The sequence below is a fragment of the Scatophagus argus genome, chromosome 4, assembly GCF_020382885.2.
Source record: "Scatophagus argus isolate fScaArg1 chromosome 4, fScaArg1.pri, whole genome shotgun sequence".
Taxonomy (NCBI): Eukaryota; Metazoa; Chordata; class Actinopteri; family Scatophagidae; genus Scatophagus; species Scatophagus argus.
This window is the reverse complement of record NC_058496.1, coordinates 16,542,985-16,667,479: the sequence shown is the minus strand read 5'-3', so window position 1 is coordinate 16,667,479 and position 124,495 is coordinate 16,542,985. Positions and strand designations below refer to the sequence as shown.

Genomic DNA, 124,495 nt, shown 5'->3' with positions numbered 1-124,495 from the left:
TGAAAAAGCACATTGCTGCTCTGCTTTCTGCATTTTCCTGCCTGTCTAAAATCTACACTTGTGCAAAGAATTTTTTTCTCTTCTCCCTCACTCTTGTCATCTGTCTTTCTTTGATTTTTCCCCTTCTCTGCTGCTTCATTTCTCTTTTTCCCATTTCTCTTTTTTTTTTGCTCCATTCTCAGCAAGCCGCCAAAACAGAAAAAATATACTGGCAATGTGACTCAAATGACAGCTCTTTTAGGTTTTGCCTAAATCATACAACTTTAAGTAAATACTGTGAAGCATCATGAATCTGTCTAAAGTGGAATAATTAGAATCTCTGCTTAGCCTTTGCTTGGCTCAGCAGTGGCTGTCAGTCTGTCCCATATTTTATGCTTTATTTTTCTCTTTGTCTGCCCCGTGAATCACATCATCCTACTTCCTCTCCTTCTTGTTTGGTTATGGTTTCGCGACCTATTTGTAGACATTCAGAGAGAGTAACATTTTCTGGCTTGTCACTTCTTTACTTCTCATAGACGTCACTGATTTGCATAGATGTCTATTTGCTGCCACCGCTGACTTGGTACAAAGGACACCTTTTATTCGATCTGTGTGGTTTCTGTTTAAAACTGTCTCTGGAATTTACTGTTGGTGGGAGTGTATAAGCACTGATATTTGATCTGTTATACACCTGTCAAACCAAAAGTTCTTCCATTGTAAAGAGGCAGTTTACAGTAATTACAGTGGCAGATTTACCTCTTGAAATTCTTTGTATGCTACAACTAACAAAAGTTACAGCAACAAAAAGTCAGCAGCCTTATCAGTCGATGACATGATGTAGAAGAAATGGATGCCAGAGAGCCTGCGTTTTCACTTTTAAGAGAAAAGGCTTTTAGGGATGAGGATTATGAATTCCTTACACAAAGAAAAAAAGATGTGTTCCCAGTTATGTTGGGAACATATAACTAATAAAAACATATATAATTAATAAATGGCCAACTGATGCTGAATTTTCATGCTATCATGCCTGGGGATACAGCAGTTATTGACATAGCTATGGCAATATTCCAGTGCAAGTGCCACAAAGCCTGAGCGCTACTGTATAATGATGATGAAGGTGTTAACCATAGTGATATGAATGCATTGTTCAGAAATTCATTAACCCCTTGGCTCATATTTATATTCTTTCAAAGAAACCAAAGGGAGAGTAGAGTGTCATTTCAGTTCCTAAGCGCTAGAGCAGTGGAGTTGTTTTATTAATAAGGAGGTCGTTCATTTATAGAGGGGGTCCTCCGGCTAGTAATATTGGATAGACATAAAAGACCAGAGAAATTAGATAAGCTTCTGATATTTGAGAGGCAAAATGGAGCGTGAAGTAAAAGATTGACTGAATTTACATCTCTCTGTGAGGCCTAATTTTAAATACTTTTAAAAATCTGCCATGTCTTTTCAGGAATTAACTGATTCTTAGGATACAGCAAGTTTTCACATAGATTAAAGTATAAGCAGCTGATGTTTAGGAGCCCATTGACCAAAGAGATTTAACATTACTGACTTTTAAAGAGTCTTATTTGTTAAGAATGTTGAAAAGAAAAACTTTTTGCATTCCCTCATGACCCTGAAACCCTTTAAACCTCAGTGACTCATCAGGAAACCAGTCAGTGCATACTTATGTTATGCATCCAAACATTGTTTGAACTCACAGAACATGATTTTGCATATTAACGCAGATCCCAAACAACCATCAGTCCATCCATCCATTTTTTTGTACCGCCCATGGAGAGTCAAGGGGCAATGTAGAGTAGCCAGTTAACCTAATGTGCATGTTTTTGGGATTGTGGAAGGAAGCCAGAATACCCGGAGAAAACCCATGCAGGCACAGGGAGAACATGCAGACTTTGCACAGAAGGGCCCAGACCCAGACTTGAAACCAGAGTCCTCTTGCTGTGAAGCGACAGTGATAACCACTACACCACCTTGCTGCCCCAGATCCCAAATATAAGATACTATGTTTGTATGAAGTGTATAAAATGTTGCACAAGATATTTCTGTATTCTTGGGTAAAATATTTTTCCCAGTCTACTGCTCCTATAAAGAACTGGAACATGTTGACTTTCAGACAGCTTGAACAAAATAATTTTCCAACCTTAAAGCTATTAAGAGAAGCGAGAGTTTATTCAGGGTTAAAGAGGTTATCCGTGACCTGAATCAAACCACCCAGTCCTCTGAGCTAGACAAACACAAGCCACATTCTCCTTGATAAGCTGGCTAATAAGGAGGTGCAGACAAGGCATACTCTGAAGCTCATTAGCTTAGCTTAGTTGGGGGAAAAGAGTTATCTAGGCTCTGTCAAGTCAAACAAACAAAAGAATATTTGTGGTTTTGGGTAGGAATTTCTTGTTCAGGCACGGTGACCAAGATCTTTTGCGGGTTGTTTAAAACAGTTTTGTGCTCCAAGAGGGCTGCTTCCTTTGGATTTCTTATTGTTTTTTTCCCCTCCGGTAAAAGCATTTTGTTTATATGACTCATGGGTCCAACGATAGCGGATGTCATACTATATGTTACACAGATTTTAACACAAATTTGTGATTTGGAATGATTTTATTTTTCAACCATCAAGAACTTTTGCATGTGTTAATCATTTTGATAATCCAATATGATCATTTCCACATGATGTTGTGCATGGATGTGTTGATTTGTTGAAGAAATGTCTTGGAAATATTGGAAAAATTTGGGATAAAGGTGACATTTTTTTATATGTTGAGACAGAACTAAACTGAGATGACTTTATTTCAATATGTGCCAGAACACACTGCAGTGTAGTCAGAGGTCTAAAGACATTGTTTACCTGCCATTTACCAAAACCATATTTGCTGGTCAAATGAAGTGGTAACACATCAGTGCAATATCCTGGTCACGTTTTTGGCTTATGAATGAGGCTTGTTAGCCTTAGTTGAATTGCGTTCAGACACCTGGTGCTGACTCGTAATGCTGTCCTCCATCGTTGAGTGGCTAAAAGTGGGAGCAGGTGGACATGACTGGGAGTGTGCTGAAATGCCAGTAGATGGGGGAGTATTTGTTCCAAAACAGAGTAGAGGCCAGAAAATGAGCTCTGAAAGCCAGGCGCCTCAGCACCTGGTGACGTAAGTGTTGAGTCATTTGTATCTATCAACAACCCTATCAAAGCCTCAGAAATATGGCTAATTAGCACTCTGGGACAGTTCTTACTTTCCCCTTTAACTGCATTTGTTGCAAAATGCTAGTCTGCAGAAGAGTTCCCTGCATAGCTGGCACATTGTAAGGGAACTCAGTCACAGTTACAAGATCATGGAGGCACTACAGATGACACTTTGAAAAAATACCCCACCAATGCAAGACGATATCCTGCGTCACCACTGCTCGATTCAATTTCATGCCCACCGAGCACTGAAGCAGGTGCTCATAAGTCCATTGGTGTATTTGATGCCATGGGCAACTCTCCAGGATTGTGCTTACCTTTTGGCCTGTCTGTGAGAGTCTAGCAACCCTGCTGGAGACCACAGTCACCCCCAGTAGACATACACACCCCAGGGCGAAGAGCTGTCCGCTGACATCGAGTCAGCTCCATCGGTTTTTTAAGTTTTTTTTTTTTTTATACTCCACGTCTGTTATCAATGTGCAGATGGATTTCAGGTGGGGGAATTTGTGTCAAGTTGATGTGCTGCAGGCTAAAGACACTTAATTTTAGAAAGATTCATTATAAACACGTTCTACCAGAAGAGATTGGTTACGATAAATAACAATAAATAATTTTAAATGTTTTGTTGACTCTTGGGGGATTCATGAGATCCTGCCAGTATGGCAATATATTCGGGAGTATAATAATGAGCCTTTTATTGGCTCTAGAAAAATCTTTTTATTTATTCCTCACACTCAGAGAGTTTCTGTTCTGATTCCTCTCTTACAGCTTGGTGCATTCATCAGTGCTGTTGCTGCTATAATTTATATTTTCCAAACAAAATGGACTAATTTGACTCATTTCTGACCAAAATTTCGGGAACACATGTCAGAGAGGATGGCTGATTGCAATTAAGTTATGTTTGGTTAATATAGAACATTTGTGCCAGTAGCATATTAGCACTGCAAAATGAAACATGTTGTGTTTGTTTTCGTCTTTTATCATTATGATACATCTTAATGTAGTGCTGAAGAACAATTGATATCATTTACAAACACATGAGAAAAGATCTGACAATTCAAACACAATACAAGTCATATAAAGGAGGTGGAGCAAAAGGCCATCACTTGTTAGAAAAATAGCTGCAAACATAAAGCACATTACAAAAACATTTGTCAAAGGACAAATTTCATACAGTAGCTGCTAGTTTAATTGCATCATTAATACACAAATGTTCTTTATTGCGTACTTTGTTTATGTCTTCCTAGCCAGGCTTACTGCTTGACAAAAAAAGTGCCAAAAAGTCAATTATTTCACCAAGCCTTTCATTAAAAAACATACCTCCCTCTGGCCTGTGGGCTGTCAAGAGGGACGGTATTAGCTCACTTTTGTTTTTTTTAAACACAAGTGAGTTTAATTGGGAAACAGTTTCATCTGGGGACCATCAATACTGAGGCCCAGTCCACTTGGGAGCCAACACGCTTGCTTGTTCTGTGGGGGTAATTTCATTGGGATCTTTTACAATTGGCTTTCCTGCCTGTTCCCATTACCCTCAGAACTAGTTGAAAAATAAACAAGGTGAGATGAATGGGAATATGTGTGAAAAAGAAAAAGCCAACAGGGTGTTACATGGAGTTCCTGCTGTCCCGCTTTTACGGTTGGGTGAACAGTGTTTTAACAGAAAATGCGTGAAATTACCTTTTTTTTTTTTTTTTTTTTTGAAGGTACTGAAGTAAAGTCTGGTATCAGAAATGTTCCTCTGAATATAAATGCTCATGTGCTTGTGGATTTGGGAGAATAATTACATGATTATGCAGGTGTCCTCTAGTCAACCTTGCAAAGAGATTGAGAAATACAATCTAATTATTAAAAAAACAAACACTTCAGACATTTCAGTGTCAGTGTTGTGCATTCTCTGTACTGATAATAAAGAAAACATTCTCTGGTCATAAAAACAAACAAACAAAAAAAAAAAAACAAACAAAAAATCATTTGTCCACTTTGTGTCCAGAATCTTCCCTCTCTGTCATCGATCAAATGCAGTCCGTGCCATCTGGGAGAATTACATAAGTTCTGTAAGAACCCGCCTTTTTCTTCAGCTTCCACAGAACATGAAGCCCCTCGCTAACGAAGATCTCACACTTCAAAGACTTTTCTGGAAAAGACTCCGGGCCCAAAGCGTCCTTGTATGTCCTTCCACACTTGCCTCACAAGACAAGCAACTGTTACACGTGAAATGCCGCATGTCTAGTTTCAAAAACAAGAGCTACTATCAATCTGTTGAGAAGATGTGAATACGCTGCACATGGAAGAAATACAAAAGATTAAATCAAATGAGAATTAAGATGTGTTTGTGTCTATTTCACACTCCAGCTGTTATCCCATGTTGCGGAGGCAAAACCAATTAATTCAACACAATCATAATGAAGTTTTATTATTGTAGTTTTCACGCAACAGTATCACTCACTGCTGTGAAGTACAAAATATCATTCTTTTTAATATTTGTCTTTCTCATACTGTATTTCAAGATCTGACTTTGGTATTTGGGTACACATTTAAAGCATGACTATGACAATATTTGGCTAAATGTGGAAATTGCTCTCGATTTTCAAAACCTAATTAGCTGATATGGGTAATTCAGAATAGCTAATTAGTCTCCCAGAAACTTTCCAGTTTTAAGACTCCTCTAAACTCCTCTAAAACATTTAAAAACCTCTCAGCAGTTGTTTCTGTTACCATCTGTTGGTCTAATATTTTTCACAATGTGAATGGCTTTCTTGAAGCTTTTAACAAGTATGGTGCAGTCTGCCGAATGCCTCCAGATCACTGAAAAACAAATATGCTGAACATTTTTGCACCTGAAGATGTGTGCAGAAAGCACAATGACGAAGATTTGGCCTTGAGGATGATACAACCTTTCATTGACTGCTAAAGAGGCACAATGAGTGCATAAAAGCTCATTCTTGTCTTTTGTGGTGATGTATGTGTCCAAGACAACTCACATCTGGTGCCATTTTGTGGACTCATTTCCGTCTCGAAAATGTCATTTATTCTCTTTGGTGCGCATGTGGATGATTAATTGTATGAGTAATTAGTTGTTATGTTGAAGGTCACCCAATATACAAGGGGTGTCCTTGAAAGGATGCTTATCTGTCTAGAAGCTTGATTACTTGCTTAATGCACCAGTGACAGATAGATCAGAGCCCAGGACTTGCGCTGAAGCACTGCATTGTTTTACATGTTAAGCAAAGTGAGACTGTCTTCATTGGAAAAACTGCAGCAGCTAACTCAGCCTGTCATCTGGTGAATGAAGTGGACTGGCTGAGTGGGCTGTACACAAAGCTTTTACCGTGGAAATGGGACTTTATGTCCTGTGACATGCCGTTTTTCGTTTTAGTTTTTTTTAAATAACTTTTTTTTTTTAAATAACTATTTTAACTTTTCAGATGTAGTTTGGTTAGATCTTAGGCCTTTCATAAAACGTATTAATCATTTTGTCAACTGTACTGGCAAGCGCAAGTGGCACAAGTGATGAGAATTCTTTCTACCACATGCAAACACACATGGATCATTTTGCAAGCCCTGTTTTGTTATGTAGGTTGGAGGATGAGTGGCCACAGAAGCCAAGACTTCCGAAAATCTTCACTTTCTTTTCCTTCCCCAGTGCATTTTTATTATGGTACACCATTAACTGGTTCCTGTTTATTTATTCAAACTACTAGACCTTATTTATATCCCTGTGGAAATCCTCACAAACACTGAACTCCAACAGCGGTGCCTCAGCATACAGTGACAAAATTATCCTAAACGATTACCCACTAGTACCAATTACGGACACCCTAGAGTGCTCTATCTGCCTTTTTAATGCCATAAATATTTCCCTTCATAAAACTTCAGGCAACAAGGGGATAGGCCTCACATGAAAAATGCATATCAAAGGAATGTGTCCCTGAGAATGATGAGGCACCATTACCCTGGGAGGTAATTTATCTTCTGATCATGAATTTGCTTCTCACACAAATCTGTGTGAGATGTGTGTGAGGCGTTGTCGACAAGAAGGCAACGCCGAGATTTGACTTCTTCATAAGCATCCAGAAATAAGAGCGACTGAAGCTTGCGTAATCGGGTCATATGTTTGAAATAACATATTAACGTTAGTAAGTTAGTAACATTCAACTTACTAACGCATGGAAATTACTGACATCATTTAAATGAGTTTTGCATTTGATCAGTTATCAGATATCAATAAATGATTGTTGAATGTTGTGTCAGCAGAATGCTTTGATGGGTACCTCTCTATGAAAGGCAGCAGGATGAGGAGAGCATGTGACTGATGGCTATTGAGAAACTAAATAAGAAGCAACATTTTTTTTTGTTGTTTTGAAGAATACACACCCATTACTGTCTGTTTTTTCTGTGATGGCTCTGACAGTTCTCATCAAGAGACAGATATTTCCTTGTTGCATTGGCACACACATAGACACACACTTGTGTTCCTCCAAATGTAGCACGTTAACTTTGCACACCGAGTCCTCATTCCTCTATCACCTGCTGTTGTACCTACACCGATCAGCCACAGTGAATATCATTGATCATCTTTTCATGTTCTGCTGGGAAATCATGGGTCCTGGCATTCATGCGGGTGATCATGTGTAGTTGTTCATAGTTCTAACAGTTCTAACATATATGACACAGAATGTGACAACAGTACAAATACCCTGCATCCAATTTTTTCTGTTGTCTTCTCTTCCACTGTAGTCTCGTCTCCTCTATTTTTTCTGCTGTCATGTCAGAGATTTGTGTGTGTGTGTGTGTGTGTGTGTGCGTAGGGATGGGGGGGGGCACACTCCTCCCCAGGTGAAGACTTTTTCCAAGTGGACTCTGCCGCAGTACCATTGCAGCTCAACTGACAATCTGGAAACAAGTATGTTGCAGAGAAAGGGAGAGAGAAAGAAAGAGTGTTACAGACAGAGAGAAAGAAGGCAGGAGGGTAGCATGATGGCAAAGGTGTGCAGGAGAAACGAAAAGATGACTGGTGAGCGTGTGTGTGTGTGCGTGTGTCTGTGTGTGTGTGTGTGTGACTGAATGTGTGTCTTATTTGGGAGAGAAAGAGAGAGAGAGAGAGAGAGAGAAAGAGTAAAGCAAGAGAATACCCCCTCCACCCTCGAGTGAAACCTCGACTGGCGTGTTGTGCAGAATCTTAATGAACTCTTCGGTCAGATATGGGGATTTTCCATCCAAATCCCCAGACATAAAGGACATACATGCACATGTACGCACGCGCACACACTCTAATGAGTTAGTCAGGGAGGGGAAGCACCCTGAAGCAGACGATGCAGCAACTGCAAAACGTGCATTTATGTGCACAGCAAATACAACACAAAATAAGATGATAACCATTTTATCAATCAATATCTTATTATATACTACTGATAGTCCATTACCTTTGATGTTTAGGCAGCAGAGATGAGGTTTTATCACACTTATCAGTCCGCAGTGATTATAGATTCTGCTTCATGTTGTTTACATACACAAACTTGCATGCACATGCACATTTATGAGTGAGTAAGCGAGGCAACTGTAAACTTTTGCAATCTGAGAGTCAACTGAAATAGTTGCTTTCCAAGGCACTTTTCCAATACTTGCAGAAGCTAAAGGGTGGTACAGTGGGGAAATATACTGTTCCACACAAACATACTGTCTTCATTCTAAATGCTCATCACAGCTGGTGTTGGTGTCTTGAATCTGTAAAAATTGCCAGGAGGCTGTGCACAGACTGAATGTAAATAGTTATGATTTAACTGCACCAATATCTTTGATTTACAATTTTGTTGTCTTTTTATTTGTGACACGGTGAGATAAAATGTTTTTGAAAAAAATATCCATTAATTATGCAAGCATTATCATTTGGAGTGACTGCTGCATAGTAAGGTTCGTCAACCTGCCAATTTGAAGCAGGTACTTCATATAAAACAACATCCTTGCCAAATGATGTGACTGTGTAGAAGTCAGTGCAGACTTCCTGGACAGAATCAATGGCCAGAGAAGAGGGTTGACTTTGGAGCAGGTTGTTACCTCCAGTCTGCATACACATAGACACGGCAGAGGATTTTTCCTAGGAGTCTTTAAACCCCTCAGTGATGTCATTATTTTAAGCTGACAACGACGCTATGAGCCGTACAGGAATCCACCGCCACTGAGTCTAGACAGAGGAGGTGGAGGGGAAGGGGAGGAGCAATGGCTGAAGATCCACAGGAAAAAGCTTTTCAAGTGTGATAGCAACAAGATGATCAGCTCATAGAAATTGTTTTAACTAAAAGAGTGGACACCCCCTGACAGCGCATTGAGTTGGAAGAAAGAAAAGGAAGAGAGAGTCTTCCAGAATGAACTTCCCCTAAGCTGCACTTACATAATAATTTATTTTAAATATAAATAACTATAGCGAGAGGGTTTAAGACTCGAATCCCGGTCTGGGCCCTTCTATGTGGAGTTTGCATGTTGCCTGCGTGGGTTTTCTCCAGATGCTCCGGCTTCCTCCCACACTCCCAAAAACATGCACATCAGGTTAATTGGCTACTCTACATTGCCCCTAGGTGTGAGTGTGTAAGTGTGTGCCGTTGTCTGTCTTTGTGTGTCAGCCCTGCGATTGACTGGCGACCAGTCCAGGGTGAACCCCGCCTCTCGCCTTGGTCACAACTTGGTCACATCCTTGTTCATGTTTTATATTGCAGGCTACTGAAACAACTACTTCTTAAAAATGGAACAGCTGAAATAAATTCTCATGTTTCTTAAAGACCAAATAGTTTGTTGAATGGAATGAATGGAACATTTTACAAAGAGCAATGCAGAACTTTGATAATAAATTAGTACATACTTAATATATGTAGTGCTGGCATATGAAAGTTACACCATCATTGCCGTGCAGTGAAAACCATGCATCACCGAGTTTGGTGATATTAAATTTTTTAGAAAACTGTGGGATAAAGTAGTTCTTAAAGTAAGTGCGTCAACAGTTTTCTGCGCTCATTAAAAGTTTTGGAGAAAGAGCTTACACAAGACAGTGACATTTTTTTGTACTATCTTACTGAAAGCGTATCAAAAGATTTGAGTGCTGTGACTGACCACAGTACTGACCACACTGTCCCCTTACAACTCATAGTACATTTTGCCAGACCCCTTTTGCACACAGCTCTTTGCTCCTCCAGCATGTGAACAAGAATACTTGGTGCATCTGCATTGATCTTTCACACATTTGCAATTTAAAATCCTTACAGTGGAGGTCTGTATAACAAATTGCACAGTGCAGACAGCCAAAGACAGCTCTGAATAACAAAGCAAAACAAACTCTGGGAGTGAAATGGTCTCCCATGACTAAGGTGGAGACATGGAGTGAACTGTAGGAAGCTACATACATAAGTTGTTGTCATGACCCATGCTTATCTCCATGCTAAATGCCAAACTGAGCTCAAAAGAAAACTGCTACTGTAACACTATCTTATCATGAACCTTACAGTTCACTTAATTTAATTTAATTTTTGTTCATCTTAAGGCATTCCAATTTAAACAGAATTTATTTGCCTTATTAAAGGCAAATCAATTTAAATTAGTTAGAATTTGGAAATGAGTTCTCTTACCACATTTGCAATGTTTATTAATCATTTGCAATATGTGTAATTAATACTAAACAAATACCGGTTTCAGTGAGGGAAAGTTAATAGAGGTTCATTCATTTAAAATATGCCCCAAATGTATACCAGCAGTAATTAGTTTATAATAAATAAGAACCATTTGGTCAGCATAGGCAGCAAATTCTCTCAAATAAATGTAAAAAATTAATAAACTGCAGTTTAGTGTGGAGAATGAAGCAGTAAATAAAGGCATTCAGACATAAGTTTCTCAAATAATTTCTATGTCACTAGTTGCAAAACTGTGCTGCCATGCCCTCATTAAAACTACAGGCAGAGGGGGATTTAGCTTCCTGTAAATAAGACAGAACTGTGATAGTAGCATGGAGAGCACCACTTTCCTCCCTCTGAAGTTGACGCTACTTCTGCATGTTGATGAATTTGCTGGCATTTCCTACTTGACTGCTGGAATTCAGGAACCCCTGACACTGTTGCAAGGCAAAGACATTCATAAGTGCACATTTGCATAATGACATATTATGTTGTTTATATCGAAAAGGGAAGCAACAATTAGCGACAGGCTGCAGAGTCGGGGAAGAGAGGGACACCTGTTGAGATGATATTAGAGACAAAAAGACAGGTTTCTCAGGTATGGCACTGTGTACAAGCTAAAATCCAAGACATCCATCTCAAAATGTTATCTATCTGTTGAGAGGTAATTTGGCTTCCTGAAAGGCCTCAGTTGGACAACATATGCACATATATATATACAACATCCATCCATTTTCTATACCGCTTATCCGTCAGGGTCGCGGGGGAGCTGGAGCCTATCCCAGCTGACTACGGGCGAGAGGTGGGGTACACCCTGGACTGGTCGCCAGTCAATCGCAGGGCCAACACACAAAGAGAGACAATCACACACTCTCACATCTAGGGGCAATTTAGAGTAGCCAGTTAACCTAATGTGCATGTTTTTGGTATTGTGGGAGGAAGCCGGAGCACCCGGAGAAAACCCACGCAGGCACAGGGAGAACATGCAAACTCCACATAGAAGGGCCCAGACCGAGATTCGAACCTGGAACCCTCTCGCTATGAGGCGACAGTGCTAACCACTGCACCACCGTGCCGCCCCATATATACAACATATATACTGTATATTCATTGCTTTAGTGAAGGAGTGCCACTCTCCCTCACACCAAACTTCAAGCTAACAAGGCACAAACAGTCAGATTCTCTCTCAAATTTGAGACTTTTACCCTGATAGTGTACTCTTGCTCTATATAATATACAATAGAAAAATCATTGACAAGAGTTCAATCACCATGGAATAACAAACCATGAAACCAGTAATTTTGTCATCAGCTGCCGTATGAATGCAGGTGTGTGATTCGTACTGCAGAAAAGGACAAACAAAAAGTGTACAGGCCAGTTTCTATTTTCCAATGACTTTTGTGGTGACTCTTATAATACAATGCTTTGATGAGTTAACATAACAACCCAGCAAGCACTGATTAGGTAGTAATTGAAAATGAACAAGAAAAATGAATACAATCGCTTCTGAGCTTACTATCTACCTCAGTGGTGGTTGTCTCTCTGTCCATTGTTTTTTTGTTTTGTTTTGCAGCACTTTTTTATTTCACATGTCTCTCTAGCTCACTCAGATGAAAGTTGACAGACCTGGAAAACATTGGGAAGGACTTAATTAAATCTATTTGGCAGGTAAATAGTGACTCTGATTAACTGCATGTTGAATCATGCCATATGTTTCTTAGCCGACATTCGACAGATCATCTCTTCTTCTCTGATTGTGAAGAATACTGCATACATTAGATACTGTTGAATTATTAATTAGTTCTGAATTCTACTGCATATGCTTTATGTATACAGACACTGTGGAAGTGCACACACTGTAGACCAACAGAATGTACATACACAAACAAATGAGTATGCATACTATCGCTCATTAACACACACAAGCAGTGCATCAAGACTGTGAACCACGAAAAGCCACGAGTACGTTTGTCCTGCCCTGACATCAAATCCTCTTCCTCTGTGTTGCCTGGGCTGTAAATCAGCACAGACTGGAGGCTGACATCTGTGCACACACTTCCTTGCATGTGTGTCCACAGAGGGCCGGTCACACCACCTGGGCATTGCCCATAAGGCTGCGATGTTGCTGGCTTGGACAACTGACATGGTGAACATCTGCCAGAAAGAAACTTCCTCTGCTTTTTTTTCCTCTTTCTCATCCCTGTCCGGTCCGCCAGAATACATACAAACTCTGTCTCTCTCTTTCTCTCTGTCTCATACACGTTGGCACACACACACACACAAACAAATATAACCTTAATGAGATTTACCTGTCAAGGAATGGTAGTTGATTCATGACATGCCATAGCAACGCAATAGAATAAACATGAGGCTGCTAACTCTCAGTAGAGTATAATGTGCCATTTGGTGCATAGGTGGTCATGTGCATTAATTTCAGCACATGTGGCCCCAGGGAAACAAACTAACTGTGCTCTATTTTCAGGACCACAAATTGAGAACCTTGTCAGATCCACTTTTCTGTAAGGATCCACTCCCCACCTACTGTGAGTGCTATTAAACATTAACTACCAACTCTGTACATTCAGCTATAGCAACTGGATAATAAAGCATCTTGCCAAATTGAGATGTGTTGAGAACGAGGAGTGTCTTTGGTGTGATCATGAGACCCATCAGTAGCTGTCAGCAACGGTCCAGGAAGTGATTGTTGATTCTGGAAAGTCCCCAATGGAACAGCTGTCCAATCATAATGAGTTTGGAAAAGGTGTCCTTCTCGTTTGCCTGACTCAAAGTGGATGTAATCCAGCTGGCGAATACTCCTGTGAAAGGAAAGAGTTGTGCTAATGTAATGAAGCGTTGCATCCCAGCTCGCCACCGTATGTAGTTGGTGAAAATACTGCAACCTGATCAGAGAATATTGAGATTGTTTTTGGTATTTTGAAAGTTGGGGCCTTTGGTTTTATATTGAAACAATGTGCATCATGCTCATGCCAGAGATTATTTGTGACAGGAGGAACATTTGTTTCCTAAAGGGTTATATCTCATTGACAGATGTTGGTTTGGCATGTTAGTTGTGCCTCTTCAATCCATCAGATGTGATATAATCTGATAAGCGTCTCACTTCCAGAGAAGGTCATCACATCACCTTCATCTCCTATAAATTCCTGCTTTTCTCATGGCAAAACATGATGACAAAGAAGAAAAATGAAGAGGTCAAAAGAACAAGAACTTTGTTGTCAGGCCAAAACCATAACATGCATCTGACAATTAAGTTTTCCTTTAAAGTGTTGAGCTTTGACCTCTTTGTCTTCACATCCATAAAAATCTGTCTCACAGGAGCTTCAGGAGCCTGTAAGATCTCACAGAGCAAGTGTCTACGATTTTAGAATTTCTCAGCAAGTTGCCGTATGGAGCTAAATGTAAGATTTTACAGATCACAGTGAGAGAAGAGGGCTATAGCTACATGCTAATAGTTTGGCTGATTTATACAACTCCATCTCCTGAATAGCGGGAAAAAAACAACTTCAAAGACTTGTAACTTAAACATAATGGATCAACTTAAACAAATGGTTGACAGACATGTTTTGCCAAATGATAGATCAAAATGATGTTTATGCATTTGTACATGTTGACAGAAACACACAAGTCACCATTTCACTGTCCCAACATTTTACACCTGCATGTTTCCCCATGTTTGTCATCTAAATAAATCTTTTGACAAATAGCTAAAATTCATTGTGGTTATATTAATTTTTTCCTTCTCTTAGTCTCAAAGAAAAAAGAACTCTGATGTACAGACTAAAGAGATATCAGAACAGGTCTTTAATGATATCTTTTTCTTTTATTTTCGGGTGAGTAGCCAATAACATGCTTTCCAAAATACCTGGTAAGTGATATCTGTAAAAAGATCTGCAGTTCTTGATGGGGAGAAAACAAATAAAGGAGATCAGCAAAACACACTGGAAAATTCAGTTAGTGTCAGGGACTGTCAAGCACAGTGCGGCAGTCAGAAAACATCATTAAATGTCCCTCAGCCTAAAGGAGACAAAAAGTAACATAAAGTAATTCACGGGCACATTCACATACTGTACAGAACCAAAGGCTTAGACTTGTGTGGAAGAACATGTTACACATTTTTGTGTTTATTTCACTACAGTTCAAATTTATCAGTATAAACCCCTGAGAAGTATCATTAAAGACAGCATCATTCAAAACTGCACTTGTTGTCTGGTGTTAATTCATGCATTGAAAGATTGCAGTTTTGGAACTTAGGAACTCCTTTGTACCTCTTGCCATCAGGCTTTACAACTCCTCACTTGGGGGGAGGAGGAGAAAATAGGGTACAAATAGGGTACAGAGGACAGAAGGGAAGGAGTGTTAGCCACTCACTCACTCTACAATAACTTATCTTTCTTATTATCTTTGTATATCTTATTATTGTACATGTTTGCAAATAATTTCTGTTTGTTGTTGTTTGCAAACTACCCTGTGTGCTGCTTCTACTTTTATAAGCTGCTGGAAATTCAATTTCCCTGAGGGAGTCATCCCAAAGGGATCAATAAAGTGAAGTCTAGGTCTAAGCCTGTTCCTTTCCCATGATATGTACATTCAAATATGTGAACCAGGACAGTAAATATGTCACTGGTGTATAAAATTCACTGTCATATTTCCTTTCTAAAGAAATACTGGTGGCCCTTTTATAAACTTCCTCGATTTGTTTGGTGATGTTGTTATGGCTTTCTTGTGTTTTATAGCCTGTTCTCAGAATATTTTCTCCTTGATGTCCAAAGTTTGGCTTATTTCAAAACTTCCTTGCATCACCAGAGGCTTTCTCTGATATCAAAAAGTGGGTTTGCCTCCTCCGTCATGTCAACATCATTCATCACTGTCAACTCTAGACTAAAGATATCAGCTCAAAGATTTTGCCCTCTGTCTCATTCACTTCCTCACAAGGGCTTCATTTACCCCATGATAGCAGTCAGTGATGTTATATTGATTTGTGTCACCAAACTTAGCGAAGGCCTTGTCTCAGGCTTTGATTGACAGCACTGCCTCATGCAGGCACTGAGGCCGGAACTGAAACATTGACTGTAGGCTGGAACCAAAATCAATCAAGATCACTTAGGCATGACCAGCTCAACTCGTCTCTCCATAACCATAGTTGTCAGGTGACTTGTCAGATGGAGAATTGACTTGACTGCATTGAAAGGCACCACGTCAGCATTGTTGCAGTCCAATGTGTATTTCCTACTCAGACTATTGACATGACTTCATCCATGTGACTTCACTTGCTCCTGTTGACATTAAAAACAACTGAAAGTAGCACAGAGCATTGTCAAAAGGTTTTGTTCAGTCAAAATATGTGTTTTGTTGTTGTTCTTGTTTGGGGGAATGCACTTAATAAAATACAAGTGGACTAACTATGGGAGCTTACTTGTAAAATCGATTGTTGCTTGTGGTTTGAGATAAGAAGATTATAAACTATGTGAACACCATTCATTAGACAGCAGCTCTTTTATAATCCCATAAAAAGTTCACAAAATGTCTCTGCCTTGATAACATTGTGCTCTGGCAAACAACAAAATACACCAAGCACAAAGGCAAGTATGGAAATTAATTTGGGAATGCAAATGTGTAAAATAATATATTGCTTCTTTTATCACAACTTTTCCATTTATACAATGTATTCTCTTCTGGTGGTTCCAGGTAAGTACCAGCAGTTCCTGATTTATGCATTTAGAAAACACAGAACAACATTATTGCATTCATTTGAAGTTGTTCTCCTCCATTTGCTCACGTATTATTTAGAATAAAATATACTGGTAAAGCTCAGTCTTGCTTCCAATTTTGCCCAGTGGCCACTAGCAGTATTGCTATGAATAAGTTCCCTGTGCCCTAAAAGGCATTTTCCCCTTAATAAAAGAGATGCGTGTAAATCTGCTCTCTCTTTCTAATTTGAATTTTATCCATGTCAGCCTTCAGTTTGTGCTTTTTTTTCCAAGTCCGTGTGTGTCATGAACACAAACTAACCCCAAAGTGAATGCAACAGTATGCCTTTATGATATTATAAAAGAATAGGGTAAATGTAATTATGTCATCTCTTTACTCCCTTTTTCTTCCTGCTTCAAATACAAACTTGTAACTTGGGTACTTGTGGGTGGGGCCAGCAAGAGAAGCACTACTATGCATATTCAATGGGCTACAAACCCTGGGAGTAAACCTGGAAGTTACAAGCATTCTTGCTGTATGCACCAGGAAAGCAGTTAGACTGTATAGGTGCCATATTCAGGTCTGGTATCCTGTTCTAGATAATGCATCCATGGTCTTTAACAGGTAAATGTGAACCCTTCTGTACCAACTAGACACTCTAGACACTCTAGCTGTTTTTGCTTTTTCTGCACAGCTGATGGAGAAAAAGAAGTTGATAAAAATAGTATACAATTAGCCCATCTTAAAACCAATACAAAGAGCTAAAAAAAAAATAAAAAAAAATAAAAATTCACTTATTCATAGTTATCTAACCATGTCAGAAGGCAAGTGTTCATAGCAGTTTCAAACAGCCACACTCAAAGGCAGGCATTACAGAGGGAGACTAAAGTGAGTTGTGCAAATGGGTATAATGGCGAACAACATCACAAATGCCTAGAAAATGACAACCTTTCCTAACCTCTGAGGCTTTACAAGTTAAATGGATTCTGTTTTTCTAAAATCCACTGACAGTTCTTGGATGCTGTGTTTGAAACATCACTCTTGTGCTATTTAATCGACACCACCAACACCACCTGGTGTGAATCATGTCCTCTCATGTCCCTATTTTCATGGCCTGCCATTAACGAAACGTCACTCTTCATTGCTAACCTCAATAAATATTGTTATATTTCCAACTGATCTTTCCTCATTGAGATACTATTAAGGTCAAAGAATCAACAGAAATACTGGGGCATATGGGCCTGTCTATATAGATAATCCCCTTCCTCTCTCATCTTAATGGGAAGATTTTGTGGTACAAAGCTGTCTAAAAAACTTCAGAGGTGCCGGTCTCTAATATTCAGGCTTATCAGTTACCTGAATCCCCCAGCAATCCCTAATCTCTACTCAGGGAGGGAGAGGACAGCACATTTCAGACAGTGGTCCGAGTAAGGAAAGGAAGGTGGGGAACACTTTTTTACACTCTAATGAAGGCTCGTCATCCTCCCACAAGGCACTTGGGCTGATATTCTCCGACAGGCAGAAATACATTAGCCTCTGACTGTCCATTTCCCATTTGACAGCATCACACAGTCAGGCACAGGTGGTGGTGGGGTGGGCGCAGGGGAATTAGGACTGCCTCAGAAACTCCCACTTTTCCTTTTCCTGTAAAGCTCTGACTGACACCTAAAGTCACTGCTGTCAGGAATGCAAATAGCAAACAATCAGAAAACAAGTGACCCTTTCTTGGCGTAAATCAGCCAATGATTTATTTGATCAGCAGGGAATGAGGGATGATTTATGATTCATTTTATACCCGCTGCTCAACAGCCTGCACAGCATATTGGTATGCGGACCGAGTAATGTTTTTGGTTCACTGGTTACAATCAAAGCTGGGTTATTATAGTGGTACAGCTCCTGCAACAGAGCACTAGAAAAGATCGAATTTGTGCGCAAGGGTGTGTGTGCATGTGTTACTGTGTGTATTCAGACTGGAGCTTATCAGCTGCTAATGCTTCTACAAGAGCAGGTTCCTCTTCCACCGCTGGATTATACATCTGATCTGTTCTTTTTCACAGTTCATAAGTCGCTAAAAGAACAGCCACAGTAAATTACAAATGTTGCCTAATACTAAATATAAATGGAAGATACTGTAAAGGAGTGAAAGCAACAAACAATCATAAACAGATCATCTGAAATTTCAGATTTTGCTGTGTCCTCATCAATTCTGATATGAACAATTATTTGTTATAAAAATGAGAGAATAATAACAAGGATTAGCACAGGCTGCAAGCAGAAGCAGTGCTATTTTATCTGTGCAGACACTTCAAAGACAAAAAGTCATCTCTTCCAAAGGTAGATTTGATTTTCTCTGATCTCCAGCTTGTCTTTGGGAGATGTGACTGTCAGTCAGTCTTTTGCTGACCTTGCTCATGCCGCCACTGTTCTGCTCTGTTATCTCGCCTGGTCATCAAGGCTGCTCTAAAGCCGCTCCAGATAAGGTTCTGCGGTCATGAGGACCCTTCAACCCCCCCTCCCCGCAGTGTTTTAATCCATCTCACAAAAAGCACAAGTTTGTGTACTGATATGTGTGTGTTTGTATACAATGTCAATACAGGCTTCCTTTCCCCCCAAAAAAAATTGTACTTAATGGATTTTTCCCCTTTAAATGAATAAATTACTTAAACAGATACAATTAAAGCCCACAGTGAACACAATTCCCACTGATCCAAAAGAAGTCAGAGAATCCATAAAATATGATAACAGTCTCATTTTATGTTACTGTATGATAATTTGATGATGGGGATAACAGTATAAAACAGTTACAGTGGTATTATTGCTACAAAGTTTAACAGGCATATAAAGATGTTATTCCTCTTTATTATCCCAATCTGAGCACTCAGGCATTAAACTGTGCTAACAATGGAGTTCTGCAGGTTGCATTTTGCGCAAAAATATACTCACTGAGACAGATGGCAGAGAAATAAAGGAAAAAAACAAAACAAAACCTGAATAAATAAAACATATATAGATAGTAAGGACAAGTGATCTTCCTGTTGTCATTCTTCCTTATACACACTGAAAGGGCACTCCTCATGCCTGACATTAATGGAGCACTGGGCAGTTAGTACGAAAACTTTTTCACAGTGTTCATCATGGCGAAATGTGGTCAATGTGGAGAAACACTGTAGCGGGAACTATCGCTGAAGTGATTTTCACGACTGATTTTATCAGCGAGTCAGAGTCTTTCAGGATGCAGTCCCAAGACTTCACGTGTGTGTAAGTGAGATCAAAATGAAGGCTGGAGTTTGAAGATGAATGTGGTAGAACCCATGAGTAGTGAGAACTGATGTTATATGACCACTGAGCGCTCATGGACTGAACTGTCAGCATGTTGACAGGCTGTTTCATTGCAAAATGGAGAAATGAGTGTTGAATGAATGAATGTGAATGGTGTTCTTTTTGTTGTGATTCTGTGCACTTTGGATATGTTTCAATACACCAAATCATGTCCAAGGCGCTATTTCGGTGATAAAAAACATCCTTATAATTTTATTTCCCTTTAACTCTATATGCAAGGAGCAAATGCACAACCATAGAACAAATAACATTCCTCACAGTACAAGCAGAAAATAATTGTTCTTGTTCTTTGAAGTCATGACACTAAAATAATGAATGAGTTTTTTTTACGTACCCAATGTGTCACAGTTATACAACATGCTGCTATCCAGCACAGATTGAGCAGACTGCAAGCATTAGAAGAGGAAATAACACCAAGTCCATCTGTGTCAATACTTGGCTGCGAACACACAGTCACTGTGTCACAGGGAAATGGAGTCTTTCACAATGGGGGAGTATCGACCGCAGGCTGTTACCTGGGAGAAATGCTGTTGTGAGGGGAGGTTTAGGGAGAGATGAGGGACAGACTGATAGACAGGACCCATTGAGTGGCTTCATTGAACTACTGCTTTGTAGAAGTCCATCAGTCAACATTGTATTTGCACAAGGGGCGTCTGAATGGCTTTCTGAAAATCGGGCAGGAAATAGTGGTGCCTCGCCCCGCCGTCTGTCACACCTGCTAGTATGAAGGGGAGGTGAAAATGGCATCAGATAAAAACATCAGGTATGTCTGGACTGATCAGGACACTGTAGACTTTGTGAACACAAACATCAACGCTGTATTTTAATCATGTTATCTGCAATTTAATCCTGACTGGTCCTCTGCTGATTACATAATCTCTTCTTCAATTGTATAACCACATAAGTGGAATATTAGCACCACTCATTGTGGTGAACCAACTTCTAATATTTGCATAACAAATCAGCATTTTCTTTTGCTGATTTTATGTAAATTAGGTTAAATTTGTGCCAGAGTTTAATGGAATTTTGGCTCCACTTTGCCAATGCTCACTCAACACATGCACTCACAAGAGCGACACAGCTGGGGAGGCCCTTCATGGGTATCAGAGAAAGCAGATTGGCACCGACTGTTTTTTTTTTATTATTATTTCTTTGACAGGCTTGTGACTGCTGGAAGCCTTTGAGAATAAGTTCACCTTTCAGACATGCTAGTTGATTCAGCACAGCTAATTCAGGAGGCTAAAGACAGAGTCCTGCAGTGAGCGCGTGTTCATGACTATTAGAGGCGTGGAATATTACTCACGCCTTTCTGAGTTTGAAAGACATTAAATGAGGTATGTTTCTCATTTACATTTGAAAGAATCATTTTCGTATGCATGCAGTAATTCAGGACTCAGGAGTAATCTAACCAGTGACTTCTGTATGTATTGCAGAATTTCAAAGCATATCATTACTGAGATACTAAGAATTAGACAAAAACCATAAAGTGAGAGATTTTAACCATGTTTGGATACAATTAATTCATACAATCAGGATAAAATTGACAGTTAAATTACTTTCATCACTTTAATTATGAATATCATTAAGGAGGAAATGAGTGGAAAATGATATTTAGTCAGAAAAAACATATATTTAAAAATGAATGATGCAATTACATCATGGCATTTACCTTTTGCTGCTCCATGACAGAATGAGTGTAGTGAACCTGACAGGTGGACTGCATGCAAATATACTATGAATCAGAACCATAGGCTACAATTTCTGCACTTTTCCATTTCTTTGGTCATGGTCTCATGATTCTACCTCACAGAGCGAGCGTGTGGCAGAGCATGCTAAGAAAGGCTGTTAAAGAAGAATGCGTCGTGGGTCAGTATTCAGATCTGCTTTCCTTCAGATTTCTTACTGGGTCACACAGCAATGAAGTGATGTACCATTAAGATACTGACACAGGAAGCTGAAGATGGAGCATCACTTGTTTGGTATTCAGGAAGAAAGCCAGTGCAGTGAAGTGGAGAGAAGCTGTTGACAGCAAAGTGTGTGGCCATCGTACCTTATTGACTGCTGTGATCCACCTCAAGGTTTACACTGCGAACACACATAATGTGATTCAGAATGAGTGAAGCAGAGGCCAGCTGACTGAATTGCTAGTATAGAAAATGAAAACAATGACTTCCAGTAAATCATCTCTTCCCAGCGAGCTAAAATTTCTAAACTTTTGCTAAAAACATTTCCCATGGAGGCAGTCTGAAAGGTCTGGACCATCCTCTCATCCCAGTGAATCGCTTCTGCCTCTGAAGCCTGCAGGAAGTCTGCCCCGGGGCTGGAGGGGAGTCATGGTGAAGCTTGCACTGTGAAGAGCGAGCTCTACAAGGAATGAGGTTTAGCAGGCCAACCGGCTCCTTCTGCTACCATTCGAAGGTTTTGGTGGAAGGAGCTTAACTGAGTGATACAATGCAGCAGAGAGAGAAGTTTTGCTTTGCGTTTGCTCAAATGCAAATTTATGTCAATTGCAGATTTGACACTGACACTTAAAAGCACAATGCCCACAAGATGACATAACCTGAGGCCTTTTGAATGGATAAAAAACTCATTAAACCTGTGGAAAATGGGCAAATGAAACAGAAGTGTTTATATTGTTGTTGATATATAGACCTAAATATTATTTGTGAGCATGTCGTTGTGGTACAGAACCAACGTGAACTAATCCTGTCCTGTTTGTCTCAAAAATTAGATTAACTTGAGTTTTGATTCGTTATAATCTAATGAAACATAAAATACTGACTGCTCTGAAACAGTCATTGTTTCCAATGCACTGATTTATTTGCACTGGCCAGCCACAATGTCAACAGCGTTTTACTACTTACAGTGGGTAAAATTTCATTATAGAGCTGTGTGCAGTGCATTGATTCTTTCAGCTCCTACTTTCATCACACACACACACACACACACACACACACACACACACACACACACACACACACACACACACAGTCTACACAATGGACCTCCTTTCTTTGCAAACATATGTTCAAAACGCGGTCATGTACTTCTGGATAACAAGGATAACTATAAATTAATGTTAGAATAAAGTTGAGTTGTTGAGATTAGCACTGTACATAGCTCATAATCTTAAGAAAACTAAACTTAAGGAGCACACACGGAAAAGTCCAAGCAGTGTGAATATTCCAATTAATTTGTTTAACCAGAGCTGAGAGGGTCTGGGAGAGGCAGCTGCAGCAATGACGAGAGAGAGAGGTTGGAGATCAGGGCAGCAGGGCAGAAGTAACAGGTGAGATTGACAACATGTTGTCAATTATCTGTTTGTCACAAAGTACTTAGCAATTACAACTGCTCTGCAGCAGTGAGTTGGGACTGGGACTGGAAGCAGTACTGTTTAAAGCAAAATTATCATTAAAGTCATCCATCTATTTCACACAGTACACCGAACAAAGACATAAAAGGGGGTTTGAACTCATTGTTATTGATGTAACAATGCTCACATTGCAGCAGTTGTATTTGCAGCTTGTCGTGTTCATTTTTCCATGGGAAAACAGCTACAATTAAAAGCTATATTCTACAAAGTTAAATGTAAACAGTGGACTCACCCAACTAGAACATAATAAGACACTGGAAATATTCTACAAAAGGACAAGACTTAAAACATGTTTAACTCTCTATTCATTCACTCATTCCTCAGCTGGTCCACGAGGGTGAAAAATGGATCAGCTTGTAGGAGCAAGGGCATGACAAGCAGCTACTTTGCTGCCTCATCCTGGATTGTCTTGTAAGGATATTCACGTTGAAACAAGGTGTTCTGCATGTCTTCCAACAATATGCAGCTGAATCAGGTGCTTCTCCCAAAGGGAAAAAAGGCACAGAAGCACACTGATGGATTTGCAGTCGTAAATTGCACAAACAGACTGATAAGGACGTAGCAGTGTTGAAACACTGAAAAAAGGATGTTTGTTCATGCTCAGATGTTTGCTTTTATCCATCATATCAGTAATATCAATTCATTTGCATGACATAATCTGTGTTGCTGCCAATCAACCCTGAAATTTATCTCAAGGACATGTCTAAGAAATAAAGGCACGGAAACATTTTCAAGGACGGTTTTCCCAGTATGTTTCAACAGATGTATTTAATATGCTTATGGTTTTTTCTTCTTCTTTTGTCTTTTGCTTTGTGTTATTCTGCACACAAACCTTTTGTTTTTAATTAGGCAATAAGCTTTGTGACTATTGTCAAAAAAATATTTGCAGTTCTAGAATATTTACTATTAGTCATACTTAGAGTTGTGGGTGTGTTATCTGCCAGCTGCAAAGGAGTAATACATGAAATACTTTTAGATGTAATAGTAGCACTACCAGTGGAACAAGTAATACCACCATAAAACTAGAAATAAGGAACTCAAAAATGCAGGTTATTTTGTAAATAAAAATACCCATGGGTTGCATTAAAATTGTGTGTGTGCCCATATAGAACATGATGGGCATAATACATAATTTCACAATTACTATATTGACATAATCTCCTGGCAGGCTACTGGGTACATGCTAATAATATCTGTTATGGACGCAAAGTACAGGAGAGAAATAAAATAGGAAAATGGAAAGAAAATGAAGAAACTGAAATGTTAGCACACACATACACACACACACTCAAAACAGTTCAGGCTAAAAAGGCGGCAGAGGAACAGTGCACACTCTCCTTTTATAAAACATTCACAACTTCTCAGCAGTGGGATATCCAGTAAGACTCTACACTAGAGAGACACTGTAACCTTTTCCTATCTGCTGTTGCAGACCTGTCTGAGAGGCCCATTTTCTCAGCGGGATTCAGTCATGGAGGAGACGGCAGCGGCAGCAGCGGCAGGAAGGGTTTGCTCGGACACAGTCCTCATCCTGAATGTTACTCACATTATGGTAAAGGGTTTAGCTTGAACATCCACATTCTCAAATACACACACACACACACACACACACACACACACACACACTTCGAATCATCTTAGGAAGCTGCCAAGGCCTGCACATCCCTAGAGATGACTGTGAATAATTGATTTTAACCAAGGAGACGTTTGCATTTTTTCCCTCCATTTCCATATAGAGGAGTCTCGAGGAGGTGATTCAATAGTTGACTGATACTTGCAACACTCTGGAAAAGTTAGAAAAAGTATAATTTGTAGGTCTAGGATGTATCCCTAAGGATGTCAGGAAAAAAATGTTTTATTGAGAAATCTGAGCCAAATTGTAGGCCCATGATTTTTTACCCCGTGTGCTGACAAGCTGGATGTAAACATTTAAAGTAACAGGAAACCACAACCCATTCATCCAGTATGGTCAGCAGATGACACACACCAGATCCTTTAAGAAGCTGTTTTCACGTTAAAGGACTTCCACCTTAAATTTTCGCCAGTGTCACGGTTAACTAATTAGATTTCACCTCACTCTTGGTGAACTCGGAGTTTGCTTAACTTTTTTCAAAAGGCTAAATTCCCTTGTGGTTTTTCTTTCCATTGCCTTCAGTGTTGTCTTTCATTTTTTGGGTCATGAGAGGGAAAACAGACTTGGGCATTTTTGATGTGTCGAAACGGTTCCTGTAGAAAAGGTGTGTAAACACTCGGCAGCTCACTCAGGAGGTAAACATGACGCGGCTTTCTTACCCTAGTTTCCACAACTTTGATGTTCGGGAGATGGCATTAACATTCTAGGGGGAGAGGGATCATAGTGCTTGTGTTCATCTGATATCCCTCAAACTAGGAGCTTAAGGCAGAAAAGTCTATTAAGAAATTTTTCTGCTCAGTCCTGAGTGGTTCTTGGATTAATTCTGCTATTGCTCAGATGCCTTTGGCTGTTGGTAACACAGTCAGTCTGACATCACAGGGGTTTGTGGGAAAAGCTGGGGGCGAATTTGTGATAGTTTTTTAAAAGATGATGTCTCTTGTGCCTGCTCAGTATCATTACACTGGGAGTGGTCTCAGTACTTTGGCTCAGCAAGGACTAATGGGCATCCAAATCATTTCAAATCTGATTGATGCAATCTTAATGGAACATTAAGCTTCATAAAAAGGCTGGGGCATAACCGTGCACTGGCCAGTAATGAGCAGTGGCCTGGGTGATATATGCACAATGGCACTGGTGCAGTTAGGTGGGTTCTTCGTTTACCCTCAGCACAGCTGCAGTGCAGAGGTTCCCATTTCTCCAATAACTAACCAAAGATTGATAAAGAATTCAGTTGTAGCTATTTTACAAGGAGACTTCAACTGCAGAGACGCCCTGAAGGCAGTGAAATGATTTGGCCTTCTTGGATCACAATATAGCACTGGTGATTATTGTATGCCCAGAGTGTTTTATTTCCCAGTCCTACTGCCAAGAACATCAGTATCAAATGACCTTGCTAAACATGATGATGTTCAATGGCAATCATTTTCTTAAATCCAGTTTCAATATTTTGAAATAGGCAGAAAGAAAATGGAAGAATGGAATGAAATGGAAATAGACAGTTTTCTACAATATATGTGCGTGGTGTGAAGAAAGAGCTGTGGATATGTTCAAGAACATCTGAATATTTAGGAATTAAATTTAGAACATGGATTCTCCTGTCAAAATGTGGGCGAAATTCCTGAGACCTTTTTGGACGCATGGAAAAGTTCGTGAAACAGGTTATCGGTTAGAGAAAGGTTGTGGTTATGGTTGCTGAAAAGATGAACATTATTTACAGGTCTGAGATGGGACACAAATTCTGAACTCTGCACATTCACCTTCCACCCCATCCCTCACACCTTTTCTTCTCGCCTCGTTACATAAAGGGCACGGCTCTTCAGCGACTGGCACTGAAAGTTGCTAATGGACGTAAATCATGACATATAGTCGTCTATTATGCAGGTAATTGATATGGATCCTGCGTTTATTATTTCCTCATACTGTTTTGACCTTTTCAGTCATTGTGTGATTTATTTACGCTTTTATGATGCCCATTTAATGATTTCATATGTTAGATTTTTTTCCAATCTGACTTCTGCCAGGAACTCTCAGAGTATGTCAGTTTTGTTTGTGTGTTTTGTTGAATCCCTGTGGTGACTTTTATTGTCCTCAATCACAACTAAACCCTGTCAAATGCATGGGGTTCAGAACTGTGTCCAAGTCATGTTGTTTGTGAAATGAATATATCACCTGCGGTGATTTCAATTTGTAAAAACTATGAAAATGTGTTTTTCCATAAGTAAGCAGTTGTTCACATTTTCAACAAATATAAGCATCAATTGACATGATTCAGGTGTTACATAGACAGTAAAATGCCACAAAACTAGAATGATACACATCGGCAAACATAAATGTCAAGAATATAAATGTCAAAATATTTCTGAATAATGCCAGTCTGTTCTAATTCCAAAGACTGCAGTTTTTCTTTTGCTTTCCCTCACAAAACCCTCAAAGTCTCAGACTCCTACAAAGGCTTGCATGATTTTTATTTGGAAGATCAAGAGCTTTACTACAGGGAAGAACCAGCGTGCATCTGTTTGCCACCAGGGGTTGCTGTTTCGTTTCTTTCCCAAATAAAGAGGGTTTTTTTTTTGTTTCTAAATCCAATCTTTTTTCCTCCTACACCTTCTCCCGGCAGAAGCTCCCCAAATAGCAATGCAGCACTTCAAACAGGCACCAACATCCTCTGAAAACCATCGGCGGGGTCCAGCTTGGGGCTGCCCAGTAAGGAAAGGAGGAAGGAAAGAGAGGAGGGTGTATCATGGTTATAAACACAAGCCAAAACACTGAGGGAATACATGTTTGGGCCTGCAGTGCAGCTTATGTTGATCCTGCAGCTTCATTCAGAAGCGGATTCAGTGCATGCACCCGCTGCCATATCTGTAATTCCCTCATAGACTGGAACTCCTCTTCCCACAGCCAGAAACTTAAGAATGGAAGCACCACACCAGTCATGTTTTGTAAAGGAAAGATGTCAAAGTCTGAAAAGCTGGATGATGCCAGTTCTCCCAACAGAGGGTTCTTGGATGTGTAATGGGACTGTGGGATGGTCGAGTGATCCAAGCTAGAGAGTAGCCAGTAATGGCAGACTTTTGTCAGCATTTCAGACTCTCAAAACAACCTTTTTGTCATGCAGACATTCTGTAAATGCATGACTTAACTACATTAACTAGTCGTAATGCAGAGCTTTAACGACATAAGTCTGTTCAGGGGGTTGTGAAATTGCCACATCTGTCTTTCCTGTTTCTCCCAAACAGAGAGGAAAACCTTTTTCCTCTGTTTATCCTCTTCAGTCTCCAGCTCTCTCTGGCTCCATGCTTATAATCCTGCAGCTCAATGGGCTCGCAGTATGAGCCATTATTCATTCCAGTACTTTTTCTCTGTGCTGGTCAATAGCCAAGGATGTAGTCAGAATTGAAAAGCTTTATTTGTTCCACAGGGCAGACAGATCTGATCACAAGGGCAGCATCACAACAAGCCCTCATCTTATGGACTCTATAGTTTTCTTTCCAGAGAAATGACAAAATGTCTACATATTTTCCACACGTGGCTTTGTTCATTGTTTTGTCATCTTGGCAATTTGTGGTTTTTATTTATTTTGAAATATGGTAAATCCTCAGAAGAAATAACTTTTGACAGGTAGTCTCACATGAAATTACAGTCATTTTCTCCCCTTTCCCTTTCATCTACAGCAATTCAATCAGACAGCTTGTGCGGGGATACCTGGACTCTTCTCTGTGCATTGTCCTTTCACAATCTCATCAAGGCTTCCTCTTTGCTTATCAGAGGATGAGATGTGGTAGAAAAATAAAGCAACAGGGTGAGGATTTCAGTATTTTCCGACTACTGTCAGATGAGTTGGAATGATATTTTTAAAATCTCCCAAGCCAGGTTGTTATTAATAATTAGAGGAGTGTAAAAGCACATCCCTGTTATAGTGTTGACACAGTAGTAAAAAAAACATGTTTTTAATGTTAGCACCTCAGTTTGTCTGTTGTCGAGATAAATAGCTGTCGTAGAATGTGTGGACATTACCTGTCCAGCACTGATGTGCAGACAAAATAATTGCCTGTCTGGTGCATATTGAGTATTTTAGCAAACAAAAGATCCAAATATATCAAATAAAAAACACAAATAAACAAATAAAAAAAATAGTATGAAGATTGAACAATGGCAAAACACACAACTCCAAATAAATGCTAATGGTGCTTTGTGTCTGCTTTACTTGTACAGACACAATGGACTGTGTAATAAATAGTGGAAGGAGCCTTTGTGATGTCACCATTGGGTTTCTGAGGAGCTGTATGTGAAGCTCAGTGTGAGTGACTCCAGCCATTACCAACTACACACAGAAAGAGAAGCAATGTTGCCTTGCCTTGTATTACTGCTGCGAGTTTGACTGTGGGTTTATTCAACCCGCACAGCCAGAATACCTTACTGTACATTAGCTGTAAGCTAACAAGCGAGAAACACTGACTGTGTTTGTGTCATGTGTTTGTGTCCAGTTCAGCCTCTGACCAAAATCAGCACTCAGCAAGTGACTCTGGTTCTTTCTGTCATCCTCCAGCCTCTTTTCTTGTTTCCATTTTCTCTGCGTACATTTACAAAGTAAATTTGCCCTCCATTCAGCAGTCAAAAAAGTACAGTACAATAGTAGAAATCTGTAACTATGTTAAAGCATGAGGTCTATGTTGAAATGCTTTGCTTTTGAGACTGACTCACTTGAATTTGGTGCATTTGAGGAACTGCAATTTTTTGGCACTTTCTTGTGTTTACAGCAGGTTTAAGGGAGAGGAGAGAAAGAAAGAAATTCAACTGTCCTCACCTACAATTAAATTTGTAGGGGATAAAAACACAACAAACGGCGATAGCTTTTTTTTCTCGATCTTTATAAGCTTTTTTCTTGTAAAGAAAGGACAAAACTAAATGTCTGCTCTTCTATTTAGGCAAGACAGTCATACACTGGATGCCTTGCTTACACAACAAAATGCATGAAATATTGAAATCACTTGCAAAATGCAGCACAAGTACTTCTGTAGTTCTGAGTCAATAAAAAAATATACAGGAGTAGCGTTTTGGTGATTATTCAGAGACTATAAGAATACAAAATGAGTTAGAGGATCCACTTTACAACTTGAAGTCTTGGAAAGAGAAACTTATGAGCAGATGAAGGCACATGGCTCCAGGGTGATGCATGGTGACTGAGGGAAATCTAGAACTCAGTGAGGGAAATATTGGACACTTGAACCCACAGCGTAAAACGTTGGATCACTTGGATCATGCTGCTGAACTGTTTGGGATTATCTGATGGTCATTTTTTGCACTTCTAAAGCTCAAAAAGACCAAGTTTACGTTTATGTCTGTTCATCTGAGTTGCACCTGCTGAGTTAATATGGACATTAAAACTTGATTTTAAGATTTTGTTATGGATCTTTTTGAGTTTATTATTATTATTGTTCTATTATTGCTTTTCCTTTACTGACATATCATGTACTGTCAACTTATCTGTTACACTTCTTAGGATGAGAAGGCACCCGGGTTGCAGCATCAGCTTAGCAGTTTTAACCTGCCCACCTCTCACATACACAGAATGTGGACAGCCAGAATCTCAGAGACTTTATACCCTGGCAGGCGTAATCATTAAACATTTTCAGTGACAAAAGAGCCCTGTGATGCACTGGTGTCTGAACACTGTAGCTATTGGATTCTGAAAGTGGTCTGACCTTCAAAGTTTGCTCCTGTTGGGAGGGCTGTAGGTAGACTGTTTTTGCAGAAATAAAAGGTGCCACAAGTCACCCGAGGACAAAAAGTTGGTGGTGCCCTTTTGTGTCAAGCCAGTGACTCTGGGACACTGCTGACACTGTCAGACTGACCAATGGTCTGCTGAGCATTAGAAAATGCCAACCAGCACCGTGGATGTTCTCATGTGTGGAGAATGTTACAACTCAGTGACCGAGTAAAACTGGAATATTGGAGAAGTTTAAAGCTTTTTTGTTTTTTTTTGTTTGTTTTTTTAAATGTTCTATAATCTATTCAGACATTGCAGATTATAACTGATCAGGACTGACCTGTGGCATAAATAACAGACAGATTCCTGAGTTAGGGCACCGACTTTTCCAAGCTGTTTGTACGTACTAAGCTTAGTGTCCTCAAAATGTTTTTCACAAACTGCTTTATAACAGAGATAGAGATACAAGAGTGAACCAAAACATTAAACTTGTTAGATGGACAATTAGTGAGTTGAGATCAAGTATAAGGCAATGCTGGAAGGAAATGTAGATTCACGTCAGTATTGGAAAAAAAATCCCTGAAAAAGGTTTCTGAGGAGCTAGTAAATGTTATGAAAACTACTTTATTACTTCATACAACAGTAAGTCACTTTTACTGCTTTGTTCACCAAAACATTCCCCATAGGCCTGTCAGATATCTTCCTTTGTTGGTTATAGTAGGACATCACTGGAGGTTATGGCCAACTTTATCTATGAAGCAAGAAAAACATTGTAGAAATTATGAATGGAGAAAAAACACAGTAAATTTAGTTTCCTCTCCAAAAAAAGTAAGAAAGACCAAAAGAGATCCATGTCAGAGAATTACCAAGTGACAGCGCGAACAGCGTATGGTCATCAAGCATTCAAGTGTCTCCATTCAAGCCCGAACTGCTTAGCCAGCCACTTCCACTGAAGACTACAAGCGTTCGTTTCATCTGGGTCGCTCTGCACAGAGTGGTGCAACAAAAGCATACAATTGGAGATGATGAGACAGAAAGCTAGAGGGAATTTTAACTCCCCCCAACCCCCCACCCTTCCCCCTCCTCGCTCACAATTTGTAAAACACTGAATGTCACATTAGTCAAGCCGACTAAATCAACAGGAAAAGCAATTTTGCGTCATAGCAAAACTTTAACGGTGTTATGGTTTATAATTGAAACAAGTGGCGTCGCAATGCATTCATTTATGCCGCATAACACGGGGAACATTCACCCACCATGTCTAGCCATCAATCACACTACATGGTTTTAGTCTAACATTTAGTCTAACGGGGATTGTAAATGAGCAAAAAAGAAAGAGAGACAGGGAGGGAGGGGTGTGTTTGTGTCTTATTAGAAAAGGATACTGAATGTGTGTATGTGCAGATACATGTATGAGGGAGATGGAGTGACGGGGGGTGAGACGGGAGAAAACAGGAGAGAGAGAGAGAGAGAGAGAGAGAGAGGACTACATATCAGATCCACACAGAGAGCTTCCTTTCACAGGAAAACACACTCCTTCACTCCTCCTGTGAGGTTGGAACAACTGGATCGCAATGCGCCTCGGCGCCAATGACCAATTACGAGCGAGCCAGCAATTACAATCTTTGAGGTTCCGGACACGCGCTGACCTGTCATCCTGTCACGCTTTCAGTGGACACAATTTTTAGGCTATTTCCCCATCAGCCTTTTTTTAAGCGTAGCGCGTCGCTTCTGTGGATTGTATGCAGGAGGCTGGGTCTTGAGGACGGAGTGCGTCAAGTGAGCGCACGTATCCAACAAGTGGATGCATGAAATTTGCTAGCAGCTGACAACCGGTGGGACTAAACGCACCAACAGTCAGTGGATTGATAACCCACGAATCTGTGTATCGACTGTTTTACCACAGAGCCAAATCACCTGCAGTCATTAGCTCAGATGTGGAGCTCGCCTTGGTTGATGGTGATGTATGTACGCATGTGCACGTTGTCTCGGTCTGAGGTAGTTTTTATATGTAGTGACTTTGTGTATTAATCAGGAAACTGTGTTTTTTAAGCTCACAACAAAACTGCAATGAGGTAAGACACCCCACACATTTTTTTTTTCTTGCTCATCCGTCGTTCACCAAAAGCAAGATTTTGGCGGACACGCTGCGGAATCCACCTCACCCCTCTTCTCCATCCATGGACTTGTTTCTCCGTTCCCTCGGTGACCGTGGGGGGAAGTTGGGATCCTCTCTGTAGACATTTCTGTATGACGAGGGCGCAGGTGGCTGCCAAAGGTCGCAGTCATGCCGATGCACCCAGTCACCTCCACGTTGATGTACCGGGGGATCTGCACCATCCCCGACATCCTCTCCTACAGCGCACCGGTTAACCTGCCCGAAGACGAAGTTGAAGGTGAGATGTTACCTGTTCGTGTATACCTGAGGATGTTCAAGGCTGGTGAGCAACACACAGGCGGTGTTTATTTGTAACAGGCTCATGGCAGTGTGTGTAACCGCGCTCCACTCCTGCGGTGGAGCTCATTCAAACAGACGCGCCGTCAGAACCTTGGACAGCGCTCTTAAAGATGTGAAATCACTGATTTTAAGCTTAAAAGATGCTCGTCTGAGGGTTTGGGATGTATTTTCCTCTTTTCTGATATTTATATATGATACAAAATGTGCAAAAATAATCACATTTTGCTAATAGTGTCACTCAAAGATCAGCTATCATGTGTTCAGTTCGCTTTCATTGATTGCAAATATAGACTTGCAGCTCATTCAAAGGGTTGGCTGCATGTGCCCTCAGTGTGGAGCTGTTTTGGTTAAATAAAGTAAGGCATCCCTGCGCCAGGCCAGCAGTGATGCATTGGCTCCAACTAGAAGCAGGAGGATGGGTGGAAATTTGGTTCATGGAAGCCCGATTTCACTGGATTGTTAAGTCTGGCCACACAGACTTTCTGATGGTCGGATGGTCCCGAAGTGTTTGGTATTCCATCTTTTTTTCCACCTTTTCTGGAGACTGTGAGACTTTCGGCTACTAAATGAGTCAAGTCAACATCCAGGGCACAGTTTCTCATGATTAAAAAAGTTATCTAAGAAGCATATTTCTACATCAGTCTACAGAGAATATTCATGCCTGGAGCACTTGTGATATGAACCTGCGACATCTGCACATTATCATGCAGCAGCCCCTGGGACATCATTCAATTCCCAAAGCGTGTGTGATGACAGTAAGTTCTTGCGTTGTTGCCATGTATTCAGTGCAGTGACGCTGTGAGGTAGCTGACGTATCCCTGCTGTATGATTTGTTCAGTGCTCCTCACATCTTTGCTACCTTAGTAATTTACACATTATTATATAAACAAAGCTGAGATACATTTTTTTGACAGATGCGACTGCTTTGGTGGACAGATTCAGAAACATTCAGTGTTCATCAATATCTTTAAAAGTGATGCATTTCTCATTAAGTGAACACTGAAATGTTTATGTGTCAATTACGGACAAGCTGGGTCTTGCGAGAAATCTGTCAGAGGGTGCTGGTGCTGAGGTTCCCTGGGAGAAATAAGAAATTAACTGTTAATTGAACCAGGAATTGCACACATTTAAAAATACACAACCACACACACAAACGAGTTTGCATCTGCAGTATGTGCAAGATACACTCATACACACATAATAAGGTTGGCAGGGAAATGCTATTCATTGCTGAGGTTGATATTAATTAGAAAAACCGAGCGCTGAGGCCAAATATGAATTGGGTTTGACTCCCAGCAGGTCTTCAGTGCTGCCAATAGTCAACATATCCGTTTCAGAACACACAAGCCACAAGAAATATCCAGAAAAGATAAGAATGGGTGCAAGATAGATGAGGCTCTTTTAATGTTCGATATATTGTACTTTTTTTTTGGCTTTTTGTGCTTTTCTGTTTTGCTTTGACACCCAACAAAGTGAGCCTGTGATAAAAGAAAAGTGTCAACATGTCAGTGCCAAAAGCCCTGCACGACACCATCCCTGCCCATGATTACAGCATTGCATCACCAAATGCTTTATTGTCAAATGTGATTTCCAGTATACCGAGACCTTGTTCGAAAGAAATATATTTTATGCACAGCAGCAGCAGAAAAAAAGGATAAAAAAAGATGGGTGTCTTATATTTCAATCATTTGTTATTGATTCCAGGAGAAGCTTTTGGCTGTTGAGATTGAGGAATCTCTGTTTCCTTCACACCCGCCCACCTTAATTTACAGCCCAGCCTGAGGTGCTATAAACAGACAACACTTCATTTTGACTTTGATTAGTCAAATTCACTTGTACTGCCATGCTGCTGTCACTCTGTCGCAGGACTAAGTGAGCCATTTGGGCTTTACAGCTCAGCGTATAGAGGCAGTTTGACTGGAGAAGCGATGGGATGCTTTGTTGTTGAGAACAGGAGAGCCCGAGGTAATGCACAGTTAACAGCAGTGACAGAGCCGTTTTCAGCTCTTGAGCCTTAGCGATCCTGTGTGAGGGATGTCCTACAGGTTGTGAAAGAGGCAGTGTCACTGAGGGGACTGAACGCTGTGGTTGTGTAACTGAGTTTCAAAGCTTTACCTACCACATGGCACAAAATGGGAGTAATCTAAATGTGACAGAGCTGATTGGTTTGTCGATTAAAATCTCCCAAAAAGTAAATACTTTGCCGTATGCTTTTAAACCTAGAACACTAACGTTAAAATTAGTAACACCATCACTAACGTTGGGTATATTTTACCCGATATAATATCTCGGATAAAATACAGTTTATCACACCAGCGTTCATCATGCCATATAGGACACACAGTGGCCACCTCTTTTTTTTCTTTCACAGCTGTACTGAGCACACATTTGGTCGAAAGTATCAACACATCCCTTCATTTGGTTGTAAAATTCGATCACTTCAAAATTGTGTGGGTGAAAATCACCCGACGTTAGTGTTCTAGGGTTAAAATGATATTTTTAGTTTTTAAAAACAGTCCATCATATTTTCACCTGCTAATAGGTGGAAGCAGCTGGGGTCATAACATGTTCCTCCCAAGTAATTTTTTGTTTTGTTGTTGATATATTTACTCCCTTTATTGGATGTTTCTTTTCAATTTCTACACTAATCTAACTCCATAAATCTCATTGCTCCTTTTGGGATGTCAAGTCCCCTTCAACAACATACGTGAGATTTTTCTTTTTATCTTGACACGTGATGATTCTAACTAATCTCAATAGAAGTAGTTATAACCATGGCTTTAAACTGAGACAGACTCAGACTTGGACACCTCATCTGTAAAACATGGTTAAACATAATGGATTTTTATTTACTCTGTGTATCTAATTGATGTTAATAGAACCTTTTATGTAGTGTTGCTTTCTGAGATCCAAAATAAATCGATTAGATTATCAGTTATTTGAGTTTTATAACCGTGATTCAGATGTCTCATAGATCTTATTGAGCCAAACCATAAGTAATGTCACTATACAGGGTTACATGCCGTACACGTCTTTGTCCCTGAATTAACAAATATTTATTTCTTTTTTTTAACCATTCAACATAAATTATTTTCTAATTTAATAGGATAGCAATGCTTTCTCATAATTTCCGCATTTTGTTACCTTCAACAAATGTGCAAGGCTACGCAGCAGAGACAAGCTTTACCATTTAAACCAAAGGTCAGAAGGAAAGAAAAAGAATATTTAAAGGAGATAATTTGGTTGGTCGGTAGGAGCCCAAACAGAGAGGAAGTAAAGCCAGTTTCAACAAAACACAAAGATGTTAAGGATGTTAAGGTTGTTATTGTGCTTCATGGGTTGCAGATACTGTGCAGATTGACAAGTTCTAAATTATAATATGCACTGAAGAATCTTGAGTATATGTTGATCGAATGAGAGACGTGTCAGCCTCAGTGTCTCGTCATTGCTCTCATCTCTTGAGAGACGGACGAGAATTGGTTGGAAGTCTGAAGTGTCACATACATCGGCTCAGCCGTCAGGGAGACGGGGCTTTGTCACGAAATGAAATTGCACATGAGTGCAATATGTGTGTGAATGCATGTATAGGGGCAGGAGCCTCAAGCCCTTTGGCACGCATAGCCAAGGACTTGATTTTCAATTACTGGCTTGGACACCCCAGGGACTGGACCAATGGCACCGTACTTTGTGGCCAAGAAGGCTGTCAAAGCTATAATTGGAACAAAACACTATTTTTCTAATGCTCGATAAGCCTGCATGTGTGTGGTGGAAGGTGGGGGGTGGCAGCAAGTACCTTAATGTACAATAATGCGAGTGTAAATTGAATTCGACTCCATATTCTCCATTTCCCCTCCTACACAAGAGGGACTGGAAAAAAAAAAACAACATTTGGTCATATTACAGGCGCTCGATATAGTTTAGACCACCTCCACCACTAAAAGACACGAGCACACACACACACACACACACACACAGCTCAGTGTCAATATCACTGCAGGTGGAATTAAGTGGGCCCATTTCCACAGTGCCTAACAACAGCCCTATTGGAAGCAGCTTCAAAATAGTCCCTGGGCTGAGCTTAAGGCATTTGTAACGGTCCCTGAGTGAGGCTCATGTAAACAGACGAAGGATTTTCCAGTAGACACGAGTAGAAGATAAGACAGGAGCAGAAAGTTTGCATATTTCCTACAAATGTGTGATCAGTGCATTTTAGCATTTCAGTTTACATGTCTGACTTTCCTTTCAATGTTTCACACTTTTCTCATTTTCAGAATTGGGAAAGTTGAGATTGAAAAGAATGATACACATCAATATGTCTGCCTTTTGGTTGTTCACTGCCTGTCTTATGTCCACAGCAACTACTTGAGGAGTTGAATTCTACCATTTGCTTAATGATTTAAAATCAAAACTCTTTATTGATTTGGGTGTGACAACAGAGTTTACTAATAAATAGCCAATAAATGCTGACATTAAGGTAAATCAATCTATTCTACATACATGAACAAACTTCGAAAAAAAGATGAACAAAAAAAATTATCCTCTTGTCAATGTATGCTTAAAACGAGGAACATAATAGCTGCAAAAAAAAAAGACGTATCCAAAGCCACAAATATAAATTAATTCATAATAAAAAGCTAAATGTTGTAATGATCGCAATATTCTTTTTGGAAGTAAAATGTCAATACAAATTATTCTTGGTCATTTAAAAGTCTTGCAGAGATTAACCCACAATTGCAGCATTAATGAAACAAGACAGGGAAAGCACACAGGAGAAGTTCCTTTATTTACATGGCAGCCATTTTCGACATCATATTTGATATGGGAACCCCTTTTTTTTTTTTCTTTTTTACAGATGGATCCAAAATATCCATCGGCATCAGTATACTCCAAAAATATGATTCATATCCTTAACATTTTAAATTATTTGGTTCCATTTCTGGTGTGTTTGTTTGGCCATGAAAGCCTTTTCTTAACACTTTCAAAGAAACATGAAAGTCAAACCTGTCACAAAGCTCCAGCAGGGACAAATCTCTCAAAGAGCATTTTAAACTCACAGAGGAACTGTCTGTGGTAATCGGAATCAACGCAGCCTACAAAGTTATCTCTCCATTTGTTCACGCTCGTGGCAGAGTCAGCGAGGGCTTTCCTCATTGCCAGAACAAACGCAGTTTGAGCTGTCACCCCACCCCAGAGACAGGAAGCGGAGCTGTTGCAAACAGGAAGTGATCTGAATAATGGAACCAAAGTCGCTAAAGTTGGAACTCAAACTCAAGTTGGATTTATAGCAACTATGTTTACATTCTTTCTTTTATTTTGTGATATAAGTCTTGCCTCGTCTTATTAGTGAGTTCGAGGTGATAGGCACATGGACGCTGTGTTCTGTGATTGTTGTGCATTATTTGTTAAACTTTGAGTGTTTCTCTTTTAATCTGCACAGCAGTTCTAACCTCAACAGCAATAGCAGCCCAGGAGACTAATTGCATGTGTTGTAAATCATCTCAAGTGATGCTCAGCTCAAATATGTGCATTCTGATGAGCTCAGGTCATTGAATAAGATGAAATACTAAATGAAATATTTTATATTCCGCGCTGTTTTTAAATCTTAATTTTCCTTTTCTGAAACTGCAGCCCTGTCATTTTAGCCTTAAATCCACAGCTGAAATTTGTTAAAAATTAACAAAACGCCTACTAACAACAACATAGGAGAAATGGGCATAAATAAATGAAACCAGTCAGCCAATCAAGTATCTTTCAAAAGTTAAAACCCAACAACCATCGACACACAAATAGGTTCAGTCTTTACATCTGGATGATGACAGCTTGTGATAGAAGATTATGCATCTTCTTCAGTCATAAATATGCATTTAAGAACATTTTCTTTAAATATTCTGACTTCCACACTGCGTTTTGTTTTTGAAATTAGTTCACTCTCAGTTGTAAACATTTAACACATGCTACTGGGGCTTCCTTTTGAATATTTTTAGTCATTCCCTTGGCAGAGTTTTTGGGACTTTGCAAATCACTTCGACTGACAGCTGCTCAAAAACTCTGATACCACAGTGTTCCTAATGGCATAAACTGCCTGTGAGGCGATCTTGATGTTTCTGCTCGACTCCCACTGTAGGTGCAGCAGAAAACATTGACTCATTCCTTTGCCCTGAGGTGGAGGGTTGACTTCTATTCCTTTGGAAATACTTACATGAATACAAATGAAGATATTTAAAGAAACAAGCATCTGCTTGGCAAGGCAGAAATTATGCACATAACGTATTGCCGGTGCAGGATCAGTGGGCGTTGTGGGGGTGTACTTCCAAGGGGTCAACTGAGACCACTTTATAGCATATGCTGCAAAGAAGATTTGGATAACAACACATGAACAAAAATGACCAATCATGATGGTAGTAGATATGCTGGCTCAGGAAGGTGGAGTGTGCCAGCAATCCAGATGCGTTGACCAAAACCAGACGCTTATTTTACTTCCCTGTTCATTCCAACTATTGACTGCTTTTAGCAAGGCTCTCTCCCAGGAAGCAAAAATAGATCAATTATTGTTCTTTCACAGAAAAAAAAAAAAAAAATCTAATTTTACCATTAAACCAGAGCTCCCAAACCAACAGTTTGTTTCCCCTTGCAAAGGTGACAAAAAGTTATCAAAGCATTCCATGTCTGAAGCCAAATTGAAACAAAAAAACTGAATCAAGCTAATAAATTCCGTTTTTTACACTCCCAACACTATTACATTTCCACTTTCTGCCATTCAGTCTGGCAACGTCAGTTCATAACTCAGATGGCTTTTTGTTATTACAAAGAAGAAAGACATGCAGCATCAACAGCACTGACTGTTGTAATTGTTAAATTACTCCAAATGCCTGTAAAGCCTGTTGTATATTCAGAGTTGTCAGAATTTGACTTTGGTTAGGTTAGATTTGTGACTTGGTGAAATAACATTAGTGTGCAGGGAAGGTGTCATGTATGGTGAAATATCAGTGTGCTCTCTTTAAATGACTGAAAAGTCCAGAGACTTTCCTGATTAACATTAAAAAAGGTACACATTTGGTTGAAAAAAGGCACACAAGCAGCATAGGAAGATTAAAGTCATCCATTTGCACCCATGAAAGCCTCCTGCTTGTATATGATCAGGCTGAGGACAATAAATCCAACTTTGTCCAGCTTCTTGTTACTCCATTAGTCCTCAACCATTTCCGCTCTACCTGCATGATGGAGGGTCGTCTTACACAATCTGCAGAGAGGTAGACAGGTAGAAATGGATTTCAAAATGATTCTCCTGGTTGTATCACCTGCCTAGATGAGACAGGCAGCATATGAAAAAGCTCTACTTGACACAGATGGTGATAAAAATGTGAGCACAAATGAGCTGCTTCTCAGAGGGTGAAGTGACCCAGCACCAGCGCTGGAGAGCTGCAGGTTGTATCTCTCTAGTAAAGCTGCTTTTAAAAAAATATATATGGTTTTGCGAAATGTGGTGTTTGTGACGCTATTATTGGCTAAAATCTTAATCTCTAATGACTTAATGGAATTCTGAAAACAACCACTGAAATGCTGCTGCTTGCAACTTGAAAGCAAAAGTTCTACATTTTGGAAAATATGCTTATTCACCTCCTAGAGGAGAGTTAAAAGAGAAGACCGATGCCACTTTAATGTCTGTACGCTGAATATGAAGCTACTGCTGGCAGCTGGTTATCTATATAAACTGGAAACAGAGGGAAACGGCTAGCCTGGCTCCATCCAAAGGTACCAGAATCTGTCTATAGTACCTCTAAAGCTCTCTAACCAACATCTCATTTCTTTAATCTCTTTAAAATCAAAGTCAACATTTACAATTCATTGTTTTACAGTGAGTTATGTTAGCTCTGAGGAGTAGCCAGCAGAGACTCCAGTGAGTCACTGTGCTTAGAAAGAAATGGTCTTGCACATAATCCCCTGTAAAAAAAAAAAGTGATTTGTCATTTTAGAATTTGGTTTTGGTACTAATTTAAAAAAAAAACCCCAAAAAACAAAAAAACAACAGCAACAACAACAACAAGATGAGCTTTTCGTGTTACTGATAGGTGGGTTTTGTTAAACAAGAACATCACATGATGCACAGGTGCTCAAAAGGCTTTTCCACATAGACATTGTGACAGAAGCAGCTATCAAACAGTGGCCAAATGCTTTTTAATGTCAGAACCTCCTCAGAATGACTCGCTCCACTAAATTTTCCAAAAGGTCAAACATTTCCTTTAATGTAAACACAGACGGAAATGTTCTACACATCTATTTGGAATAGGTGTGTATGATGAAACACATCAGCAAAAATGTTGTAATTGTTGTTTGATAATTTGTGGTTCTTCAGTAGTGACCACTTAACGTAGTTTGAACATCTCAGGTCACATAAACAACCACTGTGTCTCAGTTGATCAGATGCTGTATTCTGTCAAGTTGTGATGGTAAACATGTGGTGCAGATTAGCAGGAAATGTCATGAAATGCTGGGGTTACTACTGTTGGGTAGGTTAAAGTTAAATCATTCATTTTCCATTTTGATCGATCGCCACGAAGGAGTGAATATAGCAGACTTTATTACCTGTGAAATTAACTGTGATGAGTTCTTGAAGGTGAAGTGCTTTTCCCCTGGGGTAATATTTCCTCCCTTTGATGAGCAGTACTGCAAAGACTACAGCAGACAATAAGCAAATCCAGCGATAGAATACGCAAGTGAGTACTGTTAACGTGGTGGAACTGATGAGGAAGTGTTGGATCAGCTGTAATGCCTAGTAGAGGCTTTTGATTGTTCACATCTGACCTTTGTTTGAGGTGCTTCTCATGGGTTTTTCGCCTTGTGGATATTGGCCCTGGCTCAGCTTGGTATTGGCTGTGATGATGAAAACTTGCAGCTTTGAGAAAACATAAGAGGGATTGAAGGGAAAAAAAAATGCAGACAGATCAATGACTTCCTGTCTTCGCTGGAAAAGAGACTGATAGAAGCAACAGAAATGGACTGAAGTTTCATGACCTTTCACCAACTTCAGTCATTCAAGGTCAAGTGGGCTTTAAGAAGTTGGCTCAGGGATTTTTTTTTTATTGAGGATAAAGCACCTCAACCTTTCCAACATCTTTTTTCCCTGTACCAGTGTCTCCCTGTGGTCATGTTAGTGTTACATTGGCGAGGTTAAAGCGCTTCAGATTTTATAATGGAGGGAGGAGATTCTATCTAAACCCAGAGATGGGATTTTTCTTTAAGACATGGAGGACTTTGACTCTGCCATATACCCCTTTTGAATACTCTGGGGCCTTATTAGAAGCTAGAAGCTAGAAGTTATGGTAATATTCAAATCTTCCTGGTACCCAAGTCAGCCCCTATCCAGCTAAAGATGGATTAAGGTTGCTATGGGGGTTTAAAAATAGTAGGTTCACACAAACATACATGCACGCACACACACCCAAAGCAAAGCTGTGTTTTTCTCACACTGATAAGGTCTTACATAAAGAGTGGGTGTGCTGCAATTACAGATCCACAGCAGTCCTAAGCAGATGCAGGTCTGACTGAGGCGAAGAGGATCCCTACCTCTGTAAAAACAGGCCCCGGATTACATTCACGGACACTTCATGGCTAGAAAAGCTCCGGCATTAGCCTTTTCTGCTCGAAGTACACCGCGTGTAATTAGCAAAAGTTTTCACTGATGCTAAATTTAGCCTGAAAAGGGGTAAAGCTTTGCTGCAGGCATGCCTCGAAAATCCAAGTAAATATTTCCCATGTGATGTGTTTCAGTTCTGCAAGGACGAAGAGAGTTAATTTCACACATTTCTTTCTGATTACTTTTTCTTTGTTATGATTGTACAAACAGAGATGATGACATTCTTAAAATACTGTTCACTTTATCACTATACCGTCTAGAGTCTTGAAGTAAACACCGCACAGAAAGTGGATGACGTTCCCTTTGCCACTGATGTTTCAACCTGAATTTAAACGTTTTCTATTTGTCTGTCTGAATCAGCTCCATTTCCAAGTGATTCCTGGCTTTGTCTGGTGCTGCATACAGTTCACAGAGTGTTGTATATCACTGAAGTGCACTGGATCCTCGCTGCAGTACAGAGACACTGAACGGTGTCTGAGTAGAGCAGCGTAATGGGAATACACTGCACCTTTCTCACGTGGGAGTTCAGCTTCAGATGTTTGGCTCTTGGAGCTCACGATCTTAACTTGGGCTTTTCATCCTCTGTCAGATCACACCACAGGGGAATGCATGGCATCACATCTTTGAAGGCCAACAAGCACCTCTCTACATCAAAGCAAACACCACATGCTTTCAACAAATATTCAAATATTCACGCCTGCCTGGTGGAGCCGAGTGCAAGATGCAGCAACAGCAGATTCTAAATCTAAAAACAGAAAAATGAACATATATGTAATTAATTAGGTGATGAAGTAAAATACAATCAAAGCTGAAAGGGAGATTAACTGGAGTTTAAAGAGGCCAGAAGCTATAATAAAGTCTGCAGCATTAAAGAAAAAATCTAATGTGGTGACACAGGTCACTAGAGGTACAATTTGGCTTTGGCAATCAAGACTCAAGATTCAAAGATTCAAAGTGTTTATTGTCATACGCACAGTCAGGAAACAGATTTCCATGTACAATGAAATTCTTACTTTGCTGTCCACAGTGAATGCAATAAAAAGTTTAAGGCATATTAAAAAAATAAAATAATTTAACAAAATAGGTAATTTTAGAAGAGCATGCAAAAAGTAAACATAAAATATAAACTATGAATAAGTAAGGTAAAGTAAAGCTATATATATATACTGTATATGTGTGCATGTGTGCTACATCAGCTGTTGTGCAAAATTCAGCAAAGAATGAATAATTGTGCAAAAGCTGTCAGGAGGTTAACAGCATGGTGCAATTATTGAATATTAAGGTGAGTGCATGGTAAATGACTCAGTGCTATGCACATCTTTGCTGATTCCTGGTTATTCAGCATTAACCACTTCCAGAAACTCCAACCCCAGATGACACTTTCATCCTACTGCCTGAACACACAAAAATGTAATATGATTCACTGTCATTCACGTCACCTTTATTCAATCTGATTATCGAGTCTGTGATGGCAAATATGACGAGCACTTTCTCATTCCCAGAGCGTGAAATACCACTGTTTTGGCATGTTCTCCCTGGCGTCTCATACAGATGCAGAAGGATGTGCTTCCAATGCAAACACACCCGTATCTGTATCAGAGGATCACAGCAAGTAGCCGACACAATGTGGTGTAGTTTACAAAGCAAGAACATCCAAAGAGGAATGGAAGATGGGGGTGAGTGGAAGGTCACACACATGACTTACACACATGATACAACACAAGGTCCTGTATGAAACCTAATTTTCCTAATCCTAACCATGTGGCTGTTCTTAAACTTAACTCAGGTGAGGTTTCTAAGCTCATGTTAGAAAAGCTTCATGGCAGGAAATGCGTTGCCTGCTAGCCATAGATGCTACAGGGCACCCTGTGCATCTGGATGATATGCGGGTGGGCACAAAGCATCTGTATGTGACAGTCTGGGATGACAATGTGTTAGATCCATACTTGCAGGTTTGTCATTTGGCAACTACTAATGATCATGGAACGCTTTGGGAAATTAAAGATGCTCTGATCAATATTTCATATTAACAAGGGATCAAATGATAGTGTGTCATGTGAAAGTGGTTGCTCGTACTGACAAACCCACAGGGACTCTGCAGTTCCCCCTGAGCTGTCGCTGTTTTGGTTCACTCTTAGCACTCACCAACCCAGTTTCCAGCTGCATCTGTTTCCAGAAAAACCAAACTCTCAAATGTGATGAAATTTCTCTAGATATCAACTTGGGCTGTGAGAAATTCATGATGGTAGCTTTTATTATATTCGTTTATTTTATACCACACACAACAGTTGTATGCTATGATACAATATAAGCCAACAGTGTGAAAAAGTCAAAGCTCCTGTCATTTTGGCAGAAAATAAAAAGAACTCTATTGTCTGCTTGATTATTTTTTTGCCTTTATAATTTGGTTTGGCAACATGAAAGTGGAGTTACTGACCTGTGTGTGGTCAGTGTGTGTGTGTGTGTGCCTCGTACTTAGATCCATTTATTTCAAGGCTACATGACTAAGCGGTGGTTCATTTTTGCCAACTGCCTCTCTTTTATTGGGCAGGACAATTCAGGTCATCTGTGCAGGAACAGACCAATATCAGAGCTATTCAGCTGACTTTTTTCTTTTTTTTTTTCTTTTTTTTTGCCAGAACATTTACAGTCATACAGTCAGAGAGAGAGAGAACATTTTGGATTCTGACAGAGGCAGTCTCTCAATTACAAGAGAGCAAAAGAGTCCCCATGGTGTACTTTGAATTTGGACCATTTTGGACTCACTTAGTAAAGTGAAAATGGAAGAATCTACAGTAGTTCTCTCTCCCGAGGACAATTATGACAGATAAACTCCATCTGGATAGTGTGTAGTCAAAAAGAGAAATCAATTTTTTGGGGCAACAATTAGTCAGCCTCTTTTGATAAACCAGAGTACTAGAGTCATTCTAGTAGCACTGTCCAGATTTCAAGCAGAGTCACTTGGTTTTGATATAATATTTGTAATGACTTTACGTGTTCCAATTTTATTGTTGTGAATCTTACTGGACTATATAAAGCGCTCATTATATTTCTATCCTATGTAGCAAATGGTTTGTGACAGAGTATTAAAATCCTTCCACAACAAATTGTACCCATACTTCATTACACAATACAAACAATTTTTTTTTAACATCCAATTTACACCACCGACTAGTTATGATTCGCTCACCTTGGCCTTTGATCAATAAATACAGCTTTCAGGGGAGACAAAGTATTTGTTAAAACTATTTTGGCACCTTATTTAATATTGTGCTCGCCTCCTGCGTGGCTGCAACATTTGTTTTTTTCCACAGTAGTGTGCCGAAAAGCCTCTCTTCCAAGGTAAACAGATGTAACGGGGACCTCAGGTGGATACTGATATATTGTTATTCCATAAGCAATAAGATCACAGCCAGGGAAGGGGAAAAACACATTCAAAATATACCTGCAGCAAGACATTTTTTTTTTTAAGGGAAAAACATTGTGAAGAATGGCTGCAGTGAATGTCACTCTGCACGGTTTTATAAATTGCATGCCCAGATGTAATCCATTGTAATACATGATTGCCAAGTACCCTTGTCCCTGTGGCAGGGCTTCTATTCTGCCGATGTGTACTTGATTACAACAAACTATTTCCTGAAGCCGTGCTAACCCATTATACACAGAAAGACACACACTGTTTTCTTGCCGTCGTCGATATTTCATGTTTTGATTTTCCAACTGAAATATTTGTCACAGACTGTCACACTGTGGAGTTTGGCCTGAGGCTTGGCCATTTGTTGCCAGTCTGACACAAATCACCAGAGCAGCAATTCCCATTTACAAGACTTTGGGCTTTGCAGCGGATTTATAAAGTTTATATGTTATTACACCTCAGTAACTAAACAGCTGCTAATTGGCTGTAAACTGAGAAAGGAAACTGATTTAAATTTGCATTTGAATTTCTATTTTACCTTCACTGAAGGCTGTTATTGTGTGTAAACTGTGTAACACATTATGCATTATTTAGCAACATCATTCAGTCCTTGTTTTGTTTTCATTAGTCATTCAAAACCACACTCTACAATTCATCTAGAAAGTCTTTACTTTGACCTCTTTTATAAAACTCAGCCTGACCTCTGAAGACTGAAAATAGTTTTTACATGACTATCTAGTGATGCGTTTTATGGTTTATGAAGATTTACATCATCTCTACACAGATTCATATCCTGCTCTGCTGTTTTGTGTGCTGATCAGCCGTGAGACAAAAAGAAGGGACAAGTCCAAAATTTTAATTGATGGATGCTATTGCATATAAATGAGCATACCTCATGAGGAGTGAACAAGTAGAGACTGGGGGGACATGTGCAGTGTGTACATAGTGTGTATGAATAGAGGAATTAAAAATTTCCTGTCCTTATTGTGAGCACATCTTCCAAGTGTTCAAACTGCGTCCACTAGGAGCAGAGCCCAGTCTGAATACAACTTTGACAAAGTATAAATGATGTTTTTGTTAGCATCTGTCCTCTGCCTGATTAAACTATCAGCACGTCACTATTGGTCTTGGTTAATTTTTCTTTTTACCTTAGCTTGGTAGCCTGCTAACTAATTCACGTTCATGCTGTGCTTACTGCCCAGTCTGTCGTTCTGTGTTTTACACGGTTGCAGATGTCCCACTGGACAAATAGAGTCATGTACATTAATATTCTAACAAGGTTATTGTGGTTGTTTCAACTAAAAAAGCACAGGAGAGTTTGTTTGACTGGGAGGAGTCAGTCCCATAAGTCTGTATCTTTTGTGTGATTGCTTTGAATTGTTAAGATTTGCATAGTCTGTTAGGTTATGCATATGGTAGTGTGACTACCCCTTGTCTTTCTTTCTAAGAAATTACTGGGCTAATAGGAATCTGGGAAATACAACCATCAGAATACTTTTCCCACCTCACAGCAGCAGCACATGTTCCTGTTAGGTTATTTTTGCCATTAAAGCATTTTATATTTTAGCAGCATAGAGAGTTAGACTTCATAAATTTGATACATCCTTACAAAAATTTTAAGTACAAGGAAGTCAGAGAATACTGCACTTTAAAATCCTGACAATTGGTCCACAACTTTTTATTGTAGTGTATTTTTCTGATTATTATTTTGGCTCTTTTTTTTGTCATTTTACTGCTGGAATTTGTTCTCCTGAGCTGCCAGCCCCCATATAAGTATGACTCAAACACCGATGCAGCATAACAAATGTGTCTTTGGTGTGTGGAATATTTCGCACTTTCATATCCTGCTGTATGGCAAGACTTCATCTTGTGTATCTGTGTCTTCTCTGCAGAGATACGCGAGGCCTTCAAAGTGTTTGACCGCGATGGAAATGGGTTCATCTCAAAACAGGAGCTGGGGATGGCCATGCGCTCTCTGGGCTACATGCCAAACGAGGTGGAGCTTGAGGTCATCATCCAGAGACTGGACATGGATGGTGAATCAAACACAGCACACACACAGCTTGGATTCTGTTGTATTAAATCACATAGCACAGAAACAGTTTGCTCTGTATTTGCCCCCAAAACTGACCGTAGTTGACAGAAAAATTAGCAACAATAAACACCAACTGTTCCTCCTTTCTGCAGGGGACGGACAGGTGGACTTTGAGGAGTTTGTCACTCTTCTGGGCCCAAAGCTGACGGCAGCAGGGTTGCCAGATAAGTTCAACGGCACTGACTTTGACTCTGTTTTTTGGAAGGTACTCATTATTCAGTCACTCATTTCCTACCCATTAGAGAGAAAATAGACAGAAGAATCACAGCTGTGGCAAACCTCCGAGCACCGCAATATTTAGACTGCGCCATTGTTTGACTTTAAGAGGAAAAAAACAGTTTTAATTACCACATCCACCGGGTCTTTAATGGGAGGATTTTAATCTTGGAGAGGTTTGGATTCCCCTAAGAACTATGTCCTTCATCAGGACTTTGAGCTGATATCTCCGCCTGCGTGTGGCGACTTTCTTATTACTTAGAACATTAAAGTCAATTTTTATGTAAAATAAATATTAATTTATTTACTGACACCTCATTAGATAATAAACTGCTCACTTTGACAGTGGGATGAAATTAATGGGATGGAGATTGTGTCAAAGCTGGCTTTGTTGTACAGTAGTTAGGGGAAAACTGCGTCAGAGAGGCTGTCAGAATGCAGAGCTCCAAACCAAGTGGGGAAAAGATGGGACTTATCAGAATTCTTGGTGCAGTACAGTCTCAAGTAATGTTCCCTGCTGAGAGCATCAAGAAACCCAAGGGACTGCTGCAAAGGGTGGATAGCTTCACATGACATTATATGTGAATAGTAGTATGAAGCATGTGCTGCCGGATTGATCACACACAGCCTCCAGTCACACTGTGTGAGCTCGGCTCTGACCGAGCTGAAAATGAACATCGTAGATGAACTTTTCAAACAGGTGCAGGTCCTTGAATGGAATTTTTGCAGGGATTTTGGTTTTCAAAGAGTTTTTTTTTATTCATTTCTGTAATTTGATTAAATCATGCATAAATCCTTTCAACACGTTTTTCTACACTTTGCTATTTCTGCTGGTATTGTTCACTCTCTTTGTTATATGTGTGTGTTTTCCATAGGGGCGTGTGTGTGTGTGTGTGTGTGTGATATCGTGTCTGCCAGCCCATGTTAACATTCACTTATGTGTGTGTACCTCCAGTGTGACATGCAGAAGTTAACGGTTGAAGAGCTGAAGAGGCTTCTGTATGACACCTTCTGCGATCACCTTTCAATGAAAGACATTGAGAACATCATCATGACTGAGGAGAACCACATAGAGAACCCTGAGGACTGCCAGGTGGATATAGACAGTAAGGAAGAACCTCCTATACTTTAACAGAGTGCTGCTGTACTTTGCAGCACATGGATAACTGGCCAAAACTTGATGATATTGTGTCCATATGTTATGACTGTATAGTTGTACACTAAAGGGTCACTTCCCCTCTACAGATGGTAGGCTATCAAATGTTGAACTGAATATTCCCAACTGTCATTTTGAAAAGGCTTTGAGCATCACAAATACACTTAATCTACTTTCATTAACAGAAAAAAATGTGGAGGTAGTCATCCAAAGTAAATAAAATCAAGATTACCTTCGTGAGATACTAGAAGGGTAAGCGAGGAGCAGCATTTCCCTTCGAAATTGCATCAAAGATGATATAGCTTTGAGTGTTGTGCTTGAAAGCTCATATGGCCATGACAAGACACCACATGACACTGGATTATTTATTTAAGTGTTGATGGCTTTTCAATCGCCAGATCTAAGCACAGATATTTTTAACCTTTTACCACAGTCCAATGAAAATATTTTAGCGATACCTTTTCAATTAACGCATACAGATTTCACTCTAACAAATTTCAAATTTCTCAGTCAGGACATCGTTCCGTTGTCACAATTTTGCACCACAATTCAGCAATCACACAGAGAGGACTGTGTTGCTGAAGCAGCAGCGATATCAGTGTCTCCCAGCAGCCTCAATAGATCATAATGTACTCCAGCCAGTTATCAGCAGCGAATGAAATTGCTGTGCCCTCTTATGTAGCTGTTTTGTAATTTGAACAACTGTGCACAGCAAATGGCATTCCCTCCCCCCCCCCTCACTTTCTCCTCACCTGAAAAAAATTACCATGCTACTGCTAAAGCTCTATCCACCTACACAGGTTCTGCATGGAGAATCCCATCCTCATTTGAAAGTCATTGTCAGAAATGCGGGAAATCCCAATCTGAAGTAGAAGCAGTAGTGAGGCAAATAAAGGCACATTCAGGGACAATTTACCCAGTGAAAAAGTAAATTACACCTCATTACAAACCGGGGCTTACTGAAGATGGCAGTTGCCACCTGAAAGGGTGGAAGTTTCCTTTAATGGTTCATCTACAGATCATTTATCTAAGGTGCAGGTGTATGTGGGAGCAATTACACAATACATACTTTCTGTTGTGGAAGCACTTTTTGAAGTTGAAATTTAGTTAAAAGAAAGATCAATGTTTAAGCAGTTTGAAATATGTGAACAAAAATTTGGACAAAAATAAGGTACAGCAGACATGAGAGTTTCTTTTTGAACATTTTGTTTTGCTTCAGCTACCCTCAGTTCTTACTCTTAGATAATTCTGCAGGTGTACAAATGCTTTCTCTTGGAGCGCTAGTGTTTTGATGAGCATCTTTTAATATGCCAGCCAGACAACAATCCATTTGTTTGTTGTTCCAAAACTCCAGTCAACATTTCAATCTACGCAGTTATACAGCATACAGGTGTGAAAACAAATCTTCTCTGCAGTGTTCATCCCTTATAATTGCGTTCATGTAATTGTAAGGTTTTTGTGATGAGCTCTTTCATTCGGAAATTACTCTCAGATACCTCTCAAGCATTAAATAGCATCTGATTCAATGGACCTTCAGGTAATCTTTTTTTCTCTCCCTCCCACCTCCTTTTTTTTCTGTCCAGGTTCCAGCCCAACGCAACAAGTCAAGCAAACTTGTGTGCGCAAGAGCCTGATATGCGCCTTTGCCATCGCTTTCATCATCAGTGTCATGCTCATCGCAGCCAATCAGGTGCTGCGGAGTGGCATGAAATAAGAGCAGCAGCATTTTCAGCCTTGGCCACCACCTAAAGGCTGCCTTACAGACAACTGACTGAGTAGATCAAGCTAAAAAGAAAAGAAAACAAAAGAAAAACACAAAACACGAAAACAACAGACAATCACACAGCTGTAAAACAGGACGGCATGTGACTGCACACAATAACCGGAGTCACCATGGACACTACATGTGCAGGAATGTGTCTTGGGGTCAGAGATGAGTTTCAAGGATAATGGGACCTCACAACGAGACAGCGGTGTGTTTGAAATACATATCACTCTTCGTAAACAACATTTAGTATTCATTAGCTATGTGCATTTGTTGCATTCAGTCTGGTGGCAGCTATAGAGAGAAATGTAGTGACTGTCCAGTTCTGTATTTGTCCAGTGTACCATGCAGTTTAGTATAAATGAGTAGAAAGAAATCTGTGATGTATTGTGGGTACAACGGAGAAAATGTATTCTTGAGGCTGGAAAGGTCTGCAGTGCACGGTGTTGTGGAGATAATGTATGTGGTGCAACATTGCTCAAAAAACCACTTGAGAATAACAATAGCTTGGTGAGGAACAGATAAAATGGTTCACAGGGAGGTGTATGTGATTGTGTGGATGGGTTCACTCATTCACAGGCTGCAAGACTTCAGTCTTAGAAGGATGGAGGTGAAGGGTGTTAACAGTTCTGGGGAGAAAGGTGTTTCGGTCTGGATGGACAGGTAACTGGCTGGAAAGTGGCTGGACGTGCAGTATTCACTTCACTCTCTCTGTCTCCACAGTGAGGCTTCGCAGGCCTCAGAGGATGACCATCATCTATGCATGAAATGCATGGATCTAAACAGTTGTCTTGACACATCTGTAAAAGTTCTTATCAGTGTATTAGTCATTATGACTGTGTAACAGAGCTGTTTTCAATTACTTCATGACAACTGTGAGCAATTGTGTGTGGTGCGGGGTATCAGCAATCACAACATAAGTAAAGCATACAACTGCATGAAAAAGAAGGGCTGCTTTAGTACATGCTCGTAAAAATGAGTTGCAGGATTGCTAAGCTGTGGGCCTTGTGCTGCACCCGGTGTCCGATGATCATCTCTCACTGCCACTCAAGAGCAAAACAACTTCAAGATATGTGCACTCAACCATTTAAAGAATATGCATCAAAACTGATCTGGTTCATAGTGCTGATACAAATGAGCAGGAATGTATTTTGTTCTTTTTTAAAAATTTCTTTTTCATCTGGATGCATTGCTATGGAGCAATAAATGTGTGTAAAATAGACATCTGACAATGCTTTTAACAGACATGAATCTTCAAAAACAATAGCAACAATGGACCTACTATCTGCTGAGGTCAGAAAATTTTCTATAGCACTTTTCAAATTAAGGTTTTGGCAATACAACAGAGACGCTGGTCTGATGTTCAAACAGGGTACAACCCTTTGATTCAGTGAGATACGACGGAAACCTGTAAGTCAGAAATCGGCCACTGATGTTTTCACAGTGGCCAATTTCAAAGTGGTGTAAATTGTTGCAATAAAAGATGAATATCTGTGAAGCATCACATGAACGTGATTGGGTGTAGTATAGATTGTTGTGCATGCATCTAGGTTAGGTCTGTCAATATCAATGTGTGTTGTGCATATACACCAACTTGAACCAAAGCTTTGGAGGAATCAGCAACAACAGCACTGGGCCACATGAAGATAAAATTAACATTTGAATTATACTGAAGTACCAGAAGTCAAAGGCATTTGTTTTAAAACCAAATTTGAATTTTCAACAGGACTGCCACATGTTCAGAAAGTCAAAATGAAAAAAAACAAAAACAAAAAAAAAACACTGCGATATAGAAAACAAAATAATTCACATCTTATGAATATCCCTTTTTAGGATGGCTATTGGCAGCTCCCCAAACTTGGATCTCATACAAGAAGCAGAACCTCACAGGGGCAACAAAATTAGACTATTCTATCGCCCAGAGCCAGACGAGCTAACGATTATCTGATGCACCCGGGCAATTTGTCAGAAGTGTCAACTCTGTGGGGAACATACTCAGAAAAAGAGAAAAGAAAAAGCCCATTCAATAACAAATACCTTTGTTTCCATTTTGCACTTTAAGATGTGCTGCAGCGCACAACAACAACTCACCGCCATGATTGTTCATCCATTTCCAGATATAGTTTAGGCATAAAGACTTACTTTACCATAGATGTATCTATTTTTGTGATAAGAATGTGATGGATTAGAATAATAACTGACTGACAAATGATGCTGTCTCTTTAGTTTTCTATTATATCATGACCTGAGGGAACATTGTCATGGGGAATAAAGTTAAAATAATAATTTGCCTTATTCTTTGAGACACTTTGGCATTGTGCGTACACCAAAAATACACCAATCACGGGTTTATAATTTACCACCAGAACAAAATGTACAAACCAATATTTATTTTCTTTTTACAGATGAAAAAAAAAAAACTGTATGAACATGTTGATAGTCTACTGATTGTTCTATTTCCATTGTACTGTACTTTGATACTTGTCTTTGGATCTTGCAAAAATATTTATTGACCATGTGATATCTGTTCATTGACTCCACCTGATGTTCTTCTATGTCTGTAGAATGGTATTTCACATGAATAAAATCATATAACAACAATGTTACACAATTCAGATTCATCAAATCCTCAGTCAGGAAGCTCAAGACAACCCTTCACAATCCTGAGGATCAGCTTTCACTGTATTGACTGACATGACATTTCAGTCTGAAACCCGTAGAAAGAGATTCACTCACGGAATCCATGGAAAGCTTTATTCCATTTTACTCTCCAGCTTGCCCGAATGTTTTGAGCCCCATCTGTCACATTTATCCCAACAGTCGCCTTTATATATCTCTTATATCTCTGCAGGAGAGCGTGAGTGGCAGTGATTTCTTGCAACATTCGTTCACTAGAGGAATGCTGCAGTTTGCTTGTGCTACAGTGGAGAGTGAGAAAACAATACCTTGACATACAAACAGTCAAAAAAAAAAATAAAAAATCAATGTATATTTGCTTTTTCAGCCCAAAAAGGAAACATTTCAGTCTTTCCTGCTGATAACCATATTTTGTGATCCTAATTTATCGCTTGCAGGAACATGTTCCATCTTTGAGCTGCAGAAAATGCAAGTAGGTGGTAAGAGAACATTAGGAGTGTCTTGAAATGCTAGGCGGCAAATAATTTGTGTCCCAAATTTGAGTTCAAACCAAATATGTACTGAATTTATTTATTTTTTAAAAATTTTATTTACTTTATTAATCCCAAGCTGGGAAATTACTTCTCTGCATTTAACCAACACATGCTACATGCAGTGAAACACACAGGAGCAGTGGGCTGCCATTGGCAGGCAAATTGGGGGTTAAGGTTTAAATCAATTTAACTGTAATCTTTGATGGTCACACCAGTGAAAGGTATTAAGCTGAAGAGTTAACATTATCCATCTGCTGTAAAAGCTCACTTGAACAGTTCTACATACATATAATCTCATTAAGAGAAGCCAGTAAATAAAACCTCAAACACAACAGCAAAACAAAATGAAAATCAGACTTCCACTCCTGTTTTGGATCATCTTTTTATGGTATTTCTAGAAAACATCACTAGAGGCAGATGTTTCTCTACACTTCCCACTGGGCACACCTTTTGGGCAGAAAGTGCAATGCGTCCAGTGACCAGAGTTCAAAACTGTGCAGTTACTATCGTCTCAAAATTTGCCTTTATTCAGAAATTGTCTAATAAGTGAATGAAGATCACAAGTACAGCAAAGAGACATTGACATAACATTAGAGTGATACTGTCAGTATGCTTTGGTAAAATGCTGTTATAATGAAACCAAAATAAATGATATAGAAATATTTATCTTTAAAACCATGTAGTCTGCCAAGAGAGATTTCTCTGCCACCTCTAAAAAAGGCCTGTTTCTCCAGTGGCAGTGTCACCTTGGGTTTTCATGGCTCTAACACAATAACGTACTTCTAATTTTCAACAAGACATCACAACTCAAAATGGGCTTGATTAAAAGAAAAATTACAATTTCCATCTCTACATTACTCTATATTCCTATTGCATATATTGCACAACTTATGCATATCTGCATTCATATGTTTTTCTCTATGTTTCGCCACACAAGCCATCAAATCTCTCAAGTGTCAGCTTTGCATACAACAGACTCTCACAGAGAGTCAGCAACTGTAACATTCCCTGGACTCAAACAACAATATGACGATTGATGTCACAGATTATTGATGCCTCCAACAGAATATCTTAAGGAAAATGTCTGACAATCATGGACAACATTCTGACATATACATCAATTGGCCACAACATTAAAGTCACTGACAGGTAGGTGAATGAGATTAATCATACATTTACAATGCAATGTTCTGTTCAGGGAAACCTTGGGTTCTGGCAATCACGTAAATGTTCTTTGACACACACCACCCACCTAAACATTGCACACCAAATACAACCCCTCCCCATGGCAACGGCTCTTCCCGTCAGCAGCAGCCTCCCCCATCTGGACAACGTACTCCATCACATTTTGAAAGCAGCTCGGGAATGTCAGCTCCGACCTGGAGGCCCTGCCTGACCTGTCAGGCGAAGGGACAGAGGACCTCTGGCGGTAGGTTGTGTTCACTGATGAGACAATTAACTGGAGCAACTGGTCCAATTAGCAGCTGAGCTAATGAGCTATTTAACAGACAGGTACAGTAACAAACTAGCTAACCAGCTACTAAATGAGTGCTGGAGGGGACAGTTGCTGATTCTATCTCATGTGGTGTACACTGATCAGCAACATCAAAACCACCTGCTTGATATTTTGTGGGTCTCTCTTGTGCTGCTAAAACAGCTCTGACCTGTCAGTGGAGGAGACACAGGACCTCTGGGGGTATTTTGTGGTCACTGGCTTAGTAATGGGGGATCGTTCGGGTCCTGTGCATTGAGGGTGATTCCTCCATAAGTGTACTACATATTATACTACATTAGAGCAATTCAAGTAAACCTTTCTAAAGGAGTACATAAAATATTTGCAGCTTCGAATAAATCCGAAACTGCAGCCAGAACAATTATATAGCAGCTTCTCAAGAGCGTTTTGATCACTATTCCATTGTAATTATGTCCCTGTTAGCTATTGGGGAACAGAGAACTAATAATGATTATTTTTTGTTGATTTTTTTGTCAGTTTTGTCATTCCCAGAGAGAAGAAACAGGAAAAGAATTTCATTTCTTTTGTTTCAACATTAATCATTTACTGGACGCCTCAAGGTGAACACTGGTAATCAAAAGGAAATAGCTGACATGACATTCATCTTTTGTGCACTGAATTAAAAACCTTGGAGACACAAGAAAGAAAAAAAAATGCTCAGCAAGCAGCTGTCAATGACCCAGCGAACCATTACAGTGACCTAACGATCAATGGAAGTCAGAAAATGACGTTTGGTATGAACACATAAATCATAATAGGCACTTGTCAGTTTCTTCTTGGTACCTTAGTCAAAGTCCTTGTTGGAGTCAGGAAAGAAGCCAGATTTATCTGAGATTCCGCTCTGGGTTCAATGACTCACGGTAACTTTATTACTCAACTGCATTGCTCTGTTGCATCAGTCAGTAAAGGGTTTTCACTGAAGTTCTGCCTTTCACCAGTGTCTTGCTGCACCCAGGGATGTCCTCCCTCCTTGGCAAAGCTTAAAGGCTTTTTATTTAAAAAAAAAAAAAAAAAACCTTGATGCTGCTTCAAAAGAGCAAGCCAAGGTTGGACATGGTTCTTAATATGACTTGAATCCACAACTGGCATAAGCCCAATGGGTGGTAGAGAAAGAACAGAAGATGACATGTCTCAAAAATACTCAAGAAAATACCTGAGAGCTATGCAAACCCTTAGAGGAAGTTTTGTTAATCTCATCACAGCTGCAAAAACAAGATGGGAAATTGAGCATGCTTTCCTCCCTACCATACCTAAATAAGCTCTAGAGCTAAGCTGATATGGTGCAGTACCAGTAGTAATCAAATTTATATGTGGAAGGGAGGAAATTAGAGGGAATATAAAAGTTTGTTCTGGGGATTTCAGAGTTCATAAAAAGCATATTAAGTCAGATAAGCAAATGTTCACATGGGGAGAACACTGTTAATGCAAGAAAACACTGAATGTTAAATTACTATTTGCTTGATTGATTGTTTGCTAGTCAAGTGCATGATGTGTATTTGTGAGCAGACAGTAAATGTGCATGCAAATGTTTGTAAAGTAATGGTTCGAAATGGAGCTTAATCTGCACACAAAGGCTGCACAGTCTTGTTTCAGCCAGTTTTTCAATTGTTCCTGTTCTCCTGGGTGACTGAGCACGGTACATCATTATCATTTCCCAATAAGGTGCTTAACACATTTGCACTATCTGACTAAGTCAATGGTCAAGGGACTGTCTGTAGTGCTTGCCAATCACCATCAATTTGGAGCTTGCCAGGCTGCATATATATTACTGGTTTGAGATTTAAACACGCAGCAGTCTTTCTGGAACAGCAGTACTGTCATTTGTATCAGTTTATATTGTAACATCAAATCATATTGTTTTCAACGAGGCTATTAGCAGTCACATCAGGCCACACTATGATTTGCCATGGAGAGCAAGTGATTAAAAGGAGTGGTTCTCACAGCAGCGGCAGAAAAATGGAGACATTTCTCATCCATTACTGATGAGCTTGTTTAGATTCCACAGAACATGGAGATCTGAGCTTATTAATGATTTATTCTTTCAATCTCAAATTTCAGTGAGGGCAGTGTTAGAAGTTAGCTTTTTTCCAATCATCATATAATCATCCACTAATTAACTGCTAACAAAGGAACAGAAAACCATATAGGAGAGTTCTGAGTGATCAGTTCTACTGACCCGAGTTATTAGGGCCACAAATGAATACACCTCTGAGTAAAAATAAACTTTACTTTCTCTATACTGAACACATTAAACTCTTCTCAGCCTCTCAGTCACAAAACGTATGCCGGACAGACGTTAGAGAGAACATGAGACAGTTCTTCCCGACACTTCCTCTGTGGGACTGAGCACAAAACGGAGCAGGTTTGACACAATGCTGGACTTCAGCAAAGGTGCAGGTTTTGCACTATGGGTTGAACATGGTAAGTTGATCAGCCAATTAATCCTTACTGACCTTGCAAAAAGGAAAAGAAAAATACAAGACTACTTGTGCACACAGCACTGTGTGTGTTCAGACAAAACATGAGGCAACCTTTGAGGTGGCACAATGGCACACAATGTAAATGGAAAAATCCATTTGTTTTTATCTACTGTTACTATCTCTGCTTTTCCTATGCAGGGTTGGAGTCGGGGGGTTGGAGCCTATCTCAGCTGACTTTGGGCAGGAGGCAGGATACACCCTGGACAGGTTGCCAGTTCAACACAGGGCTGACATATAAAGACAACCAAATTATTTGGAGCGTGAGAAGAAGCCAGCATACCCGGAAGGAAACCACATAGACATGAGGAGAATATACAAACTCCACACGGAAAGGCCCTTGCTGGGGTTTGAACCATATTGTTGTGAAGTGACAGAGCTAACCACTGTATCATGTGAATGGAAAAATCTGTGATTAAATGAAAATATGCTTGGGGCATAACACTAATCCATATACTTCATGAATCTGCTGGGAAAAGGGAAGAGGCTGGAGGGAAATCACAGAGATCATTCAGAAATAAACACACACACACATTCACATTCAGTCTATTGCTAACTAGCCTACAGCTGCAATTTGAATAAATGGTGTATTGGTAGGATTAGAGTTAGGTTTGTGGGGCATAAAGATGGACTGGACAGTTCAGCAGTCAAATTTGCACAAATGACATCAGGTGTAAAATCTGATTTTACTCTCTAAACACACCTTCCTACCCTATTGTTTGTTATGAGTCAAGCTGTCCTGAATACCTAATCCTGTGTGTGATAAAATGAACCATACCATAACTTTTGATCTTAATTACAACTACCCAAAATCTTTAAAATAATGCCTATCTTGACCCTGAACCCTGAACATAACCCAAGCCCAGAAATAACCCCCGTATGAATTGGTCATTTCCTCATGTGACATGTCATTTGAGGACAATTGCCACACAGTGACACATATGAAGACAGTCTGCTGAAAACATCTGAGAAAATCAGCTATTTTAGCAAGTCAGCCAAGACTGTACTTTAATAAACAAGGTAAAGTAGGCACCCACATGTGATAGCAGCTCATCTCCAGCCACTTTCCGCTAAGAAATTGCCAGTCACTGGAATAACGTATCTATCTAGTTCATGCTGTTGCCCCCTCCTACCCTGTGCCCTGTCCAGCACATTCACAGCTCAGCAGAGGAAGAGCAATCATGAGACTTCAAGGAAATCAAACCATGTTATATTTCATGCCAGGAAGCGATGTCATTCAAGCTGACCTCTGGGTCAGGGCCAGTTTGCTTCTGTGAGTGAGGGTCTGGGGACCTATTTGATGCCATCAGGGCTGGACTTGGGAGCAGATAGAGTGCTTACTGCTACTGTTGGACCAGCTGCACCTGCCAGAGGTTTCAAGTTTTATTTTCTCTTTTCATTGTTTCAGCATTTTTATTTATTTTTTGAATGTTCTTTTTTGACAGGAGGAAGAACTTTGGTGTTTTTGTCTTTCAGTTGTAATGTGACAGAGATTTAATGAGGGGGTTGGACTGCAAATGTCCTATCTGCTGAACTCAGTGTAGCTCCTTCTCACGACTGCTTAGTAAACGCATTCAGAAAGGTGAATAAACCTGCTTTCCGCTGTCTGAAACAGCAGTGCTACAAAGGCAGACTTTTAGCCACTTACTAGTTTTGAGTTTGGGGAGCTCATATGTTTCCAGCAGCAGTCCATGTTTGTAGCAACTATTTTCTGGCTTCAGCACTTTCAGTGGAATTTGGATGCCAGTCTTTTGGAAGCTACTCTGTATATGTCATAAGCAAGAAAATATTGGAGAAACTACCAAAGAAACCATCTTAAAAAAAGGCCTCACAAATATTTAAGGTGTTGAGTGTGGAAAAAAGCAATAGAAATGAATGCTGTTCCACTCAAACAGGTGCTACAAACTAACAGCAAAGTGAATGAAAATTACAATCAAGAACAGTCTGAAACCTACTGCATGCTGTACCTTGTGTAAAGGCTTTAATAAACTGGAAATAGGTATGAAAGCTACATAACTAGTTGACAATGAGCAACTGGCTTGTACAAGATGTGTGATTTCATCAAAAATTGTTGTAAACAGCAACGATCCTTTTAGATGAGGTTCTGCATCTATTCATTCAAAGGGATGAAAGATGTACTTGTGTCTGATGAGATGATCTCAGTTGAAAAAAATGCTTAATCATTTGACCTTTTCAAAACTCGTAATGGAAAGCTTAAGCAATCGAAGAACCATAGTCAATTTAATGAGCAGACTGTAATACGTTACATATATGGAGTCTGGTTCTCAACATTTAGAGACTTGACCCCCTGCCTCTCTGTGGCCACCAACCCAGTCAGGTTCCTCTGCAGGGACGGATATTATTTCACCACTGCAGATTCAGAAGCTCAGTGCCTTTCTGCTGCAGAGGAGTCATGCAGTGGTGCTGAAGGAGGCGGTTATACAAGGTACTGAATGATTACAAAGAAATACATTCAAAAAGGTGTATTATGTGTGTTTCCTCCACATAATCCACCTTATAAGAGTAAACAGCTGAAAAGAGATCAAAATGATTTCCTCTCTTGGTTGGAGTACAAAATAGCACAATTCCAATGGTTGAACTGTACTTCCAATTTTGAATCCCGGTCTGGGTCCTTCTGTGCTCAGTTTTTATGTTCTCCCTATGCCTGTGTGGGTTTTCTCCAGGTACTCCAGCTTCCTCCCACAATTCCAATGCACATTAGGTTAACTGGCTACATTGCCCCACGACCCTGACGGATAAGCAGTATAGAAAATGGATGGATGGATGGACTCTTGCCGACTTCCCTCCCCAGTTCACCACTGAGGTTGACAGTTTCCCTGGAGTGCAGTTTCACAGAAACACGTCCTTAAAGAACCTTCAACCTGATTCCACTGTAAGTAAAATGATTTCTCTCATGGCCCTAATAATTGCCTGAGATGCAGGCAGTTATTAATGCACCCAGTGTTTCCAAATGGTACCATTATTGGTGCCTCTATCACAAAGACAACCAGATTGCTTTCTGTTTTCCTCAGAGTAGCAACCAAGAACAAAGCAGGCAGTGCAGGGGAAAATCACAAGTTTATATATTCATTTAGTCGAGAATGAAGACATTAAAGCAGATATAAATGGTGCCAGCCTGCCAGCCTGACTAGATTAGCAGGCAGCCTCATTTTCCTAGATTTCTTGCCTGTAGTAGACAAACATTGGGCATTGAAACAACCTCAAATGACCTTGAGCAAAAGGAAACATATAATTATCAAACCAGCAGATAAGGGAGGTTAAACAGTGTTTCAGGATGGGCTTAATTACCTGAAATACAACTCAGTGATTTCACCTACGATGTCCCTCTGTCCCAACCTCTTCAATTTTGATAAAAAACATATAACAATAAGTGTAAAAAAAAGCTGCTGAGAGAGAAATACTGTCTCTTTTCCTCTGACAAAGACTCCTTGTACACAAACATAGACAGTACATTAAGACTGAAGGTATTCCAGCACTTAAAGGGCCCCTGTCAGCTTGACAAAGCAGTCCTAAAGTTGTTAGAAATCCTAACACATAATGATTTTGAGTTTCTCTAAATATTTGGTTGTGCAATTAGGAATAGATTGAAACTACATTGAAACTAATGTACAAGAGAAAGTCCACCAAAAAAGTTTAATTCTGAAGTAATGAAAAGCTTTTGCTGCTAATATTTGTTAACTATTATTTATGGCCACAGTAGTCTCCATTTGGTTAAAGTTACACTCAGTAATTTAAGATTAAAAAGAGTTGAGGAAAAGTCAATTTTATACATCAAAGTCACTCTTTACAGGTCTTGGGTAGTCCTATGCCCTTATCTGAGAAGTTATATCAAGCATTTTTGTTGCTCCAAAGAGCTGCGCAAATCTGATGAACTGAGTGATGTCACTTGAGTAGACATCAGCTGGATAGATGTAAGAAGTGAGATTACCAGTCCTCCTCGACTTGAGGCTAATTACACAAGGCTACATTAACAGCCTTTAACATAACACAACTGAACTTCCAGTTAATTTGTTGGCAGTCAAGTTGTGGAGCACCAGTAGGTACAAGGTTTTGGTAAGATAGAAGAATGTTTGGAATAAAAAATAAATAAATACAGCTCTGCTACCTGGTTTTGTTATTTTTAAACTGTCTGTTGGTAAGAAGGTAATTCTAAACCAGTGAAATTTTCTTTTAAACCACAGTCACTGATAATTCCACAACTACACTTTATACTAGACCCAACTCAGCCCCAGCAGAAACCCTCAGCCCTGAACAACAACAACCTGACAGGCAGTCAAGGTATTGATGGATTACACAGAAGCTGTATTGGTCTGCAGTTATTTCCTTTTGTTGTATCCTTCTCTATCTTTTTTATTTTTCTGTTTTACAGAGTTTACACTATTTACACATTAAATAATAAAATGCCTGTTATATCTGTGCCATTTTACTTTTTGCCATCATTTTTATTTCATTTCTCCATTAGCCTGAGAGCAGTGCAGCTTTGGGGAAACCTTTCCTCTTTCATTGAAACTCTAACATTATCACTGCAATCTCTAGGCATGTGGAAATCAGCTGCAGTGACTTATAGACATATTCTTAGTTTTACTGTTTTCGATTTCCATCATTTCCTGCCAGATTCTAGTGTATCATGTTTCTGTCTGTCTCAGCAGCTGTCTTCAGGGGCATTATCATTCATGTCATGGTCATGAACCGGAGCCAAGAGCTTGATTGGATCAGGAGTCACTGAACTTCCAGTTTTAATTGAATTGAAACTGCTCTCTCCCCAGGAGTTTAGCAGTGGCCCGTGGGTAGAAAATTCGAAACAGAGCATTAAGAATATGTATGAGATGGTTAGGGTGCATTAACTGGAGGCTTTATAGAGGTTAATAGGCAGTGAATATCAATACATAATTTTTTTAATTTGACATTTTGTGGTCAGAATATATGCAGCTTGATTTCAGACTGAGCAAGAAAATATAAACAAACCATTACGTTGGAATCATTACTATAATGTGAATAAATATTTTATGAAAAATCAGAAGATAAATTCAGCTCTATGCAGAGATGGAAATTGTGCCCTCTTCTGATCATACATTTTTTATCTATCTTGATTGTCAAATAATTTTCTGCTTTTTATGCCTTTTTTCCGCTGAAAAGTCTGGAAGTCTGTTGGAGTCAGAATTGAAACTTGTTTTCCAATAAGTGCTTGTGGAGAATTCTCAGAAGCTCAGTTTCTTCTGCGCCTGCTGTTGCTGCCATAAACAAAAACACAAACTCACCAGAACATGCAGAAAACAGTCTGAGAATATTTATTGGGGAGCTAATGAGCAATGAGTCTTATTTTTCTCGAATAAATTATGATTTAAAAATTAATTGTTTGGTATATTTGCACAGGCCACATGTTCACATCACGGTGATTAATTAGTGCAACAGCTCTTATCCTCCTGGAACTTCACAAACCAAAGCTTTAATACTTTTCTCAGAACACACCTCAGATGAAATATCAAAGTCCCATCTGAATCAAGCAGTTGGCAGGCCTGTGCTTCATTTCAGCTTGGAAGTGGAATTCTGCTGCTCCACTGTTTAATAGAAAGCCCCAAATGAGCCTTCATATTCATAGACATATGATCAAAATTTCTTTTGAGAACAAAGAAAGCATTAATCAAAAGCCATCAATGGCAGGAGACTTAGTTGAAGCCTTCATACAGAATTGGAAATATTAATGGGACATTTGAGAATTTGGATTCACAATGAGACTAAAAAAGACAAAAATGATTTTTGACCTCTGTAACAAGTTGTCTGTGTCATAGATAACAGATAACACAACAGCAGTTGGCTGCAACAATGTTGCACAGAGCTGCAATTGTTGCCAGAGTTGCCAATAAAAAACAAGAAGGAGAAGAAATGTGCATTTAGGATTGTGGATACTTTCGAATTGCTGAGGATACACACAAGCATTTTGAAAAATCTCTGTGCAAAGGATTCAGTTCTTTGTAGAGTTTAAAGGTTCCTGGACACTGGAACAGCCTTTCAATGAAATTCAACGATGGACCACAAACGGGAAACAACAAACATGTCTCCTGTTGAGGTACAGTAGCTTTCTTGTTTTATCTTTATGATAAAGCCACTGAAATGATTCTGTGACATGTAAAATGTAGCAATAAGTTTAAAGTTAGCAGATTGCTAATCACCTATAATGTTCATCTTAATTTTGCTAACATTAGGTAATATAAGCCTCCATAGACTCCATTTAAAACAAATGAGATCTCCTTTTGGTCTTAATCAATATTCTGCTGCATTCATCTGCTCAAATCTGGGCAACACAAGAAGCAGTTACTAAAATTCAGAAACAACACATCACATTAGTCAAGCCTCTCAAAAGCACACCTCAGTTTCCTGTCAGAATGATATTTCTAATGTGATATAAGACAGACAGTTCAAGGGTTCACTCCATGCAACTGCCAAGGTTACTGTAGAGCCATCAAGTGTCAAGCCGAAGTGTCCTTGAGAGAAATAGTTAACCCTCCATCTGCTCTCTCAGTGAAAGACCTTTTGATCATCAGATACTAGACATGGCTAAACTGTAATTCACACCTGTTCAAGTACAATGTTTATGTCATCTACTCCTTAATAGATTGAACTATACTCACTGCAGGTGTTACGAATCTTGAATTATTGACATATCATCAATTTAAAATCACTGGCAAAAGAGGCAACAAAGTACTTCAAAGTTGCAATTTAGACATGTCAGTTGTTTAAACGTGAATGAAAGCTAAAGGTAACAGGTTACAGCTGAGAGAAGTTTGAAATTCACTGTCAAGAAACCATGTATGTGTTTGTGTTTACCGATCTGGTCAGTCTGGGATGATTTTATGACTAAGGAAGCCAAATGAGACAAAAGCCCAGGTTTCTCTGGACAAGTGGTTACATATTTGTTGCCAGCAGTTTGCTTTTCATGCGTTAGTTGTGCTGCCAGAGACAATAAGCAATACCAAAATTTGATTTAGGAAATTATAAGTGCCTCACAGCGTGCTTTCCTCTTGCAATTCGCAAGCTACATCCTGCAATATATCTCACTTTGGTGAACTCATTATTGTAACTGTCCTTTAAGTGAAGGCTCACATGCACCATAACTAAAGCCAAAATATTCTCACTCCCAACTCAGCAGCTTGGTTCTGTCATCTTGAATTGGTGATGTCATCTGTCTTTGTAGTAGTGATTGGTTGATGAACTTTAATAACATCAAATTATTAAAACCAAGGCTATGTGAAAAATGGACTCTTGAACAAATTTGAGCAAAAGAAATACCAAAATTAACACAAACACTTTCATATTTCAAAACATAGAAGACGAGGGAGTTATGACCCATCTTGGGGGCAATCAGGATGTTTTGGCTTCATTTCTGGGAAGCTCTCATGTTGTAAGACCTAGAAGAAGAGCACCGACTCGTGTAAAGCAACTGAAGCAGAGTAGGTGATGGTGAGAAATAAGAGATGGGCAGTGATTGGTTGGTGAAATTTGGACCTGAAGTACATGAGTATCCAGTTAGTCACAAATCCAAAGAGCACAAAAAAGCAAATACTAACACAACAAGGAAGCCTTAACATAATATCACATGGGTGGATAAAACAACATGGAAAGAAGTGGCTTGAAAACCAGGTTTTCCATAGAGCAGGCTGATGAACTGATGAGAAACAGGTGAGTTGGCTGATGCAATCAGGAATAGCAGAGTGGACCAGGTGAGGTGCAGGGATTCCCACGTCCAGAGACACACAAACGTCCAAACACAAGGAGGGAAAAACTGGAAAAACTGGAGTCTACATCTAGATCATGACACAGTGTGCTTGACTACTACGACTCTTTAATTTAACTCAATTTAATTCAGTTCAATTTCATTAAAACGTGCCAATTCATAAAGTTATCTCAAGACACTTTACAGGTGTGTAAACAACACATTCAAAAAAAGAAGAGAAACAGGTCCCAGGGCAAAACCCCACACTGAGTAAGCATTTGGTGAGAAAAAACTTCCTTTTAACAGACAGAAACAAAGCAGAGCAGGAGCAACAGGATCCAGGCAGAGCCATGGAGAGGGTTCTGGACCCAGCAGCACTATCAGTGCAATAGGCAGGGCCATAGAGGGCTCAGGATCCAACAGTGGTACCAGGCCTCAGGATGGCAGGGTAGGAGATTCTGGATCCAGCAACATGCTCCGGAAGTGCTGAGAAAACATGGAGCACAAGAGCTCTGGGGGAGAGGGTGACTTAGTGTACCGGTGATAGGACTTGATGAGTGAGTCCCCTTGCGCTTAAAGCTCTGTGTCTAAGGATCTCCCCCAGCAATCTAAACCTATAGCAGCATAACTAGGGGTTGGTCCAGGCAGAGCCTGAACAGTCCTAGCTATAGGCTTTGTCAAAAAGGAGGCTTTTAAGTCTACTCTTAAACATTGAGAGGGTGTCTGCCGCCCAAACTGAGGCAGGTAATTGTTTCCACAGAAGAGGAGCTTGATAACTGAAAGCCCTGGAATCATATCTACATTTGGAGATTCATGGTATTACCTGTAAGTCTGAATCTAAGGAACACAGCACTCTAGAGGGGTGATATGGTTCAATGAGATCAGTGATATACGATGGTGCCTGACAATGCACGACTTTGTAGGTTAGGAGGAGGATCTTAAATTCTACTCTAAATTTTACTGGAAGCCAATGTAGAGAGGCCAGCACAGGTGAAATGTGGTCACACCTCTTAGTCTTAGTCAGAACATGAGCTGTGGAATTTTGAATGAGCTACAGAGTCCTTAGGGACTTTTTAGGGCATCCTGACAAAAGAGAGTTACAGTAATCCAGCCTAGAGGTATCAAAAGCGTGAATGAGCTTCTCAGCAGCATCTAAGGAAAGGACATGCCTGATTTTTGCAATGTTACAAAGGTGGAAGTACGTAGTCCTCGAGATTTTTTATTTTGTGCATGTTGAAAGACAAGTCCTGATCAAAGCTAACACCCAGGTTCTTTACAATGGTGGGCAGGAGCTAGTCTGTTATGAAAGGCTATATCTTTATCTAAAGATTGTCTAAGATGTTTTGGACCAACTAGTAAAACCTCAGTTTTGTCTGAGTTAAATAGAAGAAAGTTGTGGGTCATCCAGGACTTAACATGTGCAACACAGGATTGCAGTTCAGCATAACAGTGAAAATTTATAGAGTGCTTTCTGATCACATTGCCTAGTGGGAGCATATAGATTGTGAATAGGATCGGGCCAAGCACAGAACCTTGTGGAACACCATGGCTGACCTTATTGAACATGGACAAGTTGTGATTTACATGTACAAAGTGTCTGATAGATGCAGTTCCATTTATACCAATTTGATTTTCTAGTCTCTGTAAAAGAATCTGGTGGTCAACAGTGTCAAATGCAGCACTGAGATCCAGAAGGACAAGCACGAACCAGCTTAGGGCAGTTTCATTTATACCAATTTGATTTTCTAGTCTCTGTAAAAGAATCTGGTGGTCAACAGTATCAAACGCAGCACTGAGATCCAGAAGGACAAGCACTGAAATGCAGCCCTGGTCAGAGGCCATTAACAGGTCGTTGGTGACTTTTACCAGGGTGGTCTCTGTGATGTGATGTTCCCTAAAACCCGAATGAAAGACTTCAAATAGGCTGTTACTATGGAGATACAGCTGACTGGCGATGACTTTCTCTAAAATTTTTGAAATGAAGACCAGGTTGGAGATGGCTCTATAGTTTGCTAAAACCCGTGGATCAAGATTGGACATTTTTAGCAAGGGTTTACTTGAACGGTGTCTCAGATAGACCTTGTTTCCAACACATAAAGTGTTATAGCAATAACTGCTTCTTGTAGCATATACAAAGGCTAAGGGACTTGACAGGCAGATGGATGGCTTTTGTGGTGTAGTCAAATTTAATCTACAGTGGGGGCTTTACAACTTCTATTGCTGGATGGACACACCATGCATTCTGGCAAGAGCCCTGGCTAGATTTTTCTGAGCACAGAAGATGATAGCTGTACCCACACTGGAGGAGGTTGTTTCTGTTTTGCTTAAAAATGTTTTTGTTTCATGGAACCTCTTCAAGAAAAGGCTATGCAACCAACTCAGAGTATATTGCATTTTATCTCTCCATTCATACGCCCGATCATGTAAGGCGTTATAGGTACTGACAATATAACTGGCAGCTCAGTTGGGTGCAATACTAGTCAGCGGGAGCTACTGACAGCGTTCTTAGCTCTTTCCTGGTCTTTGTGATAGAGGTCATATGGCTCAAGTCTCATCTGTTTTGGCAGCACCTGGAGATGGATCGACATCTTCCCTGCATGTTTTGTTTCTGTATGCTTGCAATAAACCTTCTGTTTGTTTTATTATGTCTATCTACCTTGCACATATGACATCTATTCTGTTTCTCTCCCCTGTAAGAAAGATTTTTTCTGGTACCCATATTTAAAAGTTATTATACGTTTCAATTGCCTTTTTCCTTATCCAAAATGGTGGCCCATAGATAGAGGAAGCCTTACAGATTGTAAAGCCATTTAACACAAATTTGTTATTTTGGATGATGTATATTAAACTGAATTGCTCAAAGTAATGAACAGCCTTATGAAAAATAAAAATATAGCAAATATATCATTAAAATCCTATGTCCAGTTTCAGCAAACAGAATTCAGTCAAAGTTTTGGATAAATATATGGAAAGAAAATAAGTGTGCTTTAGAGAAGGTGTCTACTGTACTTTCTTTTTTTTTCCCTTTGCTGCTGAAAATAGCAAACCCAGCCTGAGCTTTTCAAAAGATTAAGGCTTTCAGAGTGAAACAAACCTCCCTCACATGTGAAGAGCAATTTCAGGTAACAGGTAAATGGCTCTATTCAAAACCCTCTTGAATTATAGCAAAATAAAAAATAAATAAACTGAATGTAACAGCTTTGATGTGGTTTGCTCTGAGAGCAGCACATTCTTCTTTGTCATCAAGCTCCGCAGATTTAATACTGTCGCTCCTGATAAACTATTCATCTGTACTGTATGGTGAATGGCCATTTAAATCGTCAGGGGAAGTGAATTGCCCTGCCATTCCCCCTCACCTAGGCAATCAGACCCAAATTGAAAATATCCAGCCACCAATTTCAGTGCGAGTTTCAATATTCCCTGCCTGCCAGTGTGATGTCACATTTTCTGCGAAGCCTGCTGGCTGTGAAGGTGGAGACAATAAGTGGCTTATGAATGAGATTTGAATTTCATGGCCCAATATCATTTAGAGTCAGTAATTGGGCAATATGTATTCTGTACCCTGAAGAGCCACTTCCCCTCCTTCTGATTTGAGTGGGGGAGCAGTTGGGTCACAGGAATGGTATCAAATATTGGAGCCATACATGTGTTCCCATCAACTATCATACTGCCGTTTCTTTGCAGATGCCAGGTTCTATTCTATCAGCTATATTTTGGAAAATGAATGAGAGAGACTGAACAATGTCCCAGAGGATTTAGGGGTAGGCTTGCAGCTTGACATTCCCTGCAGGCCTGCGCAGCTCAGGCTCACAGTATGATTTTCCTTCAGTTGCTAATGGAAACAGGTAATAGAGTAATAGCAGGGGCCTGCTGAGGTGGGTCAGTTTTTGGATGTGCTACTGATTTAATGAGATTCTCTATTAGCTCAGCAGATTCAGCTAAAGGTCTGGTTCTTCTGAATTACAGGGCACCCTTTTCACTTCATCTCCAGTTTGTTTTGCAAAACAATAAACAAATAAATAAGTCAAGTCAAATGACAATAAGACTAAAGAAATGTTTAGGGCTAACAAAGTATACCCAGAATTTGCCCATATTGACTGATTATGCACTTTATCATTCACATAATCGTTTGCCTTTAGTCACATTTACGTTTTTCCTCAGTGCTTTCCAACACCCCTAACCTGTCCGTGGTTTCTGTCTGAATTTCCTATGCAGTTGGGTGGCTAGATTTTAGTAAACATTATTCAGGAGTATAACTACAGTTTATCATCCTCATGAAAGAATGGCTACCCCATGCAACAATGTTGCTCATTCCTATCACATTTTGACTGTATGTAAACATTACTTTCTGGTAGGATCAATTTCGGTCTTTTCACGGAAATTGTTTATGATAAAAACAAATGTCACCAGCCTTATTCTTTAAGGGCGAAAAGATTTTCTTGTACTTTGAGCGAAGCATCCCTTTATTTCATTGTTTAACCACCTCAGATAAAGAGGATGGGAACATTTCCTGACGTCTTGGCAGGGCTGTCAAGTTTTCCACCGTGAGGGATTACTGAAATAAGGGATGAGGATGTTGCTATGATGTCGTGGATATTGCTTCCTGCCGCTGCTTAGAGCAGCCTCGTCCGTCACATTTTGTGATTACCTCTGTGCTGCACCCAGTCATAATTAAGGTGACGACAGACTCACTGAAGCCCAACTAGGCTGTTGTATTGTGGCAGAGATGTGATGAAGAAAAGTTGATCAGAAGTTGCAGGGAGCACATTTTCAAAAGGATGCTAAAAAGCATGAGGCAAACAAGATGTTTAGCGAGATAGAGAACATATGTCCTCAGGTTATCCGAGGCCATTATTCACCACACTCCACCAAAGAAAGGCAATTTGATGAGGAGAAAGGTGCGAGCAGCCGGTTTGGATGTGACCACTGTGTCTCCAGGGGGAATTTCTATTCCTTTTTTCACCACCAACTGGTTAATCTTCTTCCTCCCCATCACCTGATAGAGTTCATACTTAATAAAACTGGATACAGGAGAAGCTGAAGTATATCAAGAGGAAAGCAATGCTCGAATAAAGACTACTGTCAGGCTAGTGTGACTCAAGGATACAAGCTCGAGTCGACACTAGGACTTTTATTTCTTTTTTGGTACGTGATAACCAGATTTCTGTTGTTCTGTTTAGCAAATAAATACACACACAATAATTGTGGCTTCTTGGTATAATTACTGTTAGCAAATGAGAACAAGGTTTGGAGTACCATAGCTGCATCTGATGCCTACAGCTTAAGTACAGCTAGTGTTTCTCAGAATTGCCTCCTTTTGTTGGCGTCTGTCTGTGGGTGTTTGTTTTCTGTTTGGCTTTACTGAAGAGGATAAACATGCTGAAAGTGACTTTTCCATGAGCTCTTCACTTGTTTGAACATCTGCCATTATGAGACAGCTTTAGCTCTGTTTGCACTGAACGACTAGTCAAAAATACAAACAGTTCGACGACTCTTCCTGTTGTGTGGTGTAAATCAAACTTTACGGAGTGTTAAGTAACATGGTAGACTTCCTTTTAAAATCTGATTCAAAAAGAAGCACATGTAGGCGCCAGGATCAGCTCCTACTCAGTCATGGTCTAGTTGGATTTCAGGGTCTCGGAGTTAGTGTGGTAATCATTTAAAGAATTCTGCAGATTTTTTGAGGCATTTTTTCACTGTTGAAGCCAAATCTATCTCTGATTTGCACTGTGATCATTCAACTGAGCCTTGTTAAAGCATGGTTCTTGTTTTTCCTTTTAAGATGGTTATTCATGTTGCAGTGTCTACACATGATAAGCTGGAGTGGATACCCTCAGAAATAATCAGAAACTACAAGCAGAGGCAGAAAACAAAGTGTGGAAAACAGCCGCTTAAAACCACCCTCTATATATAAACTGGGAAGAGCTAATGAGTGATGAGGTGCAGCTGGGCAGGCAGGTGAACAGAATCATGAGGGGAGTAAGCTCAAAGAGTTGAAAAAATGGGAAAGAATCAGACAATAAACTGAGGTCTTATTTTCTGCCAAATGAATATATCATAACGTTCAGGAAAAAAAAAATATGTGCAAGTATGGGCATGTATCAATTCTATGTGCACACTGTAGAGGGCAAAGTCAAAGATTTTGCTTGCTTGACGTATACTAAATACAAAATCTAACAGAATCTAACAGAATTTAAAAAACACTAAAGTAAACTGCTGTTTGTCTGGTGTTGTTAGCATTGGTTTCTTTACTTCTATTTTTGTGCTAGGAGCACCATATCAAGCTGCTTAATCATGGTGGCAGTTTTTTCCACTCCTCAAGGTCACACAAGTAAAATTCAAGACACGTGGAGCATTGTTTAATTGAGGTTATAAGCATCATGTAAAACCTTTCATGTGTTTGGTGCCAATCGGCCAATTAAGTGGAGGTACACTTGTTTCAAATCTCTTAGTTTCCAGATTTTAACCAGTAGAAACACACACAGAAAAGCTAAAAGATGTAGGTTTTCAAAATGTTTCTCCTTTGCCACAACCTCACATTTAGCTATTGGACACCCACTACATCAAGTGGTGAGCATTCATTACATCCTCCTCTCTAAACGTTTTTTTTTTTTTTATTTTCTTCTATTTTTTTTTCTCTCTGTGAATCAGTACAGCAGCCACTGCAGCTTACTGCTTTTCTCAGTGTACAGCGGAGTAAACATGCTGTATCACAGAAACTGTGTGTGTGTGTGTCTCTCAAATAAGCAGCTTGTTGACAACTTAGTCTAAATAATTTCTGAACAGGAAAAGCACCAAACAATCTGGAGCTGGTGCTAAAGAGGTGTGACATAAACAGTAGCCACAGTATATGTATATCCAAACAGAGGGAAAATAGATGTAGGCAACAAAACATGAAATCAGTTTTTCATGTAGACATGACATGAGTTATAGATGACCAAATAATACATCATGCGGAAGTGTGGACATGCCTAACCTTTATTGTGCTGCCAGAAGGTTTCCTGACCAGGACATGTGCTGCATGATAATCTCTTCTCATTGGACTTTGCTGCACTGTCAAGCGCTCCCCATCCCTCTTTTGGTCGCTGACTGCCACTGTGTGGTCATAAATATTTAACACATTTTCTGCTGCAGTTAGATTTAAACTCTTTCACTTCACAAGCCTGAAGAAATTTGCTTCCTACATCCCACTTCTCCTCAGCAGTGAGGGTGATAGCATACAGTATACTTTTAAAGATAAATTGGAATAATTGGACGTTTGGTCTTGTTCCTTCCAGAAGCAAAATAACAGGTTACTTTATCCCTGGGAAACCCTAATCTTTTCTCATGAGCAAATAATTAAATCTGCCTCTGTGAAACAATTCTGTTTCACCTGCACTCCAGCCTGAATCATCCATCATCATTATGAGAAAAAAATGAAAACCCCTTTAACTCTGTTTGATAAAAGTAGCTGCTGGCAATGCATTACCTTATATTTCAGAGCTCATTTTGTTGTTTGATGGCATCTTTTGCTCTGTTACCCTGTAAGGCATGTCACACTGTGACAGTTTGACTCGCAGGGTATAAGGTTTTGACATTTAAAGTGGAGCTAAAGTGATGTTTTTTCTCTTTAAAAAAATAAAAACATCAACAGCTTACATCATTTTACACCAGCGATAAGAAGTCATACAAGATTATATGGCACGCACATACATTTCTGCACTGGTCTTGAAATACCAGGATGCAATCCAGTCACAATACATATAGAATGACACCAACCATTTATTTTCTTTTATAAAACAATAACCTTTATTTTAAAAATATGCTCTCAATGCCAAAGGCGATTGAAAGTAACAAACTGCCATTCATTCTCAGGCATTCAGCACATAATGCACCTTTAGTAAACAAAATACAGTAAATTAAACATATCTAATATGAAAATATCTTAATGTGTAGGGCTGATAGAAAATGGATTTACTTTAATGGTACATATCATGGGTGGGTGACATGGGTAGTACGCTGCGGTGGTAGGGCAGCCCATAGACAGGGCTCATGCCTGCATGGCGCAAGCTCTCCACCTTGCCAAACTGGCGCAGATGGAAGAGCAGGGTGAGCTTCCGGGTCATGGTCCTGAGTGCCAAGAAGGAGGCCAGGATCTGGGCAAGCAGGAAGAGGAGGTAGAGGGAGTGAACAGCCCTCTCTAGAGGCAGGATGATAATTCCTTCATCGGTCAGGAAGAACAGCAGCACTGGCAGCTGGAACATGAAAGACAGGAGCCAGAAGGCTGCCAGCTCTGGCACCTGATGATAGGAAGGGAAGTGGGGAGAGAATTTGGGTTGGTGGATGGAGGCGATGCAAAGATAGAGCAGTCATAAAGTGCTGCACTTGTATCCACATGACAGCACAGACAGTCCTGCATGTCCATACACACACACACACACAGTCGTGTTTCCATCACTTTTGGAGACATTACACAGACTTACATTTCCTGGAGGCTTAACCACCACCTAACCATAATAATAAATATTACTTGCCTAATCCTAATCCTAACCTTAACCTTAACCTGACTTCAAAGCAAGTCTTCACCCTAATATTCAGTGATTTACGTTGTGGGGACTTGCATTTTATGTCCATATGTAAGGAGGGTCCTCACAATGTGACTATGTAAACAGATTTTTGTCCCCACAACTACAGGAATACGTGTCCACACACACACACACACACACACTCAATAGACAGTTGCTGCCAAAAGCTAATTGTTTACACACACTGGCAGAATACCTAAGCAGTCACTTCCTCTGCTGTGTTATTCAGGAGATGGGTCCATAAAAGAGCTCTGCGGTGCACTTCAAAGAGGATGTTGGTTAGAATTACCTTTTCTTTAAGGTTACCAATGTAACCCAGATAAAGTCGGACCACTTCAATGACCGTGAGGAGGATCATTCCGGTTATGAGCAGAGCCTGGTAATACCCGGGAAGATAATAGAACTGGAAATAATGCAGAACTGCAATGTTAGTATGTCAGGAAGCTATGAAAACATCTTTTCATTTGCAGCTCACAGGACTTGAAACTCTGTACTATTCTGTGGCCAAATGTACAGTACACACTGAATAAAAGTGTCCAGGCACACCTCTTCATGGGGCTGTTCTTCAGGGGTTGGGCCCCTTAATTCCAGTGAAGGGAAGTCTTAATGTTTCAGCATTCCAAGACATTTTGGACAAAGCTATGCTTCCAACTTTGTGGGACCAATTCCATATGAATGTCCATGTATTTAGAATGCAATGTCATTAAAATCCTTTTTAGTGTAAGGATCACGTGTCCCAATACTTTTGCCTATATAGTGTACCTAACAACACGGACACAAGTATAAGGTGATTCTTTGAAATGATTTGATGGCAGCAGTTTGGATTTACAGAAAGAAGAGATACTCTCAGTGAATGGTGGTCCAATCTGCTGTTTTTGTTGCTTTCAGTTTATTAATTTTCTAGTTTGATCTGAGGGGGGTTTTATGCTACCACCACTAGCCAGCACCAAAGTCAAAGTTTTTTGATTTTGCTGGAGACTGGATTTAACACAACCTCTGTAGCTTCTGAACACATTAAAATCCCCATTAAATATTATTTTCATATGTTTGGGTATACTTTTTATCTTTAATTGTGTAAAAACTTTTAGTGCAGTGAAGCACAGCACAAATGATGTTTGTCCATATCTGACACTAATGACACAACATGAACGGTCATCAAAACTTTCCACCGAATGAGTTCCTTGTGAATGAATTGTTGTGATTTCCTTGTTACAATTTCTGTTTCCTGTACATGTCAGTGTGAACCCAGAGCATATTAGAACCAAAATCTAATCTAATTAATCTATCTTTCTTTAATCGTTGCTATGGACCAAGAGAAACATGAGGGATCTATTCTGTGTAAATGTAGATCACCGACTAACCTTTACTTCCAGCATGAAAACAGCAGAAAACCACCAACAGGGAAAATAAAACATGTTGAAATACAGCAGCATCTGCAGGGGGAGGTGGGAGGCCAACTCGTTGACCACTGCAAGAAAATTAGCAAGAGTGTGTAAACACTCATTACATCCACATTTTGCTAGTGTTACAAGTAAAAATAATATTTTCCTTGCACAATACTTATCATAGCAGACAGCTGCATGTAATAAAGGCTCTGTCAGTGTATTGCAAACTCACACACACACTCATGAGAAGGTACTTAACCTATTATTTATCCTAATTGCAATCACATGCACTGCAATGGAGGATCATTGTCAGTTAGCAGGACTTGTAGGGCCAGGGAATCAACATAAAACAAGTAATTAATTTTAAAAAAATCACTCAAACATAGCATTTCTACAAGAACTTGGAAATGTCTGTTTACAATGGCGATTGACTGCAAAGTTAAAGTACTTTTTGTGGCACATTTACATTATTTTGTCTACCCCTCACACTCAATTATATCATCTCAGAATTTGTTTCAGTCATAATTTTCCATGTATGTAATCACTAGACTATATAATAATGTGTTATAAAATGTTATTCTGCGTTGTACAGCGGTAAACTACACCATATATACAACATAGCTGTGAGCAGTCTGTGGTAACCAACCAGAGGTGTCCTCCTGCTCCCTGCTGAAGTCGCTGTCTGCCGTCCTGTTGTTGGTGAACACAGAGCCTCCCATATAGGCCAGACCCATCTGCAGGTTCTCGGGAACCGGTGAGTAAAACACAGGCATTGTGGGTAGAACTGGTGACCATGACCAAGCCAAGGAGTCAGGAAGTGCAACAGTCCAAAACTGTGCTTGTGTCCCTTTGTGTCTACTGCTAATCCTTGCTGTGTTTAAGTCACACGGGTACACAAGTGCACGGAGGCAGAGATACAAATGGACACACACAGACGCGTGCTGGCAGACACCACTGCTAATCAGATTATAGTGAAGGGAAGCAGGCTGAGGATTAGGCTGAGGCAGCAGCATGGCAGGTTGTTAGAAGTTAGTCCTCATTTATGATGATCAGTATATTTGTTTATCTAATTAGAGAATTCAGCAGATATTTAAGCTGTGCAGGGAGGGGCCAAAATAAAAACCAGAAAAACTTATTTTCATCAAAGAAAAAAGCCAGTCTTTCCTAACTTTACCCACATGTGTATATTGTGTTCTCTCATACTGATAAGACGTATTCAAATTGCACATACTGCAATTGTAATATATACCATTCCATGCAACTAGTAGCCCATTAAATGCAGACATCAGGCACATTTAACACTTCAATTAATCAATCATTTTTGTGGTGTTTTACAGCTTTTTGTTTATTTAATTCAATATATAAACAAAGTGACAGCGATGACTAACATGCTGCATGCAGTACCCAGCCACCGAGTTCTCAGAATGGCGCCTGGCTTATCGTTTTGGCCTTGGGGCCCCACTCGTCATTTATGCGGCCGGGGTGCAGCAGCAGTGTTTGGCCACAAGGTGTCGTCACAGCTCGTCCCTGGGGGCGTGCAGGGGGAAATGCTGGAACTCCTCTGGCACTTCTTCCCCTTTCTGGGACCTCTTGTAGAAACCCAGTGAGTCTAGCAGGCTGCTGATCTCGTCTGCCTTCATTTTCTTCACAGGAACAGTCTGATGTGTCAGGAAGGAGACACGCACAAGCACACACACGCACACACACACACTGATGCATTCATTTGCTTTGCCAGAATTGGATTTTTATTAAAACTTGTTCAGTCACTCCTGATAGAGTGGTTCCTCCAGCACATTTGTTTTCATCTATTTGTTCAATAATTTAGTCTCAGAAATAAATGTTTAAGTTAAACTTCTGTCTCAAAGGGCATCTTCATTATGAAACAAGAAATGAAAACAACAAACATTACGCCCTCAATGTGACAAAAGAAAAACTTCTGTATAATCTCTACCAAGGAAAATTAAAGGTAAAAACCTCAAGGAAGCAGTAAAGTGTGTGAGCAGCTTACTTGTAAATCACAGCAGTGACTCTCTTGTGTTTAGAAGAGGCTCACGTTAAAGAAATCATTGGTTTCAGTGCAGGGTTTTATTGGCAAATGTTGGCCTAAATGGAGGTTCAGGGTTTTTTCACACTGACAGAAATAAAGTGTGTGGGAAACACTGAATTCATATCAGCAATCATACCAACTATGCTGTTTCAGTACAAAAATATTGCTCTGCTGTTAGAAAGCCTATTTATACACTTTCTTACACTCCCTCTTTCTTTGGTAACTCTGTCTCACTGTTTCAAGCACACGTCTGACTTCATATCTGACAGAGGATCTTGTATCAAACGCTGCAGTATTAAAACTTCCCTACATGAATCTGTCTTGACATTCTGGCGTTCCCCAGATAAGCCCTATCACAAGGCGGATGAGTAAAAGAACCCTGAACTCACATCTCACCTTTACAACCTCGTCCTTTTCGTTATAGAATATCAGACGGGGATCCTTCTCCTCCGATGAATCATATTCCAAGTTGTGGCTACACACGGGAGGAACATATCAAGGGAAACAATGGGTAGGTAGCGGAGAATAAAACACACACAACATTCGTTTTGCCATTTTTAGACTCCCTCAACATAATTTCAACTTGGAAGAGCAACAGTTTTGGAAATCTCACAGAGCTGGCACTGGTGCTGGCAACATGCTAGGAAGACTGTTTTGTTTATGAAAGAGGTCGTGAGAAAATCTGGGAGGCTTTTTTGGAAAAGTCAGGTCTTAACCAAAAAAGCCTTAAAACACCAGAACGAGGATACTATAAAGCCCAGCGCTCCATGAGAAAATGATGGAGCTCGGGCATCTTCTTTATGCCTCATCCGACCACACTGGGAGCCTGCAGGGATGAGAACAGACAGTTGTTGAAACAGCATGACAAATTGCATTGTGCACGCTTCGCTCTTTGTGTGATCAAAGGTGCCAGGAATAGGTTTCGTATCTCAGCAGAATACATACTGACATGACAACACTTGGCTTATCCCTCATCTTACTCATTTTCCCATTTGCTTGCTGAATGCTGGCACTGTGTCCCCTGTCCTCTTTCCATGTGCATATTTAATGTAAGACTCTCTACCAATAGTGTAGCGTTCTGAACATTTTATGGACATGACAAAATATCCTGATGAAATCTTATCTCTGTGTGTACTCACCAGCAGTTTAGCCTTGGATATAACAAGCTTCTCTTCAACAGCAGTGTCCTTGTTAGCGTCGGATGCAATGACAGTGAGGGCAAGAGTGAGCACCAAGAAGGCCCACATTTTTCGTGACAAATTAGGATCTTTGAGTCCTAAAGTTATTATTAACAATAAGCAACCTTTTCATCCACTTGGACAATTTCTCAGGGTGGACAAAACCATGGCACGTTCCTATGGGGGAGCGGTGCAATCCTGTGATGGATTTTTCTTACTGTTTTCTTGCTGTTTTTTCATTTCAAAAATTCTTTATAACCCGAGAAGTAGATCCCTGGTTAGACAACTGGTCTGCATATTATTCTTTTGCTGTAGTCTTAATTGTTAGACTGTTTTGGATTTTTCAAGGGCCCTTGCCTTTGTATTTTATAGTTTCTTCCACATCAGGTGTCTTTGGGTGTCCACAGAAACCACGGAGCATCTGTTCTCTTATCACTTTTTCCCATACATTTAACGCACAGGTGGCTGACAGCCACGGAAACACTCTCATAGCTGCTGGAAAGCAAGTTTTTGTTAAACTGGATATGTACAGGTGTCCTTAAAAAGAAGAAAAAAAGTCCTCGAGCTTTTCATAATTTTTCTTAGAAAACTAAAAGAATATTTCTGTAAAACAAAAAACATTTAGCTCAAAGATACTATAGGGATATTTAAAGCTGAGGTGATTGAATGCAGAGTTGGTGATAATTCTCTGTTTGGTTGTTCCTATGCCAGCAGTGACCCTTTTGTGTTCGAGAAGACATGTGACTCATTGTAAATGCAACAATATTGACAGCTGTCCTAGCTGTTTCCCTCTGCTTTCAGTCCTTCTGCTAAGCTAAGCTCCAGTTGTATACTTAACACACAGCCATGAGAGTGGTAACTGTTGGCAAAAAGCAAATATCATTCATAACATTTATGAAGGATTCACCAGTGTATTATTATAAAATAAAATAGTGTTGCACACCAAAACATCAGCAGCTGATACAGTCAAACAATAGGGAAAACATCTTTGTTTCTTTCTTTGTTTCTTTCTTCCTTTCTTTCTCACTGTGCTGTAGTTGCATGAGAAGTCGTGTTCAGTTCCATTGTGTAGCTTGTATGAAATCAAACCTCATGACAGCACAGCACATTTGCACTGTGTTAACACCCTGGAAGAGGAAGATATCTCAGCCTTCCAAGTTTGGTCCTCTGTGTTGTGGAAAAAAAAAAAGCAAGTACATTAGGTCACCACAAGAGGGCGGTCACACCCACATGTACACTTTCTGGCAGTTTGGCGGGTAAAATGTATTTCCAAATCCTAGCCACAGACAATTATGTTTCCAACAAAAATAAACCATTCCTGCCTGGAATGCTGAAGCTAAACCATCTCTTTCTCTCTATCTTTTCCAGACACAGAGCTCTGCAGCTCAGAGGCGCTGGGTGTGCATGTACTGTTTGAGATTATGTGTCAGATGGCAGTAAAATGATCCCTGTTTTTAACAGGGTTTCCTCCCCTTGGCAGCCATTGCAGATCTATGGGCCTGCACCCTTCTATCGCTGGACTTTTGAATCATTCTCACAATGTATGTACTCCCTAAAAGAAGTTGAAGAGTTGATGAGAGAGGGGAGAAAATAGGGAGCAGGGGTGGGGTGATCTGGCTGGGGCTTACTGCTCAGTCTGTGGATGCATACCATATGTGTTCACAATTACAAGTCATCTTACATCACATGGTGCGTGCAAAAATGGCCTGTTGTTATTAATCTGCTGACAAAGGGGAAAGCACATTTATTTCTACACAGAACAGAGAAGTAGATGAAAAAAAATATTTATAGAATTCATACTGAGCAACTTTTTCCAGTAGGAGTTTGGCGAATTGCAACACTTGTAGCTGGCAAAAGATCAAAAGCTAAAACACCTCACTGTAATCCTGCCACCCTCGGAGAGCTTGTTATAAAGACACACACACACATACGCATACAGACACTTCCTGTTTCTCCAAAGCACCGGATGCTGCTGTCCAGCCAGCGGGACATTAGTTTGTGTCCGCTCTCTTATGATGTGCACAGTCATTTGTGAAAAATATCTGGCTCCAGTTCTATTTCTGTGCTTCATTGTGGACATTTATTTATATGTTTCAGGATGACAAAGAGAGATTAATGATGATGATGATGATAAAAGTTTTAGCAGAAACAGTTATCTGCGTTTGTGTGTGAGTGTGTGACCCTGGGTGTGTGTCTGTGTGTGCTTATCTGTCTGGAGCTGTGGGGTAACTCGCCCGCTGCCTGTCTGCCTGCTGCGCTCTGGTCTGCTCGTAAAAAACAGAGGCAGCGATGAAAGAAGTGAAGGCCAAGTGGAGGGCTTCATTCTATAAGAATACAATGCCAATGAGTGTGTTACACTGTATACTCTACAGTAAGTAGACATAACCCTGTGGAGGTTTAGGTTCAAAGCTTGGAAAATTAGCTTGTCCTGTACATTGTTTTGGTCGTATTATTCGGTCATGGAAACTTATTTTCACTCCATGAATTGTTTATCTGCAGCGTTTGATTGTCCTGATGCTGCTTTTTTGGCCGTGACTGTGGTATGGAGTGAGACGTCTATGCGTGACAGTAACTGTAAGCAAATTTACAGCTCACAGAGTAAACAAGAACGTCACCCAGTTTGATTTAGCCTTGTGGTTGGCTTGAACCTATGACCGAAAATAAGTGGCTCCAATTTTCCTCCACAAGGGGAGGCCACAGAAGGCTGCGCGATGCTGCTGGCCTTGGCAGAGGATCTGTGTTGTACAGGCATGGATGACGAGAATGTTTTGGTGCCAGTGACCTTGTTGGTCTTTGTTATGTTAATGGAGAAGGCCAGAGAAGGCTGCTGCTTTTTCTTAAGAGCCTATTTACTCAGATTTTGTGTGTTTATATTAATAGTAAGTACACTATGTAGACAAAAGAATTGGGACACCTGACCATTACACTGCATTCAAAATACGTAGACATTAATATGGAGTTGGTCGCCCTTTGCAGCTATAACAGCTTCCACTCTTCTGGGCTTTCTGTGTTTCTGTGGGATTTTATATCCATTCATGCAGTCGGACATTTGTGAGGTCAGGCACTGATGACGAAAAGCCCTGGCTCGCAATCCGTTTCAGTTCGTCCCAAAGGTGTTCGATGGGGTTGCTGCAATAGAAAAATGCCTTCCCCAAACTGTTGCCACAAAGGTGCACGCATAGCATTGTCCAAAATGTCTTGGTATGCTGAAGCATTAAGATATCCCTTCACTGGAAGTAAAGGGCCCAGCCCAATCCCTGAAAAACAACTCTTAGTCAAAATTAGCTCCCCTTTAACTAGCAGCAACAAAAAACTCACCTCCTTTAGATACTTACAATGCATTTTGTGAATATACTTTCCTACTTGAGTAAATGCTTAGATGCAGGACAGATTTCACACTGTGCTATTGCTACAACAACAATAAGAATAGGAAGTCACTGCACCTATAACCATGAATATGAAATTCTGCACATCATAGACAGAATGGCCAGATTCCAGATTCATACTTAACAGATATGGTAGTGGTATCAATTTTCTCATCTTACTCTCAGCTGGAAAATGACCAAAAATGTAGAACTGTTCCTTTAAGTAAAAGATCTGAAAGCTTCTGCTCCCATCCTGTACAACACACAATTTCACACCATGGTCGAACAGTTGACACCACCTCACCACCTCAGTAATCATACCTAAAATGGGGGTTGTGTTTAAGTTACTACTGTCTACTGTTGGTGCTGCCCTTATTCGTTGTTCCATTACCTTCAGGACTGGTGGGGGTACATCGCATTTGAGTGGTCCTTTATAGGTTTCAGGATGCTTTTCAGGAAGGAAATGTTTTGATGCAATTTGCATCCGCATGGCTGGAGGGATAAAGCCTTCAAATTGTTATTTTAAGCACCATCTGGCTCATTAGAAATGATGATGAAAAACTGGCCAAATTAGCAATGATAATTACTACTTCTGAAAAGGAAAAAAATCCTGTGCAGATACTCAAGCTCCCTGTGAAAAGACTTCAGAATAGAGAAGTTGTTTCTGTTGAGCAGTGTATTTCAGAGATTATTTTTGGTATGTGGTAAGTACTGACAATCCATGGACATCGGTGACTAATGTGGAGAAACTGCTGGTTCCTTTTTGGGTGGTCCTTTCTCTTTAACAATCTGAGTTTTGGCGCTTTGATGACACATGGTCATCCTGCTGAAGTGTCCTTGAGGTTTCATCACACTCTCTGGGATGCTGTTCTAACAGGCCCTGATCTCTGACCTCTTGAGACGGAAACAAATCATAAGAGAATTTCCCCGTGGAGGTCAAATAAGTATCACATTGCTAACAACAAACACACTTCTTATTCTGTGGTTATATGCCAGAGTCATAACAAAATTTTTTGATTGAGCAAAACAATTAAACACTCTCAATAATACAGCAGTGACAGCTTGGTGCTTTTGGCACAATATGTAGGTCAAGTAGGAATAATTTCACTGACAAAGATTCTAATGTTTACATAAGGACCGTAAAATGTGAAAGATCGGCCTATAGTGGCATCAAGACGGATATGAAGGTTTGGTGTAGAGGTGGGAAGGGAGCAAAGGTGGCGGAGTGATTTGCACTGATGGATGTCCAGTCTCTGGCCACATCAGAAGAGCCAGGGGGGCAAGTAGACAGCAACTGGTGCTCCCCTCCCTCTAATCTGTGCCTGGATAATCAGAAACACATGGCTCCCTATAATGGCTCCAGTGTTGTCCTGTGAAGTAGAGCAGGGCTGTAAGGGTCGCGTACACACAAGCCCACAGCTAACACGTTCCTTCACATGCCAGTGCGCTGCAACCACATAACAGTAAATATGCCATGGCATCCATTTACAAGTAGAGGCAACTTCTCTGCCTTATTTTGGCTGCGGAGAAGGGTGTGAATAATCCAGATCTGGTTTCTGCGTCACAAAGACGTGATGAAGCAAATCTGATGAAAAACGGGGAAATATTCCTGCTGGCTTAAGGCAAGTATTGTTTCTGTGGCCGGTTCTTGCAAAAAAATTAGAGTGAAGTTTGCGTCACAAAAAACAAATCTGTTGTGAGCTACAGTTTGTAGGTCACAGACAGGACTGATTGTCAGGACAGTTGGGGTTCAGTTCATAAAAACATAGGCCATCTGCTTATTTTCCTCCAGTTTGGGCAGACACATTTTGTCTTGTGATCATTTTCCGTCCCAATATCTGGAATAGGGCAGCAGTTTTCTCTCTCTCTGCTACACCAGGTTGGAGTGAGTGAGAAGCAGAAAGGGAAAAAAATAACTTTGGGTCAGCTTGTGGAATTATGTGAAAGCTGAAACCTCAAGCCACATTATGAAGTCTAAAGTCCCACTTTACTGCACAGATAGCGGATGAACGGGTGTATGAGGGAATGAAGAAGGGGGAGGGTGAATGAGGGAGAAGGAAAAGAGACCACAGAGAAAAGCATGAGAGAAGAAGAGAAGGTTTAAAAGAAAGAGGAAGATGAGCGAAAGAAAAAGGGAGCATCTGACTGATCTGCTTTCTATTAGTCATCCAAATCTTCTCTCCTGATACACTCGTTCTGTAGAATTATGCTGACAAAGGGGGAAAATCCAGGGCAATTTGAAGTCCCAGACAACTGTTTGCACACCCCTGTGAAAAAAAGAGAAGGAAGAATCTCCATCTGGTTGGAGAGAGCAACTGTGGTTTAATTACATTTCTGGCTATTCATATTCATTTGTATTTTCCACCGATTTACAAAACTCATGAAGATGAAAGCTGTGTGTATGTGTCTTCCAGAAGCCGTATGTTCCAACACTACTAGAATAACAATGTGCCAGTCTGCCTCAACGTAGTTTGAGATGTCAAGGATGCAGAAACGTTGGTTGAACTTAGATAGTTGAAAGTCGATTGTAGTTTTCAGTCTCATCAAGCTCAATACTGATGCATGTATCCATCTCAGGCTGAGACTCTGCTCTTTTGACCTAGTTTCAGCACTTGCCTGAGCATCTATTTGGGAGGTCAGCATGTTGTAGTTGCTCTTAATTTCTGCATTAAGAGCGGCCTTTTTTTCGCTCTGTGCCACTGCAAGGGAGTTTCTATTATAATGACAGTTTTAAATCGCAGTGAATAGATGTCACTGGAAATCTATAAACACACATTCGATGCTGGCGCAGTTTCTCCTCCCCATTCTGGTTGCGAGCTGACCTCAGTTCTCAGTGGTTTTGGCTCAAGAAAAGCAACCAGCTCCATTTCCAGTAAATGTCATTTCATAGTTACTGCATTTCCACAAGGCTGAGAAACAACATTTAACGTGTAAGGAGAACTGCAATTAGACAGTGTTTCTTGCAGACAGCGTGTCGACAGGGATAAAAGACAAAAACAGCATTTTCTCCTCTGGTTGCATCTGATACAATAAAATCAGCCAGAGAAATATGTGCATTTTAGGAATTGTGCTGCAACAAACACACATTTACTTCAGATGGTGAAATTGCTGGTGGTTTTAACACTAGAACAAAAAGCTACTCTTCAAGTGAAAGCATCGAAAACCTCAGACTCTCTGTTACGTTGAGGTTTTTCAAGAAATAACCTGTACTAAGCTCATGAACACTGCAAACATTTCAACAATAGGTTTTCAAAACAAATACGAGGGATTTGCACAGAAAAAGGCCCATATGAAAGGCCCATTCCTATGCCCATATGAAATCTTGCCTTTGTTTTCTGAACGTATCCATGCATGCTAATAAAAGTTGCTTTCCTGCAAGATTTCAACTCTATTGGAGTAATGCTGCGTCCATTATCCTAAATTTACATGGGCATAGAAAAAGTGCTCTTGAGTGAATCTACGGTTGAATTAATACTGTCAACCTCTTTCAAGTGTAACTTGACTCCACTTTCTTTCTGCTTTGCATTGCAGAAAATATTTGTCTTTTTCCCCCCTCACTCATAAATTTCTTTCTTCCTCCCCTTGCAGGGACTGAAATGGCTACCAGATGTGCCTCCAATCTGTTCCTGTTGCCGTGGAAACACAGGGACTGGAATAGGTTTTTTGAGACCAGGGCTTTTTGGCTGACTCATAGGGCCTGAGTTTTAAAAGCCTTGCTGTTTCTATAGACTTGGCACATTGAGGGCACCGCAGCTCCAAGTCATGTTTGGACTGGCAGCTGCAATGTCACTGAGACCCCTTCCCACACTCCTAACCCTGACTTTTTGACTAAGCTTTGCGTTATCCTGTACAGTTGCTACTTTGTGTTCAGTTGTGTTGCAATACCAAAGCGAATTTATGTTTATGTTATACGTCAGCGTTCCATACAAAGTCAATAAAACACGCAAAATATAACTCTTAGCTAACTGTAGAGGGAATATGAAAAGACCAAGTTCCATAATCACACACAGGCTTCTCCCATTGACGTCCATTCAAAAGCAGCGGGCACAGAAATCCATCAAAGGACCTACACATGCTCAGTCAACACAGTTTATCCTGAAATGCTGTGTAGCGGTGACATGCACATTTCCAGTGACTTTCCCACAACATGTCCAGGATGAAAAGCCAGAGAACATGTGTTGGTATGCTCAGCTGAGAATCTTCTCCATCTGTGAGTTGAGGATGGGCAGATGGAAGCAGTTGTGTCAACATTCCTCTCCATCCTGGCAATGAATCAGACTTCAAGTCACTGTCACATGAAAAATTGGATGATTCAGGGGGTGAAAATCTATAGGTTCCAGCATGGGGTGTGACTGATAATCTGTGAGGAAAGTTATAAGGAAGAATGATTTGGAGACATCAACGTTGTGGTAGTTGAGCAAGGCTTACGACAAGATCCACAAAGGGCCGTAAAAGGAAAGAACCAAATCAAGATGTGACGAACTAAAGAAAAAAAAAAAAAAAACAAGAATAAGCATATGTCTTTCAAAATGTGGAAATTGTTAAATAAACTGTTTGATCCGCTCTCAAGAAAACAAGGTAGGTCATGTTTCAAACCTTTCAATCGGTTTGTTGTCAATGTCAAGAAAAGTTCCTCACAAGTTAAATAATGAACTTTAAACCAAACTCAGGTTGTATTAAGATTTTTCAGGACAGGACAACTCAGCACTTTTGTATGAATTACACACATGTACATAGTAAGTAAGTTGATATCATGTCAAAAGTGCAGTATCCAAAACAAATCTGCTTTGCCTTTTGGTTTCAGTTGACCTATATATCCATCCTCATATCAATCCATTCAACCACCTTCTTTGCCTTGTGACCCAGTCCTGCCGTATCCCTCTTCTCTTCGCCAAAAGAGGACACATATGCAGCGTGCGATTAACTCCTTAGCACAGAGTTTCCACTGTTTTTCCTCGATGAAAGGAGCTCTTGTACCCTCATCCTGAAGGAGCCAAATGAACAGTTCCCTGGTTCCCTCGGGCTCTTTGAAGAGCCGCTGTCACCGAATGACTCTGAACTCCTGCCCAGTAGTCCAGAGTCACAGGAAAGGATCAAATATCAATGAGCTTTTGAATGAATCTGTTTGACAAATACAATAAGAGAATAAAGTGGTAATCTACCCAATATTTCACCCTATTGTTGTTCTACTTGATTGTATGCTGAAATAAGGCACTTGGAGAATAGTCAAATGCCTTAGTATATGATGACTGTCATTGTAAATTGATTAAATGAGGGCTGATGATAAGTTTTGGTTTGACTAGAGCTACACATATTGCTTTTTTATTCCAAACAATTAAATGAGAAAACACCAATTTAATAACCATACACGGATGGAAATCAAAGTTGTTAAAAACAAACCACAAAAGACAAAAATATACCTTAATGTTTTTGCAGCTTTCAGGCCCTTCTTTACAAAAATTTAATGTAAGCCTATAAAAACAGGCGTGGGCCAGTCGGATAAAAGTTGCCACTTCATAATTACACAATGTTATGGTTTTAAGTATATGCAGTTGTTTCAACAGTGGTATCATAGTAGTATTGTACAATCCTTTCTGTATGAGTTATTTTTTATGGGAGGCAATAATAACCACTGGAGGGAACAAGAAGGTTACAGACATCCTGTGCAGCTATTAATGCCATATAATTACACTCTGCGTCATGCAGTTAAGTGTTACGCAAACAATAACATCAACAGAGAACAATTACAAAGCCAATGTAAACTTTACAGGAGGAGAGTACTCATACTGTAGGTTTGCTTCAGAGCCAAAAATAAGCAACATACCAAAAAAAAGCAAATATAATATGAAAGCCAGTTCATCAACACCAAGGAAAACAGAAAAACTATAAAGGTCATATAAGCACAGCTTACAAAGATAATAAAAAGTACACCAAGTATACAAGTAGAAAATGTTGAGAAAATATCCAAAGAAATGTGCTGTACCATAAAACAACAACAACAACAACAACAACAAAAAAACACATGAAACCAAGACAAATTTTCAAATCAGTTGTAAATGTAAAATATTCTTCAGGCCAAAACATGCCAATGGCATGTTAACTTGTTGCACACGTCATACATTGCTCATATTTTGAGTGCTACTAATTTCAAAATAGCTGTTCATCAATAACAGAAAAAAAGGTCTTCTTCTCGAACAACTGAACTATTCCAGTTTAAGTATCCCACCTTTTTTAGTTTACTTATTTTAGCTCTACCAAAATTTGGCAACAACATAGCTTTTTTTTTGCGTAAACTGGTCCACAGTTGAGGAACATTTAAACATCTGAGGCACGGTACCATTTAGCCTTATAGTCTTACTCTACAGCACCCTCTTACTTCAGCATTTATTTACTAGCTTAAGATTACATGATCCTTCAGGGACAATACTCTTTGACAAGACAGTCCTGGAGAAGATTTGTTTTTCACACTATACCTCTATGGTGTAAATAAATAAAGTGAAATGAGAACAGCTCGTATGGCGATGTTGACCTAGTTTCTTAAACCGAAAGAGCAAATTAAGGGACATGGTAGTTTCCTTCTGTTGTCTGATCTGCAGGGCCATTGCTGTTACAAAACATATCTATTGAATCTGCTTTACAAGGAGGATATTGTACTCCAGTATGCTTTCTTATATATATCATGAGGAAATTAGATGTTGCTGAATTACAGGAAAATATGGGTTTACAGTGATTTATAAGTATGACATAAGGTAAGGACATAGGTTAGCCTGGGATTTCATTTTTGGTTTAGTGGTTTAGTTGACCGAATAAAACATACAGTAAGAGCACATTCTGGTTATTTGGTGTTAGCAGAAGTATGAAAGGGGTTTAAAACAGTCATTTTTGCAAAAAGATCAAAGAGCTTGCTTGGGTTTCAGCAAACCGTGTCTGACAGAGTTGGACAAAAGAGTGCTATGACTTTAAATTCAAAAATGTAATTTTTTTGTAGAGAAGAGTCTTTAAACCAATGCTAAAGCTCAGAGAGGAATTAAAGGTGACTCACAAACAAAGGAGAAAATTAAGCCCTCAATGTAGCATAACTTAACTTAACATAACTTGTAGTTTGGGGTGTCAAATTTGCTTGATTAAAGAGAAGCTTCCCAATTATGTTGTATATCAACTTGAAACTTGCTCTAGTAGCAACATAGAAGCAAGAAAATAAAAAGGTGCTTCTTTTGCTTAAGACAAAGATCTCTGATCACACCAAAACTGTAAAAATGTTTCTCTTAATTGACAGTTACATCTGCAAAGAATAGCTTGATGACATTAAGAATGAGGATTATATCTAATTTAAGCTGGTTTATAGTATAGAAATGTATTTGTATAATACTAACAGAAAATAGCTTGGTATCCTCAGAGGATCTAATTTTCTTGTTATTCTTAGTACCTTCAGTACCTTTGGAGAGCATACATAAAAAATAGCTATTTTTAACACCTGCATAGCAAATAACAGTTATGCAACCTTAGAAGAAACCCACATATAAATATAGTGGTGGACATACTGCGGAGGCATAGAGATGATTGAACTATGGATTATGTCTGTGCAATACTGTTCTCACAGTTGTGTTTGGCTTAGCCACAGGTTGTGATGTGAGATTGATACACAGCTGTTGCACAAAAAGGATTCTTGAAATGAAATACAATGATGTGTAGAGGTCATTATAATACAACTCAACTGTGCCTTTGATTTAAGAGCATTTCTTTCTCTTGACTGGTCCTGGAGTCATATCACACTCACACAGAAAATCTGACTGAAAAGCTGGTTCACCTTCCAACAAATAGCATTTAGTCTTTTAAACTGATCACAAACTTTGGTCATTCATGTTTAAAATTCAGTTGTGTTTATTTCACTACCTGTGGTGGCATTATGGCTGTCTTTTGCTGGGGTGTTTTAATTTCCGATGTATCCAAACTACCCTCCTTGCCTTTCTTCCTTGGTGGCTTTTTTATGGGAGTCTTCTTTGGGGTAGGATCCAATGCTGGCTCCCCTGCCCTTGAGCCGTTCAAGTCCTGCTTCTCCGGGCTCTTGGCCTCAGGGGCCCCGAAGTCGGTGGTGACAGGTGCCACCATCTTCTGGAGGCTGCTCGAGGTAGGCAGCAGGGGCTTGTTGGAGCCCTGCTGGCTCAATCCACTGGAGGGGGTCCTCTTGGCTTTCTGGGGAGGTGTTGGCTTTTCTCTGTTTCCTTTGGGTGTGGAGAGACCATTAGTTTTTGTAAGACCTGTCCCCTCATTCCTGTTGATGCTTTGGGTTTTCTCTTTGAGCTGAGCAGCCAGGAGTGTGGCGGCCTCAGAGTTCATATGAGGGTGGATGACTTTTGGGCTCTTGGGTGGCTCTTTTGGATTCTCCTTTGAACTGTCAGCACTCTTCTTCTCAGATGAGGAGCTGTGGAAGTTACTTATCTTCTTGAGAGCATTCTGAACCACACCATTGATGTGCTCCATGTGACTGGGACTGCTGTGCTCGTCCCCAGACTTCTTACCTCGCAGAGGTTTGTGTTTTCTGGGGGAGCCACTGACTTCTGCCTCTTTCCCCTCCTGTTTCTTCTGCTGCTCATGGCTCTTTTCCTTCATTTTCTGTCGCTCCTCACTCTTTGCTGAGCCATCACTGGAGCTCCTTTTTTTCTCCTTTGGCGCTGCAAGTGCCTTCATTATGCCCTGCCCCTGCTGCTCAAGCTGGGGAGACCCTGTGGTATTTCCATGTATCCATGATACTTTGGGCTTAGTGGACGGGTCCGGTGGGCGTGGTTTGGGCTTGCCAGGTGAAGGTGGCGGCTTTCCATTGCGCTTAGCCTCTGGTGTGGGAGTGCCATCCCCATCCTTGCCACTGCCATCATCCTCTTTAGACTGCTTGGAGAGGCGGGCAATGCGGGCATAGAGTGCAGCAGTTGTGGACTCTGAGCCACTGGTGGAGCCTTCACTGTCAGAAGATTTGAGCAAAGGCTGCTCACTGCCTTCAGATTTTGCAACACTTGTGTCTTTCAGGGATGTGTACTCCCCTGCATCCTCCTCATTAAGGACACCTTCTGACTTCTCTGTTGTGGGGGTGGGGCTGTGCTTCTCTTTGCTTTCGTTCACAGATTCTGTCAAAATGAAAGTACATTTTAATGTTACCTTTTTAAACAAATGCACAGATAATACCAATTCACATTATCGGTCACTTTTTTTCTCTTACAAATGCAAAAACTCACCTTACTGAATTAGTTCATTAACTTTTTGATTATTTACTTGTGTTATTATTATGTTTTAGCATTTCTCATTATCCTGTAGTTACTACTTATGGCCACAGTGGGCACTGTATGTGATAGCGCTATATCAATAGAATGAAGTTAATGTATTGTATTGTGAAGCTTTCTTTCCTCAATTTGGTCTAAAGATAGAGGGTAGTAGTTACATATTTGCCTCAAAGGTCTATACGGATTGTACAGCCCTTTGAAGCAAATATGTAACTACTAGCTTTGTTCAATACAAGATAATCAATTAGAAATTCAGATTTGTAATTAAGAAAGTAGGGAAAAGACTGTAAAGAGATTTCTTTCTGCCAGAAAAGATACATGTTATTTAAAAACTGATATCTGTACCACTTCATTTGCTAATTTGTATAGCAATAAGCTGGAGTGGCTCTAATGTAACGAATTCAAAACCTGTTCATGATGTTTGCAGTAATTATTATGTGCCCAAGGCTTTCAGCTAAACACCAGTTATTTTGGAGCCCTTAAACCATACAAGGGATGAATGAGAACTAAACCAGAGTACTAAGTAAGCACCAAACATCCATCATCTTGTACCGTCAGACTTCCAGAATAGAAACTAATGGAACGGTTGTTTTTCACCAAACTTTAAGGAGTTAGTCACTGTCTGGATTTGTGCCATATGCTGACTCGACCATTCCATTTCCTGTTTATACTCTCCTTGTTCTCAACCTAGATGGCTTATGATAAAGAAAGTATCTCCATAATGACATTTACAGAACGGAGTGAGTCACTGCACAGTCACTTAACATATTCAGAAATGGGTGCCTATCAGCATGTGCGTGTATGTGAAAAGGGTTCTACATGCCAAAGACGAAGTTAGGATTTATGTGCGTCATTCAAGATAACCAAACTGTTTATTTATTCTTACGATGACTCACCTTCATGGGGCACACAGTAAACTGGCCCCTCGTCTCCGCTCTCAAAGGAAGAGAAAGACTCTTGGGATGACCATGAGGAGGGTGAGGGCTGCTCGGCCACTGAGGGGGGCTCAATGAAGCTGCAGTTGAAGGTGTTCTCTGGGTCGTGGTGGGCTACTGAGAACAGAAAACAAACACAGAAGCCAAAAGGTCAGCTTGAGGGTATTATACCATCTTACAAGAACAACAATCTGTTCTCACTCACTCTCGCAACTGCTGCAGAGTTGTAGAAAGTGATGATTTAAATGAGTCCAGGACATGCAGGCTTGCATGTGAGTTAACAAAAGTCCAACATAATGGAAATTGAATGCAGGTATTTTACTGTGCAAGCTGTTCAGTATTTTTATATTTTGATGCCATAAACTAAGAGATTAAGGTTTTCCCCAGTTTTATTCTTAGCAGGTTTAAACAGACAAGAAACCGTGTTCTGACCCTAAAAGACAGAAATTCTTAATTTCCTAATTACCTTAATTATCTTTAGTTATTTTTAATTTTTCTGCTTCAGCAATTCCGTGTTGACCCGAACTACCCACATCATTGTAAAAGGAACCAAGATATATAACAGCCCTTTAAAAGATAGTAGCTACTAAGCTGCAAAGGTAAAGACATTGATTTACTAAATCTACAGTATGAATATATTATGAATTGATAAATAATTAAGGAATGTGTGAGCCATTGTTATTTTTTTCAGTTTATGAGATTCTATACATTCTGAGTAAATGAATTGAAATAAAAGTGAGAATAAAGCAAATGTCTAAGACTTTTTAAGATTATATAATCCTCCCTGAAGGGATGCTTCAGTATTTTAGGATATACTGTCTAAGAGTGAGACGAGAAGCAAAGCTAATTACAACATGTTCAGCCTAAACTTAATAAAAACTAGACACATGTGGAAACAGGCAGTCTGCACTCCTGATAGCTGAAGTTGAGAAATTGTTATTACAACAGCAGGGAATTATCTTATATACAAATAAAGTACTGATTCGAAGTTTAACTGTCACAATGAATTGTCATGCCTTCTCTCTTTTTGTGTTTTAATGTTGAGCAAGATGAGACTGAAAACTGGTTCCTTGGTCATCTTGCACTGAATCTTGCTCTTCCACAATGTTTCTCCCTCACTGTCTGCCTCCCTCTTTCTCAGTCTTCCTCTGCTTTTGGACAATGCAGCATTCTGTTGACCCTTCAGTCTCAGGACAGCTGTGGTTTCTGAGGAAAACTTACAGATGATCTTCCCATCTGGCGTGAACAGCTCAGTTTTGGCCTAAACTGTACCGGGTGCTAACTCGACATGACCGACCACATCAGATGCTCTTGTTTACATGCCCGCTGACACATGGGTCCATCCGTTTGTTTAGACCTGAGATAAACCCTGATGGAAGAAATCCCCTCACTATACCAGGACTCTGGCCAGGAATAAATCTTAGCTCTTTGTTGTTCTTTGACTGTACCAAAAAAGATGAGCTACCTTAAGAGATCTACGGGTGGATTTTTGCAGACTTGTAGAAGCACTATCAGATGAAAAGCTGCATTTCCTTTCTATTTTATCTGTATTATCAGGGTATGAGAAGCCTATGTCACTCAGATTTCACATAGCTTTGTTAAAGCTTTAAAATGCTTCATAACAACAAACTCTTCTCTAAATAACAAATAAATCTAATTTTAACAGATGATCTGTTGAGATGTTCCTCCCACCAGAAACTGTAAACTAAACATGTATGCCTTATTTTTAATGATAAACAGTCCTGATGTTTATTCTCATGCTTCCTTTATCCATCCATCACCTCACGCCATCTGACTTTCTGTTTCATCTGCCTTTCTTGCTTTCAACATATTCTCAAACAACAATCAGATTTAGTCATGGTCAAATCAGAAGTGGATCATAAAGGATGTGCTGATATATTGGTTCAAAGAAATTTAATTTAATCATTTAATTATTTTCCCCTGATGCTACTGACTTATGTCTAGTTTTCCAAATTATACATTTTAACTAAGTTATTAGCTTATCTTGGATATGAGGTCTGTTTTAAAGTCTGACTGACATACTAAGACTAAGGTTACTAAGGTTTTTTTTATTATTATTATTATTTTACATTTATTCAAAACAAGTCTCAAGCTTCTGGCCTATATATTTGATTCTGGAAGTCTAATGTCCATTTACTACTCATAGGGTGGACAATTTTACCACAGGTACAACATATCTACAATAAGGAATTACAGATGTTTGTGAAAGGGGGAAACAAAGGCCAAGAGTAACACAAGTTTTGATGAAGTATTTAGAGGGGATTTCATCCAAGGGCACCCATTTATGTGATTATTTAAGGATATCCTGTTTACCAGAATAATGCCAGAGTGCTCTCTCTACATGTGTAGTTAATGTTGGACTGTTGAGGCTGCAAATTTACTACAACATGGAACTACTATTTTGAGTCGGTTAATTGTAAAAACACAAATTCAATAATTTGAATGAATAAATGAATAAGATAGGCTCTTTCTTCACCCGAGCTCTTTTGCTGTGCAGCAGCAGGCAGATAGGCAGAGCCTGTGAATGACTGTGGAATGCAGAGCAGCTAACCTATGCAAAGACTTCAGTTAAGTTAGTCAACAAGCTAACACATGGACATTTTGCAACATCCCTTATATGCAGTATGCGAACAACTGTTGCCCTTGAAAGCTGCTCCCTGCAGACTGTGGGTCTAGTGGAGCAGATTGTTCTGCAGCCTTGACGCCACTGTGATCCCTCCCTACATTGCAGCCAACGCACAACAGGGCATTATCGACACAACCCAGCTGCAGAGCTCCACAAGCACAGTTGCTCAGTGGAGGGATGCCTTAGCAGAGGTAGTCTAAAGGCTAGACGGGACAGGCAAAGAGGGTTGCTGGTTCAAGTGCCTTTTCCATCTGTTTAAATCTGCACACAAAATTTGGATATTTCATGCCAAGAAGAAACAATATGTTTTACCCTGAAACAGTCAGTGTCAAGGTTACAGGACTGCATGCAGTCTGGAACAAATAGTGTTATCCGAACACATTTATTTACAAATGCTGGTAACATTATTTAATAGTAATAATAGTAATAATAATAATTTCTCAGGATAAATAAAGATGAAAAAAAAAGCAGGTGGCACTGCTCACAGCCCTCACTGATGGGGAAACATTTGGACACAGAGGATGCAAGGAATGCCGGATAGATGTGTATGTGTAGGGCGTGGAATAAATATGCTTAGAATGGAATGCTATACTACAAGCAAACAGCCTGAGTTGTGCCAAGAGGTGAACAAGTGACAGTGTGTTCATGTAGCTATTCCTCTGAGGCTATCTGTGATAACATGGGAGTGAATGTTGTCTTCCTTCCCTACTTCCCTCGTTCCTTCTTCATTTTATGTTGCCACATCTGTTGCCACTGACCCTGGTGTGGATAAATCACAGTTCTGACACGGGCTGGGGTAAATTTGACCACTTCCTGTTTCCAGCCCTCCTGGGCCCCCTCTGGAATGTGTGTGTGAACAGGACTGTGTAACCCCAGTCAGAGTGTGAGTTTCTAAATGCTGGCAGACCATGCTTCTGTGGGTAGCTCCACAGAAAGTAGAGTAGCAGCAAATTGGACAAGACAAACTAGGAATGACAAGAGAGACACATAAAAGATAGAATTTTTGACCGTAAAAACCTAAAAAAATTTGCTTCCTTTTTTCTTGCTTACAGTGTTAACACTCAAGGTACTTTCTGTAGAATTGTGAAATTGATTATATGTTTAAAAAAGCATTTCATTAGAATGACCCTGTTTTTAATGCCTCTGGCACATTGCTTCACATGGTCAACTTCTTCACAAACACACACATTAATGTCCCACGCTATGACGACAAAGACAACTCTGTCCTAGTTCTATTTTGACCCTGACGCATAACAGAGACAGTTTCTAGTTTAAATAATCATCTGGATAACTGAGGAAGCACATGCTGGTCAGACACAGAGAAGAAACCAGGTCATCTTGTTTTTAACTCCTCGCACAGCACACTTCAGTAGAGCTCCAGTAAAGAATCAAATTATAGTGTTTCCTGATGATGCTGAAGCTGAAGTAAAGCGCTGTTGGTGTAACATTATCTATCTATCTTTCTGTCTGTCTGTCTAGGATTCCCATCACAGGTTTCCTGAGCCCCAAACCCATGGCTTGTTTTGTCAGTCCAGCTGTCCATTTAAAGACATAAAATGAACACATGCAGCAAACTTCTCAAGCTGTAACAAGAGAACCAGGGCTTTTTTTATGATTAAAAAAAAAAACTTCCATCTGGTGCCTATCTCAGCTGACTACAGGCGAGAGGCGGGGTACACTGTGGACTGGATCTGGATCACAGGGCTGACACACAAACATAGACAACCACATTCTCACACCTAGGGGTAATGTAGAGTAGCCAATTAACCTAATGTGCATGTTTTTGGGATTGTGGGAGGAAGCTGGAGTACCCAGAAAACCCACGCAGGCACAGGGAGAACATGCAAACTCCAAACAGAAGGGCCCAGACTGGGAATTGAACCTGGAACCCTCTTGCTGTGAGGTGGCAGTGCTAACCACTGTGCCAATCTAATAAAAAAAACTTTTAACAATAAATTGATTATGAAAACTTTATGTCAGCAAAATAATTTCGTAATGGAGTTACTTCTTTAGCACAATCACACATAAAAGCTTAATATTCTTAATAATATGGACAGGATAATTATCTGCTTATACAAACACATTTTTTAAAGAAATTCAGACAACTGAGTGTATATTTTTCAACCATTAAAACTATTTATGAGCCCTGAACAAAAACACTGATATTAAACTGTGCATGGTGGGGTTTAAAAGATCAGCATATCTCCTCTGTCTACAATAAAAAAAAAGCCTCGGGTCACAGACAGATCTGTCACAGACCACGAGACCTCCGCATGGAGCAGCAGAGCTGCAGTGTCCACCCAAACAGTGCGGTCTTTGATAGCACGTCACTCACCACCACCCGGGCCCCCTGACAACCACTGGCCTTCTTTTAATAACATAGCCTCCTCCTCAGCCCAAGAAAAATTTTCTTGGGGAAGAAGACGATGGAACTGAGTATAGAAAATGAGGAGAAGAAAGTCCCAGTTTAGGGTTGTAATAATATGAACACATGGCATTTGAGGGTGCCAAGAATAATAAGGGGCTCTAAAACCATTGCATTCCTTTCAAATGAAACCCCATACTCGCCTGGCAGCCACCATACACTATTCAACCCTGTTCATCATCTAAAAGGCAGAATAAGGTAGTCCTGAAAGAGAATGCTCATGGACTGCCATCCGTTCCTGTCATTGTCCCTGCAGTGTTGAGCTGAAGACATATTAACGCATTGATAGTAAATCCACTGTTTTCATATTCTCTGACTCCTCCACCCTATGTTAAAATCTGAATATCATTACATTCATGACGTGGTAATTATGGACTGTGTTGTACATGCACCAGAGAGGATGATTACATAAAACACAGCAGCCTCTGGCAGCACTGCAATGGGATATGAGAAAGAGTTTTGGGGCTTACCAACTACTTTGGGCAGTTTCTGTCGCCTCAGTGGAATACGGGGAAGTTTAGTGCTGATTCGGCTAAATCGTCCACACAGGATCCGCTTGGCTTTTTTGCTGTTGGCAGAGTTGTCTTGGTTAGGACTGAAAAGGGATGACGCCATGGAAATCCAAATGAATCATTCAAAAGAGGCATATTAAACCTGGCCCTGTGCCTCTTTTGAGGGCTCAGGGGCTGCTCACATTGCTACTCATGCTGTAATGTCAATATATAAAAGCTCTTAAAATACAGTTTATATGCCGTTATTCAATTAACAACCTAGTACCTGTGAGAGAGAGATTAAAAAAAATATATTTTCCTCTATTTTCATAACCAGGGTTAACCTACTACCAGGACCTCGAGTCCCTATCATGAACCATAGAGAGGAAGACACCCGTCTGTCACTCACTTGTGGTCGTCTTTGTGTCGGCAGAGGCAGCAGCAGCACAGCAGCGAGAGCAGGACGATCAGTAAAAAGGAGACCAGGGTTCCAGCTGCAATCACACCCATCCGCTGGTTGGGCTCTGAAAAATGAGATGCGGGGAATTCTGGGTGTGCCACATTGCCAAACAATTCAGAACAAACCTCCCAATGCCAGTCTCAATAAATCTCTCTCGCTGCCATTACGAACACTGGACACCTTGGCATAGAGCAAATTATTTTGATTTTCTGTGCAAATACCTTCAAATGACGCGAGGCGAGGATTTAGCTATGCGTGTATAATCTTTATTAATGTGATAACTAGCTTCAGTAATAAAGATGGAGTATGGTGTTTTGTTAACAATTGATTTTCAATTGCTGCTTAACATGAAACATCTCTGAGGAAATGAGATTGCAACAGGCTGCAATTTACTGCAGATAATTCACGATTAATCTTATCCCTCCACTTACCCTTTCATTGCTCACTTCCTGCAAGCAACTTCCTCCCATCAACCCCTCTCTGCTATACACCCCTTACCATAACTCATCACTGATTTATTAACACCTCTTCAAGCGGGACACACCCCAGAGATAATAAGTGCTGTACTGCATATGTGTGGACGGCATTTGGCATTTGCAAGGACAGATGACACCAAAAGACAAGAAAACCATCAGTTAAGGGGTAAGTAGAGGTGGTCCTGTGGTCTTTACACTGTCACATAAAGCTGAGATGGATTGTTGGACAGTCTGGGCGTGACATGTTGTCATTGCTCTGTGCCCACAGCAAAATAAAGACTGGAAAATAGTTTGGCGAAGGGCAGGGCAGGCCAGGTAAAAGTGACAAGGTCTTACTGATATCACTGACCAACCTACTGCCCATCACGCCCACCAACCAAAATCTCTGCTACTTCTGTGTCCTGCCTTCAATGATGTCCTTTTTCCAAACAATTCTCTTTTTCCTCCACTCTCTTCTCCCTTTCAACTTCTTATTTTCTCTTATATTTCGCTCTACCCCCCTCTTCTCTTCATTTCTCTCTCTCTCTCTCTCTCTCTCTGGCTGGAAAGGAACAGAGCCAACAAACACAGCCATAAAAAGGACACCAGTATGGGTCTGGAAACACTATCAAGGTCTCGCTACGTTAACTCTCCCACTACACACACTGACCTGAATAGACGTGTTTGTTGGTACTCACTGTGTACAGCCAACTATTAGACATTTAATACACAGGCAGCACTAGTGGCATCTGGCTCTTTGGACAAACAGCGCAGAGGGTTGTAATTCTTTCTCTATGTGCATTACGAGTAAGAAACAACAGTTCCGGCTCTTTAAATGTACATAATCTAGAAAAACACTAGCTTCTGACTGCTGCTGTTCAAAGAGAACCACAAAGCATGTGTTCGCTCTTAAAAAAAGAGGAGATTTTTTTTTTTCCTTACGGAGATAGCAAGCACCAGACACAGGATCGCAGTTCTTGTCATGGCAAGAGCAGGTTTGGTTGCAGTTCACTCCATACTGGCCAGGCTGACAGGTCATATTGCAGCTTGAATACAGAGAACAGACAAGAACAATATCTGTTTAATGTTCATTCCAAGTGACAGATGAATAAAGTAGGAAAATGGATAAACGGGATCAGTTCTTTCTTCCAGGCAAAATTCTTCCTGTGATGGAGGTTTATAGGTATTTCACTTTTCTGTTCCAAGAGTGTCCTTTATCAGCATCTGTAAAAATATGCCTCCGAACATAAGCTTGATCCTTCAGTTCCCAAGAAATATAAGTGCGTGACGGAAATAATATGAAAGCATGAGTACTCTTAAGCTGCCAAGGGCATAAACATTTTTCAGTTTTTTGGGGTGTGAGGTGTCTTATGACTTACTAAGTGCCATAAAATCCCGGGTCACACAGGCACTCTCCGGTGACAACGTGACAGATGCCATTGAAACAGTGACTGCAGTTGTTCTCACAGTTCTCGCCATATGTGCCATTGGGGCAACGCACCTCGCACCTATCACACACAAAAGGAATGCCATGATTACAGTCATCTTCAAGCTCAACAGTATGAGTTACAGACATTATCACAGTGCGGAGAAGGATACTACAGTAGCTAATAGTTAAAGGTGCTGCCTTTATGTTTTTAACTTTGAAAATGATAAAGCTCGACAGGAAAAACAGGTCTGACTAAACAACAAACTATGAACATGTCTTTTTTTTTTAAACAGATTTCTAAATTGGACTATCTGTGTATTTCTTACCTGTCCCCAATCCAGCCAGGGTTACAGTGAGAGCACTTGCCATGAATGGGGTCGCAGTGGTGACCGTCTTTGCAGGTGGGACATACTTCCTGACAGTTTTCACCAAAGAAGCCTTTGGAGCAGAGCTGGTCACACCTTGTCCCATTCCAGCCTCGGTCACAGGTGATACAGCGTCCCTCCGTCACCTTACAGGGCTGTTGGCCCTTGCAGTGTCCACACCTGTGATCATCAGAGAAAAAAGCCCAAAATATATTCTCCTTTATGTTTCCTCCATCTCATCTAAATGTAGTGAAACTTTTTGGGAAAGGATCTGAAACATGAAGAAACAATCCTGTATTTGATTGCTTTTAAATGTTGTCCTAATGATCTTAGAGCAACATTTGATGAAGCTGTTAAAGATAGAGATAAACAAGGTTGAATTCTAACTTTGCTCTTTCTGGTTTGTAGCAACTGTGTGTTGTGAGAATAGCGCGGTCCATGGAAGGTAAAGCACTTAACCTGAATTGCTTTTACATGTTGGCCGATGATTATGGGCTAATGTGAATTCCAACTCACAGAACTAACTTTATTATTTCTCCATTAAGTAGAATGTTCAGATATTTTTGGGGTTATCAGATGCAGCATTTATATAATCTTATTTCCCATCAAAACCACACCACCACACCATAATATGGATCAGACAAGGGAATGCACATTAGACGGCTGTAAAGATGTGTTTTTTGAAATGGTGCATTTGCTTTCTGCCAAGTTTTTTCCCCTTACCTGTTCCTGCAGTTTTGACCATAGAAGCCAGCAGGACATGGCTCCCTACAGAACTTCCCACGATACCCTGGTGTGCAGGTACACGAGCCGTCTGCCTGGTTGCACTTGCCATGGATGCACTGGCAGTATCGTTCACAACGTGGGCCCCAAAGCCTCTCCCGGCACTGGCAGCGTCCTGTGAACTGGTCGCATGGTGAATTGTTACAGTTACACTGGATTCCACAGTTCCTCCCAGTCCAACCAGGATTGCACAGGCATCGCCCTGTCATTGCATCGCAGACAGAGTTGACGCTGCAGTAGCAGTTGTTGTTGCACTGGGGACCCCAGATGCCAGGGTGACATGTGCATTTGCCCGTCTCTTGGTCACACTTGCCCTTTTGGCATAAACAAGCATTCTCGCAGTTAGGTCCCCAACGATTGTGGTTGCATGTACACTCGCCGGTTAAATCATCACACTGGCCATTTGGGTAACAATTGCATTTCCCTTTGCAGTCAGGGCCCCAGAACTGGGCAGGGCACTCTGTTAAAAGACAGGATCAAGAAACAATCAGGCAATATTCTTCTGATTTCTGATGTCAAGAAAACAATATCAATAAACAAATGTCCACACAGTGATACTAGTGGCTTTGTGAAGCTGTAGTTAGACACAATGGTAACATAAAACATCAACGCTGACATGCTGATGTTTTGTTGGTACAGTGTTTACTATGGTCGCCAGCTATGTGTAGCACATGCTAATTAGCTCAAAACACAACATACATCTAAAGCTCTGAATGAGCTGAATGTGGGGAAAAAAAGTGCTACAATTTATCTCAAGGGGAATATGAATGTGTGCAATTTCATATAGCTCAAAACTACAAATATCAACCTGCAAGTCATGCTAGAGGAAAAGTCACAGGATCACAAGATTCATTAGGATTCATTCTCAGGGCTCAATGGATATTAATTCAAAATTGAATCTATCCAGTAGTTTTTGAGATATTCTGAAACCAAACTGTGGACCAACTAACATACTGCAGTAAATTCTGCTTATACTATTTTAAATTTATAAAGAGAGCTAAATATTTATGTAAATTCAACTTTAAAACATTTTTAAAAGTAAATGTAAAAAACCAAAAAACTATCCCTTACTAGTGTCACAGCTAGCTCCAAAGTATCCATGACGACAGCGACATTCGTTCGGCCTGACACACACCTCATTTTCCTTGCAGGTGAAGTTGCCTTCGCAGAGAGCTTGGATGAACAAGAATAAGCCACATTATTCAACTGGCTTGCACAATGAGCTATATGACATGTACTGATAAATGTTAGCAGTCTGTGTGGTACATACGTGTCAGGCATTCATCCCCTAGCTGCGCCCATCCACTGCAGCACACAAATCCTGATGATCTGGAAAGATGTAATGAGAGGGGAATGATGAAGAACCTGGCTAAAATACAGTGAAACAAACACATACCAAAGCGGCAGCATCCACACCCAACCCATGCCTCTTTGATCTCACAGTTCTTCATTGATGTGGCTGATTCTGCAAACGTATGCAGGGCATTACATGACACATATGCTTAGCACATGGTTTTGTATTTATCTGAATATGGGTCACACCAATCTGTATAAAACACATGCCCTCAAAACTCCTGAATCCGTGCAGTTTGGGGACTGGAGGAGCAATGTGAATATTCAGAGACAAGAAGTTATAAGTTTTAGGTCCTGTCAAGAAAGGACAGATGCATCTCCTCTTTCTCCCATGTCTGTGACCTCTGTGGGGCCCCTGCAACACGTCAGCTTCCTCTAAAGTGTTTGAAGATGGCAGTTTGCTTTCAGTCAGTGAGAAGGGAGCAACTCTGTTTTTTATCCTGCCAAAATAGGCGCGTGGTCGAGATCACAGGTCTAACCTCTGTACGATTTCACTTGTTATTGAAGGATGATTTGAATTTTTAGGTTTAAATAATTCATTACCATTTTTATTTACATAAAATGGCTTTTTTTCTGATTGTGCTCCTCCAAATTTTGTAAAACTGGAGTCAACATACATGGCATGCATTGACCTTTGTTGATCTTTAACACACAGCTAATCCATATTAGTGCTCAAGAGGAAAGATAGCTGCACTCCTGTTTGCCTTTCATTACCACCTAAAGAATGTACCAAATATGTTTGCCAAGGACTTCAATAACTGCTGTTGTGCTGATACAAAAACCTATTTTTTATGTATCAGGGCTGTAAGCATTGCAAACAAGTTAGATGAAATGAAAGCATAATGGGCATAGTGGGAAATGGTGAATGCAAAAAGAAACAAAGGTCAAACTTGGTCTGAGTCCAATACAATATGTATCACACTGAATACTTTACAAAGCCATATATTTTCTGGTGAAGTGACAATTTGCTGCCCAGCGAAGCAAAGAAAAATCTATGAGTCAACAGCACAACTTCAGGTCTTGTTTACTTTACATTGTGGCTGCACAGTAAAATGCAATATGTAGCTTTTCAGATTATTTATTTTCAATGCGCTCCATGAACTTTAAATTTCACATATTTAGTTTTTATGTTCATGTGTTCCTAAATCTGTGAACAAGGCCAAGTTATGTCACCAGAAACAAGAAATTGCACACAGTTTCTTATTTTCTACAGCACTGTGGACTACATTTGTTGGTTTTGTTGCCTACCACAATTTGAAAATTCATAGACATCAATCCAACCACTCTGGATGCTGAAGTTAGCAATTGTGGACTTGGATGTTTTTTGCTTTTACAGTGGTAACGAGGCATCCACAGACTCAGCTTTCATCCTAGAGGTCATAAAAAATTGCTTAACCTCTGAGAAGGGGCTCTCTGTACATTTAGATTCCCATAATGGGTTATAATTCTCTTACTTCTCACATAATTGTTGTTTATATCGAAATATCGACTGTAAACAAAACGTGTTCCTCTAAACACATTCTAACTTCTTCCAAAATTTAAAAAAGGGAACTAAAACTACATTATCAGCCACAGTGTACTCTCAAACGGTGCCACGAATGCTGTGCAGCTCAAAGAGCAGTTACAGCGCCCCCTACAGAGCAATGAAAACAGTCCTGTTCCAGATGTAGCCTACACATCTGTGGGCTATAGCTGCTTTCTTCAATGGGCTCCGCCTCCTGCCATACAGCGGAATTGGGAACATGTTATATGCACAAAAGGAAGAGAGAATATCGAATATATCAGTGTTAAGAATCATTACCGATGTGAAAGTGAAAGAAAAGTTAATAGAATGAAGCTAGTGTTTAAATTCATACAGTCAACAGAGACTTTTCCTTTGAAAAAAAAAAAACACTATTCGTAAGGCCACTGCACAAAATGTCAGTTTAGTAATATCGTGTGATCCGTGTTAAAACCCAAATAGGGCATACTCTTTATTAAGAAAATACTTGTAGACTGAGAGGATAACTCTTGTTTACAATGCAATTTACCAACCATTTTAAAATTAATGGAGCAAGGAAGAATGAAAAGTCACAAGGAAAACTTACAAACTAACTGATTAGTGCATTACCAACCAGTGGATTAAATCCTATTTTCTTCCACACAGATGCTTACCCAGGCGCTTTGCATACATTCTTTCCTTTTGAGTTGAGTTCTTGACTGAAACTGGTGCAAAAAAGGAGACAAACCACCGCAACAACAGCAAAAGTGTTCTTCACTTCCATTGTACAAGCAGCAGCATCCTTCTAGACGCCGATTTTACTCCGCATTTCCCTTCTCCAAAAGTGGTTATGATGGGTTTTCACTGGATATTAAAAACTCCGGTTTGCTTTACGCACGTACTGCAGATTTATCTACATTATAAATATCATATCCTTGTCCACAAAGGTGATTTAACAGCCCTTGCCACCACCTACGCCATCCAGAATCTCTACGCAGAGAAAAAGTGACCAGCGACAGAAATCCCAACCGAGCCGCTGAAAAAAAAGTCATAAAACCAAAACTTGCAAATCAAGTATTCTTGGTACTCCTGCAGTGCACCGTTTATCCCGTTAACGTCTCTAAAAGAGGCCATCATTAAAACCTGATGGGTCCAGACACATAATGAAAATAAAAACTTTTTTTTTCCCAAAATAATGTCCTCAAAGCATCTGCAGACGTGTAAACTGATAATCTTGACAAAAGATTATGGCAAATTGACTGCCTGTCGCTTTTTGCTCTCAGAGGAGAAGCGCTTAACCCGTAACTTTTTTCTTCTCCTGCGCTCTCAGGAGTGGCAGGAGGGAAATTCCTGATTTGTTACTCTATCTTTGGCTTTGTGCGCCATGCGTGCGCCACCAAATTTACATAGACTAGGCCTGTGTGCAACAAGGTCTGCTTTAATGGCCTTGCTTAGACAAATGTATTGTGGGCTAATTTCTGAAAACAGACCTTGACCTTAAAAGTTAATCTGACCGATTAGGACGAAAAAGCACCGATATTTGTAGCCGCGAACCAATTATTATTATTATCATTAATAGTTGCATAAGCACCTACCATGCTATGGACATTCAAAATACAAAACTTAGGCCTACAGATTAATGATTTGTCCAGATGATGGATACCATTTAAAAAATGTAACACCCTTTCTGATATATACTGAATACTGAGCACAGGTAGTTTTTAATGGGCAAAGTGTGTGTCTTTGTGTGTGGGGGGTGAGGGGGGCAGCAATGTAATAACTACATGTTAGACAATGGCTCCCCCATCTGTTAACTCTTAGTAATTTTGGCAGGGCACCTCTTGCACTACACAAATTCAAGTGTAAAACTCTCCAACCCCCAAAAGCTGAAGGAATATAGAGAAACATCTTATTTTTTGTGATGATATGTCTGGGGTCTCACATGAGCACATTTCGAAAATGTTTTATCAATCACTAAGACAAATGTGAAACCTCTTCACTTACATGGCAATAAAGACAATTCTGATTCTGATTTCATACCAGCTGTGGGTTTGAGAGGGGTTCCTGTCTGAAATCAAGTCATTCATAATTCTTTTACAAAATGTTATGATTCTGCTGGCACAGTTTGTGATCCACAGGGCACCACAGCCAAAGTTCTAAACATAAAACTGCTTTGACCCCAATTCGTTTGACTGACTTTTTTTGATTAACATCAGACAACAGTAATTTGTGATAAATATTGCGTTCTAGTGTTGGGACTTTTCTAAAAATATAGATGAGTTCTTTAAGTTGCACAACTAATGGGCACTGTTATCCATGAAAATATTCCATGGGTGAATTGTGTGTCCTGCAATTACTATACACTGTGCATGCATAAAATAATTTGTTGTGAAAATTGTGCTGAAAAGTATATTTACTATATATAAATACTCAGTTACTTGTTGCTTACATGGCCACCATCTGAAGGCAAGCTATGTGGCTGATTTGTGTGGATATGGTAAACTAGCCCAAAAGTGGCATTTGCTTTAAGTAAAAGCAGCCATGCTACATTTGACTTAATTACAAATAAATGAACAAACCAGTTTGTTTTATCAGCTTAATCTATGAGATTATCTCAAGAAAATTTGCTACTTATAAGACAGAAGTTTTTATCTTTGTAAAGCAGTCATAATCTCAAATCCCACAAATGGCTTCAGTTTAAGATCAGAGGGTGGCAAAACAAGCCAGTTTTACTGCGATAACTGGTACGGGAATGATCTGCATGTTCAACTAGAGACTCCAGACTCCTGACTCCTGTTTCTTTAAATGGTTTTAAACTCAGAATAATGCAGTAGTCACTGCTGGCTGCAGGTTCTTCAATTAACACATACCTAACAAAAAGATAATAAATAAATGAATAAAATCATGCTCTGCTGTTGTTGTCATGTAATTAGCTCAGTGCTGTCTTGGCTAAGTCTTACTTGTTAAACAGCTTCTAATCTTATTGTGACTTCTTAGTTAAAGGTCATACATATTTTTATCTTTACTTCACTCACACAAAATGCACCCTTTCAGAGTGTGGCACATTTTACAGTCTATGTTCACTTCAGTCTCATATATTCTAGTTAATCTATCTATCTATCTATTTATCTATCTGTCTGTCTTGCTGAGGTATACGTAGTTTTGCTAGCAAGACCTATCTTCACAATGCCTAGTTAAAATACTGTTGTGTCATTAAATCAACAGCAATGCAACATATTTTTTTTTCTTGTGGTGAAGGTGAAGTACTCTGATATATTCATACTTTCACTGAGTAAAAGTAAAACTACGCTGTAAAAATACTAAGGTTGCAAATTAATGTATGCACTGCCACATGTATACATACATATATATGTTTATGATAAACACATAAACATACATAGTGGCTGCTGAGTGAATTTAGTGAGTAAATTCATCTCACAACAGTGGTTATCTGATTCAAAATAACTGGCAACTACAACTGTTTAATAGCTACAAATACCCTACTTTTACTTTAACTTAACTGAATAGAGTAAAAGTACCACAAATTTGTTCTTAGGCTCATGCTACTTGAGTACGTATTGCCTACTTTTGTCCTTCCATAACATGTTAGCATGAATTTTACCCTTTAGCCATTATGGTAAAAAAGGCCTATTTTTTTAAAAAAAAAGAAAGAAAGAAAGAAAAAAATCGGCCACGCCAAAAAAGTATTGTATCCCGAGGAAAATGCATGCATACAACGAATAGTGGAAGAGGGTGTGCACCTGTGGAACAAGTTTGGGAGTGATAAACAAAACTGCTGCGTCACAGGTTTATCCACCAACCAGGTGATGCTAAAATGACTGTTTGGCTTCCTATCTGTTCCCTCTGTGGCGCTGGCAGTTAGTATCTGTAAGGCTTGCGGTCTATTTGATTTCACCGCTAAGCAGACATTAACTTCCTCCAGGCTGATGTTTTATATCAAACCCGTGCCAGCCCTGACACGAGGAGGGACGAACATTCTCTTCAAATGTTTACAATCGACCGTTTCCTCCTCCTCGGCGACCCAGACAGAGCCGCAGAAAGAGGTTAGCAGCCGCGGCCGCGCTCAACATGACACGGCACGGTCTGAGTGTGCCGGACAGCCGAGGAGACGAGGGGGAGACGGCATCACCACCGCTGCAACTAATGAGATCTCCGTGGACTTCGACCATACACGGGAGGCTTATAAGAGCAAAGACTCATTAGAGCTGCTCAGAAGTTTGGTGGTTTTTAAGCTCTGCTCCTATGACTTCCTGGTTGATAAGAATAAAGAGGTAATGTTGCCAACCTGCCGTCCGGCCCGTCATTAACATCTAACCTTTGTTTGTTAATGGGATTTTAGTTCAGTTGACTGAATGGTGGCAGCATGTTAAAGATTAGCCTTACTGTTGACTCTTATTTGACAGGATAGCTTATATGGGAGCACAGAAAGCAAGATACGTCAAAACACATGTCCAAACTTCAGTTGTCATTACAGAGTAATGCAGCGTTAACCCTCTCTTCAAAGATACAGCTAACTCTATTTGTTTATCTATATACTGATAATAACTGGTGGACATGCTGTAACTTGAAAGGCCTTAATTTGCATTCCAGTTAAAGAAAACCTCAAGTCAGCTTCATGTCAAAACTAAAGCCAGGCCTAACTGTCTGCGCCTTAGGCTCATGTGAAACACCCACCACTCAAATTACAACTTGTTTTTCCAAGTGAACCTCTTGGAAATCATGTTACATAACACATGCCAGAGATGATCGTGTCAGATCACTAAGGTGTTAATGTTCATCTGGTAACGTTAATACACAGATTATAAATGGACCGACCACAAGATATTTTCCATTCATAAAATTTCTTCCAGCCCATGTCATTATGTGCAGTATTACAGTGCTTTAATAGATTATTCCTTCCACACTTATCCCATCTTCATTTAATTACTGGAACTCAGTGAAGCTTTTCTTCTGGTATGGCTCGGATCTTCAGCGTATCTGCAACGTTAAATCCTTTGTTTCGTGTTTTAGTCTTAGATGTCATTTATGGTTTTTAGCTCAGGGGTATGCACATGATTTGAATTCCTTTGCTTATGCAAGATCATCGTGTGACTTTTTGTAAACCTGCTTGGACTGGAACATTACACTTAGTAAACATCATCATAAAGAAAGGTACATAATACACCATAAAAAAATCAAAAAGTGTTTATACTCTACTATCCCTTTCTGCTCAGATAATGGATCTAGGTAAGAAGATCCTGGGACAGAAAGCCTTTGACCAGTTCATGAAGATGACATTTTATGGCCAGTTTGTAGCTGGTGAGGACCATGTAACCATCAGACCGCTTATCCAGAAGAATCAGGCTTTCGGTGTCGGCTCTGTCCTAGACTACAGTGTGGAGGAAGACATCAGCCAGGAGGAGATCGAGCAGAAAGAGATCAAGTATGAAAGTTGTTGCTATACATTTCAGAAGATATTACATACAAAAAATTAGTAGAAATCGTCGGTGCACAAATATAAAATAAGTTCAGATATATTTAGTAGAATTTGTATCAAATCTGTTTTAATTATCTAATGTAAAAAGACCTCAAGACAGAGTTTTTACCAGAGTTTATATTTCTTATTTCCTTGCAGAGTATTTTCCCCTTGTTTGATGTCCAGCAATGGGTTTATTTTAGGGAGCCTCATAGCCAGCAAGTAATTACTCTTTACAACATGATTTGTTGGCTCAGTCATGGCCCCTTCTTGTGGATTGGCTGGCTGGCCAGAATTTCTCTCTCGTTAGGAATCCTGTCACATGAGTGGCACAAGGCAGAGGCTATCTGAGCTGTCAGCTGATTGAAACTGGATGACAGTACAAACCTCATGCAGAAGTTAGCTATGTTACTTAAGTTGTAGATCTGTACATTCATTGAAATTGAATTGCCAGTCAAATCAGTGAACAAAATCACAATATTTGTGTGTGTGTGTGTGTGTGTAGTGTATACATAAGTGAAAAAGACAAATGCACTTGCCAGATTTACTTAGCTAAGGTGTGATACTCAGCCCAAAAAGACTGACCTTTTTTTCTCGCACACAACATTGCTAGGTTTGTAAAGGTCAGATGTAGTGAATAAACAAGGCTATTAGGCAATATATTTAAGTATTCAGCATTTAAGTCTGTTGATGGAAAATGGCAGCTTGCTGCAATACCAGTGCCAGACAGAATGTCCTCTGTTATTGTTATATTATGTTATCACATTCTGTAGGCTGATAAAGCTCCCACTCAAGTGCTTTGCTGTGACTTTTTCGACCCTTTGTGTACATACTCAGTGTTTTTTTTTTATACCTTATCACTAGTAACAAGATATCTCTGCACAGCTTTGATATACTTTGTCTTGGGGATGCCAGCTTGGAAACATCAAAAGAAGTATCAAACCTTAGCCTAGAAAGCTTTTGTTTGGTGAACATACACCTGCAAACCATAAAGCAGGAGCACAAGGCACATTAAGCCAGCTTGATCTCAGACAGCAGGCTTTGACAGGCACTCTGGTGATCTGTCAAGATAGCAACAACAACATTAGTCAGTTTCTTGCAACGGAAGGAAGATATAAGGAACAGAGTCCTGGGTTGATGTTGAGAGCATTGTACTTGATATAGTGTAAAGCTTCAGTTGTGTAGGCCTTTTAAACTTAAAATTATATATGCCTGATTTCACATAATACTGACATTTTTGTAACAAAAGCTACCAGTAGCTAATTAATGGTGCCAGTAATTATAGAAATTCTCTTAAAATGTTTTTTTTTCGTGCCAGAAGATTACCAATAATTTTACCAAATTACCAAAAATTTGAATTTTCGGCAGCGAAACACAGAAAGCATTCAAAACAGAATGTAAATAATGCTGCTGTTAAAACTGGATGCATAAGATGAGATCAGTTTATGACTGTGACTTAAAATATTTCAGCGGAGTTCCTGAAGTTGGCATCTTCCATCCATCAACTATCTATCACCATTTGTCCTTTGCACGATGGCAGTTGACAGCTGACAGGTTTACAGTTTACTGTTGACTGACAGATCAGTTAAATGACTAATTGTTTCCACCCTAGTATTTTTAGATATACAATACAGTTTCAGTTAGTATCAAATGGATTCCATTTCAGCTAAATCCAGATAAAGTAATGCATAAAGTAATGCATTATTACTGTTAGAACACTGTTTGAACACTGTTTAGCTTTGTGGCTTTGCATTCCCCTGTCCCTGATGTCAGCGTTCTTCGTGTTTCGTCCTCTGTTTGGTTACATGAGCTCCCCAGTTGAGGCGAGAGTAGGTCAAGTGTGATGTGATGCTACAGCCGACCTCTCTGTATGGTCAGCAGGCTGGCAGATCAGACACTAGAGACAATATCAGCCCGTGGCATTTCAATGCCACGAGGACAAAACGTTCGCAGAAAGAGTGCAGTAACTTAAAATGCCTGTGATTCTGATGAAACTTACGTTTTAATGTTGCCTAAACACAGAGAAATTTATCCATTTATATTTCTTCTCATTTAGCTCATGTGTATCCGCTGCAGAGAAAGAAAGCATAGGTAAGCTGCCTCCTTGTGTTCTCATTTGTGGACACAATTTATGATGTAATTAGAAGTAATAGGCATGCAAATTTGTTTTCATCCCAAGGCGAGGACCACAGAGGGAAAAAATATGAAGCGCACAAACAGTTAAGGGACCCTCATAGGGGAGTGACTTATTTCTATGCTGATGAGGCCAAATGTGACCAGCATATGGAGACCTTCATCAAATGCATCAAAGCATCTAGTAAGTAACCTGAAATTAAACTCCATCTATGATGCAGCTTTACAGTGTGGCTGTTTTGCATGTTGTGTCAAAGTTTTAACTCCATGCTGGCTCTAATGCTTTGATGTTTTCTACCAAACAATGCATATATTGCAATTTATTACATGCAGCACTGTCTCGAAGTGTGGATTTACCACCCTGTTAATGTTTTGGTCTTTACATCATTTTAAAAATAACTCCGTTCCACCTCTAGGTGGGAGTTCAATGGATGGTTTTTCTGCCATCAAAATGACTGCTCTTGGAAGACCTCAGTTTCTGGTAGGCACTACAGTTGTGATTAAAATGTCAGTGCACCAGTTTCACTGATACCTTTGCTGAAGGGGTGTGGGGGACTCACGTCATGCTTTTGTTTTAAAGCTCCTGTTCTCAGAGGTCCTGGTGAAATGGCAGCGATTTTTCACCTTCCTGGCCTCTCAGCAGGGGAAAGATGGCATGGAGGCCTTAGAGCAGAGGCTGGAGCTGAAACAACTGCAGGTGGAGTTTTTCCTCTTCTGCTCCACTCTCAACTTAAATTTTAGTGGTACATGTGGTATAATGTCACATTCAATGATACAGATCATCTTTGCGCTCGTATTTCATGTAGAGTATGGGGATATTATTGCTCCAAGTGCCTTATTTTCTTTTTATTTGTGATTGTTAACTGCTGTCCTGCCTGTACAACATCCATTGCACGTCTGTGTGTGTGAGGGTCTAAGGGCAGAGGATGTTGCTATGATGTTATGCAATGCCCTTTGAGACAAACAAAACAAGTTGTCTTGTCTTGTCTTATTTTAGATTGTTGTGTATGTTTTTGTTTAGGAATTCCTGACAAAACTGGGTGCAAAAGGTGACTTCTTTGGCTGGTTTAGTAAAGAAGAATCTTCAGGGTAAGCAGGAAGACAAATGGATTGCAGTTTGCAAATTATTTGTTTAAAACAATAAGTAATCTGATTTTCAAACATCTGTTACTGAAAATTGGTTGCAGAATTAAAAAATTTCCTCATAATATATTAAGACCTCACAGGCAGAATAAGATGAAATACAGTATTTCAGTCACACCATCATGTGTGAATTAATTTTTAAGAACATGATCTGTTTCAGACTGAGTAAAATAATTTTCTAAAATCTGTATATTTTATTTATGTATATTTATTACATGTATATTTATTTTTTATGTTATATTTTATTTTTATTTTATCGTGCTGTACTCTTGGTGCTGTACTTTCTACCCTTTGCCTTGACAGTACCATAGACATGCTCGACTGGAACAGCCTAATTGCCGACAGAACAAAGATATCGGACCTGCTGGTTGTGCCAAATGTAGAGGTCAGTAGCTTATAATACTGAAAGAAGGAGATGTTTCCAATAAATGAATAAATACGGTTAAAAGAATTGAAATAGAAATAGAAGTAAAATTCAAGTCCCAAACTCATTGGTGACAATAACTGAGTTGCTGTTTGCTTTCCCAGAGTTGATGTGTGTACAGTTTAGTGCAGGCAGGAGACTGTAAGTCTCAGCAGTACCTGATTTGGACTGCTGTTTAATTGGAAGCAATTCAATTAAATGGACTACAGTTGTCTGTGTCTGTGTTGTACCCTTATTAATGTGTTAATGTCCCTCTCATGTGAACAAGCTGACAAATTCATCTCAGAAAAATCTGACGGCAACTAAAAGAAAAAAAAAAGCTGAACTAAATCTGCTGTAATCTAAAACATTTTACTAACTGACTGATGCTGTCAGGAAGCCCTTGTGATAATGTGAAGAGTGTGGGCAGCGTATCCTCGACACTATCTGTTGACCTTGGACAGCTGAAGGGTGGATAAGAAGCAAGAATAGATGTCTTGCTGTGTGATGTTTGTGTCATTAGCATCTCGTGGTGCACGCTCTGTTGGGTTGTTTGTCCAGTTAGGTGAGCTGGAACCACTACTGAAGAATTTCGCCATAGAAGAAGAGAAGCAAATGAAGAGGATATTAGAGCGCATGGATGTTTTAGTCAAGGTAAACACACATAAACTACAATGACCTACCGCTGTGCACAAATATACACACACTTTGTAGCAAATTGCATTTGTTATTAACCTGCAAGGAGTAAGCACTTAGAGTTTAACCAAATGTGACATTTTTATTAGTCATATTAATGTTTATTATGCAGATTGTCACTACACTGCTGTGGCATATTTACTGCTTAAACATGTCACAGCATTGTAGTGATAATTCATAGTAAGCTGTGCTTTCCTGGTTACTGTGATATTTTCTTGTGCAGCATCTCACAGTCTATTATGTGTTTTATGCTTACGCAGTACACATGCACTAACTAATATAAATGGATCTTTTTCAAGTCAGTGTCTAATGTGTTACTATAATACAACAGTGCTGTTTTTATTGCAGTGCTGCAAACCGCTGTAAGCCCAAGCACAATAATGAATCTATGGTTTATATTAAAGTCACAGATAAAGCAAGTTTTATTCAGCCTTTTTTAATTTTTTTTTTATTAAACTATTGCACAGTTTAACACTTTCAAGTGATACGATGCCAAATTAATTTGACAGCATGCCATGGAGAATGGTGTCCGTTTGATGGTGGATGCAGAGCAAACCTACTTCCAGCCAGCTATCAGCACACTGACACGGGAGATGCAGAGGATCTATAACAGAGAAAAGCCTGTCATCTTCAACACCTACCAGTGCTACCTCAAGGTCAGAATTCACACTTGGCAAAAAGGAATGTGAGATAAAAAGTGTAAATTATGTGTATGCAAACAAAATATGCAGGCACTATTCCTACTAAAAATACATCACTGTGTTAACACCGAAAGAATTCTTCAGCAAGTTCTCAGCATGTTGCTTTTTTTAGTTATTTATATGGAAATAAATAAACTCATGTCCTGTTTTTACTGGTTGTGGAAGTGATATAGAGATGTGTCAGTGTCTGTCCACCTGCCTTGTCTCCCATAGTTTCCAAATTTTCACTGGCAAGTAATTATGGCAATTTTTTTTTTTTTTGGTTGTAAGTATAATGTCACTATATTGTGCTGTAACATGTCTTTTGTCTGTATAATCAATGATTTTTTTTTCTCTAAATGTCATTAATCTTTGCTAAAGAGTGAATCGTCCTCTCTTTTTTTGCTCTGCAGGAGGCCTATGACAATGTAACTTTGGACGTAGAATTGTCTCGACGTGAGGGCTGGCATTTCGCTGCCAAGCTGGTGCGTGGAGCCTACATGTATCAGGAGCGAGAGAGGGCCGAAGAGATTGGTTATGAAGACCCTATTAACCCTGATTATGAGTCCACCAATAGAATGTACCACAGGTAATGGACTTCTTTCTTTGTTTATTAACTTGAAGAGTATCCAATTCTGCCTATGCAAAGTTTGATCTTTTCTAGCCAAACCAAGCTTTTTTGTGACGATGTCCACCGTTACTCTAAAATTTTGCTAATAGCGAACAATTTAGAGTTAAGTGTCATCCAAAGAGACATCACAGGGAAACAGTATTTTTACCTTGTGTCACTCCAATTTTCCCATGTGGTTAACTGAATTAAACTGGCCATCTACTAGGCACAAATCTACTGCAAGGGCCAGCACGGGGAGATTCTGGGTTCAACATCTCATGTCAGCGAGCTTCCACCCTGCTGACTCGTGCAAGTTACTGAAGCTCCAGGCTTGCTGTGTTGTAACAATTTTCTGACATTCCCATATCCAGGCAAGCTCAAAGAAATCACCCTGTGGAGATCAATATGTTTTGTACAAAAAGAGGAAAGGCCACCCTCAGGCAATCAATTAGATTTTGAGGTAAACATCAACACAGGACAGACAGAAAGTTTGGCTGATGGGCTACAGCACAGCATGAGGTGGGATTTAGAAATATATGGATGAGGGTAAAGTACATATATATTAACACAGCTACACTGGATGGAAAGCAGAAGGCCAAAGTCCTTCCTGCCTAAGTTTAGATTTCTGGTAAATATATTCAGTGTTTAGGGATATTTGTACTTTTTAGTTGAGTAAAGATAGTCTTGCCCCATACAATAAATCTTACATGCTAATGAGAGTAATTTGTTTGGATGAATTATGAAAGTGTAAGCCACAAATATGCACAAGGTATACTACATGTTATATATTTTAATATTTTATAGTATAGTTTAGGATAAAACAATTTTGGTAATTCCCTTTTCACAAACAAATGTTCCCAGTTATGTCAAAGGCAATAACACATATATTGTCCTCCTCGTGTGTGGTTGTAAAAGGTGTTTGGACTATGTGCTGGACGAGATTGCTCTCAACAGAAATGCCAATGTGATGGTCGCTTCCCATAATGAGGACACGGTGAAACACACCTTGAGGAGGTATGGTTTCAGTTCCATCCAGACACACTGTGAAAAACTGGTTTTTGTATACAGCTCTGAATTTGTATACGCCAGGTTATTTATGATGTAAGTTTCTCACTGTCTCTCTCTCTCAACCAGAATGAATGAGCTGGGCCTCTTACCCACAGACAACAAGGTGTACTTTGGTCAGCTACTGGGAATGTGTGATCAAATCAGCTTCCCATTGGGTGAGAAAAGCACACACAAACACTTTCTAGCTCAACGGCCGATCTTAGTTCAGCCTCTGCAGGATAGGTTTTCGCCGCCCTCCCCTATAACTCTTGCCTGTGTCTTTCGGACTTTTTACCTCCACGTATACAGGCCACTTGGGCTGCATGAAGTGCACAGGGTGAAGTCGGTATGCAGCACGTAACATGACATATGAACTGAGACAGCTCGGTATTGACGAGCTGTCTTAACAAAGCGCCACTGATGGCTCTTACCGCTTTGTTTGTCAGCAAAAGACAGACACTGCAGCGGCAGACTGTTGCCTATCAACATGAGGCTTAAGTTGAAACCGCCTCATTGATGTAAGCAGACACGTGTGTTTCTTTGCTGTCGAGGTGTAGTGCAGTCAGTGCTGTGCATTTGAAATGATGGAAAAGTTGGTTTATGAGATAAAGAGATAAAGTAAAGATTTCTCCACCCGTTGGTTTGTTTTTTGGTTTTGTTTTGTTTTCTTGGTGGCGGTATCATATAGCCAGTTCCTATGATTGTTTTTGGATATGCTTTGCCTCAGAATGTTTCATGTCTTTATTTTATTTCATCATTTTTTGACATTTTATGAGTGATTGTGGATTAGTTAAAAGGACATTTATTTCAACAGAGCCTGAATCTGACAAAACAGTCGCAGTATGTGAGTCTGACTGTCAGACAACAGCAGCTCTTCTAATTCAAATGCAGCAGACTGAGGGTGTCTGTGCAAATGCAGGAAACTTTCCTGATTGGACGGACTGCATCAGTCTTTCAGTGAGGCAAAGTGGTCGAGATGACATCCAGCTGTAATTTGCTGGCTAGAATTTGTCCAGAATAACCTGTTAAAACTGTAACAACTGAAATTGGAACTAGCCAATCAAAGATCACAATTTGACGATCTCTTCGTGAAAAGGCACTCATGGTATTTCACATAAATAGAGAAATATTCTAATCTAATCTAATCTTTATCATCTCCATCCATATCATTCTTCAAAGCTCCTTTTTCTTTTGTTTTCTCCCATCCCATCCACTGCAACCACAGGCCAGGCAGGCTTCCCAGTCTATAAGTACGTCCCCTATGGGCCGGTGAATGAGGTGATTCCCTACCTGTCTCGGAGAGCCCAGGAGAACCGAGGCTTCATGAAAGGAGTCCAAAAGGAGAGGGAGCTTCTGTGGCAGGAGCTGAAACGCAGACTTACCTCTGGGGAGCTTTTCTACAGACCTGCGTACTGAAAACACAGAAGAAGAGACAAAGAGGAGTGTGTCAACGTGTCGAGTTTTCTTTTTTTTTTTGTTTTGTTTTTCTTTTATCTTCCCCGGTTGACAGCTGCGGCTGTGGCTGTCTGTTCCATCTCTACCTCTGTACAGCTCTCCCTGGATGTACATCTCCAGTTCTATCCTGTCCTGGTGTTTCAGTGCTGATGGACTGTTTCGGTGTGTCACTCCCTTTTTTCTGTCTCCTAGCTGTTGTTTTTCTCCATTCTGTTGCTCTCTGATCTTCTTCATCCATTCCAGTGTTCACTGCCCATGTTCTCTCTTTTTCTTTTCCTTAGCCACCTCTGCATCCATAAGCTTCCCTTATTTTGTGTTCTTGTTGTCTATTGAGCTGTGGTATCCATCAAATGGGCATCTTTACTGCTCTGAAAGGACTCCCTTAAATGTCAACGAGACGCCGAGCGGGCATCTCTTTTTATCACCATATTTATCTTGGAGAGGGACAACAATAATAAAAATAACAGGCTTGATTTAAATGATAGTAAAGGAAACATCAATATTCTCCTCCTATATGTTTTTTTGAAAGCCACACAGTCCCCAGAGGAGGCTTATCTGTACTGTATATGTGTGTGCTGTGTTTGAGTTTGTACTGCAGGTTTAAAAATGATGCTTGTTTATGAATCAGTAAGAATGTATAAATGGTTCTGCACAGCATACACCCTTTTTCTTAAGAGTGCAGTGCTTTTGTTATTGTATTCACTGGAGGAAGTTATATTGTTGATCACTGAAGTGTTACGAGTATTCAGTGAGGGAATCTCATTGTAACAGGGACACTTGCAAGTCTGATAGGTTGTGTTTCTGTTTTGTTTTTTTTTTTGGACATAAGATAATATTCAAGGGAATGATGAGACTGATACCTTTTGGTCTCATTGTGATCCCATGGATTCAAAATGTGCAGGTGTGAATATGTTTGAAGAAGGTAATTGCATTTCTTGGTTTTATATGTCTCACTTTATGGACCTGTGAAATTGCTAAATGAATAAATATAATCATAATATTAGCAATAAATCAGAACAGTAAAAGTCTGTTCCAAACTTGTGTAAAAATGGAAAGTGTTACTGACTGATATTGTAGCTGTGAGCTTTTCGGCAGCTTGAGTTGTTTTGAGTTTTAATTCTGCCACATCTTCCCCTTGGCTATTGATGCACAATTGGTATTTGAGTCAGAGGGCAACCAAGCTTCATGATAATTATGGCCTTGTCATTTCATGAGAGCATTCAGCGCTCTGTAGACCATCATTTAATTACCCATGATGCTACGCTCAATACAGATCACAGAAATTGAATGCATTAATCATTAGTCAGAAGAAACTTTAGTGGCTGTTAAGTTTTATTGAGGCAAAGCACCACAGAGCTGTCATTGCTGTTGTATCGGTTTAATTAAGAATCAAGTCTACTTTTGATGAAGATATGCCTTTGGGTATACATTTGCCAACAAATCCCTTCTCACAGGACACCAGTTTTCCTGGTTAGCTTCAGCTGCAAGGACACGTTATAGTGTGAAAAAAATCTTGTTTTAATTCAAGTTCCAAGTCAGTCAAAATCTGCACGTGCTCAGCATATTTTTTTGGACTTATCCCTACATTAAGCACACAGGCATGTAATAGAGTCTGCCAGGGCTAATTTACTTTACATAATGAATGTTGACTTTGCATTGTGCAAGATGTGAAGGATAGCCTACCTAACTATTTTTGGGAGGCTTTTGGGCTCCTTGGCCATTGGTTCTAATCAGTGTTTGTGTACCAGTACATGAACTGAGAGTAAGGAGTATGGTGGGTTTGAGATGCCCTGGAGTATCATGCATTTTTATCTTTTGACAGCAAACAGATTATTGGCTTACACAGCTCACAAAACAGAAAACTGACATTTAATTGAACAGCTGTAATCATACCTTTAGTAGTGAGATGATGTTTAAACTTTAACTCACTGAAGGAGAAATAATTCTGCAATACAGTGCATCCGGAAAGTATTCACACCGCTTTGCTTTTTGCACATTTTGTTATGTTACACTCTCATTCCAGAATGGATTAAATAACTTTTTTCCCCCTCAAAACCCTACATAAAATTCAGTTTTGTTTCTTGTGGTCTGAGAGTCCTTTAGGTGCCTTTTGGCAAACTCCAGACGGGCTTTCATATGCATTTTACTGAGGAGTGGCTTCCGTCTGGCCACTCTACAATACAGGTCTGATTGGTGGAGTGCTGCAGAAATGGTAGACCTTCCTGACCACAGAGCAACACTGGAGCTCTGTCAGAGTGACTGTTGCGTTCTTGGTCACCTCCCTGACTAAGGCCCTTCTACCCCAATCACTCAGTTTAGTTGGGCAGCCAGCTCTAGGAAGAGTGGTTCCAAACTTCTTCCACTTACAGATTATGGAGGCCACTGTGCTCTTTGGGACCTTTAATGCAGCAGAAATCTTTCTGTACCCTTCCCCAGATCTGTGCCTCAACACAATCCTATCTCAGAGGCCTACAGACAATTCTTTTGACTTCATGGATTGGTTTGTGCTGTGACATGCACTGTCAACTGTGAGGGCTTATATAGACAGGTGTGTGCCTTCCCAAATCATGCCCAATCAACTGAATTTACCACAGGTGGACTCATCTCAAGTTGTAGAAACCTCTGAAGGATGATCAATGGAAACAGGATGCACCTGAGCTCAATTTTGAGTGTCATGGAAAAGGGTGTGAATACTTGTGTTACATTTTTTGTTTTTCATTTATAATAAATTTGCAAAAGAAATCATGCAAACTTTGTCATTATGAGGTATTTTGTGTAGAATTTTGGGGAAAAAATTTAATCCATTTTGGAATGAGACTGTAACATAACAAAATGTGGAAAAATGAAGCGGTGTAAATACTTTCCAGATGCACTGTATACAGAAGGCTAAAAAACATCTTACAAAACTTGAAAGCCACACTTGATTCCCTCAGAATGCAAAGAACTTGCATTTGAATCAGCAAGCAAGAATGCTGTTTCTATTCCTAAAACCATTTATAAAACAAATGCCCTTTAGTTTTACATTACAATCATCAAATGCAAAAAGCTCATGTTACCCCCTGTGCCCTATCATTGGCCACTCAGTTATGTATATATGGGAAAATACTGTAAGACATGTCAGTATTTCATAAAAACAACGTGGTGCAAAACTCTAACAAGGAGACTAACAAGATTTCTTGCTGACATTTCTTAAGGGACATAATTTCTAGCACTTTACAAGAGGTTACACATAAAATACCAAAAGAACAAAATAAAACTATGTTTTTTTTTAATAATTCATGGAAATCTCTAAAATAGTGTCTGAACAGTTTGGAATATTTCTACATTTTGGGAAACGCTTATACTTATTTACTCTGCCTTTTAGCTCAACTAGAATCCAGGAAGTCACTGGAATTGGAAAAGAAATAGTTCAACACATAACCCCAAAATAAAAGACAAAAAAGTAAAAATTAAAAAATAGAGGTGGTGCTGGTTGGTGTTTTCTGTTACCAGCAGCACCAAGCTCTCTATTTCCCTGTTTTCAAACGAGCTAGCTGGAGCTATATGTTATGTTGAACACAGAATAATAGAATAGACCATGATACACGGAGAGAAATAACTAAGAAAAAGCTGCAGACGAAGCATTCAGTCTTACTATGGAAATGTTTTCTTTGTATTTATGCATCTGTATCTTATTTTGTGTTCATGTAGTTTGCTTTCACTCTATTTGTGTAGGAGTGTTATATTAGCTACTGTAGCCTGTAGCAGAAGTAGCCAATTTCCCACTTTGTGAGTGATCCAACAATTACATATCCTTTTAAAATATTAAAGTAACCACCAAAGCTAATATAAATAAGTTCTATTCTATTTCTCTTTTATTTCTATTTTTGCTGGTGCCATTTTAATATGTTGCAGGCAGAGTAATATATTGAGCCTGGCTGCAACAGGTTATAGTAATCTTGAGCTTAAGCTTGGATGGCAGCTAGGGAGAGCTCATTTTAAGCCATATAAAAGGTAAATACATCTTTGACTAAATAATCATAAAAAAGTCACTATAGGGACATAATAGCCTATTTTTTTGAGGTAAAAAGTTTCAAGTTTAAAGAAGAAGGTCAAACTGTTTGAATACTTATAAGCTATATGAACAACCTGTTAGAAAGAATTAGAGAGAAGCTCAAAGGAACAATATACAGTATTTATACAGACTAAAGTATTTACATAGCTCAGAGCGAGAGCGTCAGCCTTATCATAGCAAAAACTCCTAATACTGCAGCAAGTGGTGTCCTCCTGCCTGCCCCACATGCCACACCTCCTGACTGTATGCATACAGTGCAAGAGCAAAGGGAGAGATCCTGCAGAAGAGCAGCATGCATGGAAATGAATTAGGTCATATTTTAATATAATTTTTGCCTTTCCAATGTTGGCTGGAATAAGTCACTACTAAGTTACTGTCAACAATGTAGTAGCTGCACATTGTTGTATCTACCTGCAGGGAATGAATTACATTTAGGGGAAAACAGGATTGTAGTACAACTTTTTGTTTTTATTTAAATCCCTCGGAAAATGTATCTTTAATAGATTCAATATCAGTGTGTAATGTAAACCTGAAGTCTCCTCACTCTGCTTAAGCTTATTAATAGTCTGCAGCATAATGACGGAAACTGCAGAACTATGACTTTCATATTGTTCTGTTAGCTAATATTTACAGACAAACTGACTTCACACTGCAACAGGTGACAGTTTTCATGTGCGTATTAGTGTGTCAATGTTTTTTCTTTTGTTTTTTAGTCATAAGTTACTTGTTACTCAAGTCATGTTGTTAAGTAAATACTCTCATATTCTACCTCAAGTACTTATTTTTACGACTACTTTTACTTCTAGTTGAGCACTTGTTTTTGCAACAGTAGCTTTACCCGAGTGTAGATTTGGACTTGTCTACCCAACACTATAGGGACTTTGTTATGAAAACAGCAATTTGCTAAAACCCAGTTCATGTCATCTTCATCATTCATTGATGATGAAGATGACATGTAGTTACATGCTATTATTGGTTGACTTGACCAAACAGCACTGTCAGAACTATCTTGTCTGCAATTCTCCTTTTGGCTCTGTAACATGGCATTTTCCCACTACTTTGCCTTTTATTATGATCAGAAATTAGTGGAATCTGTGCTATTCATCACAGCTACTTAGTGAGAAATGTGATGAATCATTGAGCTAAGCTGACCTCAAAGCCTGGACCCAGTCCTGCACTAAAGGAATCCCCCTGGTCACACTAAGCTCTGATGTGGACCAGAGAGTAAACAAATGAGTCATAAACACAACAGATGGGACAGGCAATGACTAATCTCATCGGCGTAAATTGAGTGGCAGAATGTAGCGCAAATGATCAAAAACTGAGGAAGAGCAGGAGAGAAATGGAAAGTTTGTGTTTTCCGTCACGCACACTCCACAGCATGCAGAACGGAAAACACTTTTATTTCACACACCAAAGCGTCACATCGTGCCGCCTCCATCAGTGTCATCACTGTGCTATCAAACACAAATCACTGAAATCATCTGCCAAATCTCCTGAGTGGATGTGTGTGGCAGAGCGTTGTCACTTACCACAGGTTTTGTGACAGGGAGGACTTGGAAAAAATGCAAATAACATATCACACGCCTCACACATCCCTGAAATTAATTTTTGGTATTTTTCTTCCAGTCAGTCTGTCACCACTGACTGGTTTGTGTTTTTAGTAATCTCATTTGGAGGCGAGTAAAGCTGTCCGGGAAGAATTAGAAACACAATGGCCATGACAGCGGCCTACCAATCCTCTCCCCCAAAGTCATCAGTAAAGGTGGATGACACAAAAAGAAACTTGTCTCTTTCTTACAGTCTGACGTTTCTCCCCCAACACCTAAACCTTTTATTCTGTGCCAATGAATGGCGCCCATGTATTATAGATCATTAAACCGCTTTCATCTCCTCTCTTTGAGATGCACACTGTTTTTCCTTTGAAAATGATAAGCATGGTGCAGTGCGAAAGCCACGACTG

General features: G+C 39.9%; 5 protein-coding genes across 5 annotated transcripts; 2 read left to right on the top strand and 3 right to left on the bottom strand.

Annotated features, from left to right (window-relative positions):
- Positions 1 to 31,967: 31,967 nt before the first annotated feature.
- Positions 31,968 to 53,516, top strand: LOC124057368 (calcium-binding protein 7). The gene is made up of 5 exons (XM_046385512.1): positions 31,968 to 32,966; positions 47,970 to 48,113; positions 48,265 to 48,377; positions 49,344 to 49,494; positions 51,128 to 53,516. The coding sequence occupies exons 1-5, from the start codon at positions 32,858 to 32,860 to the stop codon at positions 51,256 to 51,258; spliced, it is 648 nt and encodes a 215-aa protein (XP_046241468.1). The 5' UTR covers positions 31,968 to 32,857; the 3' UTR covers positions 51,259 to 53,516.
- Positions 53,517 to 74,036: 20,520 nt separating this feature from the next.
- zgc:112294 (transmembrane protein 17A) lies at positions 74,037 to 76,980 on the bottom strand. The gene is made up of 4 exons (XM_046386395.1): positions 76,797 to 76,980; positions 76,127 to 76,233; positions 75,055 to 75,168; positions 74,037 to 74,480 (listed from the first exon to the last, which is right to left on the bottom strand). The coding sequence occupies exons 1-4, from the start codon at positions 76,921 to 76,923 to the stop codon at positions 74,160 to 74,162; spliced, it is 669 nt and encodes a 222-aa protein (XP_046242351.1). The 5' UTR covers positions 76,924 to 76,980; the 3' UTR covers positions 74,037 to 74,159.
- A 501-nt stretch (positions 76,981 to 77,481) lies between these two features.
- Positions 77,482 to 79,536, bottom strand: selenoe (selenoprotein e). Its single transcript, XM_046386391.1, has 4 exons — positions 79,337 to 79,536; positions 78,947 to 79,023; positions 78,594 to 78,672; positions 77,482 to 77,808 (listed from the first exon to the last, which is right to left on the bottom strand). Exons 1-4 carry the CDS (start codon positions 79,442 to 79,444, stop codon positions 77,665 to 77,667), a joined length of 408 nt encoding a protein of 135 aa, XP_046242347.1. The 5' UTR covers positions 79,445 to 79,536; the 3' UTR covers positions 77,482 to 77,664.
- Positions 79,537 to 88,034: 8,498 nt separating this feature from the next.
- On the bottom strand, positions 88,035 to 106,503 carry scarf2 (scavenger receptor class F, member 2). The gene is made up of 11 exons (XM_046385511.1): positions 105,510 to 106,503; positions 103,273 to 103,331; positions 103,074 to 103,175; positions 101,943 to 102,462; positions 101,181 to 101,399; positions 100,805 to 100,933; positions 100,368 to 100,471; positions 98,920 to 99,034; positions 98,490 to 98,587; positions 92,909 to 93,064; positions 88,035 to 91,859 (listed from the first exon to the last, which is right to left on the bottom strand). Exons 1-11 carry the CDS (start codon positions 105,617 to 105,619, stop codon positions 90,622 to 90,624), a joined length of 2,850 nt encoding a protein of 949 aa, XP_046241467.1. The 5' UTR covers positions 105,620 to 106,503; the 3' UTR covers positions 88,035 to 90,621.
- Positions 106,504 to 108,542: 2,039 nt separating this feature from the next.
- On the top strand, positions 108,543 to 119,520 carry prodhb (proline dehydrogenase (oxidase) 1b). Its single transcript, XM_046385510.1, has 14 exons — positions 108,543 to 109,127; positions 110,070 to 110,278; positions 112,368 to 112,402; positions 112,491 to 112,628; positions 112,861 to 112,925; positions 113,025 to 113,141; positions 113,466 to 113,533; positions 113,891 to 113,972; positions 114,552 to 114,644; positions 115,196 to 115,342; positions 115,780 to 115,955; positions 116,892 to 116,990; positions 117,111 to 117,199; positions 118,249 to 119,520. Exons 1-14 carry the CDS (start codon positions 108,783 to 108,785, stop codon positions 118,437 to 118,439), a joined length of 1,854 nt encoding a protein of 617 aa, XP_046241466.1. The 5' UTR covers positions 108,543 to 108,782; the 3' UTR covers positions 118,440 to 119,520.
- The last annotated feature ends 4,975 nt before the right edge of the window (positions 119,521 to 124,495 follow it).

Coding starts and splice junctions, on each gene's coding strand:
- LOC124057368 (XM_046385512.1), top strand. CDS start 32,858: ATGCCGATGCACCCAGTCACCTCCACGTTGATGTACCGGGGGATCTGC. Junction 32,967..47,969: donor GCCCGAAGACGAAGTTGAAG/GTGAGATGTTAC, acceptor TCTTCTCTGCAG/AGATACGCGAGGCCTTCAAA. Junction 48,114..48,264: donor CCAGAGACTGGACATGGATG/GTGAATCAAACA, acceptor TCCTTTCTGCAG/GGGACGGACAGGTGGACTTT.
- zgc:112294 (XM_046386395.1), bottom strand. CDS start 76,923: ATGCCTGTGTTTTACTCACCGGTTCCCGAGAACCTGCAGATGGGTCTG. Junction 75,169..76,126: donor TTTTCATGCTGGAAGTAAAG/GTTAGTCGGTGA, acceptor CATTATTTCCAG/TTCTATTATCTTCCCGGGTA. Junction 74,481..75,054: donor TTGGTAACCTTAAAGAAAAG/GTAATTCTAACC, acceptor TCCTATCATCAG/GTGCCAGAGCTGGCAGCCTT.
- scarf2 (XM_046385511.1), bottom strand. CDS start 105,619: ATGGAAGTGAAGAACACTTTTGCTGTTGTTGCGGTGGTTTGTCTCCTT. Junction 103,176..103,272: donor AGGGGATGAATGCCTGACAC/GTATGTACCACA, acceptor TGTTCATCCAAG/CTCTCTGCGAAGGCAACTTC. Junction 102,463..103,073: donor TGGAGCTAGCTGTGACACTA/GTAAGGGATAGT, acceptor GTCTTTTAACAG/AGTGCCCTGCCCAGTTCTGG.
- prodhb (XM_046385510.1), top strand. CDS start 108,783: ATGTTTTATATCAAACCCGTGCCAGCCCTGACACGAGGAGGGACGAAC. Junction 115,343..115,779: donor CCTACCAGTGCTACCTCAAG/GTCAGAATTCAC, acceptor TTTGCTCTGCAG/GAGGCCTATGACAATGTAAC. Junction 115,956..116,891: donor ACCAATAGAATGTACCACAG/GTAATGGACTTC, acceptor TGGTTGTAAAAG/GTGTTTGGACTATGTGCTGG.